This window comes from Bos grunniens, chromosome 18 (assembly GCF_055505025.1).
Source record: "Bos grunniens cultivar Pamir isolate PY7600 chromosome 18, Bosgru_T2T1.0, whole genome shotgun sequence".
NCBI classification, from domain to species: Eukaryota; Metazoa; Chordata; class Mammalia; order Artiodactyla; family Bovidae; genus Bos; species Bos grunniens.
Window position 1 is genome coordinate 17,698,479 of NC_141182.1, and position 144,179 is coordinate 17,842,657.

Genomic DNA, 144,179 nt, shown 5'->3' on the forward strand with positions numbered 1-144,179 from the left:
GACTGTATCTTTGCACATTGTGTATGTTCATAAGGTAACATAGGAAAGCACTGGAAACTTCAGTTCTAATCAATCAAGGAAGGATTCCCAGAACATTCCCTTCAAAGGCAAACGGGCTTCTACTGATGGTTCGCTGCTTCTGTAGCCTTTGACTTAAAGATATTGGAAATTTAGCCTCTTAAAGATGTGCAAGTCAAGCAAGCATGCAGAAAAACTATTTGCAAGAGACTGCAAGCAAACATTAAACATTTGACTAAAACATACCAGAGAAGGCACATGAAATCAGAATTGCAGATTTTGCAAGACTCCTTCCCTTAATGATCCAACCAATAACTGGGGAAAAGAGTACCACCGGAAGAACATCACTGACTCTTCTTGTCTAAATGAAATGGAGAATTAAACCAAATATCCAGATAATTCATATCTGCTATCACAGAGCTGGGTTGGTAGAAGAGAGTGGGAAAGAAACATAACTTTAGGAGAAAGGAGACAAGGGTTGTGAGGTTCAATACTGCATGATCATGTCTTCTGTCAGATGAGTATTTATGCACTGGACGCTCAAAGTTAGGCTTACTGGTTTGGGTAGATTAAAGGGATAACAGTCCTTATAGATGAAAACATGGCTCTAAACAGAGCCTCCGGACAGCTTTAACTGAAGTCTATGCTGCTATTCAAAACGTGGGTTTCATGACCATTCTTCAGATTCAATCAGTACGTGATCTACTGGTCACACCTGGTTCCCAGGACCCGATTTGCTTCAACGCATCATGCCGTGTGTTTGATCAGCAAAGATTTCCTGTTTGTAGTCCATTTGTCTCAGAGAAAGGGTTGGCTCAGTCCAGTCGTCCTAGCCTTATCTCTGGGAACTGCCTTTCTTCTACAGGGATCATCCTCAGGCAACTATGTTCAGAATATATGACCCTGCCCCTTCGGTTCAGCTGACTGCGCCAAGGGGACACTGGACCAAAATGTGCCAAATTCTCTCTCCCAAAAAATTCTAATAAGGAGATAGGAAGTATGGATAATAAATTGACCCATGTCAATAGCAACTTGCTACAGAGATGATCTATATATTGACCAGAGTTCTTTTGTTACCAGCAAAAAAACTGACTTCACTCATTTATTGCAATGAATATTTATTAGAATATGGATAACTTGAAGAATTATTGGGAAAGCTAAAAATCCGGAAAAGCACAGAACCAAGACAACCCTGAGACTTTAATAAATGGTAACTTCAGGAATCATTTTATGGGGAAAACAGGTTGCTCCTTGTATTATGACCAGAATAGGTGAGTTTCAACAGTTTTGAATCTCTTTAAATTTCTTATCAAGATTCAGATTCCTGGGAGCGAACATCTAATTGGCCTGTCTTGGATTCGGTGGCTTCCCAATTCGCTAAGGCAGTATGTGCTAAGCCACTTCGGTTGTTTCTCTTTGCAACCCTATGTACATGTAGCCTGCCAGGTTCCTCTGTTCATGAGATTCTCCAGGCAAGATTACTGGAGTTGGTTGCCATGCCCTTCTCTGAGGGATCTTCCCAACCCAGGGATTGAACCCGGGTCTATGAAGTCTCTGCACTGATAGGTGGGTTCTTTACCACTAGCATCACCTGGGAAGCCCAGGTAGGACCCTAATTTATAATTCCACCAGGCTGTACTCGAAAGAGAAATTATGTTTTTTCAAAAGGAAATTGGAGTGATGGTGGAAAGAGAGATGAATGTTGAACAGTCAAAACCAACAACATTCAGTGTCAACGAAGATGTCCTGCTCCACCTTTTTCTAGAGATGAGACTATTCTGTCTTTCTAGGATTCCATGAGAAGCCCTACTACCCTTCTAGCAAATTCCTTTTTCTGTTTAAGCTGGCTTGAGTGGTTTACATTACTTTCAATCAAAACTCTTAACTGAGACCCTGCTGCTCCATTTCTGCAAGAAATGAACCTCAGCTTTGGGCCTCACTTGTATTGACCTATGAAAGACACCTATGTATTGATTGGGCAGTCCGTAAGAAATCAGTGATCAGAAATAGTGTAAACCAAACGAGCTGTGCATGGTGGCCTCGGATCAGTGTCCCCAATCTGTTCATTTCCATTCACTGAGACTTTCCATGCCCAGCCATGCCCTCTTCTCCAGCTCCTGAGTAGATAATAGAACAACTTTTAAATACAACAAGGGGTGTGATGTTGGAAATGCTCTCATAGAAAGCCAACCAAGCCGTGGAGCCATGGTAACAATGCAGATGCATGCTTTATTACCTTGAACCCTAAAGGAGAGAAGATGCTTATTGAATCCCATGGCTCCCAGGCTAGTTAAAGACAAATATCTCAGGGCAAGGTTATTCTGCAGTTCATTTTCCTTGGAGAAAGAAAAGGAATTTCTCTCTATTAAACTGAGTGAATGGGCAGGGCAGCTCTCTGGACCACAGAAATAGGGGGAGGGTTCTATAAAGATTTCACAATTCCTTTCTACAGAGATGCTCTTGCTTGAAAGAATAATATTATTATTATAATAGTAGCAGCAAGAGTAATACTAATACTCAAAGCTTTAAGCAGTTGCTATCTCAGTAGCACTGTACTAAGTGCACAAGATTAGTGTTTTTCCCCTAATGGTGTTGTTGTCTGTCTTCAAAAAGGAAAACAGTCATGTGATGTGAGTAGATTCCCTACTCACACAACTCTGATAACCTTGTCTGAATTTCTTCTTGGTCACAGCATTTCCTCTGTGTTTTGTGATTATTAAAGTCAATGAAAAATGTATTCACTGGCCTAGTGTTGGAAAATTACAATGGAGGAAGTGCATAAACAAGAGAAATAAGGCATGTGCCTGCCCTCAAGGAGCTCACAGTTCAGTTCAGTCGCTCAGTCGTGTCCGACTCTTTGTGACCCCATGAATTGCAGCACGCCAGGCCTCCCTGCCCATCACCAACTCCCGGAATTCACTCAAACTCACCTCCATCAAGTCAGTGATGCCATTCAGCCATCTCATCCTCTATCGTCCCGTTCTCCTCCTGCCCCCAATCCCTCCCAGTATCAGAGTCTTTTCCAAAGGAGCTCACAGATGAATGGAAAAGACCAAGGAAAAAAAGGTAATAGGTAAATCACAATATATTACAGGTTCCCATTTATGTCTTTTCCAGTTCTCTGGCTATAGAGAGCAGGTACAAATGAGAAAACACGTCCTTATGGTGTGGGAAGGGCAGGGAAGAAAATAACATTAAACTTGCTTGAGGGTTGAAAAGTAGTCTGGGTGTTGCTGTGCATGTGTGCTAAATTGCTTCAGTCATGTCCAACTCTTTGTGACCCCGTGTACTGGGGCCCACCAGGCTCCTTTGTCCATGGGATTCTCCAGGCAAGAATACTGGAGTGGTTTGCCATGCCCTCCTCCAGAGAATCTTCCCCATGCAGGGATTGAATCTGCGTCTTCTGCATTGCAGGTAGAGTCTCTACTGCTGAGCCACCCGGGAAGTCCCTGCAAGGTGAGTGAAGTGTTTATTACCTCTCCTGGTCTTTCTTGAGGATCCAAGACATTTCATCCAACTTGAAACCCTCTCTCTTATGCTCATCAATGTCATGTCCTGGACAGGACATTGCACCTAGTAGGTGCTCAATAAAGCACCTAGTAGGCACCTGAACTGTTCAAAGAATGTCAGGTCCCCAAGTCAGATTCTTCTCCGTTGTTTTAAAAATAAAATTCAACAAGTTGTGTTTTGCTGTGAAAGGTATAGACTGGCATGTTTAAGATAAAGTGTAAATCATTCTAAGTTTGGACTGTGTGAAAGACTCTGAGATTCCTTCCTTTTTGGGAGGAGGGAGAGAAAGTGGATATATATAGACTGATGCAATTAATGATGGAATTTTCTTAAGTGAGGCTAAACTTAAAACAGTACAATCTTCTTGCTCATCCTCTGGGAGTATAGGCTTCCAAGATCCTATGTTGGTTAAGCATTCTGACCTCTTGACCTCAACTCCACCACTTTTTTCCTGCTTTCCACATGGCCACATGGGCCTCCCTAAGGCTCCTCACAGAAGGATAAACATTCCTTATCTGGCTTTGTTGCCATTAGTCAGACATGTCTCTAAAAAGCAAAGTAACGTGGAAAGGCAATAGGATGCCAGATGTTGCCCTCTCCTAGCAGAGTGTTCTTGGGCAGTAATGCCCTTGGATTGGGGCTCAGTTTCCTCATTAGATAAATAGGAACTGTAGGTCCTGACCACATACTTCACTGAGCTGTTAAGAGGGCTAACTGAGATACTATGTATGAGAATGTTTTGAACATTTTCTATATTTTTTCAAATGCTTTCTTTTCCGTTTTATTAATTTATTTTAATTTAAATTTATTTCAATTGGAGGCTAAACCAATACATTTTATTTATTTTTAAATTGGAGTACAAATGCTTTACAATGTTGTGTTAGTTTCTGTTTTACAACAATGTGAATTGACTGAACTGAACTGAACTGATACATATATCCCCTTCCCCTGAGCCTCCATCCCACCCCGCTAGGCCATCACAGAGCACAGAGTTGAGCTCCCTGTACTATACAGCAGCTTCCCAGTAGCTGTCTATTTACCACACTTTGCTGTTGTTCACTTGCTCAGTCATGTCCGGCTCTTTACAACCCCATGGACTGCAGTATGCCTGGCTTCCTGGACCTTCAGTATCTCTCAGAGTTTGCTCAAACTCATGTCCATTGAGTTAGTGATACCTCCCAACCATTTCATCCTCTGTCACCCCTTCTCCTCCTGCCCTCAATTTTCACAGCATCAGAGGCTTGTCCAATGAGTCAACTCTTCACATCAGGTGGTCAAAGTTCTGGAGCTTCAGCTTCAGCATCAGTCCTTCCAATGAATATTCAAGGTTGATTTCCTTTAGGATTGACTGGTTTGATCTCCTTGATGTCCAAGGGACTGTCAAGAGTCTTCTCCAACACCACAGTTCAAAAGCATCAATTCTTTGGCACTTGGCTGTCTTTCTGAACCAACTCTTACACCCGTACATGAGTACTGGAAAAAATCATATCTTTGACTGTACAGATCTTTGTCAGCAAAATGATGTCTCAGCTTTTTAATATGCTGTCTAGATTCATCATGGCTTTTCTTCCAAAGAGCAAGCATCTTTTAATTTCATGGCTGCAGTCACCATCCACAGTGATTTTGGAGCCCAAGAAAATAATTTGTCACTGCTTCCACTTTTTCCCCATCTATTTGCCATGAAGTGATGAGACTGGATACCATGATCTGAGGTTTTGGGGGGTTTTTTTGTTGATGTCTTTTTCTTTTTTTTTTAATTTTATTACTATTATTATTTTACTTTACAATATTGTATGGGTTTTGTCATACATCACTGGGATGACCCAGAGGGATGGTATGGACAGGGAGGTGGGAGGGGGGTTCAGGATTGGGAACACGTGTACACCGTGGCAGATTCATGTTGATGTATGGCAAAACGTTGAGTTTTAAACCAGTTCTTTTCACTCTCCTCTTTCACTGTCATCAAGAGGCTCTTTAGTTCCTCTTCGCTTTCTGCCATTAGGGGTGATGTCATCTCCATATTTAAGGTTATTGATTTTACACATGATAGTGTATATATGTCAACACTATTCTCTCAATTCATCCCACCCTCTCTTCCCCCCACTGTGTCCAAAAGTCTATTCTCTACTTATGCATCTCTGCTCCTGCCCTGCAAATAGGTTCGTCAATACCATTTTTCTAGATTTCATATACATGTTTTAATATATGATACTCATTTTTCATTTTGTACATTTTAAATTAATTATTGTTCTAATACTGTCTTGTCTGGATTAATTTATAAGGTTAGAGACCTTCAGAAGCTCAGGTGGAGGACTGAGAATATTAACAATAGAGGATGAGAGAGTGATTTGAAAAGAGTAGGAGAGAGGCTAGGTCTCTACCTATAGCTCATAACCAGAGAATAGGGGTTCACAGTTGGACCCTAGAATCTTAAAATAGTATAAAGAGTATATGTAAATGTGAAGACATGCATTTTTTCTGAGTTGTGGAGCCTCAGATTCTCAAGGATGTCTATTATTTACAATGTTGAAGAGTTGGTTTGTGATAGTGGGAGGCACATTCTGAAAAAGCACAGCTCATTGAATGGTATTAGTAAAGCAAAAGCAACTTTAAAAATACATTTAAAATTTTTTAAATTAAAAAGATTTATTGAGAAATAATTGAAACATAGCAGTGCATAATTTTAAGGTGTACAGCATAATTATTTGACTTACCTACACATGAAATGATGATCACAGTAAGTTTGGTGAACACTCATCATATCACATAGATACAACATTTTCAAAATAGAAAAAATATTTTTCTTTGTAATGAGACCTCTTAGGATTTATTCTCTTAACAACTCTCCTATAAAACATACAGCAGTATTATTTATCTTTATCATGTTGTATACTACATACCTCGTACTTATTTATCTTACAGATGGAAGTTTTACCTTTTAACTGGCTTCATTCAGTTACCCCATCCTCCTCATCCCCTGCCTCTGGTAATCAAAAACATGATCTCTTTTCCTATGAGTTTGAATTTCTTTTGAAGTATAATTGATCTGCAACATTGTGTTAGTTCTTGTTACACCACACACTAATATGATATTTCTATACATTTTAAAATGATCACCATGATGAGTCTAGTTTTGATCTGTTACTATACAGTGGTATTACATAATTATTGACTATACTCCTCACACTGTGTACTTTATGTCCATGCCTCATGTATTAGCAAAAGTAAATTTGAGCTGGAATGAGGGGAAGAAGGATGCTCTCACCAAACTGGCTCCATCGTTATTTTGCATGGACCATCATTATTTTGACTGAATCCCGACAATCAATGTAATATTTTATTCCTGGATCAATTAGCTTCTGCTGCATAACAAATCACCTCAAATCTTAATTGCTTAAAACAATAAGCATGTACTTAACATATGATTCTGTTGGTCAGAAGTTTGGATCAGATTAAGCTAGGTGATTCCTCTGATCTCAGCTGGTCTCACTCTGGAATCAGCAGTTAGCTATCAAGCTGTCTGGGAACTGACTGATCTAGGGTGGCCATAGGTGTGTGGCTCGTGGCTTGTTCACATGGCAGCTGGGCAGGAATCTAAGTGAGCATGTGGAAGCCACTTGGGGCCCTGGCTCAGAACCAGCTACCATGACTTCTGTTGCATTGTATGAGTCAAAGCAAGTCACTCAGCAATCCCATATTCAAAGGAAGGATTTCTGATCTTGATGGAATGGGATATAAATCCATTTTGAAACATTGATTGGGCTTGCCTGGTAGCTCAGATGGTAAAGAATCTGCCTGCAATGCAAAAGACCCAGGTTCAGTTCCTGGGTTGGGAAGATCCCCTGGAGAAGGGAATGACTACCCACTCCAGTATTCTTGCCTGGAGAATTCCATGGACAGAGGAGCCTGGCAGGCTACAGTCCATGGGATCATACAGAGTCAGACAGGACTGAGCAACTAACACTGCAGCATGGATAGATGGAAGTATGAAGGATTGTGGCTCTTTTGGAGGCAATCAGCCGCCACTCCTAACCCCAGTAGCCAACTTTGGTCCCTTTTATTAATAGAAATGCTGATATTCTTAATGTTATACCAGTTATTTTGACAAAAAGAAAAAGCCTCAGGTAGAAATTGCATGTGGCACAAGGGGCCCAGAGACAGAGTAATTTACCCAAGGTCATAGAGCAAGTGAACAGAGCAGCCAGGCCAAGTACTGCCTACGTCATTTCTGTTCTGTTCTCAGCTACTTTGCACCACACCTCATTCAGCTACACGTTGTTTCCTAACCCTTCAGGACTTCTACAAGCAAGAATCTACATCTGTGCTTCTCAAAATGTTTGCGATGAAGGGCCAATTTCTACTGCTGTTGCTTTTTGTTGGTTTTATTTCTAATCCATCATGGACTTTCACTAGTATGAAGCTCCTGCCAGGAACAACTCATCAAGTCAAACTGACAGCATTCAAACTGCTTTATACTCTATTGAGTAAAGTGAGGCCCCTGATCACACACTTGGCTGTCACTGCCATGTCAAAACTTCACTTTCACTTTTCACTTCCACACACTGGAGACAGAAATGGCAACCCACTCCAGTATTCTTGCCTGGAGAATCCCAGGGAAGGGAGCCTGGTGGGCCACCATCTATGGGGTTGCACGGAGTCAGACACGACTGACATGACTTAGCTGCAGCAGCAGCAGCCATGTCAAATTGCTACCACATTCTTTGTTTGTTTGCTTTTAATTAATGTGTTTATTTTAATTGGAGGATATTGCCTTCAGTTCAGTTCAGTTCAGCTGCTCAGTCGTGTCCGACTCTTTGCGACCCCATGAACTTCAGCACACCAGGCCTCCCTGTCCATCTTCAACTCCCGGAGTTCGCTCAAACTCACGTCCATCAAGTCGGTGATGCCATCCAGCCATCTCATCCTCTGTCGTCCCCTTCTCCTCCTGCCCCCAATCCCTCCCAGCATCAGAGTCTTTTCCAATGAGTCAACTCTTCACATGAGGTGGCCAAAGTACTAGAGTTTCAGTTTTAGCATCATTCCTTCCAAAGAACACCCAAGACTGATCTCCTTTAGAATAGACTGGTTGGATCTCCTTGCAGTCCAAGGGACTTTCAAGAGTCTTCTCCAACACCACAGTTCAAAAGCATCAATTCTTCGGCACTCAGCTTTCTTCACAGTCCAATTCTTACATCCATACTAACTACTGGAAAAACCATAGCTTTGACTAGACGGACCTTTGTTGGCAAAGTAATGTCTCTGCTTTTGAATATGCTATCTAGGTTGGTCATAACTTTCCTTCCAAGGAGTAAGCGTCTTTTAATTTCATGGCTGCAGTCACCGTCTGCAGTGATTTTGGAGCCCCCCAAAATGAAGTCTGACACTGTTTCCACTGTTTCCCCATCTATTTCTCATGAAGTGATGGGACCAGATACCATGATCTTAGTTTTTTGAATGTTGAGCTTTAAGCCAACTTTTTCACTCTCCTCTTTCACTTTCATCAAGAGGCTTTTTAGTTTCTCTTCACTTTCTGCCATAAGGGTGGTGTCATCTGCATATCTGAGGTTATTGATATTTCTCCTGGCAATCTTGATTCCAGCTTGTGCTTCTTCCAGCCCGGCGTTTCTCATGATGTACTCTGCATAGAAGTTAAATAAGCAGGATGACAATATACAGCCTTGACGTACTCCTTTTCCTATTTGGAACCAGTTTGTTGTTCCATGTCTAGTTCTGACTGTTGCTTCCTGACCTGCATAATTGCCTTACAATGGAATATTTGTTTCTGCCATAGACCATCGTGAATCAGTCTTAACTGTGCTATATCCTCTCCCTCTTGAGCCTTCCTCTCACCTACCCCATCTCATTCTTGTAGGTCATCACAGAGTGCCAGTCTGGGCTGCCTGTGTTGTACAGCATGTTCCCACTAGATAACTCTTTTACACATGGTAGTGTATATATGTCAGTGCTAATCTCAATTTGTTCCACCCTTTCCTTTCCCCTGCTGTGTCCACAAGTCTATTAAATGCTTGCTCTTGTTTTCTGAAATTCTCTTACTGCAGGTGGGTAACAAGCATTTGGCAGAGTGATGTCACACCTTGAACAGCATTGCTCTGTATCCATTGTCTGACCTTATCTCCATCATGTCCCGAGGAGGTAGGAAAACTGGGATTTTGTGGTCCATTTGAATCAGATATGAAAAACTGTCCTAGAAAAGCAAAGTGTCTATCGAAGGTCTCCCAGGGCCCTGGACACCCTGTCCAGTACTCTTCTCATCTTGCACCATATTCCTCTGCCTCCCTAAATTACATTTCAAAGCAAGCAAACATGCTTAAAGAAATCAGCTTTCTCTTCACATCCCAAGTCCTAAGCTTACCCTGAGTTACTGAGGTTGATAAACGTTTACCTTTTACATTGGGGATTTATGCATTATTTACATAATCAGATGCTCCCCCCGCCCCATGCTCAGAGAAATTAACTCAAAATGCAGTTAGATGATAATTCACATTTAAACACTTAATGGGTTCTTCATCACTCCCCTAAGTGTGTGTGGGTCCTAGGGTGGTGATGAGGAGTTTTCTCCCTGGTGCTTTGCAAAAGAAAGTTGCCGAGGCAGCAGAACCACAGGCCCTGCTTACATGCAGAGTAAATAATTCTCCTTGGGCTGACACGGGCAAAGTCAGAGAATGGGAAGTGCAGGAGGGCGGCAGGCCTGCCACTTGAAGATGTCTCGGTCCCATTTCTGCCATTCTGGAGTGTTGCATAGCTGGGGCATAGAGCATTCACTAGCCCTGTGGGCCCTCCAGGTGGCTCAGGGAGCACACCTGCTCCTGCTTCTCCTTTCCTATTCCATATTTTAGTCAAGGAGGAGAAGCCTTTGGGGCGGAGATCCTGTCTGTCTGCCTTGGGTCCTAGAAACTATATGACTCTGGTCTTAGAGGGGGCAGAGTCCTTAGAGGGGCCCCTGAGTCCTCTTTGGGTCTTAGGCTTTGTGGTCCTGAGTGTAGCCTTTCACTTTGACTTAGCAGACCTTATGATCTTCAGACTCTTGTGCAAGTTTCAAAGAGGATGGAGGGGTCCATACAAATAGGGCCCCAGGAGTTTACATGTCACTAGAAAATCCCATGGACGGAGGAGCCTGGTAGGCTGTAGTCCATGGGGTGGCTAAGAGTCTGACACGACTGAGCGACTTCACTTTCACTTTTCACTTTCATGCATCATAGAAGGAAATGGCAACCCACTCCAGTGTTCTTGCCTGGAGAATCCCAGGGACAGTGGAGCCTGATGGGCTGCCGTCTATGGGGTCGCACAGAGTCAGACACGACTGAAGCGACTTAGCAGCAGCAGCAGCAGTTAAGTCTCAGGAGTGTCAGACTGACAGCAAGACACAAGCAGATTTCTTGGATGTGAGAGTTCAGCAAGGGAGCCTGGACCCTTAGGATCCTAGAAGTCCAAGTCTAGTGGGGGAGGATTTCTCACGCATCATTTAATCCAGAGTTTGCTAACTGTGCTCTGTATCTTCATTGTTTTATATATTTTCTTTGAACAAAAGGTTCAATATCTTTAAGGGGTGGGAAGCCAAAAGAAATCATTGAGTTAGTCCCACCCCTTCACTTCTAAATACAGAAACTGAGGCTCAACATGGAGTGTACCATGTGACGGAAGCGCTGATGGTTTTTCCCTCTGGCCAGGACTTTGTCTACCACCCTCTTCTGACACTCCAGTTGCTCTGTTTCCAAAGCTTTTCCCACACTCAGTTGGAAGATGGACCTGTTTAAATTGGCAGAGGCCCCCTAACACTTTGGAGAGCCCTCTTTGCTGCCTCGAGGTCTTACACATTCCCTCTGTCCTGAATGCTCCTGCAGATGCTCACTCAGCTGGTGCTCTGGTGGCACTGAGATCTTCTTGATCTAACATGACCTCAGAGAGTAGTTTTTTACTCCCTTCCCCTTACAAAGTGCATTCTTTCCCATCCTACAAACATGTGCTAGGTACCTCCTTCCACATATCCATGCTTTGTTTTCTTAAATGTTTAATAGCAACTAAACTTGTATATTTATTCATGAGATTAGTTAATACTTATCTCTCTTAACAGAATGTAAAGTCATGAGATCAGGCACTTTCTCTCAACTATCATTTTATCCTCAAGTCCTAGTTTACTGCCTGTCCCATAGTAATTAATCTTTGAATGAATGAAAGTCTATCTTCATTTTGTATACCAAGGTACAAGACCTTCAGAGTAATATCAATTTACTCCAGTGTTCAGTGGTATTTGTCACCACAAATTGCCCCTGATCACACTCATGAAGGCATCTACGTGAATCCCTCATCTCTAAGATGCTCACAGCTGAGCTCTCTGGAAATATCTCATCTGATTTGATGGCCATAGAAAAAGCATCCAAACCCACTTGGCCTTGGTTTCCTGGGTAACCAAGGTTGTGTGCACAGATACACATGACCAAGCAGGACTCTCCCAGGGATATAAGCATTGAAGACTCAGATACTAGCTGCATGTTTTTTGCTCTTTCAAGGAGCCATTGCCTGAGGCCAACAACCAGTTCAGTGGCTTCATCTCTGGGGCCAGATTCAAACTCTTAGGGGACAAAGTTACCAACACAAGTGCAAATTTTACATCCAAGTTCAAAGAATGCTCAAGCTCCAATCTGTGCAAGATGGAGCAGTATGTTAATTCATGTTTTCTTGCATATGTGCTGTGCTATTGAAATCAGACAAAAATTAAATAGCACATTCTTCTACACATGGACAGAAAGTCATGTCTAGTATTTTAAACTAAATACATCCCCTTTCATTTTGCCTTTCTTTTTGCTCAAGAAGATAGACAAGGCCATGACCACAATTCCCTTTACCCCATTAGCCTAATAACTGATGCCACCAAAGTCTCAAGTTCCAGCAATACACAACTTTCTGAAGTATAAAAGTTGCACACTGGGGGATCATGGGAACAAGAATGAATAATAGGCTTATTGTGATTGGTCAGGTGCTTCCCTGGTAGCTCGGATGGTAAAGAATCTGCCTGCAATATAGGAGACCTGGGTTCAGTCCCGTGGGGGGGTGGGGGATGGTCCCCTGAAGAAGAGAATGGCTACCCACTGTAGTATTCTTGCCTGGAGAGTTCCACGGACAGAGGAGCCAGAGTGGGCTACATACAGTCCATGGGGTCGCAAAGAGTCAGACACGATTGAGTAACTACATTTCCACTTTTTACTATGATTGGCCAACATAGTATGTCTCTTAATTAATTAGTAGCTGTCATTTAAAAATCAAGAGTTTCTCATAGAAATTCAGATTTCCAGGTCCTTTTTTAAAACTGGAAGATTTGAGGAGAACAAGATGGCGGAGCAGTAGGTGGATGTGAAGTACATTTCTCTCCACGGATACATCAGGAATACACCTTCAGACACAGAAGTGCATGCAGAACACCAGCTGAGAATGGACAGAAGTCCCCGAACAGTGGAAAAGAATATATAGAACTACACAAAACTTGGTAGGACAAAGGAACCAGGGGGGAAAAGGGAGTGTTAGTAGGACTGGACCTGCCCTTGGTGGGTTGGGGAACTGAAGCAGCAGTCCAATCCCCACATCAGGGCAATTGTCTGAGTCAGAGGAGAAACATTTAAGGCTGAGAGTGAAACAGCTGATCTGTGGTAGCCTAAATGGGATGAGAATCAGATAGGTCTTGAGGCAGCCATACATACCCTGGACAGGGACACAGGTCCCCTGGAAGGTGCAGTGGCTGAGAACTGGAGTTTAGGGATTGGGGAGCAATCCCAGGGCAAGGGCTGTTGTTGACTGTGGAAAGACAGATCAAGGGGATGTGAGGGAGGAGGTGTGGGACCTGTGGTGGGAAATGCCTGTGGAGGAAAGCTGGGCAGCCATGGAAGCAACGTAATACTGCTGAGTCATGTGTAGTGGGTGGAGCCATCACCATAGCCTCTCTCCCCACATGCCAGCATCAGCAGCTGAACAATAGAGAGGCTGGCCCATCATACAACTGACACACTGAACTACAGAGTAGGACCCCACCCACGGTGCCCCTTTAAGTGCCTGATGTGCCGATCTACCGAGTAGGACCCCTACTCGGGGTGGGGGGTGGCCTCTATGTGCCTAAATGGGCAAAGCTTTGAAGAAAGACTGGCCAAAGAGGCCTTCTGATCACCAGCTACAAGAGGCTCAAAAAAAGACTCTAATAGGGTCTTTAAAGACTCTAAAAGACTCTAATAGGACTACTGTGGCAGAGGCAGTCCATGTCCCTGCACACTTGGATGGCGCCATCAGGGTCCCACTAGTCAAGCAGTTGTCCCACCTTCACACTCAACTCTGAGCCTTTGGAATGGGGGCGCTGACTCCAAGATCCTAGGCTACCAGAGAACTAATTCCAATACTTTGGCCACCAGATGTGAAGAACTGACTCATTAGAAAAAACCCGATGCTAGGAAAGATTGAAGGTAAGAAGAGAAGGGGATGACAGAAGATGAGATGGATGGCGTTGTCGATTCAATGGACACGAGTTTGAGCAAGCTCAGGAACTGGTGATGGACAGGGAAGCCTGGTGTGCTGTAGCCCATGGGGTCACAAAGAGTCAGACACGACTGAGCGACTGAACTGAACTGAACTGACCCTTGCTACTGCTGCTGCTGCTAAGTCACTTCAGTCATGTCCGACTCTGTGCAACCCCATAGACGGCAGCCCACCAGGCTCCCCTGTCCCTGGGATTCTCCAGGCGAGAACACTGGAGTGGGTTTCCATTTCCTTCTCCAATGCATGAAAGTGAAAAGGGAAAGTGAAGTCACTCAGTCGTGTCTGACTCTTAGCGACCCCATGGACTGCAGCCTACCAGGCTCCTCCATCCATGGGATTTTCCAGGCAAGAGTACTGGAGTGGGGTGCCGTTGCTTTCTCTGGAACTGTACCCTAGGGAGTATCAAATAGTGAGAACTCACACAAAGGAAACCACTTAAATACAAGACCCAGCATCACCCAACCACCAGTAGCACCCTGTGTAGGACTCCTTGTCTAAATGACAAACAAACACAAAAATACAAACCAAATCATCAGCAGACAGGATCACCACCTCACTCCGCCTTGCCCATCAGAGGAAAAACAAACAACTAAAACTCAGCACAAATCTCACCCTGTACAAAGCTTACACAAACCACTGGACCAACCTCAGGAGGGCAGAAACCAAAAGGAAGAAAGAAATCAACCATGAGTCCTGGGAAAAGGAGACCTCCAGTACAGTAAGTTAAAAAAAAAAAATGAAAAGGCAGAGAAATACTACACAAATGAAGGAACAAATTAGAAACACAGAAGTCCAAGTAAATTAAGAGGAAATAGGCAAACTACCTGAAAAAGAATTCAGAATAATGATAATAAAGATGATTAAAAAAAAGACCCTGAAAACAAAATGGAGAAAATCCAAGAATCAATTAACAAAGACCTAGAAGAATTAAAGAATAAACACTCAGAGACAAACAACACAATTACTGAAATTAAAAATACTCTAGAAGGAATCAATAGCAGTATATCTGAAGCAGAAGAATGAATCAGTGAGCTGGAAGATAAAATGGTGGAAATAACTTCTGAAGAGCAGAATAAAATAAAAAGAATGAAAAGAACTGAGGATAGTCTCAGAGACCTCTGGGAAAATATCAAATGCACCAACATTCAAATTACAGGGGTCCCAGAAGAAGAAGGGAGAAAGAAAGGGTATGAGAAAATTTTTGAAGAGATTATAGTTGAAAATTTCCCCAATATGGAAAAGGAAATAGTCAATCAAGTACAAGAGGCACAAAGAGTCCCATACAGGATAAACCCAAGGAGAAACACACCAAGACACATACCAGTCAAACTAACAAAGACTAAACACAAAGAAAGAATATTAAAAGCAGCAAGGGAAAAGTAACAAGTAACATACAAGGGAAACCGCATATGTTTAACAGCTGATCTTTCAGCAGAAACTCTGCAGGCCAGAAGGAAATGGCAGGATATATTAAAAGTACTGAAAGGGAAAAATCTGCAACCAAGATTATTCTACCTGACAAGGATCTACTTCAAAATTCATGGAGAAATCAAAAGCTTTTCAGATAAGCAAAAGAGAAATTCAGTATCAAAAAAGAGAATTCAGTGTCATCAAATCAGCTTTACAACAAATGTTAAAGAACTTATATAGTCAAGCAATACAAGAGAAGAAAAAAGATCTACAAAATCAACCCTAAACAATTAAGAAAATGACAATACGAAAAATTAATAAAATGTGACTAGATTAAATACCCCAACCAAAAGACACAGACTGGCTAAATGGATACAAAAACAAGACCCATATATATGTCGTCTACAAGAAACCAACTTCAGACCTAAAGACACATACAGACTGAAAGTGAGAGGATGGAAATATATATTCCATGCAAATAGGAAGCAAAAGAAAGCTGGAGTAGCAATCCTCGTATCAGACAAAATAGACCTTAAAATAAAGATTACAAGAGATAAGGAAGAACACTACATAATGATAAAGGGATCAATCCAAGAGGAAGACATAACAGTTGTAAATATCTATGCACCCAATATAGGAGCACCTCAATACATAGACAAACACTAACAGACATAAAATGAGAAATTGACAGCAACACAATAATAGTCGGAAACTTTAACACCCTACTCTCACCAGTGGACAGATCATCAAAACAGAAAATTCATAAGGAAACACAAGTCTTAAATGATACATTGAATGAGATGGATCTCATTGATATCTTCAGGACATTCCATCCAAATGCAGAAGAATACACCTTCTTCTCAAGTGCACACGGACATTCTCCAGGATACATCATCTTGGGTCACAAATCAAGCCTTGGTGAATTTAAGAAAATTGAAACTGTATCAAGCATCTTCTCCAGTCACAGTGCTATGAGACTAGATATCAATTATAAGGAAAAAATGGTAAGAAACACAAACATATGGAGATTAAACAACACATTTCTAAATAGCCAACAGGTTACTGAAGAAATAAAAAGGGAAATCAAAAAAATTCTAGAATCAAATGACAATGAAAACACAACAACTCAAAACCTATGGGATGCAGCAAAAGCAGTTCTAAGAGGGAAGGCTATAGCAACACAATCTTACCTAAAGAAACAAGAAAAATATCGAATAGACAACATAACTTCACACCTAAAACAACTGGGAAAAGAAGAACAAAAACCCCCAAAATTAGTAGAAGGAAAGAAATCATAAAGATCAGAGCAGAAATAGATGAAAAAGAAATGAAAGAAAGAATAGTAAGGATTAATAAAACTAAAAGCTGGTTCTTTGAGAAGATAAACAAAATTGACAAACCTTTAGGCACATTCATCAAGAAAAAAAGAGAAAAGAATCAAATCAACATAATTAGAAATGAAAAAGGAGAGGTTACAAGAGACAATCCAGAAATACAAAGGATTATAAGAGACTATTATCAACCACTATAGGGCAATAAACGAGAAGGCAATGGCACCCCACTCCAGTACTCTTGCCTGGAAAATCCAATGGATGGAGGAGCCTGGAAATCTGCAGTCCATGGGGTCACTGAGGGTCGGACATGACTGAGTGACTTCACTTTCCCTTTTCACTTTCATGCATTGGAGAAGGAAATGGCAACCCACTCCAGTGTTCTTGCCTGGAGAATCCCAGGGACGGGGGAGCCTGGTGGGCTGCTGTCTATGGGTTGCACAGAGTCGGACATGACTGAAGCAACTTAGCAGCAGCAGCAGCAACATAGGGCAATAAAACGGATAACCTTAGAAAAGTTCAATCTTCTAAGACTGAACCAGGAAGAAATAGAAATTATGAACAACCCAATTGCAAGCACTGAAATTGAAGCTGTGTTCAAAAATCTCCCCCAAAACAAGCCCAGGACCAGATGGCTTCACAGGTATCAACCATTTAAAGAAGAGCTAATGCCTATCCTTAGAAACCTCTTTCAAAAAATTGCAGAGGAAGGAACATTTCCAAACTCATTCTACGAGGCTACCATCACCATGATACCAAAACCAAAGACAATACAAAAAAAAGAAAACTAGAAGCCAATATCACTGATGAACATAGATGCAAAAATCCTCAACAAAAGCATTTAGCAAACAGAATTCAGCAACACATCAAAAAGCTCATACACCATAATCAAATTGGGTTTATTCCAGGGATGCAAGGATTCTTCAATGTACACAAATCAATGTCATATACCATATTAACAAATTGAAAGATAAAAACCATATGATAATCTCAATAGATGCAGAAAAAGACTTTGACAAAATTTAGCAACCATTTATGATTAAAACTCTTAAAAAATGTGCATTAAGGGACCTACCTCAATATAGTAAAGGCCATATATTATAAGCCTATAGCAAACATTATTCTCAATGAAAAACTGAAAACATTCCCCCTAAGATCAGGAAAAAGACAAGGGCATCCACTTTCACCACTATTATTCAACATAGTTCTGGAAGTCCTAGATACAGCAATCAGAGAAGAAAAAGAAATGAAAGGAATCCAGTTCAGAAAAGAAGTAAAGCTCTCACTGTTTGCAGATGACATGATACCATACATAGAAAACCCTAAAGATAGTATCAGAAAATTACTAGAGCTAACCAGTGAATTTAGCAAAGTTGCAGGATACAAAATCAATACACAAAAATCACTTGCATTTCTATACACTGACAATGAAAAATCAGAAAGAGCAATTAAGGAATCAACCCCATTCACCATTGCAACAAAAGAATTAAATATCTAGGAATAAATTTACCTGAGGAGACAAAAGAACTGTACACAGAAAATTATGAGACACTAATGAAAGAAATCAAAGATGACATAAACAGATGGAGAGATATTCCATGTTCCTGGAAGAATCAATATTGTGAAAATGAATATACTACCAAATGCAATCTATAGGTTCAGTGTGATCCCTATCAAATTACCAATGACATTTTTCACAGAACTAGAACAAAAAATTTCACAATTCATATGGAAACACAAAAGACTCCTAACAGCCAAAGCAGTCTTGAGAAAGAAGAATGGAGCTGGAGGAATCAACTTTCCTGACTTCAGATAATACCACAAAGCTACAGTCATCAAGCCAATATGGTACTAGCACAAAAACAGAAACACAGACCAATGGAACAAGACAGAAAGCCCAGAAATAAACCCATGCACCTATGGATACCTTATATTTGACAAAGGAGGCAAGAATATACAATGGGGCAAAGACAGCCTCTTCAATAAATGGTGCTGGGAAAACTGGACAGCTACATGTAAAAGAATGAAATTAGAACACTTCCTAACACCATACACCAAGATAAAATCAAAATGGATTAAAGGCCTAAATGTAAGACCAGAAACTATAAAACTCTTAGAGGAAAACATAGGCAGAACACTTGACGACATAAATCAAAGCAAGATCGTCTTATGACCCACCTCCTAGAGTAATGGAAATAAAAACAAAAGTAAACAAGTGGGACCTGATTAAACTTAAAAGGTTTTGCACAGCAAAGGAAACTATAAGCAAGGTGAAAAGACAACCCTCTGAACAGGAGAAAAAAAAAAATAGCAAATGAAACAGCTGACAAAGGATTAATTTCTAAAATATACAAGCAGCTCATACAACTCAATACCAGAAAAACAAACAACCCAATCAAAAAGTGGAGAAAAGACATTTCTCCAAAGAAGACATACAGATAGCTAACAGACACAAGAAAAGATGCTCAGCATCACTCATTACTAGAGAAATGCAAATCAAAACTACAATGAGCTCTCACCTCACACCAGTCAGAATGGCCATCATCAAAAAGTCTACAAACAATAAATGCTGGAGAGGGTGTGGAGAAAGGGAATGCTCTTGTACTGTTGGTGGGAATGTAAATTGATACATTCACTATGGAATACAGTATGGAGATTCCTTAAAAAACTCGGAATAAAACCACCATATGACCCAGCAATCCCATTCCTAGGCATATACCCTGAGGAAATCAAAACTGAAAAAGACACATGTATTCCATTGTTCATTGCAGCACTCTTTACAATATCTAGAACATGGAAGCAACCTAGATGTCCATCGACAGATGAATGGATAAAGAAGTTGTGGTATATATACACAAAGGAATATTACTCAGCAGTAAAAAGGAATGCATTTGAGTCAGTCTTAATGAGGTGGATGAACCTAGAACCTATTACACAGAGTGAAGTAAGTCAGAGAAAGATAAATATCATATTCAAATGCATATATATATATATATAATTTAGAAAAATGGTACTGAAGAATTTAAAGAGCAGCAATGGAGAAACAGACATAGAGAATAGACTTATGGACATGGGGAGAGGGGAGGAGAGGGTGAGATGTATAGAAAGAGTAACATGGAAACTTATATTACCATATGTAAAATAGATAGCCAATGGGAAACTGCTGTATGGCTCAGGAAACTCAAACAGGGGCTCTTTATCTACCTAGAGGAGTGGGATGGGGAGGGAGGTTCAAGAGGGAGGGGATATATGTATACCTATGGCTGATTCATATTGAGGTTTGACAGAAAAATGACAAAAGTCTGTAAAGCAATTAAAAAAATTGGAAGCTCTGAGACTTCCATGGTGATCCAGTGGTTACGAATTTGCCTGCCAATCCAGGGGACACTGGTTCAGTCCTGGGTCCGGGAAGATTCCACATGCTGCAGGGTAACTGAGCCTGTGCATCTCAACTACTGAGCCTGCCCACTTAGAGTCAGTCTATGCTCCGCAATAAGAAAAGCCACTGCAATGAGAAGCCCATGGGCACCACAATGAAGAGTAGTCCCTGCCCACTGCAGCTAAAGCCCACATGCAGCAGCAAAGACCCAATGCAGCCAAATAAATGAACCAAATAAAATTGCATTTACCTTTTAAAAAATGGAAGATCTGGCAACATCAAGTTGATGTCATAGCTTGATTGGCCTAGAAAGTAGGCACTGAGACAAAGATTTGGGTATAGGTAGTTTTTGTGGAAATCAATTCCAGAAATCAATAGTAAGGGAGCAGGAAGATAAAATGGACAAGGATTAAAAGCTGACGAAAGAGTAACTATTGCTGGAAGAAACAGAGACTTGATTGCACTGGAATTTCTAGGATATAGGCAGAAAACTTTCCAAAATTAATGACCTGAAAGACCAGAGGCTGTGATATTTATGCCCCAGTGCCCCTTTCCCTGAGAGATATTAACTTCCTAACACTTCTGCATACATTGCAAGCCAAGCCAGGTTTGTTCATAGGCTGATTTGACTGCCATAACGGGAAAAGATTGTAGCTATAAAAAGAAAGAAATGGAGTACAAGTTTGAGGTGAGATGCTGTCCTTGGTGAGTCAGAAATATCCACCACAGCTGCAGTTTAAACCAGAAGCAGAACATGGAGATGTAACAAAGTACCAAAAAAGCATATGCTACCATCCACTCCTGGGACCTATGAGGTGCACTAGCTAATAACCATAGTTCCTCCAAGCATGCTGTACTTCTTTTGATATATATCTTGGTTAGAAGATGGAGTGTTTTATTTCCATTTGTCTTTTTCTGCTTTGATGGTTCTTATTCTATAGGTCAGGGGCTGATGTGAGAGTTATACCAACAGTTAAGTATATCCACCCCACTTTTATATTCCAGGACTAGGTAGATCCATGAACCCCCTGGATCTGCTGTTAGATGGACTTGGGTCAGGATTTTATTTATTATCAGTTCTTCTAAACTTGTATTCTAACCAAGGGATCATGACTATATTTTGATCATAGCATCACTGTGATCTCTGACTTCATATGCAATAGCCCTAGTACATTCTGGGTACTCCTCTTTTCTCTGTTAATACTCACTCTCATAAATTGCTTCAAATTCTTTAGGGAAGGATTAAGACAATATTTTAAATAAACAAAATATAAATATTATTGTAGTGGCATTTCAGTGTCTTTCTTCATGAGGAACCAGTCTCCCTTCTGCCAATAGGCCCTGAATCTGAAAACTGATCATGTCTAAAAATTGAATGAGGAATTGTAGTTTTCCATTGCTATGACTGATGTCAGCCTTTGCTTATCAATTCTCAATTATTTCCCATTATACAAATCAAGCAATACTCTAGTAAGCTGCTCAGATAACTCACCCCTAAGGATGTCATCATCTATTAACAATTCTGACAGATCCTTGTGAGTCAAAGAACTCTGGTTACCATCTTAGCTTTGGTACCAACTGTGACCACCTTTCCCCTGATACAAAGTACTGCCAGCCGGCTTCTGAAATTCTGGAGCTCTATTCCACCGTGTCTCTTGCAGTCAATACTGTGTTTCAGCAGTCAATTGCCACTGGACTTTTCAGTCATGCTGCTACCCGCTCAGCAGTATATTCCTAATTCTCCAGTGGAAGGCAGGACTTCTGAGCCCTCTCAGTGAAACAGTTAGGTAGTGGGCATTTGGTGGTACCCCATTCCCACATTTTTACTGCCCTAAACTTTACTACTCATTTTTCAATGCTTTGCCATATCCAACTCATTTACTATAGTCCATCATCATTCAGAAGCTTTAAATAATTATTCCAGAAGCTTGCCAGACTGGCTCCAGGTGTCCTCACCAGAATGCTAAGTCTTAAGTCACAGGAGAGTGCTCCCCCATCAATAAATTCATCCACATATAGCTTTGCATTCTGTTCCACCTGGTCCAACTCCATCAAGATCTTCTCTCCTGAATATTTCCCAGCTTCGTACTGGTGCATATTAACCATACTTCTAAACTCTTTTTAGTGAGTTTTTTTTATTCTCTGGAAAGTGGTTTTATTTCACTTTACCTATGTTGAGACCTATTATTGGTCTAGTTACTGGTATGGAAGCAATGGTAGGAGGTAGGAGTAGATCAGTTGAAAAGTGGCATTATTTTGAGAAACGTCCACCTAGGAAATGTCTCCTGGAGAGAGAAAGCTATTCTCTAAGAAGAGAAAAGAGGCTGTATCTATTGCCCAAAAGCGTTCAGGGAAATCAAGGAGTTCAAGTTTAGACCCATGTACCCCAGGGTCCCAAGTCCATGTTTCAGGGCCCCACTCCCTCTCTAACATAGTCCTGTTAGTATAGGAGATCTGTTAAATTTATGCACTCTATCTCCAGTCATAGGAGACAAGAGTCATTTTAAAACTGCCATGGAGACTTTTGCAATATAAAGGAATTATGTTAAAAAAAATCTTTTCTAAGCACAAGAAGAGTTCAATTCCACTCTAATCTCTGGAAAGCATAAAGAAAAATCTCCTAGAATTATTCACCAGAAAAAATGAGAGGATAGAGCATTTATCTACAAGCTCCCATCCCCCATTCATTGAGGATTGGCTCCCTGGAATGTAACTTGCCCACATTTTGAACTTAACTTGTATACAAACCAGTATGTTTCCCACAGCATTAGGAAAGATCTTGAGGCAGAAATACAGGGTGTTGTTGTCCTATAATGACTTAGAGCTCACATGAATCTATACCCCCTACAGCTGAAATACTACAGGAATTGGGCTATGAGGATGTAACATGGTATCTTCATCTACCTTTAAAACATCATTCTCCAACCTTTTTTTGGCACCGAGGGCTGGTTTTGTGGAAGACAATTTTTCCACAGACCAGGGAGGCCAGGGGGATGACTTCAGGATGGTTCTCATAAGGAGCATGCAACCCAGATTCCTTGCACTCACAGTAGGGCTCATGCTCCTGTGAGAATCTAATGCCACCACTGATCTGACAGGAAACAGAGGTCAGGTGGTAATGTGAGCAATGGGGAGCAGCTGTAAATACAGATGAAGCTTGGCTCACTTGCCTGCTGCTCACCTCCTGCTGTGTGACCCAGTTGCTAATAGGCCATGGATTGGTATTGGCCCATGGCCCAGGGATTGGACATCCCTGCTTTAAAGGCATCTTCTAATGTCTAAGTTTTCATGTGGCAACAGTTATCTGGAGAGAAGAAGTGAACTCAATATGTTTTCTATATGTACTCTGTATGTACCCTACATGTACTTATATAATCTCCAAATTATCTTGGTTTCCTGGCCAGCTTTACTAGTTCAGAAAATCTTACCTTACCTCTACAGACATTAGATTTTTAAACCCTGAATTAGAATAGCCAAAGAACATAAACCTTTAAAGGAACAAAGAGATGACCTGAATCAATACCTTTATTGTATGAGTGAGAAAACCAGTCCATCAAAATGTAATTGTTATGGGGGCAACAGAATTTAGATATTCTAGTCTTGCTCTCCTTCCTTATTTGCCTCTCTCTACACCTCAAGCCCCACTTTCTTCTCATGAGAGGGTATAAATGACTCCATGAAGCCAATAACTGTTTTTGGAAACAAATTTACATTCCCCAGCCCAGACTTCTGGTTTTCTTCCAGAACAATTGCCCCCTAAGTGACCTTCACTTTGATGTTGCACAGTTACCTCAAACTCAAAGATATCCCAAAGTGAATAATCTTTTCCAAAAAATCTACATCTCCTACTGAACTTCTGTTAATTCTATATTCTTCTTTTTCTCATACCCTGTTGCTCATATCTATTTTGAGTTTGATATTGGCTTTTATCATCTTCTACTTTAACTGCTGCAATCATCTTATAACTGGTATTTTTGAATTTAGTCTCTTTTCCTTCTAATCCATCCTCCATAACAGGGCCAGAGTGATACTTATAAACTGCAAAATGGAAAAAAAAATTACTACTCTTCTTAAAATTCAGTGGCTCACTATCACACATATCACACAAATATTGAGACCCTATGTTTTCTCTTGTTAGGTGTTGTGTTTACAGTGGCTAACAACAAAAACATGTCTCCATAGTCATGGAGTTTTAAATGTCATAGAGCTTTGAAAAGCTGTATCTTCCCGAATGTGGTGCACAGATCCATCCATGTTCTACTTTCTGCTCATTTCCCGAAATTATTGCTTGAAACACTTCCACCTCTGCAAACAATTCTAGCCATATTGACTTGCAGTTCCCTAAAGGAACAAAACCCCATGAGGAAAGGGACTGTTTTATTAGTCTTGCCAGCATGTAGCACAGTGACAGGCACTTACTAGGAAGTCAGTGAAGGTTCATTGAAAAAATGAACTGTAGACAATCACAGAGGTAAAAGTAGAACAAGGTAAGCAAGTCACCTAGACACTCCTTCATGGAGTGTACCCTAGATGTCTTGTTTGTCTCATCCTAATCTGGACCCTCGACAGCCATTAGCAGCCATGGGTTGCAGGAAGGGGTGTGGAGATGGGGGTGGGAAATGTGTGTGAACTGTCCAGGGTGCTGGACAGACGATAAAGTCTTCTGTGGGCTGTTCAAGGTTCTGTTTAGAAACTGCGTATCTCTGGCTTCCTTTGCCTATTGCAGACCCAGTTTTCCATAGATCTTTGTTTGAGGATCAAAGTGGCTAAGGTATGTGGCACACCACAGGGTCCAGGCTGCACTCCAAAAGGCACCAAGGAGACCAGACTGAATATGCCTCTGACATTTGGCTTCTGAAAAACAGATGCTGTGCATGCTCAGGTGCTGGGAGAAGCTTGAAAAATACTCGCCCCCAACTCCTAAAAAAAGTGTTCTCCAAATTGTCTGTATCAAAAATATATAGGAATTTTCAAATAGTTTAGGGATATCTTTCTTTCAATCCTGAGAGCTAGCAGCTATTTAAAGAGTTAGTCTAAATCTATCCAACACACCTAATGACTAAGTCAAAATCTCAGTAAACACCTGAATGGTCTTTACATATGATGCCAAAAATTTGGAAAGACTAAAATTTCCCCACTAAATTTTGCCCTACACAACACAACTTCTTCTCCAAATATAGACCTGAGTTAAAGGAAGAAGTATGGGTTCCTCTGTGACAGCCTGCATTTAGACAAATGTTTGACTTTCTTTAAAAACTATTTTGTGTGGTTTTTTATTATTTAAATGAACAAACTAAATATGTGAAGCGGTGCATTGGTTTTGGTTGACCTTTAAAATTGTCTCTTGAAATGTACACAAAGACTCAGTTTGGTGGGAAATTTCACACAGTAGGTACACAGAATCCTAAAATGACAGACCTTGAAGATGGAGCTTATCTAGTCTCACTTCCGTTCAGTTCAGTCACTCAGTCATGTCCAACTCTTTGTGACCCCATGGACTGCAGCACACCAGGCTTCCCTGTCCATCAGCAATTCCCAGAGCTTACTCAAAGTCTTGTCCATCAAGTCAGTGATGCCATCCAACCATCTCATCCTCTGTTGTCCCCTTCACCTCTCACCTTCGATCTTTCCCAGCATCAGGGTCTTTTCCAAGGAGTCAGCTCTTCGCATCAGGTGGCCAAAGTACTGGAGCTTCAGCTTCAGCATCAGTCCTTCCAATGAATATTCAGGACTGATTTCCTTTAGGACTGACTGGTTTGATCTCCTTGCAGTCTAAGGGACTCTAAAGAGTTTTCTCCAACACCACAATTCAAAAGCATCAGTTCTTCAATACTCAGCTTTCTTTATAGTCCAACTCTCAAACATTCATACATGACTACTGGAAAAACCATAGCTTTGACTAGACAGACCTTTGTTGGCAAAGTAATGTCTCTACTTTTTAATATGCTGTTTAGGTTGGTCATAGCTTTTCTTCCAAGGAGCAAGTGTCTTTTAATTTCATGGCTGCAGTAACTATCTGCAGGGATTTTAGAGCCCCCCCAAATAAAGTCTATCACTGTTTCCATTGTTTCCCCATCTATCTGTCATGAAGTGATGGGACCGGATGCCATGATGTTAGTTTTCTGAATATTGAGTTTTTTTTTTTAATTTTATTTTATTTTTAAACTTTACATAATTGTATTAGTTTTGCCAACTTTTTCACTCTCCTCTTTCACTTTCACAAAGAAGTTCTTCTTCTTTTTGTGCCATAAGAGTGGTGTCATCTGCATATCTGAAGTTATTGATATTTCTCCTGGCAATCTTGATTCCAGCTTGTGCTTCATCTAGTCCAGCATTTTTTATGCTGTACCCTGCATATAAGTTAAATAAGCAGGGTAAAATATACAGCCTTGAGTACTCCTTTCCTGATTTGGAACCAGTCTTGTGTTCCTTGTCCAGTTTTAACTGTTGCTTCTTGACCTGCATACAGATTTCTCAGGAGACAGGTAAGGTGGTCTGGTATTCCCATCTCTTGAAGAATTTTCCACAGTTTGTTGTGATCCACACAAAGGCTTTGGTATAGTCAATAAAGCTGAAGTAGATGTTTTTCTGGAACGCTGTTGCTTTTTCTATGATCCAACGGATGTCTAACATTTAAATTTAACAGAGAAACAAATAAATTAAGCAAGGTCATGCAATAAGCTAGTGGCAGAGCTAGGATTAGGATTCAGATTTTCCAACAACAAAATAAATATTCTGTCCTCCATCACTACACATGGAAATTCATCATTCCCACAAGTCCTGGTTACTCGGTATTGGAATTTTTAAGGAGAACATATAAGGGAAAGAAGATAACAATAAGCAATAATAATACTTACCATATTTCAGACACTGTTCTTTGAACTATATATTATTATTACTGTCATCATTTTGTTTGATTTTTATTGCTGCCAAAATTATTATCATCATCCCCTTTTTACAATGAAGAAATCAAGCCTTAGGAGATTAGGTAATTAACTCAAGCTTACAGGGATAGTAAGTGACTGAGCAGGGATTTGAATTTAGATTGGGTTCCCTCTTTACCAGCACACTATGCCGCCTTCCTATTTTCTTCTTTAGCTTGCTTTCTTTGAAAATATTTGGTTTTATATTCATCTACATGAAATGCACTAAATCTCTGGTGATGACAGTGTTTAAGATTTCTAACCAGATGCAGCTGAGCAGATCAATGCATGAGGTAAATCACAAAATACAGAATGAACTTAATGGGCGAGTTGTTTAGATGTCTTATTATCTGTAATTACATAAGCTCAGTAGAATTCAAATGAATGTTACTCACATAACCACACCTGGCTAAATAATGTCTGCTATTATTATTAAGAAAATAATAAACAAATGTCTGTCATTTGCCAGCTAATTTATAGCCCTAACTTCACGTAATCCTCAAAATGACCTTGTGATATAGGTACTGTCTGTGTGTGTGCTTAGTCGCTCAGTCGTGTCCAACTCTTTGCAACAGCATGGACTGTAGCCCGCCCGGCTCCTCTGTCCATGGGGATTCTCCAGGTAAGAAAATTGGAGTGGGTTGTCATGCCTGTTCCAGGGGATCTTCCCAACCCAGGGATTGAACCCAGGTCTTCCACTTTGCAGATGGATTCCTCACCATCTGAGACACCAGGGAAGCCCATAAATACCGGACTGGATAGCCTATCCATTATCCAGGGGATCTTCCCAATCCAGGAATCAAACCGGGATCTCCCCATTACAGGTGGGTTCTTTACCAGCTGAGCTACCAGGGAAGCCCATGATATAGGTATTAGTGACCCCATCTTATGGATGAAGAAACCAAGGTCCAGAGAATTTAGATTGTTTGTCCACCTTTTAATGTCATTTTGGCTGACATTGATGTTTCCAGGACTTGGCCTCCTCCAAATGACAAACCACTTCCCAGTGGGGCTGCGTCCCACATCCTGCCAGGGCAGCAAGTGCCTGGCTTAGTTTGTTTTATTTTTGTTCCAGTGTGTTTCAATGATACTGTGATCATTGCTCAGCAGAATTGGATGGCTTACACATTGCCAAGCACATCTCTCATTATCCACTGCTGAGCATGTGCTCATGTCGCTCTCTTGTCCTGGAAAGACCTTCTTTTGATCTCCAAATACTCAAATCTCCACAATTAAGGCTCAAATGGCAACTCCTCCATGTTAGCCTCCCTGACTTCAACTCCAGAGAAGTAATTTCTGCTTCCCCCCAATGCCCATAGAATCTCATCTAAATGATTCATTACGTCATTTACTTGTTAATTTACTCATTGGGCAAAGAAGAGGACGCTCAACCAGATATTGTACTTAAAAATTGGGTTGGTAAAATGAACATGTCACGAATTGAAACATCTTATGGCATTTGTTACATTTATACCTTTTGTTCTGCTTATTCATATTCATTTTGATTCCATCCTAATCCGTGCTAAATGATTTAAGGACAAAAAACATATCTCAGTCATCACATTACAAACTCAAATGCCTCGGAGAGTGCTTTATGTGTATGAGATAGGACAATAAACATTTTTAAAGAAAAATACATTATTTGAAAAAATGAAAATGTTGGTAAATTTGATAATTACATAAATTACCAAATTATTTTTTAAATAGCAGTTGGTCTACTCACATATGAAATAACCTGGCAATGATGTCATCAAAACACACACACACAAACACACACAAAATGCTTCATGTTTTATTTACTTTTGATTTTCTTCTTTCAAAAATGTTTTATGTTTATCTACATGGCCTGCCCCAAATCTCTAACTAAAATGCATATTAAGGAAGTTGGTGCTGGAGGAAAATTACAAAATAGAAGGACAGTCTAATGACAGTTCAGGAAGCCCTCATCACACTGTTGAGCCCATTGGCATGCTGACCCCTCTCTGAGGGTTTGCCCAACAAGGAAGTTGACATCTGAAACTCCTTCCAGCCTGACTTCAGTTATTAGAGCCTTGGACACCTGGCTCTGTGCAGGTCTTTTTTTTTTTTTTTCCCCCATAACTTGGTTCTCTGGCACAAGGCAGGCTCTTCTCCTCAGTCAGAGACTTCACTCTCTGCCACCTCTGAGCTCACCACCTGCAACTAGAATCTATAAAACTCAGTGGGGATAAAGTTCTGTTTTATAATTATTGCTGGAACATTTTTTTTCTCTTTAAAAAAAATTTCTTCTGTAATTTTAAAGAATCCTCAGCCATATGCAAAGTAAACAACCTCCAGACATCAATATTAAAAGTTCCAGGTGGCTCTAGTGCTGCCAACTAGAGGATTTAGGAAAATGTGGGGTTGACTCTCAATGGCCACTGGATGCAGAGCCCATTTCTTACCCTGAAGGTGAAAGTGAAAGTCGCCCAGTCGTGTCTGACTCTTTGTGACCCCATGGACTGTCTCCAGGCTGAAATACTGGAGCAGGCAGCCTTTCCCTTCTCCAGGGGATCTTCCCAGCCCAGGGATCAAACCCAGGTCTCCCGCATTGCAGGTGGATTCTTTACCAGCTGAACCACAAGGGAAACCCATTTCTTATCCAAAGAAACCCTGTAATCTACAATCTCAAACAATTAGTGGTCTTTCTGACCATGTCGTCTATCCACAGAATGAAAATTTCAGTTCACTTCCAACCTTCAGGGTGGATTATCTCCAAACCTGCTTCTCAAAATTCTGTACTCTTTCTCCTGCAGTTGGCAGCAGTAGTGTGTGTGTGTGTGTGTGTTGTTGTTGTTGTTGTTGCAGGGCGGGGGCAGATAGGGGGGCAGGGAGTGGGGCGCGTCTCTTCAGGGTAGGTCCTGAATTGGCTGTGCATATCAGAATATCCTCTGTGTTCACTAAATTAAAACCTCCAAAGGAAAGATATAAAAGGAACAGCTCAAAGGGGAGGGCAGAACATTTCTGAGACACCAAGGAACTCTTTCAAAGTGTTCAATTTCAATGAAGTGTGTTTTATTTTGATGATACAAGCCTTTTCCCCATTCTTTCTCAAATATGTGTTTTAAAATTCACTAGTAAGAGAGTTTGAGAATCAACTGGTAAAAAAGCTTTCCAAAGACTGATCAGTTTGTTGAATTTATCTTTCTATCAACTACCTAGGAAAATACACCTAAGAGAAGTCCTTCTTCCACCTTGACACTGAAAGATCTGCACATAAATAAAACATCTATAAACCTCTTACCTGATTCTTTGCCCCACTGGAGCCGCAAAGCTGCGTTGTTATGGTAATGCAGCAAGATGGGGGTCACAATACATTTTCTGTCTTTATTATAATCTTCTCTGCTATAGAAAGCTCTCTGGTACAAGGCCACAATATTTACTCTCATTTTATAAACTATCGTTACAGTAACATCTTTATTCCACCTGAAGGACTCAAGGCCATGGTGAATGGGTTCCCATCTAGGGGGAGAGTTGGCCTCACTGAATGGAATTTTGTATAAATTCCAGATGTGATCATCTCCTCCATTCTGATGAGATCAGTCACGTGGCTCCAGGATTACAGCAATGTTATCTGTGCTCAGGGAAGCAGAAGAGACTGTATTGAGGAGAAACCTCCATGGTTTTTCCTTTGCCCTGACATGGGAAATGTGAAGAACCCAGGAAAACAACCAGACTGAAATTTGACTGTTCCAGCTAAAAACACATAGGAAAAAAAATAGTTGGAATGTTGTAATTAGTGAAACAAAGAGACAAATATGTCTATAAAGAGATGGATGAACACACTGTGTGAGTTAATAAGCAGTGCTGTGGGGATCTAAAACATTAATCCAGTTTTTTCACAATGATAAACATATTTTGTGTGTGTGTTGAGGCACATTTTTCCCTTAGAAAATGTCTGTTTTGAAATATTTGTTGAGTCCTTTTTTATAAATCTAGCCACATAAATTTCCCATGGAGTAGTTAATATGGACTTCCCTGGTGGCTCCGTTGGTAAAGAATCTGCCTGCAATGCGGGAGACCTGGGTTCGATCCCTGGATTGGGAAGAACCCCTAGAGGAGGACATGGCACCTCACTCTGGTATTCTTGTCTGGAGAATCCCATGGGCTGAGGAGCCTGGTGGGCTGCAGTCCGTGGGGTCACAAGGAGTCAGACATGACTAAAGCAGCTGAGTACAAGCACAGTTAATATGGAGCTTAGCTTTCGATTATGTGGTTTGAATCCTGACTTGCTGTGTTGCTTCTCTGAGCCTGTTTCTTTCTTTATAATAAAGAACTAATAATAATTTCAGTGTTTAAACATTATTGTAAGATTTACATCCTTGACACAAGTCAAAGTATCTATAGACATAAGTTCAAATCCTGGTTCATTTGTTACTAACTGTGTGACCTCAGATAAGGTGTTTAACTCTTTGGACCTTATTTCTTGGTCTGTAAAATGGATAAGGTATAGGAACAAAAAATAGAAGTAGAGAGGTTCTGGTTTGGGTAAGAGGGACAAAGCAGGGTACACTCTGTATTGTCCATTGAACATAACTGCAAACCTATGTAGAATGAGTGGAGCAGCTATTAATATCTAAATATGATGAAGAGTTAACAGTAGCAGGCAGATTATTATTTTCTTCCTTCTGATTCTGCAGGCCTGAGCTCAAACTAAGCCCCAAATCCTGTAACTTCACACTAGATACGAGCAGAAAGAGCTTCAAGAGAAGTCATTTATTTCTCATCCAAAGAATGAGAAGGAGGGCATCTACAGAACAAAAAGAGTAAATCCCCTGGGTTTTGTTGTTGTTGTGTGTGTGTGTTTCTTTTCCTTTTATTCCAGCTCCCAGACAATCCCCAGTCCCAAAGCTTAATCTCACAGTGGCTTGTTGGCAGATGGGCAGGGGCAGGGCAGAAATGGCAGTGGCTGTAGTGGCTGCCAGCTGGATACCTGAAATTCCCAGGAAGGGGAAACACTCTCTCTGACCTAAGAAATTATGTGGACTAGGAAATGGAGGGAAATCTCTATCTTCCTCCACTTGATCTCAGAGGCGGATCTACCTGCAGGAACGGTACAGCAGACTCGGGAGACTAAAACTCACCTTTTTAGCCCTCTCACTAGATAGGAGCAGCAATAGCTGTAAGAGAAGTCATTTATTTCTCATTCAAAGAATGAGAAGGAGAGCATCTGCAGAACAGAGGAGGACCAAGAAGAGGAGATTCTGAGATCCAAGGTGTCAGAATGAAGAACAGACACAGTTTGAGAAAGATGTCATAAAGTCATATAGGAACTTCAGGGCTCACCCACAAGCCATGTATGCTTGGACCTGATCCTGAACAGTATGTCAGAGGCTTTCAGGACTAAAAAGAAGAGTTGATCATTACCCAGAGTGGCAAACATATGCGACAAATCTGAATAACACTGCAATAGTTTGAAACTGAACTGACACGGAACCACAGTCCATTAAAAGTTGATGTGGCCTGAACTGAGCTGATTGCTTTGCTAAAGCAAAGCATTTATAGTATTAAAATCCAAAGTCATGTCACATGATATTCAAAATGTATAGGACACAATCCAAAATTATTTGACATATGAAAAAAATCTCAACAATTTGCAAAGGAAAATAAAATCAATGAACAATCACTCAGATAAACAAGATGTTGAAATTATCAAATAGACTTTAAAGAAGCTGTTTATAATCATATTGCAAAACATAAGGGCAAATACTCTTGAAATACAGGAAATACAGAAAGAAACAGAAGCTATAAAAATAATCAAATAAGAATATTAGATATAAAAAACATACCAAAATAAAACTTTTAGTTGATTGACTCAACAGCAAAATGTAGATTTCAGAAGAGTCTGTAAATTCAGTTTAAAGTAGCCAATCTGAAGAAAAAAAAGAGAAAGAAAGAAAGAAAAAAAAGGGGGGGGTGGGAAACAGAGCCTCAGAAAACTATGGGACAATATCGAAAGGTTTTAACATTTGTGTTGTTAGAGCATCAGATAGAGAGGAGAATGAATGTGGTGCAGAAAAAATGTTTGAAGCAATAATGTCTAAGAATTACCCAATTTGGTGAGAGACATAAACTTGTGTATTCAAAAAAGCCTCTGTGAATCCCAAATAGGAAAAACTCACAGAAACACACACAGAAATACACCATAATTAAACTGATGAAAACCAGAGACGATGAAAATAATTTTTAAAGCATCTAGAGGGAAAAAACACTACACAATTCAAATTATTGATGACTTCTCATCATGAATCATGGAAGCTTTAAAGTAATTGGGTTTTTAAAAAGTGCTAACAGTGCTCTTGCCTGGAAAATCCCATGGATGGAGGAGCCTGGTGGGCTGCAGTCCATGGGTTTGTGAAGAGTTGAACATGACTGAGCGACTTCACTTTCACTTTTCACTTTCATGCATCATAGAAGGAAATGGCAACCCACTCCAGTGTTCTTGCCTGGAGAATCCCAGGGATGGGGGAGCCTGATGGGCTGCCGTCTATGGGGTCGCACAGAGTCGGACACGACTGAAACCACTTAGCAACAGCAGCAGCAGCGGTAACAGTAAAAACAAACAAAACAAACAAAAATATCCACCTTGTTGACCCAAAATTGTTACCGCAAATAACTTTCAAGAGTGAAGTTGAGGAACTTCCCTGGTGATCCAGTGGCTATGATCCCAACTCAGGGGGCCTGGGTTCAATCCCTGGTTGAGGAACTAGATCCCACATACAGCAGCAAAGTTCACATGCTTCAACTAAAGATCAGGCATGCCGCAAAGAAGATTGAAGATACCGCATGCCACAACCAAGACCAAGGGCAGCCAAATAAATAAATATTTTTTTAAAAAATGAAGTTGAAATGAAACTATTTTCAGTTAAAGGAAAACAAAAAGAATTCTGACCAGCAAAATTACATAAAATAAATGTAAAAGAAATTTCTTAAAACAGAAGAGAAATACTAACATAAGAAAGCTTACAGTGTTGTGAATAAAGGAAGGGCAACAGAAATGATAATATTCGAGTATATTTAATAGATTATTTTTCTCATTCCAAGTTTTAAAAATACAGTGACCCTGTAAAGGTATATTTTTCTTCTTGGATATGTTTTGCTGGTTTTGGATTTAGAGGAATTATATCTAGGATAGCAAAGTTAGGTGTATAAAGGTCCATTTAACCCCTTCTCATTCTTTTTACAGGTAATTTGTGTCTTCTCTTTATTTTTTTTTTCAGTCTGGTTAGAAGTTTTCAGCAAATAATGATAGAACAATTGAAGCTCTCTATACCAAAAAATTAACCTTGGTTCATATATCTTACCCTGTACAAAATTAATTCATATATTTAAATGTAAAACTATAAAACTTATAGAAAATAGGGTAAATCTATGATCTTGTGTTAGGTAAAATATTCTTAGATATGGGACCAAATGCACAATTCTTAGAAGAAAAAAATTGGTAAGTTGGATACATCAAAATAAAAAACACTAAATAAAAATAAAAAGTGAAAATTACTCAGTCATGTCCAACTCTTTGTGACCCCATGGACTATACTATTACCTTGCAAAAGACATTATTAAGAGAATAAACTCAAGCTACAAATTGGGAGAAAATATTTGCAAGTAGTAATATAGTCAACAAAGGACTTACATCTAGACTATATAAAGAACTCTTAAGATTTAACAATAAGAAACTAATTTAATAAAGATGGCAAGAGATTTGAAGAATTCCTCTATCCAAGAAAATACTTTGATAGCAAAATAAGTGCATGAAAAGATACTCAACATCATTAAGTAAGCTGACTATATCAAGCATTGATTACAACAGAGAGCAACTGGAACTCTCACACATTGCTGGTGGGAATGCAAACTAGCACAGGTATAGTTCATTCTGGAAAAAGGACAGTATCTTATAAAGTTAAACATATGCTTACTCTGACCCAGAAAGTGACTCCTATATACTTATTGGAGAAATATGAAAATATTTTTCTACATTTATACCAATGTTTATAGATTTACTCATAAAAACTAAAAACTAGAAACAACCCAAATGTCCATTGACAGGTGAATCAGTTCAGATCAGTTCAGTTGCTCAGGCATGTCCGATTCTTTGTGACCCCATGGACTGCAGCACGCCAGGCCTCCCTGTCCATCACCAACTCCCAGAGTTTTTTCAGACTCATGTCCGTTGAGTCAGTGACACCATCCAACCATCTCACCCTCTGTCATCCCCTTTTCCTGCCACCTTCAATCTTTTCCAGCATCAGGGTCTTTTCCAAAGAGTCAGTTCTTCACATCAGGTGGCCAAAGTATTGGAGTTTCAGCTTCAGTGTCAATTCTTCCAATGAATATTCAGGACTGATTTCTTTTAGGATAGACTGGTTGGATCTCCTTGCAGTCCAAGGGGCTCTCAAGGGTCTTCTCCAACACCACAATTCAAAAGCATCAATTCTTCAGTGCTGAGCTTTCTTTATAGTCCAACTCTCACATCCATACATGACTACTGGAAAAACCATAGCTTTGTCTAGATGGACTTTTGTTGGCAAAGTAATGTCTCTGCTTTTTAATATGCTGTCTAGGTTTGTCATAACTTTCCTTCCAAGAAGCAAGCGTCTTTTAATTTCATGGCTGCAGTCACCATCTGCAGTGCTTTTGGAACCCAAAAAAATAAAGTCTCTCACTGTTTCCCCTGTTTCCCCATCAATTTGCCATGAAGTGATGGGACCAGATGCCATGATCTGAATGTTGAGTCTTTTTTTTTTTAATTATTTCTTTTTATTTATTTATTTTTTTAAATTTAAATCTATTTATTTTAATTAGAGGCTAATTACTTTACAATATTGTATGTTGAGTCTTAAGCTAGCTTTTTCACTCTCCTCTTTCACTTTCATCAAGAGGCTTTTTAGTTTCTCTTTTCTTTCTGCCATAAGGGTGGTGTCATCTGCATATCTGAGGTTATTGATATTTCTCCTGGCAATCTTGATTCCAGCTTGTGCTTCATCCAGCCCAGCATTTCTCATGATGTACTCTGCATAGAAGTTAAATAAGCAGGGTGACAATATACAGCCTTGACGTACTCCTTTCCCTATGTGGAACCAGTCTGTTGTTCCATGTCCAGTTCTAACTGTTGCTTCCTGACCTGCATACGGATTTCTCAGTAGACAGGTAAAGTGGTCTGGTATTCCCATCTCTTGAAGAATTTTCCACAGTTTGTTGTGATCTACGTAGTCAAAGGCTTTGGCATAGTCAGTAAAGCAGAAATGGATGTTTTCTGAAACTGTCTTGCTTTTTGATGACCCAACAGATGTTGGCAACTTAATCTCTGGCTCTCTGCCTCTTCTAAATCCAGCTTGAACATCTGGAAGTTCTTGGTTCATATTGTTGAAGCCTGGCTTGGAGAATTTTGAGCATTACTTTGTTAGTGTATGAGATAAGTGTAATTGTGTAGTAGTTTGAACATTCTTTGACATCGCCTTTCTTTGGGATTGGAATGAAAGCTGACCTTATCCAATCCTGTGGCCATTGCTGAGTTTTCCAAATTTGCTGGCATATTGAGTGCAGCACTTTCACAGCATCATCTTTTAGGATTTGAAATAGCTCAACTGGAATAGACAGGTAATAGATAAACACATTGTGTACATTCATACAATGGATTACTACTCAGCAATCAAAAAGAATGAACTATTGACATACACAACAACATGGATGAATCTCAAAGGCATTATGCTGAGTGAAAAAGCCAGTCCCAAAGGTTGTATGCTGTGTGACTCCATTTATGTGACATTCTGCGAAAGGAAAGTCATAGGGACATAGGATGGCCCCATGGTTTCTAGATATTTGAAGTAGGAGAAGCTGTGACTACAAAGGAAACAGCCTAGGAGTTTTGTAGCTTGTTGGTACTTCTCTGTGTCCTGATAATGGAGGTAGTTCCTTGAACCCACACTCATGTTAAAACTCCTGGAACTATTCACCAAAAAATAATAATTTTACTATTTCTAAATTTTAAAGAAATTGAACAATTTTTTAAAGTGTAGGGGAAAACTTTCCAGGTTGGCACATAGGACTTGGCTTCATGACAGAGGTGAGATTTGCCTAGATATTGAAGAAGAATGAGCAGGATAGGAATATATAAGAATAAAGACTTTCTGATTGAGTGATTTTCATGAAAAGCAGTGAGGCCAGACATAATATATTTGCTGGACAAGGAGTAAAAATACCTTGGCTATTATAGAAAATGGTAGCTGGGGAAAAAAAAAGTTGTGGACTAGAATTTTTAAGTAATTCAGAAGCCAGATTAAAGAACAGAAACAGAAGACACTATATTAGACCCCCTGATTCCCAAGCTTTTCCCCCCATGACCCAGAAGATGGATAAAAATGCACAATATTCTCTAGTTTGCATGATCAAAGTTGATACAATACCCCTCCAGATCACTAAAATAATTAGTGATTTCAAGAAATATAAAATGAAACTCAGTCATGAACACTCACTGCAGGCCATCACATAGTTTGAAAGGTTCTAGATTATTCAGTTATTCAGAATGTCCTACACACATTCTTTTATTCAATCCATACATGAAGGCATCTTGGAATTTTAGTGACAGAGATGTTATAGGGATAACCTTGAGTTTAACATGGGTTATAAGAAGATAATCCACAAACTTCAGTACTTTCATTTGACTATTTTTAGTAATGTTACTTGCAATACCATATTAGGTTATTGAAACCTCTGCATTCCTTTCAGCCAGAACTGAGAAAATGTGGCTTTGTCCCCAGTATCCACATGGAGCTGATTCTACTACTCAACTCTGCTGGAATTAAGTGGTGTATAAAGTAGACAAGGAGTTTCCCTGGTGGCTCAGATGGTAAAGAATCTGCCTGCAATACGGGAGACCGGGGTTCGATCCCTGGGTTGGGAAGATCCCCTGGATGAGGGCATGGCAACCCACTCCAGTATTCTTGGCTGGAGAATCCCCATGGACAGAGGAGCCTGGAAGACTACAGTCCATGGGTCGCAAAGAGTCGGATATGACTGAGCAACTAAGCACAGTACAAAGTAGATGAGGTGCCAATCCTCATGAAGCTATAAGTCTAGTGAATTTGAAAAAAAGATATGTTAGTGCTCATGAGCCATGGTTGAAGGACAGCAAGGTTAGTAGATTCAGAGGGAAACAGAGAAAGAAGATTATGTCGCTAGAAGGAAATTTGTAAGTGAATGGGAATATTAGTCAAGGCTCTCTTTGGCTGCAAATTACAGAAACACAACTCAAGTCAGGTTATGCAAAAGGACATCACTGGCTCATGTAACTGAAAGTTCAGGGCTGTAAATTGTTACTCAATATATTTCATCAGCCACCTAGCTCACGTCTCCACCCCACTTTCCTCTGTGTGACTATCTTCAGACTTCATGCTTACCTCCCAACAGCAAGAGAACTTGCCAACCTTTCCAGAAACCACAGGGCTGATCTTCATGCCCACATCTCTGGACAAATTCCAGAAGCAGGGAGATCATGGTGGGTTGAATGACCAGACCAGGCCATATGTCCCCTTCTAGGCCCAGAAGTTGCATGCTGTGAGTGCTCAGTCATGACTGACTCTTTGCCACCCCGTGGACTTGAGCTGCTAGGCTCCTCTATCCATGGAATTTTCCAGGCAAGAACACTGGAGTGAGTTGCCATTTCCTACTCCAGGGGATCTTCCCTACCCAGCGATCGAACCTGAGTCCCTTGCATCTTATGCATTGGCGGGTGAATTCTTGACCACTGCACTACCTGAGGAGGCCAGACCCAGAAGCTAGAGTCATATATCAACCAAAATCAAGATTTTGTACTTGACTGAAGAAGAAATGACTGACAGCAGGCAATGCAATGGAAATAGAGTTCTTCTAGAATGGAGTTAATATGGAAGGTAACCTCAGCTCATTTCAGATCCACTAAAAATACTCCAGAAAGACCCTAAATATTTATTTCAGAAACCACCTTGCACAGGTGTTCCTATTATGGAAACTTTTTACTCTCACATTTATCCCAGACTGTAACTCACTTCAGAGTTTCAATCTTTACTGTTGGGTCTCAGAACTTCAGAGTTGAGATCTTTCATGGGTGATGATTGGAAAGGAGGGTCATGGTCCAGAGAAAATGCTCATGAACTTGGAGACAGATGACTTACACATGAATCCTGAGTATCCTCACTTCCCTGACACTCAGCCCCTCACTATGAAAATGCAATTCGTATGAGAATTGAATGAGATAATAGGTGAAAAAGCACTTTAGTGTTTCAAGTAAAATTCTAATGGGAGACATTATTGTTGGTGGCTTCTTATAAGTTGGTCTTGCATTACTAGCTCTATTAAACACTCCTGAAGGAAAAAGAATGATATCTCATCCTGTTTGGTATTCCAAAAGGCCAACCACAAACCTGGAAAAATAGTAGTATCTTCCTAATTTCTTATCAAGTAGCTCAGTGAGTAGGTGAAGGAAGGAATGAATGACTTTGGGCTTAGATTCCAATACAAATTCCTTAGAATGATTTGTTTTATCATGATCAAATTTTTTAACATCAATAGGTAAAGATAAAAGTCTGATTCTCTGATCTCTGAAAATATTGTGTGCAGTTCTGGGCATACCTTTAAAAGACATAAAGAAGCTGGAGGAAGTGAGGAGGACGACATCGAAAATGATCAAGGAGGTGGGGGCAGGAATGCCATCCAAGGATAGATCAAAATGGGCTGCTTTGTTCTGGAAATATAAAGGCTGAGAAGGAAATGATCAAAGTTTTTGAAATCCTGGGAGGTGGGGAGAGGGATGGGTTGGAGATTTACCCAGCCCCCAATGTCTTTAATACCTACATCAAACACAGAGTGGAGGGGTCAACCCAATGTGGTATTTCTCATGATTTTAAGATGGTCTGTAGATTAAGGCTCACTTTTGAATGAATCATTTTCAAATCCACATCAGGAATGAAGTCATTTAAGCTACTTGGGTTCCCAGAATTCATGGAAGATGAACCTGAAGAGGTGCTTGTTCTAAAAGCAATTCATCTAGGAATGTGGAACTTCTGCAGACGAGTTGATGGAGAGGGCCAATCAGGAAATAAAAACTGATGGCATCCTAAAATTGCAGATTGTCAGTGAACAAACACATCTGAACTTTCACAAACAGAATTAGGGAGCTGCCCTTACAGACTTCTCTGGCTGAACTGTAGGCCCCATTTCTTTAGAGAGCCTTCTAATGCCATAAAGTTTACCTACTCTGTGCTGAAGAGCAAGTACAGGGCTCTGATATCAGAACAGAGTTGAACTACTGGTTTCATGACTACATTAAGTAGGTGTCATTTTGTTGCAAGTGATTTATGATCAAATTCAAATTGCCTTCGACACAGAAATAATTTGGGGTTCAAGTTCATTCAATCATAGAGACTAAGCAGCGATCAAACAATATCATTAAATTAAAATACAACTCTTGGGACTTCCCTGGTGGTTCAGTAGCTAAGACTTTGAGCTCCCAGTACAGAGGACCTGGGTCTGATCCCTGGTCAGGTAACAAACCCCACATACCACAGCTAAGACCCAGCACATCCAAATAAAATAAATAAAGATAAAGATTTAAAAATACATTTAAAAAATACAACTCTCTCTGCCTTACTCTCTCCCTGCCTCTTTTTAACTCCCATCCTGAGCTAAGCTCTGAGTGATGGTTGCTTTTATGTGTCAACTTGACTGGGCTAAGGGATGCCCAAACAGCTAATAAAACATTATTTCTAGGTATGTCTGTGAGGGTATTTCCAGAAGATAATAGCATTTGAATTGGTGGACTGAGTAAAGCAGATGATCCTTCCCAATATGAGTGGCATCATCCAGTCCACCGGGGACCAAACAGAACAAAAAGGTGAAAGGGCAAATTCAGTCTCACTTAAGAGACATTCATCTACTCCCGCCCTCAGAAATCAGCACTCCTGGTCCCCAGGCTTTCAGACTCAGTTCAGGACACACACCACCAGCCTCCGATTTCCAGGCCTTTGGACCGCTGATTTTCCTGGCCCTCCATTTTGCAGATGGCAGATCGTGAGTCTTCTTGGCTGTGAGCCACCCCTTGGGAGAGCAAAGCAGTAAATTCCCAAGGAGGTTGCAGCTGTAAGCCAATGCAGATGACATTTAGAGGCTCCATAATGATGTGAGCCAGCTCCTATTACAAATTTCCTCTGATATGTCTGTATCTATATACATGTATGCTTGCTCAGTTACTTCAGTTGTGTCCAACTCTTTGCAACCCTATGGACTGTAGCCCACAAGGGTCCTCTGTCCATGGGATTCTCGAGGCAAGGATACTGGAGTGGGTTCCCACGCCCTCCTCCAGGAGATTTTTGCAACCCAGGGATTGAACCGATGTCTGCTGTATCTCCTGCATTGCAGGTGGAGTCTTTACTGCTGCAACACTGGGGAAGCCCCCTATATCTATATATCTATATCTATATCTGTATCTCCTATTGGTTCTGTTTCTCTGGAGAACCACGTCTAATACACTCTCTCTTCTTCTTGGTGTAGTCCACAGAGGCTCATGGATTACTCATATATAGCCTAGCAACTGCAACAAAATTAGAGCATCTACTTTCCAGCAACTCTAATAAAAGTCCTGGGGTTGAATAACCATGTGATCAACTATGTCCATCACTGTGGTCAAGAGGAAGAAAAAAAGTGACTGGCCAGACCTGAGTTACAAGCTTATCTTTGAAACCAAGACAGTGTTGCCCCCCCCCAATTTTAATCATGTGGGCTTTGAGATCCCAAAAGAAAGTCAAAACTTGTGGGAGGATGAAGAGGAAATGAAAGTAAGCCAGGGAAACAGCAGAGGTGCATTTCAGTTGATGAGCATGCCCAGCATCTCCTCTGAAAAGCATTCTGTCAAGTGCCTGCACACATCCTACATGTCTGTGAGCCTTGTTCAAGGGATACCTCCCCCAAGAAGCTGCCCCATCACCACCCTTCAGGGATCCCTCCTTTCTCTGAATCCCAATAGCAACCCTTTTGGCAGCCTGTCATTCCTCTGTCAGGAAGGTTCTCTGGGACAGAGACTGTACATCACTCCTCTTATATGTCCAAAGAAATGTCAACTAGAACAAACCAGGTCACACAATGTATATCTGGAAAATCAGACTGTTTTTAAAGAGAGAGGTAGATTTCAACTCAAACTAGGGACAGGCTTTCCAACAATTAGAGCTTCTCAGCAAGTTTAAGAGTGGCTTGCTGCAGTGAGAGGATGAAGCAGGGATGGACCTCTCTGGTTAGAGGCAGTGGGGGAGTACTTAGGCATCAGGTGAGTAATAAAGCTTGGCGAATTTTTTTTTTTTTTTGTACTTTTCTACCATGCTTTTTTTCTTTTAATTGGCAGATAATTGCTTTGCAATATTGTACTAATTTCTGCTATACATCAACATGAGTCAATCATGGGTACACATATGTCCCCTCCCTCTTGAGCCTCCCTTGCACCTCCCACCCTTCTAGGCTGTCACAGAGCACCAGGTTTGAGCTCCCTGTGTCATAAAGCAGATCCCCACTGGCTGTCTACTTTATATATGTCAATGAATGTGTTTCAGTGTTGCTCTTTCAATTCGTCCCTCCCTCTCCTTTCTCCTCTGTGCCCACAGGTCTGTTCTCCGCGTCAGCATCTCCACTGCTGCCCTGCAAATAGGATCGTCAGTGCCATCTTTCCAGCTTCCATATATATATATGTGTTAATATATATATATTTCCCTTTCTGACTTATTTCACTCTGTATAATAGGCTCTAGGTTCATCCATTTCATTAGAACTGACTCACATGCATTCCTTTTTATTGCTGAGTAATATCCCATTGTATGTATGTACCACTTCTTTATTCATCCATCTGTCTATGGACATCTAAGTTGCTTCCATGTCCCAGCTATTGTAAATGGTGCTGCAATGAACATTGAGGTGCATGTATCTTTTTCGGTTATGGGTTCTTCAGGATATATGCCCAGTAGTGGGATTGTTGGGTCATAAGGAAGTTTTATTCCTAGTTTTTTAAGGAATCTCTTAACGTTCTCCACAGTGCCTGTATCAATCTACATTTCCATCAACAGTGCAAGAGAGTTCCCCTTCCTCCACATCCTCTCCAAAATTTATTGTTTGTAGAGTTATTGATAATGGCCATTCTGACCCATGTGAGGTGATACCTCATTGTTGTTTTGATTTGCATTTCTCTACGGGGAAACAGTGGAAACAGTGTCAGACTTTATTTTTGGGGCTCCAAAATCACTGCAGATGGTGACTGCAGCCATGAAATTAAAAGACGCTTACTCCTTGGAAGGAAAGTTATGACCAACCTAGATTGCATATTCAAAAGCAGAGACATTACTTTGCCAACAAAGGTCCGTCTAATCAAGGCTATGGTTTTTCCAGTAGTCATGTATGGATGTGAGAGTTGGACTGTGAAGAAAGCTGAGTGCCAAAGAATTGATGCTTTTTAACTGTGGTATTGGAGAAGACTCTTGAGAGTCCCTTGGACTGCAGGGAGATCCAACCAGTCCATTCTAAAGGAGATCAGCCCTGGGTGTTCTTTGGAAGGAATGATGCTAAAGCTGAAACTCCAGTACTTTGGCCACCTCATGCGAAGAGTTGACTCATTGGAAAAGACTCTGATGCTGGGAGGGATTGGGGGCAGGAGGAGAAGGGGACGACAGAGGATGAGATGACTGGATGGCATCACCGACTCGATGGACGTGAGTTTGAGTGAACTCCAGGAATTGGTGATGGACAGGGAGGCCTGGCGTGCTGCGATTCATGGGGTCGCAAAGCGTCGGACACGCTGAGTGACTGAACTGAACTGAACTGAATGTTCAGCATCTTTTCATGTATCTATTACCCATCTGTATGTTTTCTTTGGAGGAATGTTTGTTTAGGTCTTCTGCCCACTTTTTGATTGAGTTGTTTGTTTTTCTGGTATTGAGTTATATGAGCTACTTGTATATTTTGAAGATTAATCCTTTGTCAGTTGATTCATTTGCTATTATTTTTCTCACATTCTGAGGGTTTTCTTTTTATGTTAGTTATAGTTTCCTTTACTATGCAAAAGATTTTAAGTTTAACTAGGTCCAACTTCCTTGTTTCTGTTTTGATTATTCTAGGAGGTGGGTTACAGAGGATCTTGCTGTGATTTATGTCAAGGAGTGTGCTTTCTGTGTTATCATTTAGGAGCTTTATAGTTTCTGGTCTTACCTTTAAGTCTTTATCTATTTTAAGGTTATTTTTGTGTATGGTAGGATTTTGTTTTAAACTTGGTCCCATGGGAACAAAGGGCCATTGTGTTCAGAGGTTGATCAGAGAGTGCTCTTGGAAGAATAACACATAGGAAAGTATGAAAAATGTATTGAAGAGAGGGAAGTGATGCTTCAGCTGAGGACTCAGCTAATCCTAATTCTGGAGCAGGGATGGTTCTTCAGAGTCGTTCCAGTTGAGACAAGATGTTGGCATTTTGCATCAGCCAGTCAGTGGCTGTGGGTTGCCTCCTGGGAGAGCAAAGGTAGTTCCTCATTCCAGAGGACAACTACCAGTAAGAGTTGCACCTATGAGCCGGTGAAGCTGACATTCCCAGAAACTGGTAGATAGATATGTTGACCTGAAGAGGAATGTGGATGGAGCATCTAGTACCCATTTGTGTCCCATCTAGCCTAAAATGTTGTGAGATGTCCATGAGTTATTTGGCATTGTCTATCTCCAAACTTTTCCTGCCAAATCTTACTACCAGATATAAGTACAGTCTAGTTGCACAATCAGTTGCTCAGATCAGAGTGGGAAAAATAAGAAAATAGTGAAAGTGGCTCAGAATTGTCCGACTCTTTGTGACCCCATGGACTGTATAGAATTCTCCAGGCCAGAATACTGAAGTGGATAGCCTTTCCCTTCTCCAGGGGGATCTTCCCAACCCAGGGATCAAACTGAGGTCTCCTGCATTGCGGGCAGATTATTTACCAACTGAGCTATCAGGGAAGCCTTAAGAAAATAAATAGAAAACAAATAAAAACTGATCACATTCCCTAGAATAGTCATTTCTACTAAAAATGACTTCTTCTTATCTGACTTAAATTTCTTCTATTGTTTTCCCCTCTCTCTCTACCAACACCATCTAGCATTGAACTGGGCAAAATGTAACTATCAGAACAGCTTTTTAAACAGTAAGAGTCTTTGCTACAAACAACAACTTGGTGACTGTCAGAACCATTGCCCAGCCAGAGAACTCATGGTATTATACCATCTGACACTCATTTGTGTGGTGTACTGGCAAATGTTCTTCAACAATGGGTTTTTAGAGGTGGAGGGCTCATTTGTGGGGTTTACCTATTTCTGTCAGTAAATACTCTCACTATGCCTAATCTTAAGCTACCACTGTGGCCTCACTGAACACAAAACTGGGAAAATTCTACGCAGTCATGTCTCACAGGTTGAGACTAGCACAACTACTAGTTGTAATTAGTTCAAGGATCAAATTTACCATCTAACTGGGTTGAAATACTGTGGTCCAATTTTAAAGGCTCCTTAAATCCATAACTGAGAGAGGCATTAGGGAAAAAAATGCCTAGAAAAAAAGAATTGATTGGCCTTGGGATGAAGACAAAGTCACAGTTTTATTGAAGTAGAGTTGATTTACAATATTATATAAATTTCAGGTGTGCAAAATAGTAAGTCATAATTGTTAAAAATTATACTCCCAAGTTATTATAAAGTATTGACTATATTCCCTGTGCAGTACAATGTATCTTTGTACCCTATTTACTTTATACATAGTAGTTTTACCTCCCAGTCTTCTACCTCTAAATTGTCCCTCCCCTCTTCCCACTTATAACCACTAGTTTGTTCTCTATATCTGTTTCTTTTTTATTGTATTCACTAGTTTTGTTTATTTGCCCTTATCTGATTTATTTTACTAAGCATTAATATCCTCTAGGCTGCTCTGCAAGTGGCAAAAATTTCATTTTTGTGTCTCAGTACTATTCCATCGTGTATGGATATGAGAGTTGGACTCAGAAAGCTGAGCGCCAAAGAATTGATGCTTTTGAACTGTGGTATTGGAGAAAACTCTCGAGAGTCCGTTGGACTTCAAGGAGATCCAACCAGTCCATCTTAAAGGAAATCAGTCCTGAATATTCATTAGAAGGACTGATGTTGAAGCTGAAACTCTAATACTTTGGCCACCTGATGCTAAGAACTGACTCATTTGAAAAGACCCTGATGCTGAGAAAGATTAAAGGTGGGAGAAGAAGGGAACAACAGAAAATGAGATGGTTGGATGGCATCACCGACGTGATGAACATGAGTTTGAGTAAACTCTGGGACTTGGTGATGGACAGGGAGGCCTGGCGCGTTGCCATCCATAGGGTCGCAAAGAGTCAGACATGGCTGAATGACTGAACTGAACTGAACTAAATATTCCACTGTATATATAAACAGCTTCTTTTTTGTCCACTGATCTGTTTGATGGACACTTAGGTAGCTTCCATATCTTGGCAATTATAAATAATGCTGCTTTGACATGGATGAACCTAAAGAATGTCATACTGAGTAGAGTGAGTCAGAAAAGGAGAAATACTATATGACATCCCGTTATATGCAGAATCTAAAAAGAAATAAAATAAATAAGCTTATTTACAAAACAGAAAGAGATTCATAGACTTAGAAAATGAATTTACGGTTGCCAAGGGGAAGGGATAGTTAGGGAGTTTGGGATGGTCATGTACACACTTATATTTTAAATAGATAACCAAAAAGGGCCTACTGTACAGCACATGGAACTCTGCTCAATGTTATGTGGCAGCCTGGATGGGAGGGGAGTTTGGCAAAGAATGGATACATTCTATATATATGGCTGAAGCCCCTCACTGTTCACCTGAAACTATCACAACATTGTTAATCAGCTACCAGATCAGATCAGATCAGTCGCTCAGTCGTGTCTGACTCTTTGCGACCCCATGAATCACAGCACTCCAGGCCTCCCTGTCCATCACCAACTCCCGGAGTTCACTCAGACTCATGTCCATCGAGTCCGTGATGCCATCCAGCCATCTCATCCTCTGTCATCCCCTTCTCCTCCTGCCCCCAATCCCTCCTAGCATCAGAGTCTTTTCCAATGAGTCAACTCTTCGCATGAGGTGGCCAAAGTACTGGAGTTTCAGCTTTAGTATCATTCCTTCCAAAGAAATCCCAGGGCTGATCTCCTTTAGAATGGACTGGTTGGATCTCCTTGCAGTCCAAAGGACTCTCAAGAGTCTTCTCCAACACCGCAGTTCAAAATCATCAATTCTTCAGTGCTCAGCCTTCTTCACAGTCCAACTCTCACATTCATACCTGACCACAGGAAAAACCATAGCCTTGACTAGAGGGACTTTTGTTGGCAAAGTAATGTCTCTGCTTTTGAATATGCTATCTAGGTTGGTCATAACTTTCCTTCCAAGGAGTAAGCTATACTACCCCAATGCAAAATAAAAAGTTTAAACAAGAAGAAAAATAAAATAAATTCAGATACAGGAAAAATATAAATAATGCTGCTTTGAACATTGGGAAGCTTGTCCTTTTGAATTTGTGCTTTCATATTTGGGGGTAAATATCTAGGAGTGGAATTTCTGGATCATATACTATGGAGAAGGCGATGGCACCCCACTCCAGTACTCTTGCCTGGAAAATCCCATGGATGGAGGAGCCTGGTGGGCTGCAGTCCATGGGGTCCCTAAGAGTTGGACACGACTGGGCGAGTTCATTTTCAATTCTCACTTTCATGAATTGGAGAAGGAAATGGCAACCCACTCCAGTGTTCTTGCTTGGAGAATCCCAGGGATGAGGGAGCCTGGTGGGCTGCCATCTATGGGGTCACACAGAGTCGGACACGACTGAAGTGACTTAGTAACAATAGTAGTTCTAATTTTGTATTTTTAAGGAACCTCCACGCTGTTTGCACAGTGGCTTCACCAGTTAACATTCTTATCAACAGTGTATAAGGATTCCTTTTTCTCCAAGTCCTTATCAACATTTGTTATTTGTTGCCTTTTTGATAGTAGCCACTTTGACAGATGTGAGGTGACATCTCACTGTAGTTTTAATCTGCATTTCTCTGATGATTAGTGATGTTAAGCATCTTGTGTGCCCGTTGGCCATCTCTATGTCTTTCTGGGAAAGTATCTATTCAGATCTTCTACTCAATTTTTTTTTTTTTTTTTGCACACAATGTTATATTTATTTATTTATTTTTTTTTTTCTTTTTAATCTTTAAAAAAATCCTGAACCCTCCTCCCTCCTCCCTCCCCATACCATCCCTCTGGGTCATCCCAGTGCACCAGCCCCAAGCATCCAGCATCGTGCATTGAACCTGGACTGGCATCTCGTTTCATACATGACATTTCACATGTTTCAATGCCATTCTCCCAAATCTTCCCACCCTCTCCCTCTCCCACAGAGTCCATAAGCCTGTTCTATACATCAGTGTCTCTTTTGCTGTCTCGTATACAGGGTTATCGTTACCATCTTTCTAAATTCCATATATATGCGTTAGTATACTGTATTGGTGTTTTTCCTTCTGGCTTACTTCACTCTGTATAATAGGCTCCAGTTTCATCCACCTCATTAGAACTGAGTCAAATGTATTCTTTTTAATGGCTGAGTAATGATCTTCTACTCAATTTTAATTGGATTGTTCGTTGTTTAATATGGGCTTCTCTGGTGGCTCAGTCAGTAAAGAATCTGCCTGCAATGCAGGAGACCTGGGTTCAATCCCTGGTTTGGGAATATCCCCTGGAGAAGGAAATGGCAACCCACTCCAGTATTCTTGCCTGGAGAATCCCATGGACAGAGAAGTATGGCAGGCTGCAGTCCAGGGGACTGCACAGATTCAGGCACAACTGAGCACATGACATATATTGAGATTTATGAGCTGTTTATATATTTCAACTCATCATCATATATCCCATTCAATAGGTTGTCTTTTTGTTTTGTCAATGGTTCTCTTTGCTGTGAAAAAGATTTTAAGTTTAATTATGCAAGAAGAGATAAGAAAGCCTTCTTCAGCGATCAATGCAAACAAATAGAGGAAAACAACAGAATGGGAAAGACTAGAGATCTCTTCAAGAAAATTAGAGATACCAAGGGAACATTTCATGCAAAGATGGGCTCAATAAAGGACAGAAATGGTATGGACCTAACAGAAGCAGAAGATATTAAGAAGAGATGGCAAGAATACACAGAAGAACTGTACAAAAAAGATCTTCATGACCCAGACAATCACAATGATGTGATCACTGACCTAGAGCCAGACATCCTGGAATGTGAAGTCAAGTGGGCCTTAGAAAGCATCACTACAAACAAAGCTAGTGGAGGTGATGGAATTCCAGTTGAGCTATTTCAAATCCTAAAAGATGATGCTGTGAAAGTGCTGCACTCAATATGCCAGCAAATTTGGAAAACTCAGCAGTGGCCACAGGACTGGAAAAGGTCAGTTTTCATTCCAATGCCAAAGAATGCTCAAACTACCACACAATTGCACTCATCTCACATGCTAGTAAAGTAATGCTCAAAATTCTCCAAGCCAGGCTTCAGCAATATGTGAACTGTGAACTTCCTATGTTCAAGCTGGTTTTAGAAAAGGCAGAGGAACCAGAGATCAAATTGCCAACATCTGCTGGATCATGGAAAAAGCAAGAGAGTTCCAGAAAAGCATCTATTTCTGCTTTATTGACTATGCCAAAGCCTTTGACTGTGCGGATCACAATAAACTGTGGAAAATTCTTCAAGAGATGGGAATACCAGACCACCTGATCTGCCTCTTGAGAAATTAGTATGCAGGTCAGGAAGCAACAGTTAGAACTGGACATGGAACAACAGACTGGTTCCAAATAGGAAAAGGAGTACGTCAAGGCTGTATATTATCACCCTGTTTATTTAACTTATATGCGGAGTATATCATGAGAAACGCTGGACTGGAAGAAACACAAGCTGGAATCAAGATTGCCGGGAGAAATATCAATAACCTCAGATATGCAGATGACACCATCCTTATGGCAGAAAGTGAAGAGGAACTAAAAAGCCTCTGATGAAAGTCAAAGTGGAGAGTGAAAAACTTGGCTTAAAGCTCAACATTCAGAAGGCTAAGATCATGGCATCCGGTCCCATCACTTCATGGGAAATAGATGGGGAAACAGTGGAAACAGTGTCAGACTTTACTTTTGGGGCTCCAAAATCACTGCAGATGGTGACTGCAGCCATGAAATTAAAAGACGCTTACTCCTTGGAAGGGAAGTTATGACCAACCTAGATAGCATATTCAAAAGCAGAGACATTACTTTGCCAACAAAGGTTCGTCTAGTCAAGGCTATGGTTTTTCCAGTGGTCATGTATGGATATGAGAGTTGGACTGTGAAGAAGGCTGAGCACTGAAGAATTGATGCTTTTGAACTGTGGTGTTGGAGAAGACTCTTGAGAGTCCCTTGGACTGCAAGGAGATCCAACCAGTCCATTCTAAAGGAGATCAGCCCTGGGATTTCTTTGGAAGGAATGATGCTAAAGCTGAAACTCCAGTACTTTGGCCACCTCATGCAGACAGTTGACTCATTGGAAAAGACTCTGATGCTGGAAGGGATTGGGGACAGGAGGAAAAGGGGACGACAGAGGATGAGATGGCTGGATGGCATCACTGACTCGATGGATGTGAGTCTGAGTGAACTCTGGGAGTTGGTGATGGACAGGGAGGCCTGGAGTGCTGTGATTCATGGGGTCGCAAAGAGTCGGATACGACTGAGAGACTGAAGTGAACTGAACTGATGTCCTATTTGTTTATTTCTGCTTTGTTTCCTTTGCCTTAGGAGACAGATCCAAAACATATGGCTACAATTTATGTATGAGTGTTCTGCCCATGTTTTTTTCTAGGAGCTTTATGGTGTCCAGTCTTACATTTAGGTCTTTAATCCAGTTTGAGCTTATTTTTGTATACGATGTGAGAAAATGTTCTAATTTCCTTCTCTTACATGTGGCTCTCCAGGTTTCCTAGCACCATTTTTTAAAGACTGTCTTTTTCTATTATTTATTTGTGCCTTCTGTATTATAGATTAACTGACCATAAGTGTGTGGGTTTATTTCTAGGCTCTCTATTCTGTTATACTGCTCTATGTGTCTGTTTTTCTACCCATGTCATACTGTTTTGATAACTATAGCATTGCAGTACAATCTTTTGTCAGGGTACCTGATACCTCTAGTTCTTCCTCAAGATTATTTTGGTTATTCAGGGACTTCTGTGTTTCCATACACATTTTAAAATTATTTGTTCTATTTCTGTGAAAAATACCATTGATATTTTGGTCGGATTGCACTGAATTTGTAGTTTGCCTTGGGTAGTATGATAATTTTAACAATATCAATTATTCCAGTCCAGGAACAGAGTCTATCTTTCCATCTCTTCGTGTCACCTTCAGTTTCTTTCATCAGTGTCTTACAGTATCCAAGAACAGGTCTTATAGTTTAGTCCGATTTATTCCTATGTATATTGTATTTTTAAAATTTTTTTATGTGATTGTAAATGAGATTGTCTCCTTAATTTTTCTTTCTGAGAGTTCACTGTTACTGTAGAGAAATACAACAGATTCAGTTCAGTTCAGTGGAGTTGCTCAGTTGTGTCCCACTCTTTGTGGCCCCATGGACTGCAGCACACCACACTTCTCTGTCCTTCACCAACTCACAGAGCTTGCTCAAACTCATGTCTATTGAGTTGGTGGTGCCATCCAACCATCTCATCCTCTGTCATCCCCTTCTCCTCCTGCCTTCAATCTTTCCCAGCATCAGGGTCTTTCCAAGGAGTCAGTTCTTTACATTAAGTGGCCATAGTACTGGAGCTTCAGCTTCAGCATCAGTCCTTCCAATGAATAGCCAGGACTGATGTCCTTTAGGATTGACTGGTTTGATCTCCTTGCAGTCCAAAAGACTCTCAAGAGTCTTCTCTAACACCACAGTTCAAAACATCAATTCTTTGGTGCTCTCAGCTTTCTTTATAGTCCAACTCTCACATCCATACATGACTATAGGAAAAACCAGAGGTTTGACTATATGGACCTTTGTTGGCAAAGTAATGTCTCTGCTTTTGAATATGCTGTCTAGGTTGGTCATAGCTTTTCTTCCAAAGAACAAGCATCTTTTAACTTCATGGCTAAAGTCACCCTCTACAGTGATTTTGGAGCCCCCGCAAATAAAGTGTCTCTCTGTTTCCATTGCTTCTCCATCTATTTGCCATGAAGTGATGCGACTGGATGCCATGATCTTAGCTTTCTGAATATTGAGTTTTAAGCCAACTTTTTCACCTCCTCTTCCACTTTCATTAAGAGGCTCTTTAGTTCTCCTTCTCTTTCTGTAATAAAGATGGTGTCATCAGCAAATCTGAGGTTATTGATATTTTTCCCAGCAATCTTGATTCCAGCTTGTGCTTCACCCAGCCCAGCATTTCACATGATATACTCTGCATATAAGTTAAATAAGCAGGGTGGCAATATACAGCCTTGATGTACTCCTTTCCCGATTTGGAACCAGTCTATTGTTCCGTGTCCACTTCCAACTGTTGCTTATTGACCTGCATACAGATTTCTCAGAAGGCAGGTAAAGTGATCTGGTATTCCCATCTCTTGAAGAATTTTCCACAGTTTGTTGTGATTCACACAGTCAAAGGCTTTGGTGTAGTCAACAAACAGAAGTAGATGTTTGTCTGGAACTCACTTGCTTTTTCAATGATCCAGTAGATGTTGGCAATTTGATTTCTGATTCCTCTGCCTTTTCTAAATCCAGCTTGAACATCTGGAAGTTCACAGTTTACATACTGTTGAAGCCTGGCTTGGAGAATTTTGAGCATTACTCTGTTAGTGTGTGAGATGAGTGCAATTGCGCGGTAGTTTGAACATTCTTTGACATTGCCTTTCTTCGGGATTGTAATGAAATCTGACCTTATCCAATCCTGTGGCCACTGCTGAGTTTTCCAAATTTGCTGGCAAATTGAGTGCAGCACTTTAACAGCATCATCCTTTTAGGATTTGAAATAGCTTAAACAGAATTCCATCACCTCCACTAGCTTTGTTCATAGTGATGCTTCTAAGGCCTAATTGACTTCACACTCCAGAATGTCTGGTTGTAGGTCAGTGGTCACACCATCGTGATTATCTTGGTCATGAAGATCTTTTTTGTACAGTTCTTCTGTGTATTCTTGCCACCTCTTCTTAATATCTTCTGCTTCTGTTAGGTCCATACCATTTCTGTCCTTTATTGTGCCCATCTTTGCATGAAATGTTCCCTTGGTGTCTCTAATTTTCTTGAAGAGATCTCTAGTCTTCCCCATTCTGTTGTTTTCCTCTATTTCTTTGCATTGATCACTGAGGAAGGCTTTCTTATCTCTCCTTGATATTCTTTAGAACTCTGCATTCAAATGGGTATATCTTTCCTTTTCTCCTTTTCCTTTCACTTGTCTTCTTTCCTCAGCTATTTGTAATGTCTCCTCAGAAAACCACTTTGCCTTTTCATTTCTTTTTCTTATAGATGGTCTTGATCACTCCCTCCTATACAATGTCACAAACCTCTGTCCATAGTTCTCCAGGCACTCTTTCAGATCTAATCCCTTACATCTATTTGTCACTTTCATTGTATAATTGTAAGGGATTTTATTTAGATCATACAAGAATGATTTAGTGATTTTCCTCACTTTCTTCAGTTTAAGTCTGATTTTTTCAATAAGCAGCTCATGATCTGATCCACAGTCAGCTCCCAGTCTTGTTTTGGCTGACTATTTAGAGCTTCTTTGGGGGCAAAGAACATAATCAATCTGATTTTGGTATTGGCCATCTGGTGATGTCCATGTGTAGAGTCTTCTCTTGTGAGGTTGGAAGAGGGTATTTTCCATTACCAGGGTGTTCTCTTGGCAAAATTCTGTTAGCCTTTGCCTTGCTTCATTTTGTACTCCAAGGCAAAACTTGCTTGTTATTCCAGGTATCTCTTGACTTCCTACTTTTTCATTCCAGTCCCCTATAATGAAAAGGACATCTTTTTGGGATGTTAGCTCTAGAAGGTCTTGTAGGTCTTCATAGAACCATTCAACTTCAGCTTCTTTGGCATTAGGTATTGGGACATAGACTTGGATTACTGTGATATTGAATGGTTTGCCTTGGACAGGAACAGATATCATTCTGTCGTTTTCGAAATTGCACCTGAGTACTGCATTTTGGGCTCTTTTGTTGACTATGAGGGCTATTCCATTTCTTCTAAGGGATTCTTGCCCACATTAGTAGATATAATGGTCATCTGAATTAAATTCATCCATTCCAGTCCATTTTAGTACACTGATTTCTAAACTGTTGACTTTCACTCTTGCCATCTCCTGTTTGACCACTTCCAATTTCCCTTGATTCATGGACCTAACATTCCAGGTCCCTATGCAATGTTGGACTTTACTTCCATCACCAGTCATATCAACAACTGGGCATTGTTTTTGCTTTGGCTCTGTCTCTTCATTCTTTCTAGAGTTATTTCTCCACTCTTCTCCAGTAGCATATTGGGCACTTACTGACTTGGAGAGTTCATCTTTCAGTGTCATATCTTTTTGCCTTTTCATACTGTTTCATACTGTTCAATAAGGGAAATGGCAGAGTAGAAGGGTGTGCACTCATCTTCTCCTGAGAGAACTCCAAAATTACAACTCGCTGCTCAACAACCATCAACAGGAAAATGTTGGATCCCACCAGAAAAAGATACCCATGTCCGAGGGCAAAGGAGAAGCCCCAGCAAGACAGAAGCATGGGCGAAATCGTGCTTAGAATCAAGCCCCATACCCACCAGAGACACTCAGAGGGCTCAAACAAAACCTTGTGTGCACCAGGAGACCCCACAGAGACTGAGCCAGACCTGCCTTTGAGTGTTTGAGTGACTCCTGTATGGGTCAGCAGTGGACTGCCGCAGGAGCATTGGCTCTGGGTGCGACAGACCTGGGTGTGGCATTAGCCCTCTTGGAGGTGGTTGCCGTTAACCCCACCATAGAGCCTCCAGAACTTATATAGGACAGCGGAAACAGACTCTTGGACGGCACAAATAAAACCTTGTGCACACCAGGACCCAGGTGAAAGGAGCAGTGACTCCACAAGAAACTGACCCAGACTTGCCTGTTAGTGTCCAGGAGTCTCTGGTGCAGGCGTGGGTCAGTGGTGGCCTGCTGCAGGGTCAGGGGCACTGAGTGGGGCAGTGTGTGCACGGGACCTTATGGAGGAGGTTGCCATTTTCTTCATACCTCCACCATAGTTTGGTCTCAGGTCAAACAACAGGGAGGGAACACAGCCCCACCCACCAACAGAAAATTGTATTAAAGATTTACTGAGCATGGCCCTACCCATCAGAGCAAGACCCAGTTTCCCCCACATTCAGTCTCTCCCATCAGGAAGCTTCCATAAACTTCTTATCCTTATCTGTCAAAGGGCAGACAGAATGAAAACCACAATCACAGAAAACTAATCAAACTGATCACATGGACCACAGCCTTGTCTAACTCAATGAAACTATGAGACATGTTGTGTAGGGCCACCCAAGACAGACAGGTCATGGTGGAGAGTTCTGAAAAAATGTAGTTCACTGGAGAAGGGAATGGCAAACCTCTTCAGTATTCTTGCCTTGAGAACCCCATGAACAGTACAACAGATTACTACTGTGTATTGATTTTATATCTTGCAACTTAACCAAATTCATTGATGAGCTTAAGCAGTTTTCTGGTAGCATCTTTAGGATTTTCTATGTAGAATATGATGTTATCTGCCAACAGTGACCATTTTACTTTTCTCATCCTTTCAGATTTGGGCTCCTTTTATTTCTTTTTCTTGTCTGATTGCTGTGGCTGGGTCTTCCAATATTATGTTGAATAAAAGTGAAGAGAGTAGGCATCCTTGTTTTGTTCCTGATCATAACAGAAATGCTTTCAGCTTTTCATCATTGAATATGATGCTAGCTGGGCTTATCATATATGGCCTTTATAATGCTGAAGTATGTTCCTGCTCTACCCATTTTCTGGAGAGTCTTTATCATAAATAAATGTTGAATTTTGTCAAATTTATAGAAATTTGTCAAATTTTCTATGTCTATTGGGATGATCATATGCCTTTTATCTTCACTTTGTCAATGTCGTGTGTTACATTGAATGATTTGTGAGTATTGAAGCACCCTCACATTCCTAAAGTAAATCCCACTTAATCATGGTGTATCATTCTTTTAATATATTGTTGGATTCAGTTTGCTAATATTTTGTTGAAAATTTTTGCATCTGTATTTATCTGTGACATTGACTTATAATTTTCTTTTTTGTGTGATATCTTTGTCTCCCAAAGTCATATTTTAGAGTTAATTTTCCAAGCCCCAGCTACTCAATACATCTTCAACACTACAGTGATGGGTATATGTGCAGATTCAGTTCAGTTCAGTTTAGTCATTAAGTCATGTCCAACTCTTTGCAACAAGATAATGGTGCACATATTGAGTGCAGCATATTCAATATACATTCAATATACTGCACTCAATATGTGCAGATTATCTTCATGAAAACACTCATCAGATAATTTATTGCTCAGTCCTTGGCTGAGGTCACATGGGTATATAGAAAGCCCTTGCTACTGTCTCTCAGGTATCTACTCCCATTCCTCTCTGAACTTGACTTCCCTCTTCTGATCTCTTATCTTGCTCATTTTCATCCTATCACTTCCTACTTTTTAAAGCGTTTCTTTACATTGATGTTCAAACTTGACTATCTATTTTATTGTCAATCACATTATTTTTCCTAGATCTTTTATGTCTCTTTTGGTTCTGCACACTGCTCTTAGCAGCCAGTGACTTGGTCCTTTGTTTATTCATTCAAAGGACAATCCAAACAATACCAGGAGAAGGCCTGGCTCTACCAGGGCGTGTTTGATGAGCCTTCAGAAAGGGCAAGGCAGATGTGCTCTGTGATGTCTATTTTACACCATTATGGCTACTGTAACAAAATACCATAGGCTCAATGACTTGTAAACAACAGTGATTTATTTCTAACAGTTCTGGAAGCTGTAAGTCAAAGCTCAAGATGCCAACATGGTTGAGGGAGAGCCCTTTATCCAGATCACAGAATTTTTAGTCCTCACATGATGGAAAAGGCTAAGGATCTCTGAAGAAGTATTAATCCCATTCATGAAGTTCCCATCTGCATGATGTAATCACTTCCCAAAGTCCCCACCTACTAATATTGCTAATTTTAGGGCTTGGGTTTTAACATAGAATTTTGAGTGGATACAGATATTCAGACCATAGCATTACACCTCTGCTCACCCCCAAATTTATGTTCTCATATGCAAAATACATTTATTTCATCCCAAGAGGAATGCATGCCCCAAAAGATTTAACTCATTCCAGTATCAACTTAAATATGTGAAGTCCAAAGTCTCATCTGTATCGAATGTGGGTAAGACTCAAAGTATGTTCTTCTTGCCCCAAAGGTGAGGCTAGTCCTTCTCCAGATGTGAATCTGATGATGTGACATCAAACAATTGAGCTTCCAAAATTCAGTGGCAGGACAGGCATAGGACAAATATTCCCATTCCATAGAAGGAGAAATAGGAGAGAAGGAAAGATGACAGGTACCAAGCAAGTCCAAAATGCAACAATGTAAACAGCAGTGTTATTTTAAGAAGGCTAAGATGTGTCATTGCTTTTAATACTCTTCAATAGGAAACCCTTCTCAACTCCCCAGCCAGGCTGATCTCACCTTCTTCAAGGCCCCGGGCACAAACTGGAATAGATATGTCTCTGCTCACATATCTCTTCTGCCCTTTGAAGAGAAAGAAGGGCTGCACTTGCTCCCCACCTCATGTGTCAAACAGTCCTTAGTACCAGGCTGAGAATATGTTAGGTACTGCCTTCAGGTTTGCTGAATTTATGTAACCATGCTTCTGAGCAGGAAAAAGGGTGTTTGATGAGTTCCTGAAAACTAAGTGATCTTTTGAGGTGTAGTTGACCATCCAGAGAAGCTCAAGATAGAAGGAACACCTGCCCAATACATTTCATGATGAGAATTCTTCCTCTCAGATGCAGGGCTCCTGGGGAGACAGTAGGGCAGTCTTCCAGCAGAAAGCTCACATTCATTCATCTTCAAACTATCAAGAGCCAAATGGTGACCCTGATGCTTTCCTTCAAGGCCTTTCAGGATTGCTCACTGCAATCTTCCCTCCCAGTGCAGCCAGACATCTCTGCCTCTGGGTATTGTCTGGATTTTTCCTGAAGGCCAGGAGAATAGCCAGAATCCCCAAGGGATTTTCCCTTTTATTCTATCATTGTCATGGACAAACACATTCTTTGTCTTTGTGTGAGTTGGTCTTTGTTGTTGTTGGATTTGTTTCTTCTCGCATTTGATTATTGTGACTTGAATATGGAGCACATAAGAAACATGTCATCTCAGCCACAGGCTGTCACCAGCACAAATGCTGCTGTTTTGGATATAGGCTAGAAAAGTCCCCAGAGGAAAGGTTGGAAGGGCTTCAAGAGAGTGATTCAGGAGAGATTGGAGACAGAACCCCAAACAGTTTCAAACTGTTTGCATATTCTTAGGTAAAAGACTGCAGACTAGTGGCCTGCATACTGGATCTATTGCTACTGCTAAGTCGCTTCAGTCGTTTCCGACTCTGCGACCCCACAGACCGGCAGCCCACCAGGCTCCTCCCGTCCCTGGGATTCTCCAGGCAAGAACACTGGAGTGGGTTGCCATTTCCTTCTCCAATGCATGAAAGGGAAAAGGAAAGTGACACGACTCTTAGCGACCCCATGGACTGCAGCCTACTAGACTCCTCCATCCATGGGATTTTCCAGGCAAGAGTACTGGAGTGGGGTGCCAGTGCCTTCTCCGGCATACTGGATCTAGCCCTCTGTAAATGTTTGACTCACTTCTTCAGTGTTTTTCCTTTATTAATTAAAATATATAAAACTGAATTTAAATAAATAAAACTGAAGTTCTTGCCAACATTTAAAAATAAAAAGATTGCAAATACATATCCAATATTTCACTTTCTCTTGGAAAGTCATGTCTAGAGATGTGGCATGTATATCTCCTCAAACTAAGACACTGCCACCCCCTTTAGATGGGGCATGAGCTTTTAGCTTCACTACTGGCCTACCTTACCCATTAGCAACTGCCGTATATTTTTAGGCTTGTCACTCTTGCTCTGGATCCTACATTGCAAGTGGTCCCAGCTTCAGCCCCCTCTTTTCCTCACACATGCATAGTTTTCCCCTTCCTTGTTTCTGATATCTCTTTCTGCCTCTCTACCCCACTGCCATCCAGGTCAAAGCAGCCTACTTGTGAGCTAGGCACAGTCAGCTAGTTCGCTCCACTGGATACCCTGCCATCTCTCCAAATGGCACAAGCTGAGTGGAACTCATCATTTTCCATAGCCAGCCTCGTCCTTCTCCACCACCTCCATCATTCCAGACTCAAATCCAGGAAGTCATCTTTATTCCTCCTCCTGTACCTATTGGCAGATTTGTAACTTCTATCTTTGCTCAATGTCTCCCACTGACCCCACTCCCTCGATCCTTGATGAAATTCTCGTTATCTCTGACCCAGACTCCAGGCTTGGTCTCCTAACTGTTCTTTGTTCATTGCTCAGTTGCCAGCTGTATCTGACTCTTCACAACACCATGCACTGTCGTACTCAGTATCATTCCCCTCTTCTTTTCAACTTACCCTGTGTGCAACTGCTGACAATCATTCTATAATCATGGCTTGACTCATATGACTTTCCAACTCACAAGCTTTAGATGGCAGCCCACTAGGTGCAGAATTAGTTGGATTCCTTAAGAAGGTAGTCAGGCCTCTTTTGAGTTTGTACCCAGTCATTTTAAGCTTTATAACTGCTAGAAAGGGAAACTCAGAAACAGCTGAGCTATGAAGTAAGTCAGACTTGACTTGAAATTTCAGCTCCACCCCTCAACCTGGTTCTCATCTATAATAAGGGGTTACAGACTTCTAGGTTAATGGCACCTCACTTTATCTCTTCCTATTAGAATCCTACCCATCTTCAAGACCCAAATCGAATGCATGTTACTTTGAAGCTGTCTCTCCTTGGGCTTTCTTCTTATATCAATTCTTTTATTGAAACAAAGCTTGTTTCTCTAGAATAGGAGACAGTAAGCTCTTTCTGTAAAATCTTTCTAGCTTTGTGAGTCATGCACTCTCTGTCTTAGCTACTCAGTTCTGCTGTTGAAATACAACATCAGCTACAGTTATTATATAAATGAAAGATTAGGGCTGTATGCTAATAAAACTTAATTATGAGCACTGAAATTCGAATTTCATGCAGTGTTCACCTGTCACACAATATTATTCTTTTTATTTTTTCAACCATTTAAAAGAGGTTCGTGGGCCATATAAAAACAGGTTGACAGTGGGCCAGATTGGGTCTGTGGGTCTTAGTTTGCCAACTCCTATTCTTGTTTGAAAATTATTTATGTTCCCTCCATTTCTCTCCTTCTCTCTCTTTCTAGCTCACCTCTCCCTCCTTCCTTTATTAGATTCTGAGCTCATCAAGAATAGACATATGTTCACCTCTCCATCACTCATGTCTGGCATAGGAGAACCTTTCTAGGGCACTTAACCCCCCTGCCCCAGGACACTACTGCCAGTTTAGGTAGTCCTCAGATTTTGCCATTGCCATCATGGCTTGGATTCACAGGAGGTACAAATGCCAACAGATAAGGCATGTTTTCAGGAAATCTCATTTTCTCATTAACACCAAAATTAGGAAAGAACATTGCCAAGCATTTTGAGAGTTGGAGAAAAGGTTTCTCTAAATCCTTCAGATGACTAAATCTGTGAAGACTCCGAAGTCCTAATGCCACATTTCTAAACTGCTGTCCAGCCCACAGCCTGGAAAATCTTTGTTATAGATCCTGCTCTCTCTCCAGCTCTGTGTGCAGTCCTAAATGGGTAAGGATCGTCATCCTATTTTTATAGCTGGGGAATCACTGCTGAGAGAGGTTAAATAACTTTCTCTGAGGCTCAGCATGCCAAGGAGAGAAAGGAAGTTGTCTATGCAATTTTTTCTCTCCTAGGGCTAAAGAGTTAGAAGTTCATCCAAGACTGTAAGCAGTTAAGCTGAGCTTCATTTGCTGAGTCTGGGACAGACAGCCTGCTCTGTTGGGGGTGTTTTTATCATAAATTCTTCTCCACCCTGAGGTTACATTTGGCGTTTCCCTTGGTTTTCAGAACATATACTTGCCAGGCTGGCCAAAAATTTCAGAAAAAAATGTCAAACCATCTCTGCACTGTGATTGGCTTCCATGGTAGAAATATATCTTTTTCCATTCCCAGCATCCATCTTCCCTCTCTGGTGACAAAACCTCAGTTTTCCTCGGGAAAACAACCCCTTCTTCATATTTCGCCCATTGGTCTATGTGGGGTCTCATCTCCCACCTTCAAAGGGGATCCATGACCCAGTCCTTACCAATAAGACTATTCCCCATGGGCCCTGGGATCAATTTGAGAATGGAGATGCAACTCAAGTCAGCTAACTCAGCTAAGATTCTAGGGGCTCTTTGGGAGTCACTGGCATGGAGAGACACTTTGCCCTCAGGTTGCTTAGCTAGGAGAGCATAAGCCTATTGTTTCTGGGGGCCATCTGGTAAGAAGTGCTTGCATGAGAGTAAAGCTGACACTGAAGAGGGCCAAGCTTCTGGGTGGAGAGAGGAAGAGTCAGGCTCATGCCATGACCTGTGTTTCAGCATCCATTCATGCTTAAAGTCTAACTCTCTGCCTCTTGTCAAAACAAATCTTTTTTGAGTTCTTCAGCTTGAGAAGATTTTGAAGCCTCATAACCCTCCCTTTACCCCAAGTCTGTTCCCCTCATTCCCACTCCCTGCTCATGAGATGTCTGTGTCTGGAATTCCCCCTAAGAATGCTTTCAAATCCAGTTCAGACTTCAAGGCCCAGATCAAGACCCATGAAGTTTTTCCAAGCCCCTCACACCATGGATCCCACAAGGATCTGTATTCCTCTGAACTGCTACATCCACTGGGGAATTATTTATACATGGATATGAACAGAGGTAGATGACTAGGATATCTTTTGGGAATAGAAATAATGGGACTTATTGATAGTTTTGATGATGGATTATACAAATATCTGACTGCTTTTCATGGAGCCAAAGTTTTTTGAGCTTGTCGTGTCCATTTTACCATCTGCTCCTATCATTTTCCTCTATTTAAATCACTATATAAGCAGATATATGATATATATTAAGGATACCTCAATTCCATTCTCATTAGCTTCCGATAATTTCACACACTGTTTTTCTTTATATAAGATGATAATAGCAGAAATACTAATGCCTCCATTTTTTCATCTGTAACAGTAATAAAAATATTTTAAAATTCTCAAAAATCGAATAGTAAATGACCTAAGATACCAGTTGTGGATGTGACTGGTGATGGAAGAAAAGTCCAATGCTATAAAGAACAATATTGCATAGGAACCTGAAATGTTAGGTCCATGAACCAAGGGAAATTGGAAGTGGTCAAACAGGAGATGGCAAGAGTGAACATCGACATTCTGAGGAATCCGTGAACTAAAACGGACTGGAATGGGCAAATTTAATTCAGATGACCATTATATCTACTAATGTGGGCAAGAACCCCTTAGAAGAAATGGAGCAGCCCTCACAGTCAATGAAAGAGTCCGAAATGCAGTACTTGGATGCAATCTCAAAAATGACAGCATGATATCTGTTCCACTCCAAGGCAAACCATTCAGTATCACAGTAATCCAAGTCTATGCCCCAATACCTAATGCCAAAGAAGCTGAAGCTGACAGTTCTATGAACCTACAAGACTTTCTAGAACTAACACCAAAAAAAAAAAAAAATGTCCTTTTCACCATAGGAGACTAGAATGCAAATGTAGGAAGTCAAGAGATACCTGGAATAATAGAAAAGTTTGGCCTCGGAGTACAAAATGAAGCAAGGCAGAAGTTAACAGACTTTTGCAAAGAGAACACAATGGTCATAGCAAACACCCTCTTCCAACAACACAAGAGAAGACTCTACACATGGACATCACCAGATGGTCAACACCAAAATCAGATTGATTATATTCTTTGCAGCCAAAGATGGAGAAGCTCTATACAGTCAGCAAAAACAAGACCGGGAGCTGACTGTGGATCAGATCATGAACTCCTTATTGCCAAATTCAGACTTAAATTGAAGCAGGTAGGGAAAACCACTAGACCATTCAGGTATGATCTAAATCAAATTCCTTATGATTATATAGTTGAAGTGACAAATAGATTCAAGGGATTAGATCTGATAGGCAGACTCCCTGAAGAACTATGGACAGAGGTTCATGGCTTGGAAAATGAAGCAGTGATCAAGATCATCCTCAAGAAAAAGAAATGCAAAAAAGCAAAATGGTTGTTGGAGGAGACATTACAAATAGCTGAGAAGAGAAGAAAAAGGCAAAGGAGAAAAGGAAAGATATACCCATTTGATTGCAGAGTTTCAGAGAATAGCAAGGAGAAATAAGAAAGCTTTCCTCAGTGATCCATGCAAAGAAATAAGGGAAAACAATAGAATAGGAAAGGCTAGAGATCTCTTCAAGAAAAACAGAGATACCAAGGGAACATTTCATGCAAAGATGGGCACAATAAAGGACAGAAATGGTATGGACCTAACAGAAGCAGAAGATATTAAGAAGAGGTGGCAAGAATACACAGAAGAACTAGACAAAAAAGATCTTCATGACCCAGATAACAATGGTGATGTGATCACTCACCTACAGCCAGATATTCTGGGGTGTGAAGTCAAGTGGGCCTTAGGAAGCATCACTATGAACAAAGCTAGTGGAGGTGATGGAATTCCATTTGAGCTACTTCAAATCTTAAAAGATAATGCTGTTGAAGTGTTACATTCAATATGCCAGCAAATATGGAAAACTCATCAGTGGCCACAGGACTGGAAAAGGTCAACTTTCATTCCAATCCCAAAGAAAGGCAATGCCAAAGAATGTTCAAACCACCACACAATTGTGGTAGTTTGATTACACACTAATAAAGTAATGCTCAAAATTCTCCAAGCCAGGCTTCAATAGTACAAGAACCAAGAACTTCCAGATGTTCAAGCTGGTTTTAGAAAAGGCAGAGGAACAAGAGATCAAATTGCCAACATCCATGGATCATCAAAAAAGCAAGAGAGTTCTAGAAAAATATCCACTTCTGCTTTGTTGACTACGCTAAAGCCTTTGACTATGTGGATCACAACAAACTGTGGAAAATTCTTCAAGAGATGGAAATACCAGATCACTTTACCTGCCTCCTGAGAAATCTGTATGCAGGTCAAGAAGCAACAGCTGGAAGTGGACATGGAACAATAGACTTGTTCCAAATTGGAAAAAGAGTACATCAAGGCTGTATATTGTCACCCTGCTTATATAACTTATATGCAGGGTACAGCATGCAAAATGCCAGACTAGGTGAAGCACAAGTTGGAATCAAGATTGTTGGGAGAAACATCAATAACCTCAGATATGCAGATGACACCACCCTTATGGCAGAAAGTGAAGAACTAAAAAGCCTCTTGATGAAAGTGAAAGAGGAGAGTGAAAAAGTTGGCTTAAAAGTCAACATTCAAAGAACTAAGATCATAGCACCTGGTCCCATCACTTCATGGCAAATAGATGGGAAAACAATGGAAATAGTGACAGACTCTATTTTGGGGGCTCCAAAATCACTGCAGTGGGTGATTTCAGCCATGAAATTAAAAGACTCTTGTTCCTTGAAAGAAAAGCTATGACCAAACTAGACAGCATATTAAAAAGCAGAGACATTACTTTGCCAACAAATGTCCATCCTACCAAAGCTATGGTTTTTCCTGTAATTATGTATGGATGTGTGTTTGTCAGTCACTCAGTTGTGTCTGACTCTTTTGAGACTGTAGTCCACCAGGCTCCTCTGTCCATGGGATTTTCCAAGGAAGAACACTGAGCGGGTTGCCATTTCCTCCTCCAGGGGTATGGATGTGAAAGTTGGAGTATAAAGAAAGCTGAGTGCCCAAGAGTTGGTACTTTTGAACTATGGTGTTGGAGAAGACTCTTAAGAGTCCCTTGGACTGCAAGAAGATCAAATCAGTCAATCCTAAAGGAAATCAGTCCTGAATATTCACTGGAAGCACTGATGCTGAAGCTGAAACTCCAATACTTTGGCCACCTAATGTGAAGAACTGACTCACTGGAAAAGACCTTGATGCTGGAAAAGATTGAAGGCAGGAGGAGAAGGGGACAACAGAAGATGAGATGGTTGGATGTCCAACTCGATGGACATGAGTTTGAGCAAGCTCTGGGAGTTGGTGATAGACAGGGAAGCCTGGCGTGCTGCAGTCCATGGGGTCGCAAAGAGATGAACACTACTCTGTGACTCAACCGAACTGAAGATACATTGTGTGTGTAAAATAGTGCCTGTGTGGGTGCCAAGTTGCTTCAGTTGTGGTCAGCTCTTTGCAACCCTATTGACTGCAGCCCATCAGGCTCCCCAGATTCTCTAGGCAAGAATATTGGAGTGGGCTGCCATGTCCTTCTCCAGGGATCTTAATTGCAGGAGGATTCTTTTCTGCTGAGCCACTGGAGAAGCCCCAGAATAGTGCCTAGCACATAGTAAATGTTCAGTAAATGCTGAGTGTCTGACACAACTGTCCATATTATAACTAGTAGTACTGATACTACTGAATACTGAATCATATATAGAAGTTATCTTAATGATCCAGAATATGATCATGTTAAATCTTTTAGATTCTCTTCAAAATGGGAATACAAAATTTTAAAGAAATCAAGATCCAGAGAATACAGGAATACCAGTCAGATTAGTCAAAAGTAGAAAGTTTGTGCCAGTAATATGCTGACCCAAGGTGATCTTGGGAAAGAGTGACTAGAAGTATACAGAAGGAAGCAAGAAGTCAGAAGGTTTAATTGGGGAAAGGTTTGATGGTGGCAGGAACCTGAGACAGTGAGAAATGGTACCTTTTCTTGATCTCAGACTGACTTGATAGCTGACTACAGCCCCAGAAAATGTTATTAGAACTGCAGCACCAGTGGAGTTCAAATGCATTTTTAATATCTTCTAAATGCTTAATTTGGTTTTGCTGGAGATGTGTTTCATCATTCCCTCCTGTCCCTTAATTAAGCTAATGACTTTATTTCTTTTCTCCTTTCTGATCAGCTCATAACACATTTCCCAGGCTGGCCTCCTTCCTCGTGCCTGTCGTTTTTGATCTGGTTATTAGCTTTCATGCTCACATTATTTTCCATGTGTTTGAATGTTACTGACTGAAACTGGTCCATTCAGGAAGCTCTAGGACTGGAGGGACCTGAGCTGGCACAGTCCCACCCACTCTTACAAAGAACGAAAGTTGTTATGTGTGCTACTACCTAATGATTTACTCAACAGTTGCATATTATCTCAATCTATCCTTGAGAGAAAGCACTGAGGCAGGCATTGTTAACTCTGCCATTCTACAGATCAGGAGTGTGAAAGCCAGGAAAGCTAACCACTGACTCAGGTCAAATAGCGTGAAGGCATCAGAGGGGAGATGTCCTACTCACCAGGCAATGCCCTGTTCTTCTTTCTACCCCATTCTGCTTACCCCACATCCTCCACCAAGACCACTCTGCTTCCCTGGGCACTGCAAGTTACACACTCAGGGCATTTCAGCCAGGCAAGTGTGGACCACTCAGGATGCTTCTTGAGGGTCAGAGAAGAGTCATGCTCTGAGTAGGATGCGATCCCTCTGTTCTCTTGTCTCCGTGGATAGCTGTACTTTATCCATGATGGGTCAGTTAAAGGAAGCTCTGAGGATGCCCTGATTCTCAAAAATGACTTTGTGGAAATTATCTGCAAATTCTCCTAGCCTGACTCAGAAGCTTCTTTTGGACTGGGTGAATGAAATGGGAAGAGTACTCCCTTCAGAGAGAGCCAGACCCTCACCATTAAGAATCCCTGGAAATAAGAACATATTTACTTTTGGGGAAATGTATGTTTCAGAGCCATGGGAAAAGTCAACAGTGAACTAAAGGATGATACAAAAATCTATAAGGTCGCTTTAACATATATTCTGTGGGCTGCGTTAATTAAATCAAATCACTGTGCAGTGAGGCTCTGATGGACAAGTGACTTGTCCAAGATCACTTATCGAGTCAGAGACGGCTGTTTGTACAGGAACCGTATGCATAAAGAGTAAGCAACTTTTTAGACTAAGAGATGGCTTGTAAAGTGGTGAGAAGATGGAAGAATTAGAATGTTCTCAGATAACTTATATCCTTCCCCCTATTATAAGAATTGCCAAAGAGACGATGTTACCATCCAGGCAGGACAGAACTATTCTGTTTGCTTGGGTATCTTTGCACTTGACCAAAACTGAATTATTTGCAAAACACCATTTTCCTTACTATCTAGGGGAATCCAAAAGATTCCTAGGAGACACTGGCTATAAGAATCTCTGGTATAATTATCCAAGATGGAACAGGAGTCTGGGAGCGTGATCTATTTGTTGCACCAGATAAAAGTCCATGGTAGGTGTGCTCTTGTGGGCCTCCCTCCACGGTCCACTCCCTTGGCCAGAGCTGCACTGTAGTGGTTCTTGGGCTGAGAAGGATCCTGACAGTTAAAAGTTCTGTTCTGTCTCCCTGAAAAACAGGGGAAATTTAAAGAGACTTAGTGAGCCAACCATGAGGCAAGAGAAGAAAGATAGGCTTAGACATCTGTGCTGAAAAGCCGAGAATCAGAACAAAAGGAAGGAAGTTCCCCCAGGCTCTAAAACAGTCAAGCTGTCACTCAATATGCTAAGAGATCGGGCAGCCACGGAGGAAAACGAGGCTTGGCCAGAGATGTTGCTGTAGACTCACAGTCTGGAAGCTCTTCTTTCTGGCCTGAAATTCACCATTTCTGGGTTGCACGAGAAGCTGAATGGGCTCTTTCTGGAATGAATTGATCACTGTGTCCAAGCTAATTACTGCCTTAATAACCTGCCTCCTGCAGACACAAATTGGGCACAGAGAAGGCAAGTGGCTCGCCCCAAACCACAGAGTCAGTCAGTGGCAGGGACAGAAGTAAGGCTGAGTAACCAGTGAGGTTGTCCTGGCCAAGAAGCAAAAACCCTGGCAGAGCAGCGGTGATTCTCTCGTGCCCTGAGATGGGCAGGGGTTCCTACCCCACCCACTCCTCCCCAGCTGCCCAGGTGAGCTGAGGCTTGCAGGTCTGCAGATCTGCTGTGCTAAGGAGAACCTCCGTGCTGCAGGATGATTTTAGCTCACTTTTATTGCCATGAGCCGGGCACCCTCCAGCAGCTTGGCTGTAAACCTTCGGTCTGCTGGGCTCCTGGAGTGGCAGACTCCCACACACTCCACAGGGAGACAGGAATCTGACTCTCCAGGCAGCAGCACTTTGAGGCAGTCAGGTGAGGAGTGAAAGCTGCTCAGTCGTGTCCAACTCTGCGACCTCATGGACTGTAGCCCACCAGGCTCCTCTGTCTATGGGAGTCTTCAGGCAAGAATGCTGGAGTGGGTTGCCATGCCCTCCTCCAGGGGATCTTCCCAACCCAGGGATCGAACCCAGGTCTCCCTCATTGCAGGCAGATCCTTTATCATCATGAAGAGAGAGAGAAAGACCCCCCTTTCACTATCACCCACTCTGATGCCCACCAGGGTCTGCTTCCCAAACCCCAGGTACCTGAATACCACACTCACCATTTGCCACGTGGTTCCCGTATTTTTCTTCACATTAATTCACCATTTAAAAATTTTCAAATTCATTTTGAAATAAGTTTTATAATACTTCCAGAAGTAGAAAACTAATACTGCTTGCTTTAAAAATCAATATAAGAAAAACAAAAGTGCTTGGTAAACTTCAGCCAGAGCTTCATGCCAAAGGCTCTGAGCCTGCAGTCTAGCATGTTAAGACATGCTAGCACTTTCTCCTTGGCATAATGAGGTGAGTTGATAAAGAACTGCAAAGGCCATGGAGTCAGGCACCACCAAACCAAGCAACTCTAAGTTTCACAGCCCACCCTTCGGGAGACACAGGCCTAAAATCAAGCACCACCTCTCCCATGAAGCCTCCCCTGATTGACTATCAGGAAACACTCTCTTCTTTTGGCTTCCCCTAGTCCTTAGCTCCTGGAGCAGTCAGCACTTCCTACCTAACATATGGGGATATATTCTTTCTCATGGTATTGAAAACTTCTTAACTTCCAGTCAATCTCTAATATAGAAGCAGGAATTTGAATTGAAACAATCAGCCAGACATCCAGCAGGCAAAAGGATAAGTATTCGATATTTCTTGTGGATTTGGTTTGGTTCATCCTTGATCCTCCCAAGAGAAAGAAAGCACAGGAACTTTCAGCAGATACAGATGTGTTGGTGGGTAGTCGTGGGGAAACAGGTGGAAGGATCAGCATAACTGAGCCAGGGCAGGGCCGGTTGCCATGAGAAAGAGTGAGCTCCCTGGCACTGAAAGTATTCAAGTGGAGGCCGGTAGACCCCTTAGGCCTTATAAGGGTTTGGATGAGATTATTCAGAAGGGCCTTCTGGTCTTCAAATGCCATGACTCTGAGACTCTGGACTCAAGGGTAACGACCCCTCCCAATGTTAGTTGAGAGCCATGCATAGCCAGGTTTGGTGGACGGGTGTGTATGTGCACGAGTGCATGTGCACGGGGTCACTTGTGCTCTTAGGTCTGGCATTCCCTCATCTGGCAACGCCAGATTAACCCCTTAGTGGCAGGCACTGGGCCCCCATGCTCTCTCTCTGCTGACAAGCTTACTTGCAAAGGCCCCAAGGGGTTAATTAAGTTTTATTGAGCCAGAGTTTATTGCAGCTGGCTCTTGTCTCTCTCAAACTCCTCTGCTTCCTGGGAAGCCAGAGTCCCCCAGGACAATATTTCCAATGCTGTTTAGTTTGCCTGTAACCTATATTTTATTTTATTTGTTTTTCGAGATACTCTAAAGGGACGGTGGATGAGGTCATCCCCCGCTTGCCCTGCTCTGTATCTCTCAGTGACTCCATTAAATCAGGTTGTTTAAATGGAGCGCAGATGTTGCCGATTTTTCATATAAAGGAATGCATATTCATTTACATAAATTTCAGTGAATTACGGCAGTTTGGGTTTAACACCGCATGTATGTTTGTGCGTGGGACACAGACCGGCAGGGCTCCCGCCAGGAAAGAGCCGTCAGAAGGTTTAACTAGGAAATCCTTCACATCCATGATATGTTCATTTTCCTGCTTTATTTTATTTTATTTTTGAGTCTACCATCCTGCTTCAGTGATCTCTAATAGCTTAATACGATTAGAGATTTCCTCTAATCGCTGCTCAATGTGTTTCAGCTCTATTAAAGATTTATATGAAAGCTTTATGGAACACACCTTTTTAGAATTCAGAAGGATTTTGCAGGTTATTATTCATAACATCTGCCACTTACTGAAAAGAGCCTTAAAACACCCCTTTAATGTGTATTTAATGCTTCTGATACAATATAATATCAAATAAGACGTGCTTTATTGTGGCGCCTGTGTTTGTGTAGTCGCACTGAAGCTCCACCACCATTGTCGGCCTGAGGTGGAGGGTTTATAACAGCCATAAAAACCTGCACAGAGCTCAGCTTGGCATTTAAGGACACACAGAGAGAAACGGTGTTTTGTTTTTTCTTCTTTTACTTGACTTGGTGCAACGTGGAGAGAAGCAGTTTGACAGTTTAAAGAGCCACTGAACATAATCTAGACATAAAACAGTGGTCCTTGGAGAAGTATTAAGGTCAACTATTGTTTGAAAGTGGATCTCGCCGGCCTGCACGCGTAGATCTGAGTGGTAGCTGGTCTGGCCAACAAAGGTTATGGGCTTCTGCTGATTCATCCACTACTTTCTCTGATCAGGAGACTGTAACACACCTTCTATTATTCTTTATCCGTTAACCCGACATTTTTACTAAGCAGCATTTATTAACAACTCATTTTCACATTTTAATTTATGAAGGATGTACATGTATGTATGTCTTTAACTAAAAATGAGTGATATGTAGTTATCAAGATGCCAACAGGAGTTGTGTTAGGGTTGCTGGCTTGATTTTTTGTGGAGTTGGAGGTCATGTAGCAGAGAAGAAAGAATACAACCCTGGACTGGAATCATAGCTCATTTCCTAACCAGTTGGAGGGCCTTGGGCAAGGTATTAACTTCTCCAAACCTTGCTTTGCTCATCTGTGATGTGGGGATGATGCCTATGAATGAAGGCTGTTTAGTTAAATGAAGTAATACATTCAGAGAGCTTAGCAATGACTGGGGCACATTGCAGGTGTTCAATATTGTGTCCTATTTTTGGAAAGCATCAATAGCATTTATTTATTTATATTTATTTTTGGCTGTGCTGGGACTTTGTTGCTGTGCCCTGGCTTCTCTAGCTACAGCGAGTGGGGGCTGCTCTCTAGCTGCAGTGTGCAGGCTTCTCATGGCAGAGGTTTCTCTTGTTGCAGAGCACAGACTCTGTAGTTGTGGCCCACAGGCTTAGCTGCCCTGTGGCATATGGAATCTTCCCAGACCAGGGACTGAACCCAGTATCCCCTGCATTGGCAAGTGGATTCCTAACCACTGGACCATCAGGGAAGTCCAATAGTTTTGTGTTTTTTGTTTTTTTTTAATAAAAGAAATACATTTTAAAATTCTTTGAAAGAATTTAAAATTCTTTGAAAGAATCTGTAAGTGCTGATGAGAACACTGGATCTGCAGGTGACCACCACTGCTACCACACTGAGTGGGCCCCATTCCTGGCACAAGCAATGACACCCACTGCTTTATTAACCTGTGCTGCCCAGCCACCCAAAGGTCTCTTAGGTTTGAGGGAATATGGCAAATACATCACAGAGCCTTAACAGTCCCAAGTTGGGAAACCATCTCACAAATCTACCTTCGTTTTGCAGAAAGGGGGTCCAGACCCAGAGAGGGGAAGGGACTTGCCCCAAATCACACAGGGAGAAAGGTATAAACCACGGCCCCTACATCCCTCTTAGAGCTGTCCCACCACCCCCCAATTCCAGTTAGAAGCAGACTTTGGCTCTCATTGCCTTGGAGCTAGTGCCTCTTCCCTTTAATGAGAGTGCACTGCAGCAGCCCCTCAGAATTGCAGGATCTGCTTTTCCATGAATTTGTTTATCCCTGTAACTGCTCGTCTCTGGTGGGCTTAATCCAAGAAGCCCGGTGGCCCAGGATATGTGGGCTCCAAAGAGGATGCAGAGACAGGCGCAGGGTATATGCTGGGAGTGGGTACAGCAGGCAGAAGGGGATTCTCCTGGTGCATGCACCACTCTACTTGGTAATTCTGAGGTTGGAACTCCCTCAGTGCCCACTGGCCAAATTTGCTGAACACTTGACTTTCAAACAGCCCTCATTACAGACCCACAGCCATCTACTTTCTGACGGGTTTGGAGTAAATATGTAATCAGGGAGTTTTTAAGTCGTGTTCTGTAAAGTGCCGTCTGCGTCTGCTGTTTGGTTATTTTATATGGTCATCAAAGCTGTTCTAGAGGTGGGGGCAGGAATGAAATACAGGATGGGTGTGGGGTAGACAACAATACAGGATGCTGGCAGCCTGCTCTGCAGAGTTCAGTCACCAACATGGTCATGAACGTGCAGACCCTGATGGTCTGCAGAGCACTCATTCACATTCTAAAGGTTACATATCCTTTCTATACTCCTGGAGGACTCAGAGGCATCAAGGTCACCTGGAAAGTCAATGGCAGTTCTGGAATTTTTTCTTTTTCTAAAAATGTTTTAGTGTTCTTTTATTGCCAACATTTTATTATGAAAATATTCAAAGATACAGTAAAGTTAAAGGAATTTTACAGTGAACCAAGGTATCTAGAATCTATCATTAACATTTTACTATGCTTGCTTTATCACTTCTCTATCTACTCATTAATCCACCTTATTTGGTACTTCAAAGTAAATTGAAGATATCATATATTCCCTGCTTGATAGTTCAGCATGGATTTCATTAATTAGAGTTCAGTATTTGTTTACAGTTTCTTTGTTTTGATGTAAAATTTACACATAAATGAAGTGCACAGATCTAAAGTGCATTCCAGGAGTTTTAACGCATGTACACCTGTGCAACCCAGACCCCCCTCCGTGACGTTGCCGTCACTACCAGAAATTGCCCTCTTGCGTCTTCCAAGTAAAGTCTTGCCTCCACTCCCCAACAGGCAACCGCTGTTCTGATTTTTCCCCCCCTGTAGATTAGTTTTGTCTGCTCTATAATTTCATATGAATAATTCTAGTACCCACACATTCATGTAAGACTTGTTGCACTCAGAATAATATTTTTGAGATCCATCCATGTTGTTGCATGTGTTTGGAAATTAATTCCTTTTTATTGCTGAGTAATATAGCAGTGAACGACTGGACCAGTTTGTTTATCCATTCTCCTGCTGGTGGACCAACCGGGTTCTTTCCAGTTATAACTTTTATGAATAGAGCTGCCGTGAGCATCGTGTACACATCTTTTTATGGATTTACTTTTTTATTTATTGTGGGACAATACTTAGAAGTGAAATCACTGGGTCATAGGTTATGTTTAGTTATGTAAGAAACTTGTCAGCCTGTTTGAAAAATAATTGGGTCATTTTATATTCCCACCAACAATATATGAGGGTTCAAGTTGCTCCACAACCTTTATAATATTTGACATTGTCATTCTTTTTAATTTTAGCTATTCTGATAAATGTGAAGAGGTGCCTCATTATGGTTTTGATTTGCATTTCCCTGATGACTAATGATGCTGTCCATTTTTCATGCATTTATTGGCCATTCATATATCTTCTTTTGTGAAGTGCCTTTCAAATCTTTTGTCCATTTTTAATTAGGTGGTTTGTCTTGTTTATTAGTAAGTAATAGGAGTTATTTATAGATCCTGAATACCAGTCCTTTTCCAGAGATATGTTTTAACAACACTTTCTACTTATCTGTGGCTTGTCTGTTTGTTTTCTTAAGTTTAACTTCAGATGAGCAAAAATTTAAATTTTGATCAATGCCAAAGATCTTTTTTCTCTTATTAAAATCGCTTTCTGTGACCTGCTTATAAAATCTGTGCTTACTTCTCTACAGGCATTATGGTTTTAGCTCTTGCATTTACATCTAAGATACCTCTTGAATTAATTTTTGTATATGGCATAAAGTAGGAAATGTAATCACTAAGGTGAGTGTAGAGTTCTCCCAGTACAACGGGTTGAGAATAACTTGATTTCCCCATTTTATTGCTTTGTTGCCTTTATTAAAAATAGAACAGTTACATAGACATGCATTCTCTATTCTGTTTCACACATTTGTCAGTCATTATGTCAATATCACAATGTCTTTATTACTGTAGCATTGTACTAAGTCTTGAATTCAGGTAGAAGTCCTCCAATTTTTCTTCTTTCTAAGGATAATTTGGATATTTTAGGTCTTTTCATTTCCACACATATTTCATCGTCAGCTTGCCAGTTTCTACCAGAAAAATTAAAAAGCCTGCTGGAATTTTGTTTGGGATTACATTGAATCTTTAGGATTATTTGAGGATAATTGACTCCTTAACAGTATGGAGTCTTTTCATCTCTGAACATTATTTGGTTCACCATTTCTTTAGATACCTATTAATTTCTCTCAACAATGGCTTCTAGTAGAGGACTTACATACTAAATTTATTCCTAAATATGTTATGCTTTGACTTTTTAAGATAATTTTTTTAAATTTCATTTCTAATTGTTTGCTGTGTGTGTTAGTCACTCAGTCCTGTCCAACTCTTTGTGACCCTATGGACTCTAGTCCACCAGGCTTCTCTGTCCTTGGGATTCTCCAGGCAAGAATACTGGAGTGGCTTGCCATTCCCTTCTCCAGGGGATCTTCCCAACCCAGGGATTGAACCTGGGTCTCCTGCATTGCAGGCAGATTCTTGACTGACTGAGCCAACAGGGAATTTGGTTTTTGTATATTAACTTTGTATCCTGCAAACATCCTAAAAGCATTTATTAGTTTGGGCAGTGTTTTTATAGATAACTTTGGGGCTTCCCTGGTGGCTCAGACGGTAAAGCATCTGTTTGCAATGCAGGAGACCCGGGTTCGATCCCTGGGTTGGGAAGATCCCCTGGAGAAGGAAATGGCAACCCACTCCAGTATTCTTACCTGGAAAATCCCATGGACCTCGGAGCCTGGTAGGCTACCGTCCATGGGGTCGCAAAGAGTCGGACACGACTGAGCGACTTCACTTTCACTTTGGGGTTTTCTATCTCAACAATTTTGTCACCTGCAAATAACTACAGTTTTGCTTCTTTCTTTCTGATCCTTGTAATTGTTATTTATTTTACCTGTATCATTGCACTAGACAGACCTCCAGTGCTACATTAAATAGCAGGCGTGAAAGCTGACAGATCTTGACATCTTAGGGAAAATGCATTCAGTAGTTCATCATGAAGTTTGATATTAGTTGAGGGCTTTTTGATAGATATCCTTTTTTCTGTTGAGAAAGATCTTTTCTATTTGTAGTTAACTGAGAATTTTGATCAGAAATTGATTTTGAAGTCTTAAATGCTTATTCTGCATCTACTAAAATGATTGGGGATTTCTTCCCTTTTATTCTGTTAAGCCAGCCTTGCATTCTTGAAATAAACTCCAAAATATTTTCTTATAACCTAGATTTTTGTTTTATAAGTATTAAAAGCTTGATTTTGTACATTAGGCATGAAAATCAAATATCATCTTAGGCATATATAAAAATGAAAATATAAGCTACTTGTTTTAAGATAGGTTGCTGCTGCTGCTGCTGCTAAGTCGCTTCAGTCATGTCCGACTCTGTGCGACCCCATAGACGGCAGCCCACCAGGCTGCCCCGTCCCTGGGATTCTCCAGGCAAGAACATTGGAGTGGCTTGCCATTTCCTTCTCCGATGCATGAAAGTGAAAAGTGAAAGTGAAGTCGCTCAGTTGTGTCTGACTCCTAGCGACCTCATGGACTGCAGCCTACCAGGCCCCTCCATCCATGGGATTTTCCAGGCAAGAGTACTGGAGTGGGTTGCCATTGCCTTCTCCAGATAGGTTAGATATACTAAAATGTTTTCACATTTGGAGTCTACTTTTCATCTCTGAGCTATTGATGCCTCTGTTTTTCCACATAGTGTTGTCTTTTTTGCTATCAAGAGGACTGTTGATAGAGAATTTTTTAAAATAGTGCTGGATTACTATCTTTGGGATTTTATTCCAGCCTGCTGTTACCTCTGCTACAGCCTTTGATGGCATGCATAAACACTGACAACCATATAATGACTGCTGTCTGCAAATAACAATTATCAGACCCATTCTGGTTTGGGAAATGTTAAGATGTAAATAAAATGTAGATGTTAGAACTGCTTAAATACAATAACAACTTCAGTTTTCCTCTTTGTTACTGGAGGGATTTGTAATGGGGAATTTCATTTACTACATGACACATTACCAGTCATGTTTAAAGTTTTACAAGGAGAAAATAATACTTTTATAATCAGAAAATTTTAATAGATTATTTTTAAGAAAATCAATTAAAGACTTTTAGGAATGGTTTATAATTTTAATGCCTACTTTTAACTTTAAGAAGTTTATAAATAAAGAAGGCTTTGGAAGATCCCCCTGGAGAAGGAAATGGCAACCCACAGTACCCTTGCCTGGAAAATTCCAGACAGAGGAGCCTGGTAGGCTACAGGTCACAAAGAGTCGGACACAACTGAGGCACTTCACTTTCACTTTGGAAGATTATCTAGTCCACAGAACTCATTGAACAGATGGGAATATTGGCCCTTTGACAAGTCAGCTAGACTTGTAAGCTCCATGAGAGCAGAAACCAAGTGTGTTACAATCATCACAATAACCCCTGTGTCTTCATATTTCCTAGTAAGAAGTTGGCACTCAAAAAATACTTTTCTGAAAGAATGAGTGAGTGGATGAGACTTAGAAATTTTTGACCTATATTAACTGGTCAAAAGTCACATGGAGGAAACTTACAGCCTGCAATGGTACAGTAAGTTGAGTTTCCTGACGCCGTTGGTCTATACTTGATCATCTGCCATATCCAACTAAGATCTGGAATGGTTGGTTTACTTAGGTCTTCTGACCTTGCAAAGACTATGAAGTGTGTGTGTGTGTGTGTGTGTGTGTGTGTAGTGTGTGTTTGGGGTGTGTGTGTGTGGTTTGTGCATGTGTGTGTTATAATTTGGGGATCATGCTGTGTGCACCATGGATCTTGCCTGATATGGCAGCAATTACAAAGTCTAGACCTTGTTGTCATAATATAATAGGAATTTCTGTCTCCTCCTTCCCCATAACATTACTGAAAACAAGTCACAGATGCAGTATGTGGCTATTAATCACTCCTGTTAGCCAGACTGCATCTCAGTGGCATGTTGTGCATTATTAAATTATACCATCGCTCACTCTTGGGCTGCTGTGTTTAACTGCATGGAAAGAATTACTGATCAAATCTCCCCAAATATTTTTTCCCCTAGCACAAATCAAACCTTGTTTGTTTGAGCAAAGGTTACATGGCTAAATCCCAGGGATAATCAAAACTATTTTGAGGCTCTGGCTCAACCATCTTCAAATACCAACAGGTGTTAGCCCCCTCCTTATCATCTCTCCTGAACCCAAACACTTTCATATTTTCCCTTGTCCAAATCATTTATTCTTTTCGAGGGCCGCACCAAGTCATCAAGGTGAACTCATGGTCCTCCTGCAGCCAAGCACACCATCCTGCCCTCTCCTCACATCTTCCCCATCTCAGTGAGTGGAACTGCCATGGACCAAGATGCTGAAGCTGGAACCTAGGAGGCATCTTTGCCTCTGCTCTTTCCTTAATTCCTAATCCATGAGTCTGATGTTTACTCTCCTTCCAAAGAGATTCCAAATATGTACCCTTATCTCCATCCCTGAAATCTGCTCTGAAACACCATGTTTCACCCAGAAGCTTCTTAAATAACTTCCAGATACTGCTCTTGTTCCTGACAGCCTATTCTCCCCACAGCAGAGCGACCTAAAAATACACATCAGATCATGTCATTTCTCTGCTCAAGACCTTCCTGTGCTTTCCAATTTTGCATAGAAAAAAACCCAAATCACAACCAGTTGATTTACCACAACCAGTAAGATGCTGTGTGATCTAGCCCTTGCCTAGCTCTCAGGACACACTACATACTTCACTAACCATATGCCAGTCCCACTGGCCGTTGCTTTCCTTGAGCCTGGCGAGCGCATCCCCACTCCAGTTACCAGCACATGCTGGTTGCCTCATCTGGGTGCCCTTAGGTTGGCTCTTCACATGGCTAGCCCTGTCATAATTTATATCAGGTTAAATGCCACTTCTCAAAGAGGAAGTTTCTTGAACTCTTTATACAAAAAAGGGTCTTTCCATGAGTTTTTTGTTTATTTCTGTCCTAGCACTCACTACAGTAATCTGTCAGTTACTTTATTTGTCTGGTTATTTGGGGCTTTTTCCTTTCTTTTCCTTTGTTTTTTAATTGAAATATAGTTAATTTACAATGTTGCATTCATTTCAATTATATAACAAAGTGATTAAGATATATTGTAAAGTAATTAGCCTCCAATAAAAATAAATTTATATTTTAAAAAAGAAAAAAGATATATATATATACACAATCTTTTTCAGATATTTTATCATTTAGATTATTACAAGATATTAAGTATAGTTCCCTGTGCTATACAATAGGTCCTTGCTGTTTACCTATTTTATATATAGTAGTACATATATATCAATCCCAAATTCTAATTTGAAAAGATAGCTGCACCCCAGTGTTCATAGCAGCACTATTGTAAATATATATGTTGGAGAGAGATATATATAGTAATATTAACCATAAAAGAATGAAATAATGCTGTTTGAAGCAACACAGATGAACCTAGAGATTATCATATTAAATGAAAAGTCAGACAAATACAAATATCATGTGATATCACTTATGAAAGTTAAAGTATTAGTTGCTCTACTGCTGCTGCTGCTAAGTCGCTTCAGTCGTGTCCGACTCTGTGCAACCCCAGAGACGGCAGCCCACCAGGCTCCCCAGTCCCTGGGATTCTCCAGGCAAGAACACTAGAGTGGGTTACCATTGCCTTCTCCAATTAGTTGCTCAGTTGAGTCCAACTCTTTGCAACCCCAGGCTCCTCTGCCCACGGAGTTCTCCAGGCAAGAACAATGGAGTGGGTTGCCATGCCCTTCTCCAAGGGATCTTACTGGCCCAGGGATCAAACCTGGGTTTTCCAAATCACAGGTGGATTCTTTACTAACTGAGCCACCAAGGAAGCCTCTTGATATCACTTATATGTGAAACCTAAAAAAAAAAATTGATGCAAATGAACTTATTTACAAAACAGAAATAGACCTACATACATAGAAAACAAACTTATAGTTACCAAAGAAGATAGTGGGGAGGTGGGTAGGAATAAATTAGGAGTTTGGTTAATTTGTTTTTGGTCTGTCTCCCTTCACTAAAATATAACCTCCTTGATGTTAAAATTTTGTATTGTTCAAAGTGCTCAGTGCTAGCACACTTCTTGGTATATGTTATTCCCTCTCCCTCCCTTACATGAAAAGAAAGTATTTATACACAGAGGGATTAGAATCCCACTCACAAGAGAAATTGCAATCATATTGGGTAGATGCAAGGTACCCAGGAAAGGAGTGGAGATGATGAAGTATACAGCTGTAGGAACTTACGTTGGGTGCAGTGAAGATGAATAAGAAGAAGGGAGACATGGGGAACAGGCTTGGAAGACTTAATGGGGAAAGTAGAATTTTATTCTTTTATTCTTAGATCCATATATATCATATAGGCATGTATGAGTGAGTGGGGTGTGTATACATGTATATTTCTCTTCCCCAAATCGGTTCCAGTCTCATACTTTACCTGGTAGCAAGATGGCAGCCAGATGCTCCAGCCATGTATTCTGTTTACTGGAAGCTCTCACAGAAGCCCTGAAGTCTACTCCATGGGGTAGGATCACATCACCTGCTCTCCCTTGAACCACCATTGGGGTCTGGTTGTCTGTGATCTTGAGGGGTGCACCCCAAATCAAAGCCAGGGACTGAACTGAAGGAATAGGAAATGTACACTTGGAGATCGTTGGTTCACTCAGTAAACATTTCTGGGACTCTTCTGTGAACCAGATGCTAGAGATACAGAGATAAGTAAATGCTCATGTCTCAGCTGAGTAGAGAAGTGATCAAGCACTGTTTTACAGTGAGATAAAACTAGGATAGAGGGTGGTTTGGAAGCGTACATGAGAGAAGAAGAGGGCTTCAGGCAGGCAGTTGTATTTGATCTGGGCCTCAAGGAATGGGAAGCAATTGCCAGATGAAGAAGAGGGTAAGGCATTAAGTTTCAAGCCTATGGCCAGGTGAAATAACATAACTCTACATGGATGAGTGGTTTGTGTGCCAATCTAAGGTATTTAGAGTTATCCTACAGGCAATGAATATCCACTGACAGTTTTAAAATACATGAATGTCATGACTAGTTCTTATCCATCTTTATAGTTTCTCCAGCAATTAGCACAATGGCTTACTCAAAGCAGGTGTTAAGTCATTATTGAATAAATTAATTAAAGAAGGAATAAATCTTAAAAATTAATGAGTAACAACCACTTTGGAAAACTTTTTGGCAGTAAATACCAAATCTGAATATGCACCAGTCTATGACCGAGCAATTCCACTCCTAGGGCTACATCCTGCAGGAACGCATCTGTGTGTTTACTGTAAGACATAGACTAGAATGTTCACAGCAGCCAAACGTGGAAACAAAAACCCAAATGTTCATCAGTGGAAGAACAGACTGATAAAGGGTAGTATATTCACATGGCAGAATACTACTACAAGGCAGTCAGAATGGATGACACCCATACATACAAAGTATGGATGAATGTTAAAAGCATTATTGTTGTTGTTCAGTCACTCACTTGTGTCTGACTCTTTGAGACCCTCATGGACTGCAGCACACCGGGCTTCCATGTCCTTCACTATCACCTGGAGCTTGCTCAAACTCATGTCCATTGAATCAGTGATGCCATCCAACCATCTCATCCTCTGTTGTCCCCTTCTCTACCTGCCTTCAATCCTTCCCAGCATACCAGCATGCTGCTAAGTCACCTCAGTCGTATCCGACTCTGTGTGACCCCATAGACGGCAGCCCACCAGGCTGCCCCGTCCCTGGGATTCTCCAGGCAAGAACACTGGAGTGCATTGCCATTTCCTTCTCCAGTGCATGAAAGTAAAAAGTGAAAGTGAAGTCACTCAGTCATGTCCAACTCTTAGCGGCCCCATGGACTGCAGCCTACCAGGCTCCTCCATCCATGCGATTTTCCAGGCAAGAGTACTGGAGTGGGGTGCCATTGCCTTCTCCGATACTTAATACTTAAAAGCATAGTATTGAGTAAAAGAAACAAAACAGGGCAAACCTTATGATTTTATCTAAAGTACAAAAGCAGAGAAAACTATTCTTCCATGAAAAGTCAATGCTGTGGTTACTCTTAGAGGAGGGTTTTAGTGAAGAGGACCCTGAAGGGGACTTCGGGGCTGCTGCCATGTTCTGATTCTTGAGCTGGGTGTGGTTACACGAGTGTGTAGCTTGTGCCATACCTTTATGTGTGAGGTCAGTACCTCAGTTATGTCCAACTCTTTGTGGCCAGGCTCCTGTGTCCAAGGAATTTTCCAGGCAAGAATATTGGAGCAGGTTGCCATTTACTAGTTCATGGGATCTTCCAAACCCAGGGATCAAACCCACATCTCTTGTGTCTCCAGCACTGATAGGTGGGTTCTTTACCACTGTGCCACCTGGGAAGCCCATATTCTTAGGATCTGCGCAATTCTTGTATGGAAGATCAGTTTGTGAATCCCTTTTGGAAATTGTCTTCGACATACAGCATAGTAGTTTTTCAGTGAATTCTGAGTGACCAATTTAAGCCAACTTTGTGGTCTTCCTTTAAACTATTCTTATAACCTAGTAAATGTGTTTTGTATTCAACTGGTTAATCGAGGAGAATGGAAGACCCCTCATCAGTGTGGGGACCTTGGGAAGAGCCAGTCTAAAAACAAACTGCCAGATTAAAGCAAGAGGTGAGAGACCATAAACCCCAGGCTAGTGGGAACTGGACAGGACCACCAGACCTCATTAAAGCACTTGATGAGAATTGACACTCTTCAGAACATCAGCAAAGTCTGAGAACTCAATGAGAAACCACACACTTCATGAGGAAAAAGAAACTTGTCTACTACCAAGCAAATCCATTTAATAGAGGTCTACTAAACAAAGTACTTAACAAAGCTGAATGCATCCTCATGGGTAGCATGGATGGAAAGGCAGGAACCTGCCCTGAAGATGTTCCTGCTTTGGTGCAAGAGAGTCCAGCAAATAGGCCAGTGGGTAGCTGAGAAGCAGTGGAGAGGGGTATTCAAGTCACTCTGGAGTGCCATCCTGATTGAACGGCCAGAATGGACAATGGGAGGTGGCCCTGAAGGATGGAGGAAAGTTCTCTGGGAAAAGATAAACAAGGGATACATTTTCTAGGCTGGAGAGACCATGCCATCAAAGTCTGGGTGGTGAGAGAAGCTGTTTACATCCATGTGGGAGGCAGTTCTGAGTAGCTAGAGATCCAAGTGCACGGAGCACTGCAGGCGATAAAACGGGGCAAGTAAGAAATTCAGGGTCGCAAAGGGTTAAGATGGCTGCATGGGCTCCAAAATCACTGCAGATGGTGACTGCAGCCACGAAATTAAAAGACGCTTGCTCCTTGGAAGGAAAGTTATGACCAACCTAGACAGCATATTAAAAAGCAGAGACATTACTTTGCCAACAAAGGTCTGTCTAGTCGAGGCTATGGTTTTTCCAGTAGTCATGTATGGATGTGAGAGTTGGACTATGAAGAAAGCTGAGCGCCGAAGAATTGTTGCTTTTGAACTGTGGTGTTGGAGAAGACTCTTGAGAGTCCCTTGGACTGCAAGGAGATCCAACCAGTCCATTCTATAGGAGATCAGTCCTGGGTGTTCATTGGAGGGACTGATGTTGAAGCTGAAACGCCAATATTTTACCACCTGATGTGGAGAGCTGACTCATTTGAAAAGACCCTGATGCTGGGAAAGATTGAGGGCCAGAGGAGAAGGGGACGACAGAGGATGAGATGGTTGGATGGCATCACCAACACAATGGACATGGGTTTGGGTAAACTCCAGGAGTTGGTGATGGACAGGGAGGTCTGGAGTGCTGTGGTTCACGGGGTCACAAACAGTCGGACACAACTGAGTGACTGAACTGAAATGAACTGATGGCCTTCATCCTACAGGTACTTGATACTGGTGATGGTGGTATGTGATGGGAGGAAGAACTCTGAAGACTTTGAGGAAATGCGAAACACAATCCAAACTGTGTTTTTAAGAACTATGTCTGTCTTAAGAGAAAGGATAAACTCGAACATGATCTACAAACTCAAATGCCCACAGAGTTAGCTATTCAGTAAGGAAAGAGGGCCAAGGGATATTATATAATAAGGGTTATAATAAATGGGAACTGCCACTCTGTCATGTTGTTGCAAATAAGATGGGAGTGGTGCAGACTGTGGTAAAACCGGTAGTGTATTTAACAGGGCAGTCAACACTTAACCTCTTGTGGGCTGTTGTCTGTATAGAGTCCTGGGCCCAGCACTAATCCAATTTTTCTATAGAATCAAGAAATCTGAATGTCTATACCCACATCAGCAATCTATTCTAATTTTTCAAAGCATCATGCAGCCTAAACAACTTGTATTTGAAGGCAGCTTGAAGTGAAGTGAAGTGAAAGTTACTCAGTCGTGTCCAACTCTTTGCAACCCCATGGACTATACAGTCCATGGAATTCTACAGGCCAGAACACTGGAGTGGGTAGCCATTCCCTTCTCCAGGGGATCTTCCCAACCCAGGGATCAAACCCAGGTCTCCTGCATTGCAGGTAGATTCTTTACCAGTTGAACCACAAGGAAAGCCCAAGAATACTGGAGTTGGTAGCCTATCCCTTCTCCAGCAGATCTTCCCAACCCAGGAATCAAACCGGGCTCTCCTGCATTGCAGGAGGATTCTTTACCAACTGAGCTGTAAAGGCAGCTTAGGGCAGCCCTTTGTGACCTCTGAAAATTAAAAATCCACATCACTCAGGTGTTCTACTTTACTGTCCTAGGGAGTTTGGTAAAACACTGTGATAAAAAGAATGTACCAGGACATCCAAATACTTTTTTGCAACAGCTAAAAAAGACCTGGAACAGCTGCTAACTGTTCTGTTTGGGTGATGTCTGGGGTATATTCGGGACATTGATCATCACAACAGTGCTTTGTGTGTCTGAGTCTCATCCATTTGTTACCTGCACGGCTGGGTTTTTTGCCGTCAATATTTTGGGTGAAGAGAGACATCTCCTTCTAATGACGCCCTAATCGTTACTAATTTCCTCTGCCTGGCTTGTACGCCATCAGGTGTAATGAGCACATTTGCTTTTAATGCTCCTGCTGCAGAGTTCCTTGGAAATGGTTGGAAGGCACGTGCCCAAGTCGGTGGGGGGGAGGTGTGGAGCGTGGCCGAAGTAGGAAAGAGTAGGAGGTCAGCAGCTGGTGGGAGGGCAGCCCCCCCCAGCTAGGGGCCAGCCAGCGGCCAGCTGGGTCTGAGCCCTCCCCTTACCCCCATAAGCTTCCACTCACATTAATAATCTTAACTCCCTGATTTGCAATTAACCCAAAAGCTCTGTAATGATAATGGGATACGTGTGTAATTTGGTGCCAGAAGATGATAGATCAGCAGGGCTGGAATCTTTATTAATCTCTCTGCTTTTGTCGCTGAGGTGGGGGCTACCTTTTCCCAGGCTCCCAGCACAGGGAGTGAGATCTCCTGGTAGGCCGGCTTGGGATGGCTTAGAGCTGGGTGGCAGGTGAATCCTCCATGGGAATACTAAGGAAGGGTCCTGACCTGCTGCTCACCCTGTGACTGAAGCTGTGGTCAGCTCTGTTTTGCTGCTGTTCGTGAGGTCCTTGGGAAAAGGTGAAATCAATATTTATGAAACAGAAGATTTCATATAAAGATCCAGATTTAGACTTCTTTAGACAAATGGGAACATCTGGCCAGCCCAGGTTCCTATGCCCACTGGGCAAAGAGCAGCCAGGCCGGAGGGGCATGGGGTCCACGTGAGCTATTTTTCGTGACTCTCACCTGGCCCACTTCACCTACATACCTGCCAGGGCCAACCTCAGATGTGTTTGTGAGAAATGAAAATAAGGAGACCCAGTTCAACCTCAAATATGGAAAGGCCTTTCCCTGCTGCATTCCAGATTTGAACCCGGTTCTTATTAGTTTTATTTTCTCGGCTCTTACTTAGGAAGATAGCATCAGAAATGATTTCTCCTCCCGAAGTCTGCTGGAGGCTGTGCTGCCTCATCTAGCAAACCTTACTGACATCTGTTCCAGGACTGGGGTACAGGGTTTACAGTGTGAAAAGGGTCAGACACAAGTAAAACCCCTGGACAAGATAGGGGAGGTAGCCCTGACTCACTCCATGGAACTCTGAGGACACAGAGCAGCATCTAGTGCCAGGGATGCAAATGTACTTTATGAGGAAGGGCAGCCTTGATCAAGCAAGGAGTCCTGAGGTCCAGGTGGAGCTCAGGAGGAGAGATTCCATGATTACCAAATATAGGCTGCCCTGGACACAGGAGGAATGGAGGGAAGTACACAGACTGTGTCCCTGAAATCCTTGGTCTAGTGAAAAGAATAGTAAAGTGAGACTCAGGAGACCCAGCTTCCAGTCCAGTTTCTGGAACCTACTTGTTATGTTACCTGGGGATAGGATTGCCAGATATAATACAGAATTTGAATTACAGGTAAACAAGTATGCCCTTTTGGAATATTTGCGATGTGCTTTTGTAGAGATGACATTTTTTTATCTGACATTCAAATTTTACTGGCATCGTGTATGTTGATGGCTACATCTGGCAGCCTGACTTGGGAACGTAAGTGTCTTTCCCTCTCTGCTCTCCAGTTTCCTCATCTATCAGATGGAGTCAAGCAAGATAAATGGTTATCAAGGAGCTTAGCTACAGAATCATCCTTCAAAATTAAAGTATCAGTACGAACAAAGCTGGCTTCCCTGGTGGCTCAGACGATAAAATGTCTGTCTGCAATGCTGGAGACAGACATCGATCCCTGGGTCGGGAAGATCCCCTGGAGAAGGAAATGGCAACCCACTCCAGTATTCTTGCCTGGAGAATCCCATGGACAGAGGAGCCTGGTAGGCTACAATCCTTGGGGTTGCACAGAGTTGGACATGACTGAGCGACTTTACTTACGAACAAAGCTAGTGAAGGTGATGGAATTCCAGTTAAGCTATTTCACATCCTAAAAGATAATGCTGTGAAAGTGCTGCACTCAATATGCCAGCAAATTTGGAAAACTCAGCAGTGGCCACAGGACTGGAAAAGGTCAGTTTTCATTCCAATCCCAAAGAAAGGCAATCCCAAAGAATGCTCAAACTACCACGCAATTGCACTCATCTCTCACGCTAGTAAAGTAATGCTCAAAATTCTCCAAGCCAGGCTTCAGCAATATGTGAACCGTGAACTTCCAGATGTTCAAGCTGGTTTTAGAAAAGGCAGAGGAACCAGAGATCAAATTGCCAACATCCGCTGGATCATCGAAAAAGCAAGAGAGTTCCAGAAAAACATCTATTTCTGCTTTATTAACTATGCCAAAGCCTTTGACTGTGTGGATCACAATAAACTGTGGAAAATTCTGAAAGAGATGGGAATACCAGACCACCTGACCTGCCTGTTGAGAAACCTATATGCAGGTCAGGAAGCAACAGTTAGAACTGGACATGGAACAACAGACTGGTTCCAAATAGGAAAAGGAGTATATCAAGGCTGTATATTGTCACCCTGCTTATTTAACTTATATGCAGAGTACATCAATAAGAGAAATGCTGGGCTGGAAGAAGCACAAGCTGGAATCAAGATTGCTGGGAGAAATATCAATAACCTCAGATATGCAGATGACACCACCCTTATGGCAGAAAGTGAAGAACTAAAGAGCCTCTTGATGAAAGTGAAAGAGGAGAGTGAAAAAGTTGGCTTAAAACTCAACATTCAGAAAATGGAGATCATGGCATCCAGTCCCATCACTTCATGGAAAATAGATGGGGAAACAGGGGAAACAGTAGCTGACTTTATTTTTTTGGGCTCCCGAATCACTGCAGATGGTGATTGCAGCCATGAAATTAAAAGACCCTTACTTCTTGGAAGGAAAGTTATGACCAACCTAGACAGCATATTAAAAAGTAGAGACATTACTTTGTCAACAAAGGTCCATCTAGTCAAGGCTATGGCTTTTCCAGTAGTCATGTATGGAAGTGAGAGTTGGACTATAAAGAAAGCTGAGCACCGAAGAATTGATGCTTTTGAACTGTGGTGTTGGAGAAGACTCTTGAGAGTCCCTTGGACTGCAAGGAGATCCAACCAGTCCATTCTAAAGGAGATCAGTCCTGGCTGTTCTTTGGAAGGACTGATGTTGAAGCTGAAACTCCAATACTTTGGCCACCTGATGTGAAGAGCTGACTCATTTGAAAATACCCTGACGCTGGGAAAGATTGAAGGCCGAAGGAGAAAGGGACAGCAGAGGATGAGATAGCTGGATGGCATCACCAACTCAACGGACATGGGTTTGAGTGGACTCCAGGAGTTGGTGATGAACAGGGAGGCCTGACGTGCTGTGGTTCATGGGGTCACAAATAGTTGGACACGACTGAGCAACTGAACTGAGAAGCTGACAGTGGGACATATGATTGAGGCTCAGGGAAGACACTGCTGACATTCACAGAAAAGGCTCTGTGATATCAAGCATCACACAGTGAGACAGAGCTCACGTAGATTCATAATAATAGCAATGACAACAGCAACAATCCCCTGTAACAATTCACTAGGCAATTGCCGTGGCCAGGTGCTTTGTGTACATCGCCTTACTGAGTACTTACAACCACCCGAGACTTTAGTACCACAATTACTCCTATTCAACAGATGAGGAAATAGAAGCACTGAGAGATTCAGGAACAAGCTAAAGCCTGGGTTGATCCAGGATTTGAACCCAGGGAGTCAACTCTAGAATCCATGCTCTTAATATGAAGGAGCTATCTAGAAATAATGAATTCATCTTCAACTCAATGTATGTGCCTCCCTCTGCTGAGGGTGGGCAAGCAAAATCTGGGTGACTGTCTTTAAGTCTTTCTTGCGGTGGTTTCTATTGATCTCTCCTGTGGGCAGTTATTTGACTCAGCTGACCTACAGAGTCTTTGCTCTGATACCTTGTGAACCTGTGGTTCTTGGGGATTTAAGTGATGGATATGAGACCTTGATCTTCATTCCCAAATATTTTTTAAAGAAACAATAAAACTCTTCACTAACACAGAAGCCCATTTATTCCCATAGCGATTATTTGGTAATTACTGTCAACCCACTAGAAATCTTAATACAGCTTCTTTGCCACTTTTGACTTCTTATATTAAATTATAATTGTGCATAGAGAGACCATTAACTGAGGTTAAATTGCACCTGTCCTGGCTGGCAGCGGTTGCCATAGCTACTTCCCTCTGACTACCCCCAATCTAGAACTGGACTGGACAATTTTGAAACTTACCAAGAGTTGCAAATGCTAGTTAGGCTAATCTTGGGGCTATTTCTGCAGCAAAGGAGTGTGGTCCTGCCCAAGTTCAAGGGAGAAAAGGAAAGACAATGGAGAAATGATCCAGAAAGATCAAGTGTGAAGACTCACAGAAGTGTGGGGCTAGAAGGACTCCAAAAGACAGCTGCTCCAACCTGACGTCTGATGGAAATGGAATCAGAAAAACAAGACCCAAATGCCTTTTCAACTGCCTTCCCTATACCCCTGTTTCAGTTACATAACTTCTCTGACCTCTGAGTTCTCCTTTGTGATACGTACCACACACTCATAGTGAGGAGTAAGAAGCTGCTGCCGTGACATGCACAGTATGCCTAATCCATCAAAATCATCTGAGTGATAGTAGCTCTCTTGATCATTCCCTGGCAAAGTGCTCAGAAACTTGGCATTCTCCACCACCATTTTCAGTTCTCTGCAGGAATGCGGTTATTGCTGGGGTCCTTTGCAGCTCTGACATTTGGGGCTCTCTCTATCTAGGGCCAGGGTCACACGCAAATCAATGGCCAGGCAGTAAGATCAGTGAGAGAAGCTGGCATCCCCAAGTGTGAGGTCACAGAGCTGGTGAGTGACACGGGGGTCCAGGTGAAGCTGAGGGAAGGCATCCTGCTCCCCAGCTGGAGTAAGCCAGCACTATTTGATACAAACTTCTTAGATCTTCTCAGTTTTTCAAGAAAACCCAGAAATAGGAATTTTTTTGAAGATAGAATTCCCTGATTATTTAAAGTTTTTTTTTTTTTAAAAAAACTTTATTTTTATTTAAAAACTTATTTTTAACGTTCTTAAATTTGGACCAAATAAGACGAATATTTGGGCTCAATTTGACTAGTGGATCCTCACTTAGGAACCACTCACCTAGATAATTAAAGGAGGCTTGGAATTATTCTTTCTTGAAAATGAAACAGGAGGTAGATGGGCCCCCAGGGTAAAGCAATTGGAGATTCACGCCCTATGGACTGATACTCCAAGACAAGAATGGCGGGACAATTGAAAGAGGAGGTTGGGCCCTTCTCAGACCATGTATTTCTCATTCTTAAAATCAGAGTATGAGAAATTTGTGATCCTCAACTGCATAGATGCAGAAGGTCTCCTTGCAGCTTAAAAGGGGAGTGATACTAACTGATGCTCACTATGCATATGGCTCTGTGGTGCAATCCATCTTGGCTAAGAGATGCATGTGAACACATGGGAGGACCCTGAGATATACCAAGTACGTACTCTGAACCAGGCAAATCAAATTTATTGGCCAAAGGAAAAGCAGAAGAAACGCCCCATAAAAGTGATTCAAACTACCATGAGGGCACAGCTCAGGGACACTCTCGGAGTCTGTGTGTCTATCCACATGTACCGTACTCTTTTTTTCCTCCTAATAAGTACTTTACTTGTTTCACTACTTTCCATCTCTGTAGGAATTCTTTTTATGCAAAGCTGAAGGCCCAGGGCCTTGTTACTGACCACTGGTCTAGTGGCTAGGATTCAGTCACTGCTGTGACCCAACCTCAATCTCTGGCCAGGGTACCAAAGCCCTGCTTCAAGTCTCTGCAGGCCAAGGCCACTTGAGATCAAAAAAACATAACAACAGGAAAAGGTGGTGCATAGAAATGTGGGCCCAGGGTTGGCTATACCAGCTCCGTGATTCAGGGGTACCACTCATCAAGATGATGGGGGCAAGCTTGGCCCTGAGACTTGGCCACTGCACAGCCAATGTGGAAAAGAAAGAAAGAGCCAGCATCTCGCAGACCCTAATCCAATGTCTTCTCTGCCATAGCTCCAGAACCTGGAGCCCAGGGCCCCCTGCTGCAGTGCAGGCCCATCTGAGCACCAGCATCGTGTACTTCACCCTCCACACATACACACTACAGGCACACACAGAGACACGTAAACACACAGACACACAGAGACATAAAGAGAGAAACACACACACACAGACATATACAGACCCATATACACACAGAGACACACACACACACATATACACAGACACACGAGCAGGTCTTGACCCATGAGCCCAGGAGGAAGAATAGGCTGGGTGCAGAAGTCACACTCTGAGTTCCCATTGGAATGGAACTGGCTGGCTTTGGAGAGAGGCACCCGTGTCTTTTCCATGGAAGTGACAGTAATCCCACTCAGATTTCAGCAGTATAAGGATTAATCTTAGCATATCCAAAATGTCCAGAAGGGCTGCAGGTATGGTTGGATCCAGCAATCTTGTCAGGAATCTCCCTCCCTGTTTCTCAGTTCTGCTTTCTTCTTTGTGGGCTTGATTCTCAGACAGTGTGGCCAACAACATCTTACCAGATTAGGACCCCCAGAAAAGGAAAAACACTTCTTTTTTGATGATTCTACAGAAATCCTATCACCCTTATTGATGACACCTGGGTCCTATGCCCACCACTGAGCTGGGGATGAAGTCAGCCTCAGCCATATCTGATGGGTAAGAGTGGAAAGGAGTCCTTTAAGGAGAAATGAAAGGGGAGGATTAGTGCTGGGCAGGCAGAAATAACTGATGTCCCCAGCGGTACCCCACCCCACATGCCCCAGCTATATGGTCCAATGGTTTCTATTTTCAGATGTTTTCTGATAGAATTCTTCTGCCTTCTGGTTCCAGCATTCCTAGGTCTTCTCAACCTCAGTCCTCCCCCACTAATATCATGTCAATTCAGGTGGAGCAAAGTCTCCAAATAATACCCCTAAAGTGCCCCGTTCAGCCCCCAGTGGGTCCCCTCACCCGCCCAAGCTAAGGCCAGTATAATGTTGCAGATACACCTGCAGCCAGACTGCCTGGGTTCTGACACTGGTTTGTACACTGACTAGTACTAAGATAGGCTGGGACCCGGGATCCCTAGCCAGAGAGCTTGCTCCTGGACAAAGACTCCTGGAGCAAGAGGATACAAAAAAACTACGCATGCGTGCTAAGTTGTGTCCGACTCTGTGCGACCCTACGGACTGTAGCCCACTAGGCTCCCTGTCCATGGGATTCTTCAAAAATACTGAAGTGGGTTGCCATGCCCTGCTCTGGGATCGTCCCACCTCAGGGATCCAGCCCACATCTCTCATGTCTCCTGCATTGGCAGACAGGTACTTTACCACTACTGCCACCTGGGAAGCCCACCAAAAAAACTATAAGTAACTAAAAATAACTGCATGCATCAACCATTGGGGCAATTTTGAGCAATAGGATAAAAAAAGGCCACAAATCAACTGCCATACCTGAGGTGCCAAAAGCAGACACTACACATGATCCCACCCACCAAGGGGGTAGACAGACCACTTAAGCTTTGTCTCCTGCCCAATCCATGGACCTGCCCACATTGTTATCCCATTTAAGGACCCAAGCAGTTCCTCTCTGGGATTGGGCAAGAGTAACTGTTTCTTGCTTTGGCTCCCTTGTGCTGCAACACAAGTCCCAGCAAAGCTGTGCCTGACATTTTCATCTGACTTCATCAATTTCTATTAATTAAAGAGCCCTAAGGCCAGGGCCAGTAATAGTATTATGACCCTAGACTGTTTCCACATCTGTAAAATGGGGATAAGAATAGTATGTATTTTATAGATTGTTGTGAGCATCAAATGAGAAAATATACCTAAACGGCTTATGGGTGCTAGCACTTAGAAGTGACCACAATTGCCATAAAAATAATACTGAGAATATTTCTACCCTGACCACCCCCTTCTTAACCTACAGAGTTATGAGTTGAAAGCTGTATTACCGAAGAGAGGATAGCAGCATCTCTCTGTCTCCTGCTGCTCAACCCAACTGTTTCTCCATTCCTCACAGCTGGGAGACGGCCGAGCTGATGTACAGAACCAGAAGGGAGTGCTTTGCCAGCTGGCTGGGCATGCTGACGCCAGCATCTCTCTTGGTGGATCAGAGAAGCCCAGGAAACTGTGTCCACAGCAGGGTCTGCCGGGTGTCCATCCTGTCTGAGAGAATGCCTTGCCTTCATCCCAATTCAGCAAGTCACCTGCAGCTCCAGAGGCATCAACTGCCCCCTTGCTGACCTCTTAGAAACATCTAGTCCTAGGAGCACCCCTGGAAGGCTCTTCCCACTGTGCCCAGGCCTCCCTGTGCCCCCTAGCCCCTGCTTTAACACAGACCACACCACCAATGAGGGTCCTAGTTCCTGACTTCCAGGAGAGCAGCTGTGGGATGGGGCCCAGCATGGCTCCAGGGACCAGAAGGGCTGGAAAATGAGTTTCCAATTCCAAGAAGACACCCCAGGAACCCATCCTGGATGTGTGCCACCCCACGGCCACCCGCCCCCGTCCTCTGCAATCTCCTTGCTGCCAGTCTTGGCTCCCTGCAGTCAGTCCATTCTTCTCACCACAGCAGGCCCTGTGAACTTTTAAAATCACCAGGCAAAGTCTATGGCACCCTTGAAACCCTCCCTGTGCCCTTTCCATGGCCCTCAAGGCCACATAAAGATCTGGCCTCACCCACTATCTGCCTTCCTTATCATTCGACACTGCCTCCACTTGCCTGGACTTTACAAATCTGACCTGGTTCGGTTTCAGGGAATTTGCTCTTGCTCTGCCTGGAACATTCTAGAGTCATGTTATTATGACTGATTTTTCAATATCCCTCTCCAGAGAAGCCATCTCTGACCACACTATCCAGCCCAGCCAGTCATTGCTTCCTATTGCTTCAAACCCTTTCTCATGGTGTGTGTTTACCTTTTTCTATATTTCCAATTGTTTAGTCCCTGACTTCTGCACCAGAATACAAGCCCTGTTTCAGAAACTGCTGCATCTGCAGGTCACAGACCAGTATCTCCTCAGATAGTGGATGCCCAGTGGATATTTATCAAATATAGGAAAATGCCCTTTGCTGAGAATGATCCTCTTTTGCATGCCTCCATCCAGATTCCACTGACTTCAGTTCTTTAGGACTTGAGTCTGGACTGCGATTCCTGGGCAATGCTCCTCTAGGGAAATTAGGGTTGTGGAGGCAAACTGCTACCTTCCCACTGAAGCCCTCCCTCGACCCTGCCTGCAGCCCTTCCCCTTACACCCTCAGCTCAAGAGGAAGAGCGAGGCAAAAGGTGCACACAGGTGGGCAGGAAGGTGAGGAGCTAGTCTGAGCTGTCCTCCTAGTGATGCTCGAAGCAGGGCTGAGCCCCCACCAAAGGATGTGGGACCTTTGACAGTAATGAGAGTCATGGGACAGGGTGCGGAACTCAGCCTTAAATATTAGCTGTTGATAATGAAGTGAAAATGAGACCCCTTTGCCAGGGAACCCTGTTGAGATACTGTGATTTGTAACAAAAAAAAATATATTTGGTCTTCATCTCATTTTCTGGCACAGAGCTACTAAAACCCTTGGAATTTGCTAGGTGAGGGAAGCAGTAAGGGTTTGTCATGTTAATAAGATGACTTTTAGGAAGTGCTTAAAATGGGGGCTAGTAGTCCAAGGGAGCCAACCAGGTGATTAGAAACTTGGAACTTTCAATCTCACCCCCATTGACTGCTGGGGAGTGGAGAGGAGTTGGAGATTGAGTTCAATCCCCCAATGGCCAATGACTTTATCAGTCATGTCTCTTAATGAAGCTTCCGTAAAATCCCCAAAGGATGAGGTTTAGAGAGCCTCTAAGTTCATAAATCCATGCAGATTTGAGAAGAGTGGAGCACCCGGAGAGAATATGGAAGCTCCATGCACCTTGCCCTGTACATCTCTTCCACTTGGCTATTCCTGAGTTATATCTTTTTTATAATAAACAGTAATCTTGTGAGTAAAATGTTTCTCTGAGTTCTGTGAGTCACACTAGCAAATTAGTCAAACCCAAGGGGAGGAGATCTGACTTAGAGTCGTTCGACCAGAAGCACGAGTGCCAGTCTGGACTAGTGACTGGCACCTGAAGAGGAAGGCAGTCTTTTAGGATAAAGCTCTTTTCCTGTGGGATATGACGCTGTCTCCAGCTAGATACTGTCAGAATTGAGTTGAATTGTAGAACACTCAGCTGGTGTTGCAGAGAATTGCTTGGTGGTGTTGGGGAAACCTAGGGCTTCCCAGGTGGCTCAGTGGTAAAGAATCTGCATGCCAATGCAGGAAACACAGATTTGATCCTTACGTTAGGAAGATCCTCTGAAGGAGGAAATGGCAACCACTCCAGTATTCTTGCCTGGATAATCCCATGGACAGAGGAGCCTAGTGGGCTACAGTCCATGGGTTGCAAAGAGTCAGACATGACTGAGCATACATGCACGCATATTGGGGAAAGCTACACACACACACACACACATGCACAAACATACACACAAAGAGAGAACCTGTGCAGCTGGAAGTTCATAGTTCCTTTCAACAGTGAGAACAAAAGTCATCAGAGGCTATTGTTCTATGAGGACGTGTAGGGTGGACCCCAAGGAAGAGGAGCAAGACAGGAGTCACTGATGTGCTTACCTGCACTGAAGAAGGGGCATGAACGGATACTGTGTCCAAAACCCCCAGCCACTGACAAGCTACCTGCCTGATTTTGCCATATTTTTATACCACCTCTACTATTATTGGGGCTTCCCTGGTGGCTCAGATGGTAAAGAATCTTCTTGCAATGCAGGAGACCTGGGTTCTATCCCTGGGTTGGGAAGATCCCCTGGAGGAGGGCATGGCAACACACTCCAGTATTTTTGTCCGGAGAATCCCCATGGACAGAGAAGCCTGGCAGGATACAGTTTATGGGGTCAAAAAGAATTGTACATGACTGAGTGACTAAGCACAGCACAGCACTATTATTTACTTACTAATTCGTGCAAATCAACTAACTTGACCTTGACTACATTTATTTTTGAAAATAAACTTCATAATGCTTCTGAAAATGAAAAAAGCAATATCATTTGCCATCTGAAAAAAGTCACTGTCTGACAATTACATAGTTATTAAAATAAAAATATCCATCTCTACACCTCTTGAAATCTCTTGTATGATATTTAGGGGAACACTGGTCCAGTGGGAAAAGGACTTGATTAAAAATAACTGGTATAAGTCCTAGGGTTGCCTCTATAAATCATAAGGGCTGTTTGTGTGTTGAGCATTGTACATAAGTCGCCTCCATCTCATACTACGTATGTATTAGAATAACCATTTCTCAGAAGAGAAAAATTGAGTCTCGAGGAGGCTAAGTAATTTGCCCAAAGTCACACAGATAGAAAATATCAGAAGTGGAATTTACACTCAGGCCTGACTGACCTCTGTCCCTGAATTTTTCCTATGACATCAGCTTGACCTCTCACCCTGATGGCCTCTCTGGGCTTCAGTGTGGTCACCTGTAAATACAGGTAGCAGACCAGACACCCTCTCAAGGCTGTAAACTCCAGAGGCCGATGATGGGACCTGGGGCCACAAGCCAGGAAGCATTCCCCACCTCTGACTTCAAGGGGTCTGGGCAGCTATGAAAGTGGATTGTCCTGATTAATAAAGGATCCTGGCATCACTGACTACGTGCCTGGAAGGAAACAGACCTCTGTCTGACAATTTAAGACCAAAAAATGTAAGCACTAAGTTATATCTATTTCTATTGCCCACAGTGTATTAAGTGAGGGCGTGGGAAGGAAAGCCGCTGAAAAACATATATAGTAAAATCCTATTTTGGAGAAAAAAGAGCAAAAAGAAAAAACCCACAGTAGAGTATATATGTATGTAAATGTCTTCTGGGCTTGGAGAAAGATGTGGAACTATAGATACCAGTAGTTATCTTATCTCCCTCATGGAGAGAGACGGATGAGGGAAAGGAGGAGAGAAGAGGGTATAGAAAGAAAAAAGGTCCATTGCAAACTGGAAAAAATTAGAAGGATAAGTAAAAATGCAAGATACAAAACATTATCTACAACAATTCTGCAAAAACTTACAAATGAAGTAACCATATAAGGGTTGTAATGCAACAGACAAAAACACTAATTTGATTAGGTAATAGAATTGTGGGCAAGTTTTATCTTAGACTCGTGCTGTTTGGGTGCCTTCTCTGCCTGACAATGCAGAAGATGCCAGAGTTGTGGGTTTGTTCTTGGGTCGGAAAGACCTCCTGGAGTAGGAAATGGCAACCCACTCCCATGTTTTGGCCTGGAAAATTCCATGGACAGAGGAGCTTGACCACACTACAGACCATGGGGCCACAAAGAGTCAAACAGGACTAAGGACTGAGCACATGCACATGCTGTTTATTTTCTATTTTTTGCAGTGTTACAGCACAAAAATAATATACTGCATAATGCTGAAAGTCATTAAGAGTAAATGTTCCCCAGTTTCCCAGATACGTCCTGAAAAGAAACGAAATAGAAGGCTCTGTCATGTGCATTGTGCGGAGCTCTGTCCTGTGGGGCAAACAGGCAGGATGAACAGAGGCGGCTCTGAACGCCCAGGCAAAGGCTCTCTTTGCACTTATCCTTGATCTGAATTTCTACAAGATTTTCCAAATTAAAGAAAAAGCCCCTCGTGAACTATGGGTTCATCTGCAAGGCTTTCATTTTAGCCATTTAATTTGGATTCAAATAAGCATGGCAAAGCTGATGACAGAAATTCCTGGAGAGCACAGTTCTCATTGGCCAGGTTGGAAATATCCCCATTGATTGACTTTTTGGTTTTGACTCCTTCAAGGCACCCCCAAGTCTGTGTTAATAAGATGAAGGGGGGTAACAGCCCTCCTTAACTGGGAGAAATAAAGGTTTTCATCTTTTATTAAACACTGGAAATGGCTAAAAGTGCTACCTCTGAGAGGCAAGGTTTAAAGAAGCAAACTGATATATTTTGCTAATTAAACCATTAAAAACCTCATTTAGGTGTAAATAAGAAAGGCACATTAAATCTTAATGTACAGCATGGAGTGTGAGCTTGGATCTTGTGCTAAGCGCCCAGGCTCTGACCCCAGGAAAGTGATTAAAAATAGAACTCCCACCAAAGCACTTTCTATCCCCTACTGGAATAGGAGGTGCTCCCTTAAAATAAGACATCATTTCTATATTAGATCCACACACACATACACACACACACACACACACACACACACACACACACACACACAGATCATAGGGAAGGGAGGGTATTTCCCTCAGACCTCCCTCCGCCCTCCTGGCTACTTGCAATTTAGGGAAGGGCAGCCTTAGGACCAGCTGAAGTCAGAGGGTCCCTGAACAACCAAGAAGAGCTTGAGCTGGGAAACCAGTGGGTCTGAAACTGGGCCCAGCTTGGTGTAGATTCTGGTGCAGCCGCTGGCTGTCCTTTAGATCAGGGGTCCCCAACCTCTGGGATCTAATGCCTGATGATCTGAGATGGAGCTGATGTAATAAGAATAGAAATAAAGTACCCAATAAATGTAAGGTGCTTGAATCATCACGAAAACATCCCCCATCACATGGAAAAATTGTCTTCCATGAAACTGGTCCCCAATGCCAAAAAATGTTGGAGACCAAGCTGTGACTTATCATCCTGAGCTGTCCCTCCTGCATTAATCACAGAGGATTACACAGAGCCAAACTCTCTCCACAGAATTTAGTGAGGATTAAATGAGATCACATGTCTGAAACCAGCAAGTGCTGGGCTTGGTATACTATATATGCTCAATAAATATTTTAGAAATCTTTTCCAAAAAATAAAATAAAAATTCCGAAAATATAGACTAAAATTGTAATCATATTATTCTCTAAGTGCTTTTGATTTTCTATCATTTCTTATCTTTTCTTACCTGTATTTTCTGTCATGATTTCTATCATTACTCATCTGTATTGCCTAGAACAAATTGATACTACTGTGAAAACTTTTAAAGTCCTTGAAAGATGTTAATTTTCTGCCAGCTTACCACTTGTTATGTGAAGCTACTACTATTTACTCTGGAAGGTAAGTTTAGTTTTATACTCTGTACACTTCTGTATCTTTTTTTCCCCACCATATGTATTAATTAACTTTTTTAAAATGAAGGAATGAATGAAGTAATTAATTTTTTAAAAGAAAACATTTTAATGTATAAATGAGGACATAAGATGCTGAAGGATGAAGTGCATTGTCAAGCTGGTGAGGTCCCCTTCCTCTGAGTCTGTCTTCTTCCCCCTCGGGTCAGTTTTACTTTCTTTATGACCCTATTAAGAAAAACTTACTAGAAAAAATTCTCTTATTTTTTTAGAGAGAGATGTCTTGTAAGCAACATGGGGCAAAGGGTAAAGGAGGAAAAAGAGCCAGTGAGTCTTGGAGTTTGGCTATGCGAGGTGAGCGTGGGAATAGATGGCGATGGGCTGTGCGAAAGGCCATAAGGAATATGAGGAAAAAACACCAGAGGCAGGTGTACAAATACATCCAGGCACTGATTTGACAGGATCACTCATTCATTCAACAAACGTATGTGAGACATCTACCGCATGCCAAGCATAACACACAGGGTACAGAGGTGAACTAAGAGGTCCTTCGTGGAGCTTAGCGTCTAGTGGGGGCGCAGCAAGTTTCAGTGAATGCATCTTACATCTCGTGGTCAGAGCTGTGCAGGACACGCTAGATGATCAGCTTGGAGGAGGTCAGCGAGAGGCTGTCTGAAAAAATGACATGTAAACAGAGAACTAAAGGATATAAAATGATCAGTCAGGCTAGGAGCGAAGGAAAGGCCATTCTAGAAGGAGGAAAGTGCATATGTGAAATCCCTAAGACAAGAACAGGTATAATTTCAGTTATACAAAATGAGTCTGTTCTATGATTCTGCTGTCTAACCTTGTGCCTATAATTAACAATACTGTATTTTGCAATTAAAATTCTGTTTAGAGAGTAAATCTCATGTAAGTGTTCATATCATCATCAAGGAAGGAAGGACAGAGGGAGGGAGGGAAGGAGGAAGGATGAAAGAAAGGAAGGAAGGAAGAAAAGAGAGGAAAAAAACAAGGAAGGAGCCATCAAATGGCCAGGATGGTTGAAGTGGGGAATGAGGTGAGCGGGGTGAGGTTGGAGGGGGAATGGGGCAAATCAGGGATAGGGCAGGGCTTGGGGCTGGGGCAGCAACGTGGAGGTTATCCCAAATGCAATGGGAAGCTATCGAGGTTTTAAGCAGAAGAGTGGTATTATCTGCTTTCCATGCTGAAAGGATCTCTGTCTACCAGCTGAGAGTGGAGCAATGAGAAAGCTGTTGTTATAGTTCAAATAAAAGCTTTGGAAATAGAAAGAAGTGGATAGATCCACAATGTATTTAAGAGGTAGAACTGTGAGTTTGTTGCTAGAGTGGGTATGGAGTTGAGGGAGGGAAAAAGAAGAGTCCATGGTGACTTCCAGGTTACTGGCATGAGAACTAATAGAGAAGCCCAAGAGAGAAACTGATAGGGGGCAAAATTTATCCCCTAATATGGGGACCCCAACGGAGAAGGCAATGGCACCCCACTCCAGTACTCTTGCCTGGAAAATCCCATGGATGAAGGAGCCTGGTGGGCTACAGTCCATGGGGTCGCTAAGAGTCAGACACGACTGAGCGACTTCACTTTCACTTTCCACTTTCATGCACTGGAGAAGGAAATGGCAACCCACTCCAGTGTTCTTGCCTGGAGAATCCCAGGGACAGAGGAGCCTGTTGGGCTGCTGTCTATGGGGTCGCACAGAGTCGGACACGACTGAGCGACTTCACTTTCACTTTCCACTTTCATGCACTGGAGAAGGAAATGGCAACCCACTCCAGTGTTCTTGTCTGGAGAATCCCAGGGAAGGGGAAGCCTGGTAGGCTGCCGTCTATGGGGCTGCACAGAGTCGGACATGACTGAAACGACGCAGCAGCAGCATGGGGACCCCAAAGCAGCTGAGAGATTGTTCAGAAGGTCTGTAGGTGCCTGAGTCTGCTGGGGAGAAATACCCCCAAAAACACACACCATGAGCAGTTGAATTAGGGAAACAGCCTGAAGTCCACTGGGGGAACAAGCAGATAGATGCTACATAGGTCTGGTGGAACTACCTTCATGACGTTCCAGAGCCAGGTCTTCTTTGACCTCTTTGACCTCCGGGCGTTGACCCATCTGGGCCCCTGTCACACACAGACACACAGCCTGAGTTGTCGCTAAGATCTGTGCAGGGAGCAACAAGATCCAGGGAAGAGGGACTCTCAATCTACGAGGATATCAGCTAAGTGTTTATTGCATGCCCAGCATGCCCCAGGCCTTTGGCAGAGGATACAAAGATTCCAGACCTAAACTTCTAATCTTGTCAAAGAACCAAAATACATGAAACAAGGCGTCCCATTCAGATCCAGCTCTGCTCAGAAATGGTTGGCTCTGTGCTCATTCTTTCAAGCCCAAGTAGATAAAGCATGTATTAAGGCATTTTGTCTCATATCAACCATAATTCCCACATTTTAACAGGGTTGGGTTAATGCTGTTGTAAGTCAAGAATGGCCACTGCTGGATATTAAGTTTCCAGGAGAGAGACTGTGATCGGAAAGTCCCTGCTTTGCCTGCCCAGGGCATTATTCCAGGCCCCAGGAAAGCACCGTTCAAAAGGCATTGCTGTGTCAGGCCCTTCCATCCCACCTCTCCTCCCACTTTTTTTTAAGCTTTTCTTTTTTTTTTATGTGGACCATTTTTAGAGTCTTTTGAATTGTTACAACATTATTATAATATTGTTTCTGTTTTATGTTTTGGTTTTTTGGCCATAAGGCATGTGGGATGTGGGAACTTAGCTTCCCGACCAGAAATCGAACCCACACCACTTGCATTGAGAAGCAAAGTTTTAACCATTGGACCGCCAGGGAAGTCCCTCCTCTCTCTCTTTTCTTTCAGCCACATCAGCCTTACTTTAATTCCTGAAAAGTGCCAAGCTCTTCCATGCCTCTGGACGTTTGCACATGCATTATTATTATCCTCTTATGCCACTCAACTGACTTAAATTGTTCATCTCTCAACTCAAGCCTCACTGCCTAGGGGATGCCTCCAGCTTGCTACTGTTGCCAGCAAGGTTTCGTTGTTGACGCACACTTAGAGCACTCTACCTCCCCTTCACAGGGAATTTCCAATTCCCAATAAAACACTGATAAATGTGACAATTTCATTACTGTCTATTTCCTCCACGCATCAATAAAAGCATCAAGAAAGTCTGTTTTTGATCATCCCCAGCGCTAAGCATAGTGCTGGATCCATATTGAAGTGAAAGTCGCTCATTCGTGGCTCTTTGCTACCCCATAGACTATACAGTCCATGGAATTTTCCAGGCCAGAATACTGGAGTGAGTAGGCTTTCCCTTCTCCAGGGGACCCATATTAGACCCTTAAATAAAGGATGAAAAGAGAAATGAATGAATGGGTGAATGGATAAATAAGTGAACTTCTTTAGGGCATCATAATAGATGTGCTTAGCAGTCTTGGCACCGGAGCCATGCCCCTGGTAGGTCTTCCAGGGCAGTCAGGCAGAGTCATCCTCAACCAGAGTAATATGGGAAGTCCTTTCCCAGAGAGGCTAAACTTGCCCTGCAAGTGCTTGGAAGGGCCTTTTGTTTTTTAGTTCACTGAGGCCAGAAATGAGCCAGCTGCTGAGCCAGAAGATGATTGCTGGGGTCAGTGCCCCTGAATCCATGATATTGAACAGTTCCATCATATCCGGCTGCTAAGTGATTCAAGACCAGTGATTCATGATGGAGGAATGGAAGAAAGTGCTGGATAAACACCTACAGCAGTTCTCCTACTCCTGACAAGCCCTGAGCCAACGTGGAATTTCAGTTGTCAAAGCAAGCCAGTTTCCCATTTTGATATCCTCATCCAGGACCAGAGACCTCCCTCCAGTGGAAGATGCTTATTAGGGCACTGTTGCTTTGGGCACAAAATCCCAACAGCTTTACCTGCTCATCTCCTGAGTCTCTGGTTGTTCAAGACTTGCTACAGGAGCGGGAAAGTCCACCAAGCACATAGCAAAGCCAAATGGGTTGGGAAACAGATCAAGCCAGAACCCAAACTAAAGGCCAACACATTAGGGATTTTCTAGAATGGGTGAGGTTTTTAATCATATCCTACAGGAGAAGGGGCAATTAGAAGTTGGAGAAAGGAGATAGAAGGAAAAAGACAGAGGTCTCAAGCCTGTGCTTGTATGATGATTGGTCCAGGATGACGGAGTGCTGGGGACTTGTGAGCATCATCTGCTTTGCTCTTAGAAGCACAGGAAGTCAGCTAGTGTCCCTTGGAGAAGGAAGATTTTCAGATAGACTAGTAGGTTATGTAGTATCGAAGCCAACTTTGGTGCTTTTGGCTGTCTGCCTTCAGGAGAAAGATAAGAATGGCACTCGTTGCCTCCATTTCTGAGGCATTTTTGATGTCTAGCTAACACTCAGAAAGCTCCGCTATGCTCTGCATCTCACTCAGATTACAGATGAGCTGTAATTTTTCAAGAGCCAGCCACTCATCATATAATAATCAAACCTAGATGAACATAGGAGGAATGCAAACAACAGTGCTTTGGCTCAAAGTCATTCCCTAGTGAGAGAGACAAACAAAAGATGAGGCTTAAGTAATCTCCCACTTTCCCAGGATGAGTGGAACTGATGTTTGTATTTCTACTCAATGTATTCAGTTAGAGAAGTCCTAGAGCCAGGGTGCTGGAATCCTGCCTTCTCATCCTGAATCCTACTATACTCTCCAACTCTATGGCCTCAGACATATTGCTAAACTTCTTGGATCTTTTTTTTCCCATTGTCAAATACCTACTGGTCCAAGAAGCCCTCTCTGAGGAGGTGATATTTGAACTGAAACCTAATTTTGAGAAAAATCTAGATGTGAATTTCTGGGGAAAGTGCTTTCCAGGGAGAGGAAATGGAAGGCTCTCAGGGCTTGCAGCAGAAGCAAGCCTAGTTTATTTGAAGAGTAACAACAACAATATTCGAAGCTGGTGTGGCTAAAGCAGAGGGAAGGAAGGAAAGACAATAGGAGATTATGTCAGAGAGGTAGTGATGAACCCATATGTATGACCTTAAAGGTCACAGTTTCTATGAGGCATGATGAGACCACATCAAGGTGTTTTAGGCAGGGGAGTGATATGGTTTACATGTGTAAGAGATTACTCTGGCTGCTGCATAAAGAATGAGTCAGGACGGGCAGGAGGCAAGGTATAAGCACGAATAATATTTATGAGGGTACTGAAGTCATTTCAGCAAGAGATGGTGGTAGCCAGGATTAGAGGGACAGCAGCAGAAGGAGATAGATTGGGGATATATCACAGAAGTCAAAAGACATGGTCATGCATGACATGTACAATCCCAGAAGTCCAACGGTCTTCCTTTGTTTTGTACCATCCTCGTCCTCTTCAGTCCAAGCTGGTAGCATTGCTACTGAGATGGTCAACTGGATTCCTAAGTCATACAGCTAATTGTTTTAGCAAATGGTTGCCCAGCTACTCACTTCTTCTCTCCAGAGCATGCCTTCTTTTTTTTTTTTTTGTAATATGGATAGGCTGATAATTTTCAAAATTTCAAGTTCTAGTTTCTCTACCTCTTCCATTTATTTCTTTCCTCTTGTTCTTTGTAACTATTGATAGAATTGATATATTTGATTTCTCTTTTTTCTGTGGATCATTAACATCTTAAAATTTCTCCATCATATATTGTTTACTTTTAATTTTTAAATTAATTATTTATTTTAATTGGAGGCTAATTACTATAAGAAGCCAAGGAGAAGCCATGTTACACTTTCAACAGTTTGTTTAAAACACAAAAGTCTCTTTAGCTAAATATCCGAGTTTATCACTTCTAAGTTATACCTTCCACAAAAGAGTAGAACGAAATGCAGCCAGGTTGTCTGTCACTTTATAACAAAGGTCACTTTTCCTCAAGCTGTTAATAACAATTCTCATTTCCATTTAAGACTATAAGCAATTTTAACTTTTATATTTCTAACAATAGTCTCTTCAAGGAAATCTAGATATTTTTTCCTATCACGAACCTCAAAACTCTTCTAGGTCTCATAGGATTCTAGTAAGATGGTAAAGTAGGAAGCACCAGAAATCTGTCTTCCCACTTAGACAATAATTGAAATGGCAGAATGTGTCTGATATGACTATCTTGGAACCCTGGAATCAAAATCTTGGAACTTCCAGGGAAAGATTTAGAGAATAAAAAATTGCCGTTAATTTCTGTCAGTTTTAGTTCTTGGCACAGTAACTGCTAGTCATTTCCCACCCCTGTCCCATGGAAGGCAGCTGTGTGTGTTTCTGTGTCAGCTCGCACACACCTTGTGGGAGCCAGGGTAGACAAAAGAGACCCTGTCCTCCACATATTAAGGATCTATGCTCTGACTGCTGACTGCTGCTTCTTATCACAGTGCTGTAAACAAGGAGGTGGGCAGTCATTGTCACACCTCTCATTGTCACAAGTCACAACCCCCTTCAGCTGGGGTGAATTCCAGGGGGTGTAAAAGGCGGACACACTTCTCTCCCTTTCATTTTTTCTTTTTTTCCATTTGCAAGTCAAACATTAAAGATTAGGACATTTTTTAAACTGCACGTGTGGGTAAAATTAGAAAGTAACCACACATGCCTACGGAAAGTTTCAGAAAAGATCTGAGAAGACCTTAAGTTTAAGTGTACACCCACACTGGTCCTCCACACAGAGATAGCTACAATAACCAAATAAGCAAAAAAACATAAACAAAAGCCCACCCAAACAAAAAACAGCAAACACTGGGAAAGAGGGAGAATCTGATTTCCAGAGATATCATATTATTAGATTCAAATGTCCAGTTTTCAGTAAAAAGTCACAAGCCATACAAAAAGACAGGAAAGTATTTGGCCTACTCAGTGGGAAAAAATAAGGTATTTTCCCTGAAAAGGACCCGATGACAGATATACTAGACAAAGATATTAAAACAAGATTCATAAAGGTACTCAAAGAACTACAGGAAGATGTGTACAAAGTCAACAAAATAATGTATGAACAAAATGAAAACATCGATTAAGATGTAAAGATCTTTAAAAAACAAAATAAATTCTGGAACTGAAAAATACAACTGAAATAATTTACTAGGAGGATTTGAAGATCTGAACAGGGAGAGGGGGAAGAAAAAAAAAAGAATCTTCAGGCCTGAATATAAGACAATGGAAATTATCAAGTTTAAGAAACAGAAAAAAAAATCAAAGTTGTTAAGAGAAGGTAGCAGAGAGAATTTTAAGAAATAATTATTGAACACTTCCCCAAATTTGATGAAATACATGAATATAAACATCTAAGAGGCTTGAAATACTCCAAATAAAATGAATTCAGAGGATTCACACCAAGACATACTATAATCAAACTTTCAAAAAGCAAAGAAAAAAATCTTGAAAGCAGCAAGAAAGAAGAGATCCTCAATAAGATTATCAGCAGATTTCTCTTCAGAAATATCGGAGGCCAGAAGGTGCTGGGTAGATAAATAATCAAAGTGCTAAAAGAAGATAATTGTCAACCAAGAATGCTGTATCCAGTAAAACTGTCCTTCAAAAGAAAGGGAGAAAAGTAAGACTTTCCCAGATAAACAAAGTCTGAGGGAGTTTGTGACCACTAGATCTGTCCTGCAAGATATGATCAAGGGAGTCCTGCAATGTGAAAATAAAGAATACTAGACAGTAACTTGGAAGCCAGATGGAGAAATATCAAAAAGGTAAATAGATGGGCTTATAAAAGCGAGTGTTATTGTAATGACAATATTTAACTGTACTTTTTATTTCCTACATGATTTGAGAGACTGAAACATTTTAAAAAACAAATATTAGTCTTATTATTTTCTACATAATTTAAAAGACAATGCATTTGAAAGAACTATTAGTTTATTTTTTGAGCACACAATGTATAAAGATATTATTTTGTGACATCAACAACTGAATGGGATGGGGAAAAAACTATCAAGGAGCGGAATTTTATATATTATTGAAATTAAACTGGTATAAATTCTAATTATATTGTTATAACTTTAGGATGCTAACTGTAATCTCCATGGTAACCACAAAGATAATAGGTAGAGAACATACACAAAAGAAAATGAGAATGGAATTTAAGCATTTCACTACAAAAAAAAATCAAAGAGAGTAATGTAGGAAATCGGGGCAGGGGGGTGGTAAACTGTGTAAAACAAGTAGGAAAATCGTAGAAGTCCTTCCATCTCAGTACAGTAACCCCAGCCCAACTTATCTGTGGTTTTGCTTTCTGCAATTACCTGCAGTCAACTGCAATCCAAAATTATTAAATGAAAAATTCCAAAAATAAATAATTCATGTTTTAAATTGCATGTCATTCTGAGTTGCATGATGAAATTTTGTGCCCTTCTGCTCTGTTCCACCTGGGACATGATCCCTCCCTTTGTCCAGTGTATCCATGCTGTATACACTACCGACCTATAAGTACTGGAAAAATAAAAGAATAAAACATAGCATATATAAATTTCAGTGCTTCCATGGGGGTTTGGGCATTCACTAGGAGTCCTGAAACATCTCTCCAGCAGATAAGGGGGATTACTCTAACTACTTTAATATAGTGGACAAAATTTTTCAATCAAAAGAGACTGGCAAATAAATAAAAACGTCTGATCCTAATATATACACAAGAGACTGACTTTAGACCCAAAGACACAAATAGATTGAAAGTGAAAAGATGTGAAAACACAGTCCATGTAAATTGTAAGCAGGAGAGAACAAGAATGACTACACTAACTTCAGATAATATGGGTTTTAAATCCAAAAAGCTTACAAGAGGAAAAGAAGGACATTATATGTTAATAAAAGTTTCAATAGGCAAGAATATACAAAAATTATAAACATTTGTGCACCGAATTACAGGTCATCAAAATATATAAAGCAAAAACTAACAATTTAAGGAAGAATAAATAGTTCCACAATATTGTGGGGACTATAATACCCTACTCACAATAATAGATAAAATAACCAGACAGAAATAAGGGATTTAAAAAACATAATAGACCAACTAGATATAGCAGACATATACAGAACGCTCTAACAAAAATAGCATAAGCATTCTTCTCAAGTGCACATGGGACATTTTCCAGGGTAAACCATATGTTATGTCATAAATTGAGTCTTAAGAGACTTTAAAAGATATTAAACAAAGTATCTTCTCTGACAACAATGGGATGAAGCTGGAAATCAACAACAGGAGTAAAACTGGAAAAGTTACAAAATTGTGGAAATTAAAACAACAAACTTTTAAACAACCAATGGATCAAAGAATAAGTCTCAAAGGAAATTAAAAAATAGAGATAAATAAAAGTGAAAACACAATAAGCTAAAATTCATGGGATGCAGCAAAAGCTGCACTAAAGGGGAAATGTATAATTATAAATGCTTGTATTAAAAACAAGAAAGAACTCAAATCAACAATCTAGCTTTATAGCTTATGGAACTAGAAAAAGAAGAACAAACTAGACTCAAAGCTAGCATGAGGAAGTAAATTATAAGAATTAGAGCAGGGTTAAATGAACTAGAAAATTTAAAAAATAGAGAAAAAATACAAGCAAAACTTGGTTCTTCAAAAAGATAACAAAATGGACAAATCTTTAACTGTTTAAAATAAGAAAAAAGAAGATAAACTACTAAAATGAGTAATTTAAATGGGAACATTACTATTGATTCTACAAAAGTAAAAATATTTATGAGTACTATGAACAATTGTGCAACAACAAATTGGATAAACTAGAAATACAAAATCTGCCAAGACTAAATCACAAAGAAATAGAAAACCTGGTTAGACCTACAACTAGTAATGAGATTAAGTCAGTAATTAAAAATCTCCCAACAGAAAAAAGTCATGGAGTTGATGACTTCACTAGCTGCTGCTGCTAAGTTGCATCAGTCGTGTCTGACTCTGTGCGACCCCATAGACGGCAGCCCACCAGGCTCCCCATCCCTGGGATTCTCCAGGCAAGAACACTGGAGTGGCTTGCCATTTCCTTCTCCAATGCGTGAAAGTGAAAAGTGAAAGTGAAGTCGCTCAGTCGTGTCCGACTCTGTGCGACCCCATGGACTGTAGCCTACCAGGCTCCTCCATCCACGGGATTCTCCAGGCAACAGTACTGGAGTGGGGTGCCATTGCCTTCTCTGGACTTCACTAGGAGTTCTATCAAATATCTAAAGAAAAACTAATACCAAGCCTTCTCAAACTTTTCTAGAAAATGTAAGAGGAAGGAACATTTTCTTACTCAGTCTAGGAGACCAGTATTGCCCTAACACTAAAGCCAAACAAAGACAATACAAGAAAAGAAAAATTCCAGACCAATATCCCTATGCATATTGATACAAAAATATTCAATAAATAGTAGCAAAATAAACTCAGGACCATATTGAAAGGATTGTACAACACGTCAAAGTGGAATTTATTTCTGGAATACAAAGATGATCAATGTAACAGCACATTAAAGATAAAAAGCACATGATCATCTCAACTGATACAGGAAAAGCATTGACAAAATTTGACACCTTTTACTGATTAAAAAATACACTCAACAAATTAGAAATATGGAATTTCATCAATTTCATATACAGCATCTGTGCAAAACTTATAGCTAACATCATACTTAATGGAGAAAGATTGAAAACGTTCCCCTTAAGATCAGGAAGAAGACAAAGATATTTACTATCATCATATCTATTCAATTTGTGCTGAAAGTCTAGCTAGGGCAATTAGGCAAGAAAAAGAAATAAAAAGAATTCAAACTGGGGGGGAAAAAGCCAAGTCATCTTTGTTTTCAGATAACATGATTTTATATAAAGAAAAATATACCAATACCCAATAAACCCATTAGAACTGATAAAAGAATTCACTGAAATACCAGGTTACAAAGTCAGCACATAAATGAATAAGTTGGATTTCTATACACTAATAAACAATCTGAAAAGAAAATTACCAAAAAGTCATCTGCAATAGTAGCAAAATAAAATACTTAGAAATTAATTTAACCCAGAGCCGAAAGACATTACTGAAAGAAATCACACTTAAATAAGTGGAAACACACCCCATGCTTATGAATTGGAAGACTTAATATTGTTAAAAGGTCAGTGTTGCCCAAAGTGATCTACAGATTCAATGCAATCACTGTCAAAATCCCAATGATGCTTTTGGAAAATTAGAAAAACACAACCTAAAATTTATATAGAACTCAAGGGACCTCAAATAGCCAAAATAATCTTGAAAAATAAAGAAAACCTGGATGACTCACATTTCCTGGTTTCACAACTTACTACAAAGCTACTGTGATCAAAAGAGAGTGGTACTGGCATTAAAAACAGACATATAGACCAATGAAATAGAAATAGGGATCCAAGAAATAAATCCTCATATACATATACACTTCTGACAAGGGTTCCAAGATTATTCAATGGGAAAGGATAGTCTTTTCAACCAATGGTACCAGGAAACCTGTGTATCTAAATGTATAAGAATGATGCATTGTACCATAAACAAAAATTAAATCAAAACAGAAATAAGACCTAAGAAAACTTAAGAAAACTGTATCAGTTCAGCTCACTCACTCGTGTCCAACTCTTTGTCACCCCATGGACAGCAGCACGCCAGGCTTCCCTGTCCATCACTAACTCCCAGCACTTGCTCGAACTCATGTTCATTGAGTTGGTGATGCCATCCAACAATCTCATCCTCTGTTGTCCTCTTATCCTCTTGCCCTCAATCTTTCCCAGCATCGGGGTCCTTTCCAGTGAGTCAGTTCTTCACATCAGGTGGCCAAAGTATTGGAGCTTCAGCTTCAGTATCAGTCCTTCCAATGAATATTCAGGACTGATTTCCTTTAGAATGGACTGGTTTGATCTTCTGGCATTCCAAGGGACTCTCTAGAGTCTTCTCCAACAACACAGTTCAAAAACATCAATTCTTCAGCACTCAGCTTTCTTTATAGTCCAACTCTTACATTCATACCTGACTTCTGGAAAAACCATAGCTTTGACTAGATGGACCTTTGTCGGCAAAGTAATGTCTCTGCTTTTTATAATATGCTGTCTAGCTTGGTCATAGCTTTTATTCCAAGGAGCAAGCATTTTTTAAATTTCATGGCTTCAGTCACCATCTGCAGTGATTTTGGAGACCAAGAAAATAAAGTCTGTCACTGTTTCCATTGTTTCCCCACCTACTTGCCATGAAATTATGGGACTGGATGCCATGATCTTAGCTTTTTGAATGTTGAGTTTTAAGCCAGCTTTTTCACTGTCCTCTTTCACTTTCATCAAGAGGTTCTTTAGTTCCTCTTCGCTTTTTGCCATAAGGGTTGTATCATCTGCATATCTGTGGTTATTGCTGTTTCTCCTGGGAATCTTGATTCCAGCTTGTGCTTAATCCAGCCCAGCATTTCACATGATGTACTCTGCATATAAGTTCCATAAGCAGGGTGACAATATACAGCCTTTCCCAATTTGGAACCAGTCCATTGTTCCATGTCCAGTTCTAACTGTTGCTTCTTGACCTGCTTACAGATTTCTCAGGAAGCAGGTAAAGCGGTCTGATATTCCCACCTCTTTAAAATTTTCTTGTTTGTTGTGATCCACACAGTCAAAGATTTTAGCATAGTCAGTGAAGCAGAAGTAGATGTTTTCCTGGAATTCTCTTGCTCTTTCTATGATCCAGTGGATATTGGCAATATGATCTCTGGTTCCTCTGCCTTTTCTAAATCCAGCTTGAACATCTGGAAATTCTCAGTTATCCAAATGTAGAAGAATGATACATTGTACCATTATTGTTGTTGTTCAGTCACTCAATTGTGTCTTTTCTAATAAGTCTGCTCTTCACATCAGATGAGCAAAGTATTGGAGCTTAAACAAAATTAATCAAAATAGAAGTAAGACCTAATAAAACATGAAACAAAAGCTTGGAAGAAAATGTGAGACAAAATCTTTGGCAATGATTTCTTGGATATGATGCTAAAGGCACAGATAACAAAAGAAAAAATGGACATATTAGACTTCATGAAATTTTTAAATTTTTGTGCATCAAAAAACAGTATCCACAGAGGAAAAAGGCAACCCACAAAATGAGAGAAAATAATTGCAAGAACATATATCTGATACAGGATTAATATCCAGAATATACAGAGAATTCCTAAAATCAACAGCTAACCAACTCAATTCAAAAATGTGCGAAGGACTTGAATAGACATTTCTCCAAAGAAGATACACAAATGGCCAATAAGCACATGGAAAAATGCCCCAAATTACTAATCATTAGGGAAATGCAAATCAAAGCTACAGTGAGACACTACCTCACACCCATTAGGATGGTATCTGTAAAAAAATAAACAGAAAATAACAAATGTTGGTCAGGATGTGGAGAAATTGAAATCACTGTGCACTTCTGGTGGGACTGGTGCACTCATTATGGAAAACAGTTTGGTCATTCCTCAAAAAATTAAAAATACAATTATCACGTGATCCAGAAATTTTGAAGAGTGTTTGCACACACATGTTTATAGCAGCGTCATTTACAATAGCTAAAACATGGACTCAATCCATCTATCCATTGATAGGTGAAGGAATAAGCAAAATGTGTTATATAAACACACTGGGATACTTTTCAGCATTATAAAGGATGAAATTCTTCAACATACTATAACATGGAAGAGCACTGAGGACATTATGCCAACTGAAATAAGACAGACCAAAAGAGACAAATACTGTTAATTCCACATGTATGAAGTACTTAAGGTAGCCAGAATCATAGAGTCAGAAGGTAAAACTGTGATTGTCAGGCGATATAAACATCTGAATGCAGAGTCCCAAAGAATTGCAAGAAGAGATAAGAAAGCCTTCCTCAGCGACCAATGCAAAGAAATAGAGGAAAACAACAGAATGGGAAAGACTAGAGATCTCTTCAAGAAAATTAGAGATACCAAGGGAACATTTCATGCAAAGATGGGCTCGATAAAGGACAGAAATGGTATGGACCTAACAGAAGCAGAAGATGTCAAGAAGAGGTGGCAAGAATACACACAAGAACTGTACAAAAAAGATCTTCACAACCCAGATAATCACCATGGTGTGATCACTGACCTAGAGCCAGACATCCTGGAATGTGAAGTCAAGTGGGCCTTAGAAAGCATCACTACGAACAAAGCTAGTGGAGGTCATGGAATTCCAGTTGAGCTATTCCAAATCCTGAAAGATGATGCTGTGAAAGTGCTGCACTCAATATGCCAGCAAATTTGGAAAACTCAGCAGTGGCCACAGGACTGGAAAAGGTCAGTTTTCATTCCAATCCCAAAGAAAGGCAATGCCAAAGAATGCTCAAACTACTGCACAATTGCACTCATCTCACACGCTAGTAAAGTAATGCTCAAAATTCTCCAAGTCAGGCTTCAGCAATACGTGAACTGCAAACTTCCTGATGTTCAAGCTGGTTTTAGAAAAGGCAGAGGAACCAGAGATCAAATTGCCAACATCCGCTGGATCATCGAAAAAGCAAGAGAGTTCCAGAAAAACATCTATTTCTGCTTTATTGACTATGCCAAAGCCTTTGACTGTGTGCATCACAATAAACTGTGGAAAATTCTGAAAGAGATGGGAATACCAGACCACCTGACGTGCCTCTTGCGAAACCTATATGCAGGTCAGGAAGCAACAGTTAGAACTGGACATGGAACAACAGACTGGTTCCAAATAGGAAAAGGAGTATGTCAAGGCTGTATATTGTTACCCTGCTTATTTAACTTATATGCAGAGTACATCATGAGAAACGCTGGGCTGGAAAAAGCACAAGCTGGAATCAAGATTGCCGGGAGAAATATCAATAACCTCAGATATGCAGATGACACCACCCTTAAGCAGAAAGTGCTGCTGCTGCTGCTAAGTCGCTTCAGTCGTGTCCGACTCTGTGCGACCCCATAGACAGCAGCCCACCAGGCTTCCCCATCCCTGGGATTCTCTAGGCAAGAACACTGGAGTGTGTTGCCATTTCCTTCTCCAATGCATGAAACTAAAAAGCCTCTTGATGAAAGTGAAAGAGGAGGGTGAAAAAGTTGGCTTAAAGCTCAACATTCAAAAAACTAAGATCATGGCATCTGGTCCCATCACTTCATGGCAAATAGATGGGGAAACAATGGAAACAATGTCAGACTTTATTTTTCTGGGCTCCAAAATCACTGCAGATGGTGATTGCAGCCATGAAATTAAAAGACACTTACTCCTTGGAAGGAAAGTTATGACCAACCTAGACAGCATATTAAAACGCAGAGACATTACTTTGCCAACAAAGGTCCCTCTAGTCAAGGCTATGGTTTTTCCAGTGGTCATGTATGCATGTGAGAGTTGGACTGTGAAGAAAGCTGAGCGCAGAAGAATTGATGCTTTTGAACTGTGGTGTTGGAGAAGACTCTTGAAAGTCTCTTGGACTGCAAGGAGATCCAACCAGTCTATTCTAAAGGAGATCAGTCCTGGGTGTTCTTTGGAAGGAATGATGCTAAAGCTGAAACTCCAGTACTTTGGCCACCTCATGCGAAGAGTTGACTCATTGGAAAAGACTCTGATGCTGGGAGGGATTGGGGACAGGAGGAAAAGGGGACGACAGAGGATGAGATGGCTGGATGGCATCACTGACTCGATGGACGTAAGTCTCGGTGAACTCCGGGCGTTGGTGATGGACAGGGAGGCGTGGCGTGCTGCGATTCATGGGGTCACAAAGAGTTGGACAAGACTGAGTGACCTAACTGAACTGAGGGGGAATGGGCTGTATTGTTTAATATTAGAGTTTCAGTTTTATAAGATAAAGAGTTATGGAGATCAACGGTGATGATGGCTATACAATATTATGAATTTATATAATATCACTGAACTCTACCTAAAAATGGTTAATTTTATGTTATGTATATTTTACCACAATAAAAAATTGGGGGAAAAAACACAAGCGGAAACAACACTCTTCCACTCTCTATTCAGTACTCAATTCCAAAGCCACTTCCACATTTTTATGTGTTTGTTACAGTATCCTGGAGCATGGGGTTAGCAAGAAGAGGGTGGGAAAATAAGGAATCTTGGATGATATCCAGATATTTAGCTGGATTGGATGGGTGGATATTTATGCCCTTTACTAATGTGAGAAGATACAGGAAAAGTAAATCAGGGAGGGACTGTTAGACATCTATTTGAAGAGGCAAATAACAAACAGAAACACAAACCGCAATTTAGGAAAGAATTCTAGGTTTGAAATAGATATTTTGGAGTTATACATAGTTGGTAATAAGGGCACTAAAGAGATGCACTTATGTGAGAAGATAGTCAAGAATTGAGGCTGATGCTTTCCAACCCTAAGCACCATTGGAAGAGTCTATGGAGTGCCAGAAACCAGGGAGCCTAGCGTTTTGGAGAGGATGGATGGATCAAAGGTATCTCTCCAATGCATCGATGGTATTTTAAGAAGAAGTTGGACTAGTTGGTATGAAAAGGTGACCACTCACTTGGGAAACATGATCTTGTTGGTAATTTTGACAAGAGTGATTTCAGTGGAGTTGTAGAGATGAAATTTTGAGCTCCAATAGGTTGAAGAGAGAATCAGTTCAGTTCAGTCGCTCAGTCGTGTCCAACTAATTGAGGCCCCATGGACTGCAGCATGCTAGGCTTCCCTGTCCATCACCAACTCCCAGAGCCTACTCAGACTCATGTCCATCAAGTGAGTGACGCCATCCAACCATCTTCTGTTGCCCTCTTCTCCTCCTGCCCTCAGTCTTTCCCAGCATCAGGGTCTTTTCCAGTGAGTCAGTTCTTCACATCAGGTGACCAAAGTATGGAGCTTCAGCTTCAGCACCAGTCCTTCCAATGAGTATTCAGGACAGATTCCCTTTAGGATTGACTGGTTTGATCTCCTTGCAGTCCAAGGGACTCTCAAGAGTCTTCTCCAACACCACAGTTCAAAAGCATCAATTCTTCGGTGCTCAGCTTTCTTTATAGTCCAACTCTCACTTCCATACATGACTACTGGAAAAGCCATAGCCTTGACTAGATGGACCTTTGTTGACAAAGTAATGTCTCTACTTTTTAATATGCTGTCTAGGTTGGTCATAACTTTCCTTCCAAGAAGTAAGGGTCTTTTAATTTCATGGCTGCAATCACCATCTGCAGTGATTCGGGAGCCCCCAAAAATAAAGTCAGCCACTGTTCCCCCTGTTTCCCCATCTATTTTCCATGAAGTGATGGGACTGGATGCCATGATCTCCGTTTTCTGAATGTTGAGTTTTAAGCCAGCTTTTTCACTCTCCTCTTTCACCTTCATCAAGAGGCTCTTTAGTTACTGTTCGATTTTTGTGCCATAAGCGTGATGTCATCTGCATATCTGAAGTTATTGATATTTCTCCCGGCAATCTTGATTCCAGCTTGTGCTTCATCCAGCCCATCATTTCACATGATGTAAGAGAGATTCACATGAAGAGAGAATAGGAGGTAAGAAAGTAGTAATGGCAGTTATGGATAACTGATTTGATAAAACTTGCTGCAATGGGGACAGAGCATCCTGAGAGTAAGTGAGAGGAAATGATGAGTTAAGAAAAGTTTACTTAAAAAAAAAAAAATTGGGACTGTAAAGTAGGTTTAAAACAGTGCAATAGAAAAGGAAATACCAGAACATTATCAGGGATCCAGACAGAGGGCAGGCGAAAGCCAGGAAACAGTCCTGGTATAACACCAGGGCTTTCCATGGAGGTCTTGGTCTCCCGCATGGAGAAGGAGGTGCCCTGCAGGAATCTGAGTGAGCTGGACACCTGCCTTAGCAGACTCTCTTCTGTTCTTACCCAGGAACATGAAGAGAAGCAGGGGGTAAGGTGGAGAGAAGCAGAGATCAAAGAGCCAGGAAAAGAGCAATTTGAAAGGACGAAGAAGAAAGACAAGTACCAGCATGAGTTCTGATTCTGTCAGGGCAGAAACCAATCTGTGAGGAGAAAATCTTATTAGACACTCATTTTCTATCTTCTGGTAAGTTTATCTAGTCAATAAGTTTAGTTTTCTTTGTAGACAGATAATTAAAACTTTAATTTTTTTTTTTTATTTTAAGCAAACTCCTAGGCTTGGAGAAATCTGTGTATTGTGCTCTGGATCTTGTCTCGTCCATCTTATTTTCACTTTTCTCTTTCTCTCCTCACTTGCATTCTGTGTCCCTTCCTGCCTCTGGGAGTCAATGAGCCCATACACAAAATGAAGTTGGATTAAACAAGGACCCCCAATAATCCTCTCCATTGTGAAGTTCTATTTCTGTGTCTTAGATGATGTGAAAAGAAGCAGCCACCCGTGAAATACAATGTGAACATTCCAACAGCGCCCCAAAAGGTGCCTTCGCTCTAATTTTGTCTTCCACCCAGCCCCTTTGGATTAAGCTGTGAAAGATAATCATCACAATGTGAACTGGGGGCTCACAACGGTTGACTCCTGTATACTTAATGTATATCATTCTATCTCTTCTGAGATACATATCATTACAGGTTTCTTCCCATATCTAAAAGCAGAGCATTCCTATGAAATCTTTTGTAAGCCAAAATGGTATAAAATGAAGAAGCAATTTTTGCTTTTCACCTTTTATTGTAAAAGCAAAAATCCTCTTCAGAAGTCTTTTGATTAGTGAAGATAGGTACTAATGTAGATCTTTTACAAAAAGCAAAGTGGTATAAAGTGAACTTTCAAAAAAGTGGAGGATACCTGTATTTCACAAGCAAAGATCAGTGAAGTTAGTGTCTTGCCTAAGATAGCATAGGAGGCAACTTTGGTTCTGCCTGATCCTAAAATCAGAGTCTAACCACCAGATTAAAATTGCCACCTCTTTTACTCCTTGGAAGGAAAGTTATGACCAACCTAGATAGCATATTCAGAAGCAGAGACATTACTTTGCCAACAAAAGTTCGTCTAGTCAAGGCTATGGTTTTTCCTGTGGTCATGTATGGATGTGAGAGTTGGACTGTGAAGAAGGCTGAGTGCCGAAGAATTGATGCTTTTGAACTGTGGTGTTGGAGAAGACTCTTGAGAGTCCCTTGGACTGCAAGAAGATCCAACCAGTCCATTCTGAAGGAGATCAGCCCTGGGATTTCTTTGGAAGGAATGATGCTAAAGCTGAAACTCCAGTACTTTGGCCATATGATATGAAGAGTTGACTCATTGGAAAAGACTCTGATGCTGGGAGGGATTGGGGGCAAGAGGAGAAGGGGACGACAGAGGATGAGATGGCTGGATGGCATCGCTGACTCGATGGATGTGAGTCTTGTTAAACTCTGGGAGTTGGTGATGGACAGGGAGGCCTGGCGTGCTGCGATTCATGGGGTCGCAAAGAGTCGGACACAACTGAGCGACTGATCTGATCTGAATGCTCTATCCCTCTTTACCGGGTTCCACCCAGGACACTAGAAATGCAGAGTCATTGAGCTTTGAAAAGAAGAGTGAAAACCATGTCCTAAGCAAACTAGGGCAAGGGGAAGTTACTACCATAGCTAGGAGAAATGACGTGGAGGCAGAGAGGCTCTAGCAACAGGACAACCGTTCTCTCCAGATCCCGCCTCCCCAACACAGGCTTTGTGACTGCAAGCAAGTCCCTTCACCTCTCTGAGTCCCAGAGAGGTGAAATAAACCTTGACCACTTTATTTGCTGGTCAAGGTTACCAAGTTATTTTTCTTCTGACCTGAAGGAAATGCCAACCCACTCCAGTATTCTTGCCTGGAGAATCCCAGGGACAGAGGAGCCTGGTGGACTGCCGTCTATGGGGTTGCACAGAGTTGGACACGACTGACGAGACTTAGTAGCAGCAGCAGACAGTCCTGTTGCAGGGTGAGAAGAGATAATCTGGGACCAAATGTATTGCAGGTAGGTGAAACATCCTCAGCCTCACTGCACCAGCTGGAAGGCCTCAAGTCCACTGTTTAAATTGTTGGCCTGCACCACAAAGCCACAGAATTCAACCAAGACCCTAAGGCAGCCATCTGTAAAAGAAAAAAAATCCTGTCTTCTTCCAGAAACCCCTCACAAGGGTGAGACTACTTTTGCCCTTGGCTCTTGTTTAGGGAGGAAACCACATACTCAACTATGTCAGCCTTCTCATCTCCCTTTGCAGGTGCTGGGTGAGGTTAGGCTGGGGTTATTGATGCATCTTTCTTATTTTAAATGCAAAACAAAAGAGACATTGTTTGTCTTGAATGCAATATAAAGCCCCAGTGCATTTTTCAAGCTGCTAATGTGCTATTGGTCTAGCATTCGTCTCTGTGGCAAACACAGAACAAGCCAAAACCTCGCAGGTTTGAGGCGATTGTTTCCCTGTGAACGTAATCAAACAACCTCTAAGGAGGCATTTTCTAATTTGCTTTTGCATCAAATCCTTAAATTTATATAAATAGTGCTGAAAATGAAACCCTTGCGTCCTTGTAATATTGCATCTGATTTCTGGAAACTGAACTTCCCCAGATTCCAAAAAATTAGCAATAACTGAACATCAAATGTGTAGTATCTAGAGTGTTGCTCTTCATCATCTTTGCAGCTGCAGGGATAGCAGTGATCTTTAAAGCAGCCTGTCCACTGAAGCTTTGCACTTGTATAGGATCAAATCATAAATATCTGCTGGCAAGTCCATGGCTCAAGGACCTTACCCAGTCTTCTAAGAAGTGAAGCTGATTTCCTTTCCATAGTAGACTTGTCTTTCTTTCATTTGGAGAAAGACTGAGAGATTATTGTATCATTAGAATAATTGGTCTCCAATAAGTAAAATTTTCTTCAGATGATAAGACTAATTCTATAGGAAAAAAAGGTAATTTTCTAGTAAGCTCTGATGTCTTATTTTTTACTCAATGAAATGATCACTCCTTTCCCCGTCCACCCTCTTTATTATATACAAAGACAGTAGAAATTTGCTCCCTATTAAGAGGCAGTTCTTCTCTGTGTTCAGCAGCTGATATTGTGGTCCCATAGGCTTCTTTTCAGTGGGTACCCAGGGACAACTCACTGGTAATATTGGTGGGAGAGAAGACAGGTGTGGACACCCAGGGACTTCCAGTCATTCTCCTTCCAGTCCTTAAAGCCAGGCAGCAGCTTAGTGGTAATCAACTATACCCCTTGTATTCAACTCCACAAGTGTTTACTAAGAAAGGAATTGGACTGTCAATGCTGAACTCAACTGTTCTGTGCTTAGTTGCTGTCATGTCTGACTCTTTGCAACCCCAGGCTCTGTAGCCTGCCAGGCTCCTTTGTCTATAGGGATTCTCCAGCCAAAAAAACTGGAGTGGGTTGCCATGCCCTCTTCCAGGGGATTTTCCTGACCCAGGGATTGAACCCAGGTCTCCCACACAGAAGGCAGATTCTTTACTGTCTGAGCCACCAGGGGAGCCCTATAATGGGAGTCCAACTAAGAAGTAAAGGAGAATGAAGGGACCAAAACCCACAGTGACCTGGGTTTTGATTTTGGCTCCACCTCCTAATAGCTGTGGATCTCAGATAAGTGGATTAATGTCTGTAAACTTTTCTGCCAAATGTGAGTAACATCCTAGTGCTTCCGTTAGAGGTGAGGTAATGTTACAGGGCTGAATATTTAGCACACAGACCCTGGCCCCCACTAAATGTTCCATAAACAGCAAAGGGTATAGTTAGATCAGAAACAAGAAGAATGAGATGAGCCACAGAAGTTTTCTTGGAGTATGTAGGTTTTAAGTGATTTGACCAGGGCAAAAAGACCACTTCTAATGTATGGCTAGCTGGACCAAAAGCATGACCCATACTGAAGACACTAAAGAAAATGGCCCAACACCTACCTGTAACCTCCTTACCACCAACAACCCAACTCATCAGTCTGGGGGCTCAGGGAATGCAAGGTAGTTCTTACCATTTGTCTATTTGAAAATGAAATGAAACAAAATCCTAATTGCAACAAACAGAATTTCCCGAGTATTCCAACTTGGGGTCAACAAGGTGATTTGAATTAGCATGGAGACTCCAGATAAAGGTGCTCAATAAACTCTTGTTTGTAAATGACACTGCCCTCTCCATTATCTCGGATAATGATGATTAGGATACCTTACAAATTAAGTATAGTATCCATTCAGTATAATTACCCAAAACGCTAGTATATTTGTTTTATGCATGTGCTTTTGAAAGGAATTTTTTTTTTAAAGTTCAAAACTGATATTTAGCCTTTTTAGAACAAATAATCTTCCATAGCTTAGCCTGTGCTCCAATAATATTCAACCAAATCACTTACACCTTTCTCAACTCAGTCCTTGATACATGGGAGATAATATTCAGGGTGAGGACTTAAGGTTCTGCCTGACCCTTCAGTATGAAAGAAAACTCCACCATGGCCATTAAACTGTCCTTGCTAAGGCAAGAAAGTGGACTCCTCTGTTTTCATAGAATTTAGGAGCTAGAAGTGACCTTAAAGGTCACCAAATCCAATCTCTTCTTTCGCAGATGGAAAAATTAAGACTTGGAGAGAAGGAAAGACTTATTCAAAGTAAAAATGCTAACAAACAGAGCTAAACTTAAATCTATAGACCTTTGCCCATCTCTTGTGTGCTAGAAAGACCATTAATAAAATGAAAGCCAACTTAATAAAACCAAAACTAGAGTAGATTAGTGGAGAAGGCAATGGCACCCCACTCCAGTTCTCTTGCCTGGAAAATCCCATGAGTGGAGAAGCCTGGTAGGCTGCAGTCCATGGGGTCACTAAGAGTTGGACACTACTGAGTGACTTCACTTTCACTTTTCATTGTCATGCATTGGGGAAGGAAATGGCAAGCCACTCCAGTGTTCTTGCCTGGAGAATCCCAGGGATGGGGAGCCTGGTGGGCTTCCGTCTATGGGGCTGCACAGAGTCAGACACGACTGAAGCGACTTAGCAGCAGCAGCAGAGTAGATTAGATTGATAGGAAGAGATCCATAGGTCAGAATCTCCATTCCTCATATACTTGGATAATCAAAATTCAACTACTTATTACCCCACTTCCCTGGTGGCTCAGATGGTAAAGAACCTGTCTGTAGTGTGGGAGACCTGGGCTCTATTCCTGGGTTCAGAAGATCCCCTGGAGGAGGGCATGGCAACCCACTCCAGTATTCTTGCCTGGAGAATCCCATGGACAGAGGAGCCTGGCAGGCTACAGTCCACGGGATTGCAAAGAGTCAGACATGACTGAGCAACTAAGCACAGCACAGCACCCCACTTTTTTATTTAATTAGCAGTTTCATTCTTCACCTATGTCCTCAAGAAGTCATCCCAAGTCTTCCTTCCATTCAGAACAGTCTGTTTCTCATATTGATTTCACCCCTACATTGGTCACAATTTACAAAACATACTTTCATTACCTCACTCAGAAGCAAGTTCATTCACCCTAAACCAGCGATCCCCAGTCTTTTTGGCAGCAGGGACTGGTTTCATGGAAGACAATTTTTCCATGTACCAGGTGGAAGGAGGGGGTGGATTTGGGATGATTCAAGTTCATTACACTTATTGTGCCCTTTATCTCTGTTATTACAACATTGTGATAAATAATGAAATAATTATACAACTCCCTGTAATACAGAATCAGTCAGAGCTCTGAGCTTGTTTTCCTGCAAATAAATGATCCCATCTGTGGGTGTTGGGAGAGAGATGGGGAGGGGCTGTAAATACAGATGAAGTTCACACACCTGCCCACCACTCACCTCCTCTGTTGCTTCCCAGTTCCTAACACAGAACACTTCCCCTAAACAATTGACAGCCTTTATTATCTGGTAATGCATCCTGGGTAAACCGTAGGACTCTGTGAAATGTAAACTCTGGGCTAGGAATCTATCTTCTCATATTCTCCAAAGTAGAGATTTCAAAATAGTTTTACAGACTGGCTGCATCAGAATCACTTGCAGAGTCTTTCAAAAATGCCTGTTCATGGGCTCCACTCATGCTGCTGCTGCTGCTGCTACTGCTAAGTTGCGTCAGTCGTGTCCGACTCTGTGCGACCCCATAGACGGCAGCCCACCAGGCTCCCCCGTCCCTGGGATTCTCCAGGCAAGAACACTGGAGTGGCTTGCCATTTCCTTCTCCAATGCATGAAAGTGAAAACTGAAAGTGAAGTCACTCAGTCGTGTCTGACTCTTCCCGACCCCATGGACTGTAGCCTACCAGGCTCCTCCGTGCATGGGATTTCCCAGGCAAGAGTACTGGAGTCAGGTGCCACTGCCTTCTCCGGGCTCCACTCATAAAAATCCTAATTCAGTAGGTCTAAAGTGAACATTTCTACAAAGCTCCCCACGTGAACCTAAGGACTAACTAAGTTTTGCAGCACCCCACACTGTGAAGAAGGCTGAGCGCCGAAGAATTGATGCTTTTGAACTGTGGTGTTGGAGAAGACTCTTGAGAGTCGCTTGGACTGCAAGGAGAGCCAACCAGTCCATTCTGAAGGAGGTCAGCCCTGGGATTTCTTTGGAAGAAATGATGCTAAAGCTGAAACTCCAGTACTTTGGCCACCTCATGCAAAGAGTTGACTCATTGGAAAAGACTCTGATGCTGGGAGGGATTGGGGGCAGGAGGAGAAGGGGACAACAGAGGATGAGATGGCTGGATGGCATCACTGACTCGATGGACATGAGTTTGAGTGAACTCTGGGAGTTGGTGATGGACAGGGAGGCCCGGCATGCTGCGATTTATGGGGTCGCAAAGAGTCAGACTTGACTGAGTGACTGAACTGAACTGAACTGAACTGAACACTAGGCTCATATCCCACACAGCCTCAAAAAATACCTGCTAAATGACCTTTGAAGGAGAGATTCAAGTCCTTTCCACAAAACCAACAATTTCTGAGATATATAGGAGATTTTTGGGTGTATAACTGTTCAGTTCTAAAGACTACAGGGCATTCTCTTGTCATTTTCTTATTCAAAATTGTAATGGAATTAATCTCATTTTAGGGATAATTTGTTACACACCCTGCAGGTGGATGACTAGAAGATATTTAATCATTAATAATCCAAACAGAACTTAGCTCCAGTGTGATGTAAAGGTATTAAAAATTACCTTTGGATCATTTGACAAATAATGTCAAAGAAAGAGGGAGAAAGAAGATGAAAGCCTGGGAAAGGGGGATATTCCTTTGCCAAGACCAAAATAAATTGCACCTACTTTATTATGACAACTGCTCTGCCTGAGAGAGTTGAAAGGAAGATCATAAATAAAGATGCTTATGGCCAGAGGCCCAGTATCTGCCTGGAAGCCAATGGCTAATGCTTAGCTATGCCTTCCTTGGTCCATGCCAAAGCTTCAGACACATTACCGATAACTGGAGCCATCAAGGTGACCCAGGCTAGGTTTGAGCTGTCCAGATGTTGGGTGTGGTCATCTATTTTAATAAGTTTTACTAGCAATGAGCAGATGGCTTGAAGGGTAGAGGACAGTTAATGGAAAGATACACGATTCTCATAGCAGGGTAAACAAGAAATTATATGAAGGTCCCAGAAAGGACCCCCAGTTTCAAGTTCTGAGACTTAAACCTAGTCAGATATTTGGGACAGGGTAGGGCCAAGGGTCTTCTGTCTGCATCTGTGGGAGAATCAGCTTATCAACCAAAAGAGACACCAGGAGGTCAAATACAGAGACAAGTTAGTATTCTATCATGCATATGGATAAGGGCTGTTGCAACTTGACTGATGATAAAGACAACTTCTGAGATACATATTTTTTAAACCTGCTGGCCTTTTCTTGCCTCTAAAATAACAATATCACAAGAAGAGATGAGCCAACTGGCACACGTCCATCAGCAAGTGGTCCCGATGAGAACTGCCTGTGCTCTGCCCCTGAACAATGTGACACTCTGCTCCCCAAACTGCCTGTTCAGCAAACCTTCCAGCATCTTCACGTCAGCACCTCAGTACAGCAAAGTCATCTTCAAAGCAGAGAGAAGCTCAAGGAATTTGGAAAGAAAGGAATGTGGGAACCTAGAGACAGTGAACTCAGAGGACTGATATTATCTTGTATGTGTGCCTTTTCATGGACAGTCAGGAATAAACGAAGTAGTGGGAAACAAAGAGCAACAATTGCCATGCTTGTCTAGTTGGATACATGTGAGATAACTCAAATAAGGACTCCAAGATTTTTCTGAGATCCCCCAAATCTTAGAACATCAAAGCAGGCATGCTTTTAGAGATCTCATAGGTCAGTCCTCTCAGTTGACTCATGGAGAGAGTGAGGCCAAAGAAGTTGGGTGGTTAGGTGAATAACTAGGGTCAAAGCTCATTTGAGAATCCCAATTTTGTGTAATTGTCTATACTCTTTCACTCATACCATGAAAAGGAAAGGCATGATGGATAGCTGGATGGATGAGTGGAGGAATGGATAGATGGATGAATGGATGGGTCCCTGGCAAGTGGAGCACTTGCAGTAATACAAATCCACTATGAAAGCTTAGATCAGCAGTTTCTTGTTTCACTTGCTTCTTCATCTCCTTTAATTGCCTTAATTCTCCTATAATTAAAGCAATGAAATTCGAAAGTTGGAGGTCCCTGGAACCAGTTTTAAAGGTATTCTCTTTAATATAGACCCTCACCTCTTTGCTGAGCTTATATAGTCTCATGACTTTATCATCTAAATGATGACAATCTGCAGATTAGTATTTCCAACATGAACCTTATCCTGAAGTTTAGTCTTATCCATCTAACTGTCTCTGCCACATCTCCCCTTGTATGTATAAAAGATCCGTCAAACTTAACATGATCCAACTGGATTCCTGATCTCCAATCCCCCATGCCCGATCCTCCCACAATCTTCCCCATATCCATTAATGGCTACTCCCTTCTTCTGATGGCTTTAGCCAAAATCCCAGGAATCATCTTTAACTCTGTTCTTCCTGTCACTTCCTACATCCAATCCATCAGCAAATCTTGCTTCTTCTACCTCATCAAAACAACCAGATCTTATACTCCCTACCACTTACTCTGATTCAAATCTTGGCCCAGCCTAACATGACCCCTCAGCTCTCCTTGATTCCAGTTTGCTCCCTTTCAGGATATTTTCAACAGAGCATCAGAGAGACCCTGTTAATAAGCAAGAGAGATCATGTCACTCTTCTGTTCAAAACTCTCTGAGAGTTTCCCATCTCACTCAGCATGAAAGCAAAATTCCTCCAAATGAACCACAAAGCCCCACACAATCCCGACACTCTTACTTTCTCCCTCCACCTCAGCCATATTAGGACACTCACAAATACTGAAGCCTGCTCAAATCTCACAGCCTTTGCCCTTCTTGCTCTCTGCCTGGGCTCCTCTTCCCCCACATTTCTATCTGGAGCACCCCTTCATCCCCTGCATGGCTTTATTCAAATGTCACCTACTCTGTGAGGCATTTTCAGGCTATAATATTTATAATTACTCCTTCCACACTCAAAACTTCCTTTCCCTTCCCTCCTTTATTTTTCCCCCCTCCTTTATTTGTCTTCAATGCACTACTGCTTCACAAGCAGTCCATACTCCACCAAGAAGTAGTGGAATCATTCCCAAAGAAGAAAGTTGAATCATTCCCAAAAAGAGCCACTTTGTCACCCTTGGCCTTGTGCTTCCTTTTCACGGAAACTACACAAAGTTACGAGGCTTGACTCTTTCGACATTTCCCTGGAAATCGGGCACTAAATCAGAGCAATGGGCTAAAATTAAAGATATTGATTCGCTTAAATGGAGCACATTTTCCAACACCTAGTTTAAAGGAGAAAAACCTCACTTGCTGCTGTCAAGACACTACATTTTGCAACTCTGAAACAAATGCCAGGAGCATGCTGTCTTTCTTTTCACTTTTCTCCCCTGTGATTTCTTTATAGTATTTTAATTCAGCCTTTGTTACTTAAAATCAGAAAAAAAAAAATCAAGTGAAAGTATCAATGTGGCTTGGGAAAGAACTGTTTTGGCAAAAACTGAGATTATCCCTGGGTAGTAGGGATTTAGAGACAAGGTTCAGATGATACTACTGTCTCCCAGATTCATCCATTCAAGGACTCTTTCGGTTATTTATTGTCGAAATGACTCAGCAATCACACAGTCATAATTGCTGTAAGAAAATAGGCTGATCAATCGCTCGTGTTTCATCATTATCATCCAGGCTCCTTTTTCTGTTTTCTGCACTCACCACTTTTCCATTCATTAAGGAACATAATGAATAGAAATATTCATCATATTTTAGGTGACTGGCCATACCCTTCTTCCTCCTGATACCTCTGTGCTTGGGCTTCCCAGGTGGCTCAGTGGTAAAGAATCCACCTGTCAATGCAGGAGACAAGGGTTTGATCCCTGGGTTGGGAAGATCCCCTGAAGGAGGAAATGGCAACCCACTCCAGTATTCTTGCCTGGAAAATTCCATGGACAGAGGACCTGGGGGGCTACAGTCCATAAGGTAGCAAAGAGTGGGACATGACTGGGCAACTGAGCATGCATGCACCTGTATATTTAACCCTTTATCTCCCCAAGCACTAACTCCCTTGGGGGATGCTAATCATTGCAACAATCTGCTGTTTGTTGAGGCCTCAGGATGTTATAGAGGGAAAACTACCTACTTGGTCTTTGTTTCTAAACTTGCTTCCTTAAGTCAACTAAAAATCCCCTTTTCAAAAGTAAGTCAAATGTTGTCCTTCTTCCTAACAAGGAACCCTGGAATGGATTCCAACGGAGATTAGAACTAAATCCAAATTCTGCAGCCTGTTCCTTTAGGTCCTGCATGATCTGTTCACTGCTTCTGTCCAATCCTCCTATCTCACCTCTTTTCCCTCATTTATTTCACTCCAGCCACACTGGCTTTTTCTCTCTTCTTCTATGAGCCAAACTTATTCCTGCTTTGAGGTCTTTGCATATTTTGCTACCTTTCTGTAACCAGCTACTCCCTGAGATGCCTGTGTGATTGATTCCTGCGAACAGCACAGGTCCCAGGTCCCTTATCTTCTCTTCAGAGGCCTTTCCTGCCCACTCCTGGGAGTTGCCCTCCATTGTATTACCTTTTGTAGAACTTACTACAAGCAAGAATTCTCCTATTTATTGATTTGCTGACTTGCTCTGATCTGACTTTGCAAGGAGAATCTAAGTTCCACTAGAGCAGGGACATTACCTGCCTTGCTCTTTGCTGCATCCCTGGCACCTAAGACAGTTTTCAGCATGGAACAGAAGCTCAATAAAAATTTCTAGAATAAAAGAATGAATACATGATCTCACTCAATCCTCAATAACAATAGCCCATTTCAGACAATACAATGGAGGCTTACCAAAGTTAAATTATTTTCTCAAGACAGGGGTCAGAGGCAGCAATCAAACTCATGTCTCTAAATGAAAAAGTGAAGTGAAGTCGTATCCAACCCTTTGTGACCTTGTGGACTGTAGCCTACCAGGCTCCTCCATCCATGGGATTTTTCCAGGCAAGAGTACCAGAGTGGGTTGCCATTTCCTTCTCCAGGGGATCTTCCCAACCCAGGGATCGAACCTGGGTCTCCCACATTGGAGGCAGATGCTTTAACCTCTGAGCCACCAAGGAAGCCCCATGTCTCCAAAACCACAGTTATTAATAGGTTAGGACTCTGTTGGGTGTTTGTTTGTTTTTTCCTTTTCTCTGATGTTTAAAGAGATTCTCCCATGTTTACCCACCTCATCCAGATCCAGGACCATGGAAGTAAGGAATCTCAGGTTTGGATGGATTGAGAGAGCACCAATATCAGTCCCCACTTAGGAGCTGGGTATTTCCCCCAGCATCGTGCTGTCTATACACACACAATCTCAAAGCAGACAGACTGTGTTAGACTCAATCCCAGTGGAGTCATCTTTGACAGTGTCCTCTCCAGACCTCTCTCCCTTACTCTTATTCTCAAAATGGGAACATTCCTCTTGAAGTGAAGTGAAAGTCCCTCAGTTGTATATGACTCTTTACGACCCCATGGACTATACAATCCATGGAATTCTCCAGGCCAGAATACTAGAGTGGGTAGCTTTTCCCTTCTCCAGGGGATCTTCCCAACCCAGGGATTGAACCCAGGTCTCCCACATTGCAAGATTGCTTTTGAGATGAAATAAGATAGCATACAGAAAGCACTTAGTACTAGGCCTGGAACATGATAAATATGCAATAAAAGTTTTCTATTTGTAATGTAGTAAAGTAATGCTCAAAATTCTCCAAGTCATGCTTCAGCAATATGTGAACCATGAACTTCCAGATGTTCAAGCTGGTTTTAGAAAAGGCAGAGGAATCAGAGATCAAATTGCCAACATCCGCTGGATCATCATTCCAGAAAGAGCGTTCCAGAAAAAACATCTATTTCTGTTTTATTGACTATGCCAAGGCTTTTGACTATGTGGATCACAATAAACTGTGGAAAATTCTGGAAGAGATGGGAATACCAGACCACCTGACCTTCCTCTTGAGAAACCTATGTGCAGGTCAGGAAGCAACAGTTAGAACTGGACATGGAACAACAGACTGGTTCCAAATAGGAAAAGGAGTACGTCAAGGCTGTATATTGTCACCCTGCTTATTTAACTTATATGCAGAGTACATCATGAGGAACGCTGGGCTGGAGAAGCACAAGCTGGAATCAAGATTGCCAGGAGAAATATCAATAACCTCAGATATGCAGATGACACCACCCTTATGGCAGAAAGTGAAGAAGAACTCAAAAGCCTCTTGATGAAAGTGAAAGAGGAGAGTGAAAAAGTTGGCTTAAAGCTCAACATTCAGAAAACTGATTTTATGGCAACCGGTCCCATCAATTCATGGCAAATAGATGGAGAAACAGTGGAAACAGTGGCTGACTTTATTTTTCTGGGCTCCAAAATCACTGCAGATGGTGACTGCAGCCATGAAATTAAAAGATGCTTGCTCCTTGGAAGGAAAGTTATGACCAACCTAGATAGCATATTCAAAAGCAGAGACATCACTTTGCCAACAAAGGTCTGTCTAGTCAAGGCTATGGTTTTTCCAGTGGTCATGTATGGATGTGAGAGTTGGACTGTGAAGAAAGCTGAGTGCCGAAGAATTGATACTTTTAAACGGTCGTGTTGGAGAAGACTCTTGAGAGTCCCTTGGACTGCAAGGAGATCCAACCAGTCCATCCTAAAGGAGATCAGTCCTGGGTGTTCATTGGAAGGACTGATGTTGAAGCTGAAACTCCAATACTTTGGCCACCTGATGCGGAGAGCTGACTCATTTGAAAAGACCGTGATTCTGGGAAAGATTGAGGGCCGGAGGAGAAGTGGATGACAGAGGATGAGATGGTTGGATGGCATCACTGACACAATGGACATGGGTTTGGGTAGACTCCGGGAGTTGGTGATGGACAGGGAGGCCTGGTGTGCTGCGGTTCATGGGGTTGCAGAGTCAGACACGACTAAGCGACTGAACTGAACTGAACTGAATGATGTGGTGGTGGCTGAATATATGGTATGAAGGTGTGGGGGTGGGCAGGAGAACTGATTCTAATGTCCTGCAGATCTAGGAACAAATCCTACAAGTTGGTGGCTTTGGGTAAATTTTGTAAATTGGAAAACTCTGATTTCTTTATTGTAATAAGGGATAATAAGAACACCTGATTTATTGTATTTGCAGAATAAAGGACCACACTTAAAGTACTGAGTCCAAATGACTGCCCACAGTGAGCAAAAACTAAGAGCTATTAGCATCGTCCCATCAAGTGAAGCTAAATTGTTGGGGGTAGGGAGAGAAAGGAGGTTATCTCACTACTTCTTCCAAGCCTTGACTCCACGATCCTAGGATTTCTCCAGTCCAGCCAACCCCCTCTGTCTCTGCTCAGGGCTAAGACACCAGCCACTTGCCTTCTCCAGCTCGTTCATCACCAGTCCTCCCTTTTCAGAGGTTAGGCCAGCCACCTTCTCCCAAGATCCCAATACCTTCCTCTGAAACTCCCCCAAAACACAGAGGAACAGTGCAAACACCCCTGCACTCAAAATCCTGCTTAGCTTTCAGAGGAGGGAAAAAAGTTGCAGGCGTTGACGTGGAAGTTGCTCTGGATCAAACTGTGGCGGTCCATGTCATGGCTCCCTCACACCACCCCTGGGGCCCTGCCTGCAGAACACACACTGTTTCATTTCTCTCTTTCTCACTACCAGTTGGACAAACTTTGAGGACCTTTTTAAGACATTCGGGATATTGTTTCCCGGCATATGTGGGCAGCATTACTACTGCCAGCCCCTCAGGACTACTTAACAACATCAGCAAAGCAATTAAGCCCAGTTTTCAGGAAAATGCCAGCGGCTCTGCAGTGTCTGGATGGGAGTCTCAGCCCAATTATTTCCAGCTAGTTGTGAACTGCGGAGAAGTGGACTTTACTTCATTAGAACTTCAGCTCCCACTGATTAAAAGTCGACTGTGCTGGAGACAGTAAGGAAAAATGAAACAATTAAACTTGTCATCAATAAAATTGCTGTGTATTCCTCAACACAGGGTTTTACTTCTCTCCAGAGGAGTGATTAAACTGAACCGATTGAACTATAATTTGATTGACTGGAGAGCCTCCATCCATTGCGCTGAAACTGAACTTTCACTCCCTGCTCCTCTTAGCCTGAGACATAAAACCTTCCTGCAGCCCTGCCAGAGCCCAGTGCAGACACTGAATCCACCAGGTGGTGCTGGCCCCACCAATGATCCGCTGAGCGACCGTGGTAGGCAGAATAATGCACCTCCAAATACACCCACGCCCTAACCCTGAAGCCTGTGAATATGTTACCTTTTGGGACCTGGTAAATAGGATTAAGGTTAAGGGCCTTGAAAGAGGAGATTAGCCCAGATTATCCAGGTGGACCCAATCTGGTCACCTGAATTCTTAAAAGCAGAGAACCTTTCCTGACCAAGTCAGATGAGCTGATGTGATGAGAAGAGTCAGAAACACGCAGCAGTGCTGGTTTTGGAGGTGGAAGAAGGGGCTACGAGCCAAGGAATGTGGGTGGCCTCTACGAGATGGAAAAAGCAAGGAAATGGGTTTTCTACTGGAGCCTGCAGAAGGGAATGCAGCCTGACGCCATCTTGCATTTAGCATAGTGAGACCCTTGTCAAACTTTAGTTAGCCCCTAGAACTGAAAGATAATACGTTTGTGCTTTTTTAAGCCAGTGAATTTGTGGTGATTTGTTGCAGTGTGTGTGTGTGTGCTCAGCTGTGTTCAACTCTGTGTGACCCCATGGACTATAGCCCACCAGGCTCCTCTGTCCTTGGGATTCTCCAGGCAAGAATACTGGAGTGGGTTGCTATGCCCTTCTCCAGGGGATCTTTCCAACCTAGGGATCAAATCCAAGTCTCCTGAATTGGCAGGCAGATTTTTTACCACTGAGCCACCTGAGAAGCCCAATTTGTTGCAGCAGCAATAGGAAAAAACACAGGGATCTGGGCAAGAGGGACAGGCACTGGATACTCACCCTCACCATTCAGAGGCCGTAGGCTGGAGTTGGATGCCGGGAGGGAACCAGATGAGTACTGTGATGCTGTCTGACATGTGTATGATGCAAGGACTTGGGAGGAGAGCAGATGGAGAGGAGAGGCCTCATGCCCTGAACGTGTTGTGCAGCCTCTTCAAAGCCACTGACCTACAGTTTGCAAAGTTGTATTTCACAGTTTAGCAGAGAATCTGGACAGAGTAGGTGCTAAGGAAGTGCTGAATGATTTAAGTTTGAATGGAAATGTGCCAAATGAATGAATGAATGAGTCAAAAAATAAATATGAATCAAATGAATATTGATTGTGAGTAAAGAGGTCATAGGACTTCCCTGGTGGCTCAGATGGTAAAGAATCTGCCTGCCATGCAAGAGACCCAGGTTCAATCTCTGGGTTGGGAGGATCCCCTGGAAAAGGGAATGGCTACCCACTCCATTTTGAACTGTGGTGTTGGAGAAGATTCTTGAGAGTCCCTTGGACAGCAAGGAGATCAAACCAGTCAATCCTAAAGGAAATCAATCATGAATATTCGTTGGAAGGACTGATGCTAAAGCTGAAGCTCCAATACTTTGGCCACCTGATGAGAAGAACTGACTCCTTGAAAAAGACCCTGATGCTGGGAAAGACTGAAGGCAGGAGGAGAAGGGAACAACAGAGGATGAGATGATTGGATGGCATCACCGACTCAATGGACATGAGTTTGAGCAAGCTCCAGGAGTTGGTGATGGACAGGGAAGCCAGGTATGCTGCAGTCCATGGGGTTGAAGAGAGTTGCACACGCCTGAGCGACTGAACTGAACAGACCCACTCCAGGATTCCTGCCAGGAGAATTCCATGGACAGAGGAGTCTTGAGGGCTACAGTCCATGGGGTCACAAAGAGTGAGACACAACTGAGTGACTAAGCACATACACACAAAAATATCACGCCTATGCTTGGTAGCTTGGACACTTTGGGTCTGGAAACTAGGTGCGCTTTACCACATAGAATCCCATGGAAACCAAGGAGAAAGACCAGAAGGAGGCAGAGTGTAGGCCCACTTTCTAATTTCCTTTATGCCTGTGGATGCTTCAAGCCTATTTCTGGGGCTTGTCTGAGATTTGTGCCTAAATTTGGGGACAGAATATGAGCTCCAGTTGGGACTTACCATATGTCTTAGGCAGCTCATGCTGCCATAACAAAATATCACAGACTGGGTGTCTTCAATCATAGAGATTTGTTTCTCACAGTTCTGGAGGCTGGCAAGTCCAAGACCAAGGTATTGGCTGATTCAGTTCCTGATAAAGCCTCTCTTCCTGGCTTAGAGATAGCCGACTTCTTGCTATGTCCTCATATGTTCTTTCTTCCAGGTGTGAGCTCAGAGAAAGTGAGAGAAAGTTCTCTCTTCCTTTTCTTATAAGGCCACTATGTCGCATTTTAAGCCTCTACCCTCATGACCTAATCTAACCCTGATTACCACCCAAAGGCCCCATCTCCAAATACTGTCACACTGAGGGTTAGGGCTTCAACATAGGAATTTGGTTTGGGGGGGTGGGGCACGAGTATACAGTCCCTAACACCATAGCAGCCATGACCTTGGCTGACTCACTTAGCCTTGAAAGTGAAAGTATTGGTTGCCCAATCTTTGCAACCCACTGGACTGTAGCCCTCCAGGCTCCTCTTGTCCATGGAATTCTCCGGGCAAGAATACCGGAGTGGGTTGCCATCCCCTCGGTGACCTGTGTTAACTCATTTGAAAGTCTCAGCTTGGGATGTGAGTAACAGACAGAGTACCTATCATGTCCCAGGCTCCGTGCTAAGTGCTCTTTGGGCATCAAACCCCTTACCACTCCCAACAGCTCCGTACATATTGATAGTATATTGTCATTTCCATTTTATATGAAAAGAAATGTATAAAGCCTAGAAACATGAAGTTTTAGTTCAAGATTATAATGACAGAACATTTGGACTCAAGTCTATTTGAGACCAGAACTAGGATTCTTAACGTAAGGGAATATTATGGGTGAAGCTGACATGATGGTTGCTTGAAAACTCTTCAGCAGTACACTTTAGGGAGCTAGGAGAAGGCAGTTAAAGCATGTGAATCCTCTCTATTAATCAGAATTCAAAGGAAGCTCTAAAATACCTACAAATGAATAACCAGTATGTGTGTGCGTGTGTGTGTGTGTGGTTTTGCCTGCGTACATTTGCAGCCATCATGCGGACACTCACAGTGCAAGAGAAATGCTCCATGTGAAACCAAGCCCTGAGCAAGGCCTGCCATCCGTTCACACGGTGTTCCCTAACAAGTGATACCTGCTGCCATTTTCCACCAGAAGAGAAATGTGATTTCTGTATGTCAGGTGACAGTCTTGAAAAGGCCTCCAGTGATTCATATTTCAATGTGTATTTAATCCACCTTGGCAAACAGCTTATGTGGGGCCTCTCCACTGCCTTCTTCCTAGCAACCAAGGCCTTTCGTCATCACAGCTTTAAATGGGCTCACATTCACTTTGCATGTGGGACTCAGGTTCCTGACACCAAGGTCTGCCTCTCCTCTCCAGCTCACCACATTGAAAGAAAAATGAATTAATGCAGCTTCTGCCTTGGAAATGAGTTCAGTGCCAAAGGCTCATGTCCCATTTTGTCTGTGACAGTCCTCCAGCACAATTCAGTAAGTCATGTTGTTCAGAAATAACAAGCCTACGCAAGTCTAGCCTGTCACTATGACCGAGCTGAGATTGTGCTGCTCCTCTATTCAAAGGCTGGGCCCCTCACTCTAGCCTCTGGACAAGCCTCCACAGGGCCTGTCCACTAGTCCCCACAAGGAAGGACAGGAGGTATGGGAGAGGGAAGAGGGAACTTGAACTTTCTGAGCAGTATCTGACTCTGCAGAAGGTCTTCTTGCCCTCACTTCACATTTCGCATCTTTCCCCAGGCTTTTAAAAAAGCATCTCTGTACCAAGGACTTTAGTCTCCAGCCAAAACGCCTTCACCATACTCTAGACCCAAAAAGCCAATACCAAGTTTCCATGTCTACCTGCAGGCCTTATAGATGTCTCAAACGCAACATATCCAACTGTTTGATCCCCCACGGGCACATACACACATTTTCTCTCAGTCTTACCAACATCAGTTAATGACGCCCCTGTTTCTTCAGGGAATCATCACTGAAATTCCTCTCTCCACCCCGACATCAAACCCATCAGCAAGTCTGGCTGACTCTACTTCCCAAATATACCTCAAATCTACCCACCTCCCTTCGTCCCAAATACTACTGCCATCCCTGAAATATCACAAAACCCTCTTGGTTGGTCCCTCCATGGCTATTCTTGTCCTTCTTCCAAATGAGTCACCTCACTTTATTGAGAGTGATCTTTTTTAAAATGAAAAGTTGTATCACACATTACTCCTTTGCTTAAAATATGTTTATGGCTCCCCTTTGCACTTGAAATAAAAATCTCAAGTTCTTTAATTGGCCCATGATGCCAACATAGTCTAACTCTTGCCCTTCTCTGGGACTTTATCTCCTGCCTCTCTTCCCCTCACTTAATACAGTCTAGTCAACCTAGCTTCCTCTTGGTTCTACCAACATGCAAACTCTTTAATATGTCATGGCCTTAACACATGCTGTTCTATCTGCCTAGAAATCTCTTACCCCTGCTTTCTGCATGGTTGTCTCTTTTTATTCCAATAAGGAACCCAGCCTTACTACCCTATCTACATAGTTTATTCACCTTCCTCGTTGCAATCATACTCTACCATTTCACATGAGTCATTTTATAGACATAACTCTTTGCTTTTATTCATTTGTGTGAGTGTGAGTGTGTGCCTTCTCAGTCATGTCCTACTCTTTGTGACCCCATGGACGGAGCTTACCAGGCCCCTCTGTCTGTGGGATTTCCCAGGCAATAATACTGGAATGCATTGCCATTTTCTACTCCAGGGGATCTTCCCAACCCAGGGATCGAAACAGCATCTCCTGTCCGCTGAGTTGGCAGGCGGATTCTTTGCCACTGCCCTACCTGGGAAGTCAGTCTTATTGATTTTTCCCTATCCTTTATTGCCTGTCTTCTCTTTCAGCCTAGAAACCTGAGGTGGCCTTGTTCCATGCCTAGAACAGAATCAATGCTCAGTAACTCTTTAGTTAATTAATAGCTACATAAATGAAAGAATGACTTGCCCCAAATTCACAGCTGACAAGTACGAGGATTTAAACCCAGGGCTGCCCCCTCTCCACAGTTCATGCTCTTAAGATTACCTTATGGCTTTTGGATTCAGAGTTGGTCATTGGCAAAGTCATGTGTCTCTCATCCACTCCATGCTGCCAGGAGTCCAGCATCCCTAAGCTGCCATTCCCACTAAAAGTCTCAGGGTAGAGGTGGAATTCTAGACATACAACAGGAAGAGAGATGTGAGGGAACTCAGTGTACCCTCCAGGGCAGCCTTGTAATCTAACCTATATCCTATATTATCCCCATGTAGGACACACCCTCTGATTCTACAGTTGGCACTGAAAAGGAAAACCAACTTCTTTCCCCCAACCTTTCCACTTGTCTATGGGTCCCCAGAAAATAAGTCCTGCTTAGATTGGGCCATGAAGACTTTTCAGTGGCCTGAGGAGCCTGTTACAAATTGTTTTTGTATCCCGTGCCATATTCTGTAGCCCCACCTGATTTCTATGCAGCTGTGGGGGCACCTCTGGGCATCAGCATCCCACCTCAACTGTGTTTCAGCATCTCTCCATTTCTTTCTGTCCTAGAATATTACCTGAAGCCACAAATGTCCCAGATCCTGGCAGATGTAGCCCCAAAGTGCATGCTGGATAATATCTCTAAAAGGGCATCCTCAACCTGTGGAGCATGGGAGTCACGGGATAAACCAGCTTCCTGTTCTTCAGCGTGACAATTCTGTAGTGCATTTTGCATGATTCTACAGAGGGTTCCCAAGGGAAACTGAATCCCAGTTTCCTAGTGTGGTCAATCACTCCATGATATAATTTTTACTGGCTTTTCCCTCTGTTTGTTTTTCTCTTTTTCTCTCTGCTTCCTCATTCTGCTTACTTGGATCACTCCCACAATTAAACCACTTACCCTCAAGCCTATGTCTCTGGCTCTTCTTTCAGTGTTAGGGTTAGGGTTAGGGTTAGTCGCTCAGTCGTGTCCAACTCTTTGCAGCTCCACAGACTGTAACCCCCGAGGCTCCTCTGTCCATGGAATTCTCCAGGCAGGAATACTGGAATGGGTTGCTGTTCTCTTCTTCAGGGGATCTTCCCAGCCCAGGGGTCAAACCCAGGTCTCTCACATTGCAGGCAGATTCTTTACCATTTGAGCCAACAGGGAAACCCATCTTCTTTCAGGGCCAACCTGAAATAAGAAAGACTCAATCCTTCTATAGTTGGTCACCACTTAAAAATGCACATAGTGTTTGCTGGGAACTGAAGCTGAAGAGAGAAAAAAAAGTCAAGGGTTGGCTCCGAGCAGTACTCAAAAAATGAGTGAGTTTGGAAGTACACACCTTGCAATAGGAAGAAATAGTCCCAGCTGAGTTAGTCCCTGGACCTTGACATCAGTGAACTTGAGCTTCTGAGGTCTTCACACTCAGCTCTAAAACTTTCAATAACTTCCTGACCACCTTAGCTTGTCAGATAAGCCTCTTATGATCTGGTTCCAACTTACCCTTACAGTCTTACTCTTCTCCCTATAATAGTTCTTTGAAATCTCTACACACAGCATGGCCAGTGGAAGACCAGAACTTCTCCACCTTGAGGCCTTTGCCTCTCAAGCCTCCATCCACCTTGCTCAGGAGTCATCCAGACAGGCCAGCTTCATGGTCATTGTACACTCAGCCCCACACACATAAAGGGCCCCATGCTTGGTTCATTGTTCTACAGCTGCCATCTTAAAATTCTCAATTGCTTTTGAACAAGGTGACTTGCATTTTATTTTCCACTGGGTCCTGAAAATTATGTAGCTAATTCTGCCTCCAGAGTAGGAGTTATGAGATTTGCCTTTCAATTTATCTTATAGGATTGTTAAGAGATTTTCACATTATCTCATGTCAGAGCAGAATCTCTTTATCACCCTTCACCCTTTAGGCCAAAATATTTTTTAAAGTTAAAGGTGGATTATTTAAGAGAAGGACAAAAAATTTAAAGACTCTTCCCATTTCCTTAGTGAATTTGGGACCACAGGCAAAGCTATCCTAAAGCCCCCAGGAATGTTACATATTCCCAGGAATTCAAGAAATATTGCCTAAAATAGAGCTTTTACCTGTGAGTAGCGAGGAGGGTGATTCCAAGGGTACTCTCTTATCCTTCCTCTGTTGAGTCTCAACATCTTATTTTAGTATTTTGCAGGTCTTTAAATACCCATGGTTTATTTATGAACTGAGGGTTATTAACTGTTTGAAACTTCATTAAGTCCTTCCCTGGGGATAGTCTCGGCTGAGGTCCTTCTAGATGATCCCTCCCCAAATATCTGTCTAATTTAGATTTAATAGAACAGTTTATTGTATGTTGATAAAATAATAATGAATTAATAAAGCCTTCACTGAGACTTAGGTAACAGATACATAATCTATCGTTGTTAAAGCGCCATGCAAATGTTTTTAATAATCAGCATTTAATATGCAGCCACCCAGACGTAAATCCAGCCTAAACACACATTTGGAAACTCATTTAAAGCAGCTCATGAGTTTCTTGGAGATGGGGAAACATTGAGGCCAAATGTGCTGCAGAACATCTGGAGTCCTTGAGTTCCTTGGAGCCTGGTAGGCATCCTGGGACCTTATCCTAGGAGAGGCTGGGAACCCACTGTTGAAAGATGCCCCTGGCTTCCTTTGTCCAACATTGGGTTTGTAGATTCTCGCTGCTTCTGCTATGTATTATTCAATGCTCCATCGGGAAAGTAAATCAAATACATGATAACCATATAATGGGGTCAGACGATAAAAATCTGCCTGCCATACAGGAGACACATGTTTGACCCCTGGGTTGAGAAGATCCCCTGGAGAAGGGAATGGCTACCCACTCTAATATTCTTGCATGGAGAATTCCATGGACAGAGAAGCCTGGTGGGATACAGTCCACAGGATCACAAAGAGTCAGACACAACTGAGCAACTACCACAGTTTGAATGTCCATGTTTATTTAAACATTGCAGGAACAGCTGCTGGGACTTCCCTGGTGGTCCAGTGATTAAGACTCTGCCTTGCAATGCAGGGAACACGGGTTCAATAGCTGAATGGGGAACTAAGATCCCTCAGGCCTCTGAGCAACTAAGCCCCTGTCCTGTAACTACTGAGCCCTTGAGCATGCTACAATTAAGACCTGACACAGCCAAATAAATTTCAATAATGACAGCCACTGAGTTGCTTCACAGAGTGACCTCTGTGCAGACTTTTTCATACAGGGGGTCTGCACCAAATATTTAGCCCAAATACAGTAAAAGTTAGCCTTTATCTCCCTTTCCTTTTGTTATTGTTGCTATTTAGTCACTAAGTAGTGTCCAACTCTTTTGTGACCTCATGGACTGTAACCTGCCAGGCTCCTCTGTCCATGAGATTTCCCAGGCAAGAATGTGAAGTGGGTTGCCATTTCCTTCTCCAGAGGATCTTCCCAATCCCGGGATCGAACCTATGTCTCCTGCTCTGACAGATGGATTCTTTGACACTGAGCCACGAGAGTGAAGTGAAAGTCATTCAGTTGTGCCTGGCTCTCTGTGACCCCGTGGACTATACAGTCCATGGAATTCTCCAGGCCAGAACACTGGAGTGGGTAGTCTTTCCCTTCTCCAGGGGATCTTTCCAACCTAGGGATCAAACTCAGGTCTCCTGCATTGCAAGTGGATTCTTTGCCAGCTGAGCCATGAAAGAACATCCCCCTAAATGTTTCCTGCACCTTATTCTTAAAATACTGTTGGTGCTTGGGTGGCTGACACTTGCAGTCATCTTGGATTTGTACAAAAGGTCATTTCAGGTAGGGATTTTCATGATCTGAGACAAATACTCTGGAGATGAATAGGCAAATTGTCATATTGAATACATTCAGGAGGGCTCCCACTACAGCACTTCCAAAAAGCCAGCTCTCCTCACAGATAGAGACCTATAATATGGCCAAACTGTCTCTACTACTCACCAGTCTCAATGCTGGTAGTTTCCACCATTATCACATTTCTTTGGGATTAACTATAAAATCAGAAGTTGGTGAAGTGAGAGAATTATTAGATTTAAAACTACAAGACTTGACTCAAGACCAATACACCATCTTCCCAGTTGTTTATCCTTTGAGTCCCTTCCATCTTATAAACCTGTAGGAGGACATTGGATTTTATGAACTTTCAACCCTTCTATTCTATCCCAGGCAAGTGAGACATTTGATTTCATTAGTATCCATAATCATTTTAGCACTGATTGAGCGTCTTTGCTCAATATGGAAACACTTTGGAAAGCAGAGAGCCAGTCAGTGAGGGCGTGTCTATTTATAAGACAAGCAATTCTGGTGAAGACAAAAGATTGGGGAGTATTGGAAGGATAAGTTCTAGCATGACACCCCAGTGGGAAGCTCACTGAGGTATGAGATGGGGACATCTTCAGAGCAAAAAGAATGAGGAAGGAAGGGAAGAATGACAAAGGGTAAAACCCTCACTTTGTGGGCCTTTTGGCCAAGAGTGGCCTCTGGTCCTTGGGAGTAAGACATCTAGGTCTGTGTGCTTTAGTCCATGCATAAGAACTAGACTGCATCTGGAGGACTACTGCTTGACATACAATCCCATGGGCTTCCCTCATGGCTAAGTTGCTAAAGACTCTACCTCTAATGCAGGAGACCCTGTTCGATTCCTGGGTCAGGAAGATCTGCTGGCGAAGGGATAGGCTACCCACTCCAGTATTCTTGGGCTTCCCTTATGGCTCAGCTGGTTAAGAATCTGCCTGCAATGCAGGAGACCTGGGTTCGATTCCTGGGTTGGGAAACTCCCCTGGAGAAGGGAATGGTTACCTATTCCAGTATTCTGGCCTGGAGAATCCCATGGACTGTATAGTTCATGGGGTCACAAAGAGTCAAACACGACTGAGCGAATTTTGTCTGTCTTATCCAATCCCAACAAGTTACTTCAGCTCACTGTACTTTTGTGTCTTCATCTGGAAATTTGAACTAATCAAATGAGTTCATATATGTAAAACTTAGCTCACTGAGGGTTTGATGTCACTGTTATTTCCCCTCTGCCCTGTGATCCTATTTCTTGGTGGGTGGAGATCAGGAGGTGCAGGGTGAGAAGGCTGCAGCCCCTTTAGCTCTTACCACACCTTCCTGTAGATCCTCTCATCACGTAGACTGCTAGGCCAGGGCGGACCCCTCAGACAATGGCCTTAGGTGACATAAAAGGGATTTACAGACCAGCTGGCAACTCATGCTGCTGCCTCCTATGAAGGAATTTTGTCCTCAGAGTCTCTGAAATTACAGGGAAGAAATGATGAAGTCAGCTCTTAGCCTTGTCCCAAGTACCTGCCTAACACTCCTTGACATTTCCAGATGTACACACAGGTTTGTATGGATACACATATACACATAGGAACCCATGTTCACAGACATAAGCACCTTTACACACCTATACAGTGCTGAGGGCAAACTATGCAAATATGCTTACACATATACACGTATGCAGATCAAGGTATACATATATGTATACATAATATATAGAGACATATACTGATGCACAATCACAAAAAGAGACAAATATTCACATGTATGTGTCCACTAATAAAATATCATTTGGCATATGGTTACGCTGTCACAAATTATACATCCATTAACTGGACCAAATGTCCAGCACCTCAAGGAACTGAGGACCTAGGAAACCATACCTTCAGCATTAGTTCTAGCTTGAAGTCAACACTACACACACCCACTTTGAGGCTATGCTGATGACCAAGGGTGGAGGATGAAGACAGGTCAGAGGAGACAGTGCCCTACAGGCTCTGGGAAGATCCAAGCTGTCAGAGACTTGTTGGCCCCAAGACCATGGAAGTAGATGCTGCAAGCCAATGGGCTAGGTAAGAGCATTCTGTTTTTTAGGGCTCTGGGTGCCAAACCCACCATCTATTGAAAAGGGATTTTTGAGAAGCTCCTGGCTGACCAAAGGGCAGAAGCAGCCAAGAGTATGGCAAACTTCATCTTGATTGGATTCACTAGGGGAAGAAGAAACACAAAGAGCTCTAGCCGGAGTTCACCAAGAGTGGGAGCATACAAGTGAGGTGGAAGATGACTGGGGAGAACCGTGACCTAATAGTCTCTTCAGCATAACTTTCAACTGATCCTATGAGAAAGTTCTATCTGAGGCATTTCTGCCATATTTCTCCCTGATCCTTTGTTGATTCTGAAACACATATGGCTCATTGTTTTCAGATGCCTTCTTTCTGCCATTTACAGACCCAGGACCAATGTCTTCACAGCATCTATTGCCTACTTCAAGATGACAACTTCTTCCTGATGAGCGAAGATCCCAGAGCCACCAACAAGAGAAATAGGAGGTATCAAGCAGTGGAGAAGAGGACCAGTATCACTGGACAACTTGAAGATTCAGCCTAAAATAAACTACACAGCATATTATCCAAAGGTACAAAAGATTATGTGTCCCACTTTGAGTCCCTTGAGTGATTCAAAGAGAACTGTCAGCTCTCAGGAATTCCCCAAGTCGTCTGCCACCATAAAATATAATTTATTGGAGGCTTCCAATCAAATGAACTTTGAATGAGTAGTGTATTTCCTATTAGGAGCTATTACCACAAAGAGATCTTGTGGAACAGATAAACTTTAATGAAAACATCCTAAAACATTGTGTACTCCTTGAACCTCTCATTGAGCTGGGCTCCCAATAATGAGCCAGTTCAAATTCTACTCCCGCCCAGCTTCAGATGGAGAGTCCTAAACAACCCACCAGTTATGAGGACTCATAGCAGGACGCATAGCATCCTGGTCCCAGTGGCCTAATCAACTCTGGGGGCTGGACATTGACTCTACAAAATGATGTCAGAGGCACAGGGCTCTGGGATAGAGTTTGGCCCAGAATTTGTAACAGGGAGTTGGCATTTGAGATATAAATCCTAGTGCCTAATCTGAAGTGGGCTTCCCTGGTGGCTCAGTCAGTAAAGAATCCACCTGCAATGCAGAGACCTGGATTCGATCCCTGGATTGGGAAGGTAATGTCCACCCACTCCAGTATTCTTGTGTGGAGAATCCCCATGGACATAGGATCCTGGCAGGCAGCCCAGGGGATCACCAAAAGTCAGAAATGACTAAGCACAGCACAGCACAATCTGAAGTGAGGATTCTGTTCAGAGAATTATTTCATTAATTGAACCCTCCAAGTCTTCCCATGTCCTACAAGTCCTCATGAGCAGTCTCTACTTCTTCTGCCTCCTATTTATATGTACTCCACCTCCAGTGTGGAAGGACTTACAGGTCTGAGAACACATTTTTATGGCTCTGCACTCCTCAGCTGCTGAACTCCTATACATCCTTCAATCTCAGTTTACAGGGCATCTCCTTCTTTTACCCACTTTTTCTGGAGGTTAAGTGTCCTTGTCTGAGCTTGTTGAACACAATGTGAGAACTTTGCTTTCATCTCAATGTCTCCAACTAAATCACATGAGCTTTTTAAGAAGAGTGAGTCTTTATCTTGATGTTTTTATACCCTTAACAATAGCATGGAGCCTGGCATGTAGCAAATGTTTAATAAGTTAGTGGCATGCATGCATGAACTGAGTGAATAAGAGACAGCTGTGTAGTAGTTAAGAGTCTGGACTTTGAGCCAGGCTGCCTGGGTTCATATCCTGATTATGCCACTTAATAATAAACTTTGATAAATTCCATTATCTTCTCTATACCTCAGCTTCCTCCCCTATAAAATAGGTACAATAATAGAGGCTGTTGTAACAGTTAATTGAGCTAAAATATAAAGAAGAAGAAAGTGTTAGTCGTTCAGTCATGTCTGACTCTTT